This window comes from Heterodontus francisci, chromosome 6 (assembly GCF_036365525.1).
Source record: "Heterodontus francisci isolate sHetFra1 chromosome 6, sHetFra1.hap1, whole genome shotgun sequence".
NCBI lineage: Eukaryota > Metazoa > Chordata > Chondrichthyes > Heterodontiformes > Heterodontidae > Heterodontus > Heterodontus francisci.
In genome coordinates this window covers 134,411,455-134,555,633 of record NC_090376.1, presented here as the reverse complement: position 1 = coordinate 134,555,633, position 144,179 = coordinate 134,411,455, and the positions used below count along the sequence as shown (strand labels likewise).

At 41.9% G+C, this 144,179-nt stretch overlaps 2 protein-coding genes across 5 annotated transcripts in view; one reads left to right on the top strand and one right to left on the bottom strand.

Annotated features, from left to right (window-relative positions):
• The window catches only part of ndfip2 (Nedd4 family interacting protein 2), a 104,373-nt gene extending 69,431 nt beyond the window's left edge, over nucleotides 1–34,942 (bottom strand). Inside the window, exons 1-2 of the mRNA XM_068034362.1 lie at nucleotides 34,631–34,942; nucleotides 5,683–5,830 (exon numbers count right to left, since the gene is read on the bottom strand). Coding sequence (XP_067890463.1) covers nucleotides 5,683–5,830; nucleotides 34,631–34,669 — 187 coding nt within the window. The 5' untranslated portion in view covers nucleotides 34,670–34,942. The remainder of the gene's footprint in view (nucleotides 1–5,682; nucleotides 5,831–34,630) is intronic.
• A 7,095-nt stretch (nucleotides 34,943–42,037) lies between these two features.
• rbm26 (RNA binding motif protein 26) lies at nucleotides 42,038–140,864 on the top strand. 4 transcript variants are annotated; one of them, XM_068034359.1, is made up of 23 exons: nucleotides 42,038–42,606; nucleotides 53,662–53,780; nucleotides 60,781–60,917; nucleotides 61,032–61,123; nucleotides 63,308–63,498; nucleotides 65,720–65,977; nucleotides 66,440–66,679; nucleotides 71,095–71,235; nucleotides 81,918–82,058; nucleotides 82,326–82,400; nucleotides 86,941–87,076; nucleotides 93,749–93,908; nucleotides 97,566–97,730; nucleotides 106,656–106,796; nucleotides 109,205–109,279; nucleotides 109,673–109,792; nucleotides 110,658–110,732; nucleotides 113,417–113,584; nucleotides 114,480–114,584; nucleotides 115,899–116,102; nucleotides 119,936–120,022; nucleotides 127,414–127,527; nucleotides 136,857–140,864. In XM_068034359.1, the coding sequence occupies exons 1-23, from the start codon at nucleotides 42,548–42,550 to the stop codon at nucleotides 136,944–136,946; spliced, it is 3,093 nt and encodes a 1,030-aa protein (XP_067890460.1). In that variant the 5' UTR covers nucleotides 42,038–42,547; the 3' UTR covers nucleotides 136,947–140,864. The 4 variants fall into 4 exon arrangements, with proteins under 4 accessions (XP_067890460.1, XP_067890459.1, XP_067890462.1 ...); XM_068034358.1 differs by having other exon boundaries at nucleotides 71,092–71,235; nucleotides 136,857–140,863; XM_068034361.1 differs by lacking the exon at nucleotides 82,326–82,400 and having other exon boundaries at nucleotides 136,857–140,863.
• Nucleotides 140,865–144,179: the final 3,315 nt, after the last annotated feature.

Below are 144,179 nucleotides of genomic sequence, written 5' to 3'. Positions count from 1 at the left end.
CAAGGACAGCTTTGAAGTGACAAGTGCATGGATAGATGTTTCAGTGGCATGGGGGAGGAAGAGTTGGGAGAGAAAAGAGACGAACAATGCTGTGGAGGTGGAAGTCAGCAGTTATGAAAATTTGTGCAGTAAGATGCTCAGATAATTGGAAAATACAGCACAAATTTGCACATGACTTTAGTCTAAACGAGTAGCCAGAGGAGGATGGGTGGAGCTCAGGAATAGGAAGGGTGCAGTCACGATGTTGGGGGTTTTCGACATGCCTCCCAACAGCCAGCGGGAGGTAGAGGAGCAGATATGTAGAGAGATTTTGGAAAGATGTAAAGGTAACAGGGTTGTAGTGATGGGTGATTTTAACTTCCCCAATATTGACTGGGACTCACTTAGTGCTAGGGGCTTGGATGGGGCAGAATTTGTGAGGAGCATCTAGGAGGGCTTCTTGAAACAGTATGTAGATAGCCCAACTAGGGATGGGGCCATTCTGGACCTGGTATTGGGGAATGAGCCCGGCCAGGTGGTCAAAGTTTCAGTGGGGGAGCATTTCGGGAGCATAAGTTTTAAGGTACTTGTGGATAAGGATAAGAGTAGTCCTCGGGTGAAGGTGCTAAATTGGGGGAAGGCTAATTATAACAATATTAGGCAGGAACTGAAGAATTTAGATTGGGGGTGGCTGTTTGAGGGTAAATCAACATCTGACATTTGGGAGTCTTTCAAACGTCAGCTGATTAGAATCCAGGACCAGCATGTTCCTATGAGGAAGAAAGACCAGTTTGGCAAGTTTTGGGAAGCTTGGATAACACGGGATATTGTGAGCCTAGTCAAAAAGAAAAAGGAAGCATTTGTAAGGGCTGGAAGGCTAGGAACAGATGAAGCACTTGAGGAATATAAAGACAGTAGGAAGGAACTTAAGCAAGGAGTTAGGAGGGCTAAAAGGGGTCATGAAAAGTCATTGGTAAACAGGATTAAGGAAAATCCCAAGGCTTTTTATACATATATAAAGAGTAAGAGGGTAACCAGGGAAAGGGTTGGCCCACTCAAGGACAGAGATGGGAATCTATGCGTGGAGCCAGAGGAAATGGGCAAGGTGCTAAATGAGTACTTTGCATCAGTATTCACCAAGGAGAAGGACTTGGTGGATGATGAGCCGAGGGAAGGGAGTGCAGATAGTCTCAGTCATCTCATTATCAAAAAGGAGGTGGTGTTGGGTGTCTTGCAAAGCATTAAGGTAGATAAGTCCCCAGGGCCTGATGGGATCTACCCTAGAATACTGAGGGAGGCAAGGGAAGAAATTGCTGGCGCCTTGACAGAAATCTTTGCATCCTCATTGGCTACAGGTGAAGTCCCAGAGGACTGGAGAATAGCCAATGTTGTTCCTTTGTTTAAGAAGGGTGGCAAGGATAATCCAGGAAATTATAGGCCGGTGAGCCTTACGTCAGTGGTAGGGAAACTATTAGGGAGGATTCTTCGGGACAGGATTTACTCCCATTTGGAAACAAACAAACTTATTAGCGAGAGACAGCATGGTTTTGTGAAGGGGAGGTCGTGTCTTACTAATTTGATTGAGTTTTTTGAAGAAGTGACGAAGATGACTGATGAGGGAAGGGCGGTGGATGTTGTCTATATGGACTTTAGTAAAGCCTTTGACAAGGTCCCGCATGGCAGACTGGTGCAAAAGGTGAAGTCACACGGGATCAGAGGTGAGCTGGCAAGATGGATACAGAACTGGCTTGGTCACAGAAGACAGAGGGTAACAGTGGATGGGTGTTCTTCTGAATGGAGGGATGTGACTAGTGGTGTTCCGCAGGGATCAGTGCAGGGACCTTTGCTGTTTGTAGTATATATAAATGATTTGGAGGAAAATGTAGCTGGTCTGATTAGTAAGTTTGCGGACGACACAAAGGTTGGTGGAGTTGCAGATAATGATGAGGATTGTCAGAGGATACAGCAGGATATAGATCGGTTGGAGACTTGGGCAGAGAAATGGCAGATGGAGTTTAATTCGGACAAATGTGAGGCAATGCATTTTGGAAGGTCTAATGCAGGTGGGAGGTATACAGTAAATGGCAGAACCCTTAGGAGTATTGACAGGCAGAGAGATCTGGGCATACAGGTCCACAGGTCACTGAAAGTGGCAACGCAGGTGGATAAGGTAGTCAAGAAGGCATACAGCATGCTTGCCTTCATCGGTCGGGGCATAGAGTATAAAAATTGGCAAGTCATGTTGCAGCTGTACAGAACCTTAGTTAGGCCACACTTAGAATATTGCATGCAATTCTGGTCGCCACACTACCAGAAGGACGTGGGGGCTTTGGAGAGGGTACAGAGGAGGTTTACCAGGATGTTGCCTGGTCTGGAGGGCATTAGCTATGAGGAGAGGTTGGAAAAACTCGGATTGTTTTCACTGGAACGACAGAGGTGGAGGGGCGACATGATAGAAGTTTACAAAGTTATGAGCGGCATGGACAGAGTGGATAGTCAGAAGCTTTTTCCCAGGGTGGAAGAGTCAGTTACTAGGGGACATAGGTTTAAGGTGCAAGGGGCAAAGTTTAGAGGGGATGTGTGAGGCAAGTTTTTTTTACACAGAGGGTGGTGAGTGCCTGGAACTTGCTGTCAGGGGAGGTGGTGGAAGCAGATACGATAGCGACGTTTAAGAGACATCTTGACAAATATATGAATAGGAAGGGAATAGAGGGATATGGGCCCCGGAAGTGCAGAAGGTGTTAGTTTCGGAAGGCATCAAGATCGGCGCAGGCTTGGAGGGCCGAATGGCCTGTTCCTGTGCTGTACTGTTCTTCGTTCTTTGAGGAGATGGCATCAGCGACTCAAGCAAGACGTCACATTGTCCAACTGCAAGCAAATGTTTTTGTATCAAGTAGTGGTACAGAGGTAGAGTGGGGATCCTTAGTTTATATATGGAAGCTGACCTCATGCCTGGAGCTAATATCACTCAGAGCCAACATATAGATAAAGGAAGCATCCACTGATAGATTGGGACTCAGGAAGTGTTGGTGCTGGACAGGGAGAAATCATTGTTGGATAGGTAGGAATGGGATAATGCGAGTGCAATCCCACAGGGCTGGACAATGAAGGGAAGGAATTGGAGGTGGTTGCATGGTCAACTGTGTGAAACGTTGCAGAGAGGTCAAGGAGAGGATAGAGAAATAACACCTCATGGTTTTAGTCTGGCAAGGGCAGTTTCAGACAAATGGGAGGAAGGAGACACAGAGGAAAGTAGAAATTAAGGAAGCAACTATTTAATTGTAAATGTTTTGCAAACTAATCAACTGGATTGTTTTTAAATTATTGTTCAAGTTGACACTGAGTGACCAATAAGCAAACAAAGGCTTAAAAATAAAAGCACAATTTTTCTCGAAGTTAAAAACTTTGCTCTGGCATCTTCAGTCTGTCCATCCCGATATAGATTGGAGAAAAAGAAACAAAATTATTATTTATTTTCATTCTTATTTTTCTTGTCCTGAGTATTGAGACCAACATATGAACAGCAGCTCTGCAAACAAATCCCATAAATTAAATAAAGCTGGCACGGTACAATGTACTCTGAAACAGCAATAATAGGATTTATTTCATTTCATTATACAAATAGATCATAACTCATACACTAGACAGTGTTTTCCCAAAAAAAAACTTAATTGTTTTCCTATCCCTGATGCTTCAAGAAACAAATTTATATCGTCCAATACTTCCATTTCAGTTGAAATAGAAAATTTTGCTAGCCAGTAGGAAAATACCAGCAGAAATTTCAAATCAAGAATATTCATAAATAGAAAACAATAAAGCTGCATCCATTTGACGAAAACAGTCTCTCCCCTTAAACCCTGCCAACCCTCCGCTTCCCATACCACCTTATATTACAAACAGAGTATATCCAGATCGTTCACAAAATATACCCCACGTCCCCTGTTGGAAACAATAATTCACAAAATATTGACAGATAACACAGTACCTAATGGAGCTACCTTCTCAAAGATTCAAAGTGAAAATCCATTCCACTGAACAATGTGGTTCTCCTCAAAATGGAAAGGAACGGACTCTAGTGTGCAGATAATAGCAGTCAAGAGCAGTTGTGAAGAAGGGGATTCTACCTTTCATAATGCACTGAAGCTGAAGTGTCTGAAGTCAAAAAGGTAGAAAAGACACAAGAACATAGCATATTGTTCCTACTGGCATCCTCAGGACTGCACCACCCTCATATCTGGTGCACTATAAGCACCTTTCCTCACATCTTAACAAATTGCTAGCCAGTATAATATTCTGGCAACCTTCTGTTTCTAACTTGCATATGTTAAAATTCAGGCCCATCATGGTGGACAAAGCAGTATCATCTTGCAGTAAAGTCATGACATAAACCCACAATTTCCCTCATTACCAAGTTCTAAATCAAAAATAATTAATAGACAACTCACACTTCTCACTCTAAATTAGGACATAATCTATTGCTTAGGTAGATTCAATGAATTAAATACTTTTCCTCCTTATTACATTTTTCTGTCCCATTCAGATCCTGCTATTTCCTCCATACCTACAATCGTTATCATCCCTACTGCATCTGGTGATTTTCCTCCTATGTTATTGCAGGTTTTATCCTTGCAGTACAGTCATAGAATTCTAGTCGCACAGCAAACTTTCTTCTTCAGATCCCTATCCTGCCTACTCTTACAAATGGAATAGGGAAGAATACATTCCAAAATCATCTCAGCCGCAGGACATCTGCAGTGCAGTGTCCTAGGCCCAACAATCTTCAGCTTGTTCACCAATAACCTTCCCTCCATCATAAGGTCAGATACAGGGGATGTTCTCTGATGATTGTGCAGTATTCAGTTCCGTTCTCAATTCTTCAGATAATGAAGCAGGCCATGGTTACATGCAACAAGACCTGGACAACATTCATGTTTGGAATGATAAGTGGCAAGTAACATTCGTGCCTTTTGAGTGCCAGGCAATGAATCTCTCCAACAAGACAGAATCTAACCACCTCCCCTTGGTTCAATGGCATTCCCATTGCTGAATCCCTCACCATCAACATCCTGAAGGTTACCATTGACCAGAAGCTTAAATGGACCAGCCACATAAATACTGTTGCTACCAGAGCCGGTCACATGTTGGATATTCTGCAGTGAGCAACTCCCCAAAGCTTTTCCACCATCTACAAGACAAACACCAGGAGTGAGATAGCATGCTCTCCACTTGCCTGGATGAGTGCTCAAAGCACTCAAGCAGCTCAAAACCATCCAGGACAAAGCAGCCAGTTGACTGGCATCTCCACCCAACACCGCCACGTCGTGGCTGCATAATGTACCTTCTACAAGATGCACTCTGGCAACTTGCCAGGGCTTCTTCCACAGCACCTTCCAAACCCACGACCTCCCTCACCTAGAAGGACAAGGGCAGCAGCAGAATAGGAACACTACCACTTCCAAATTACATATGATCCCGAGTTCGACCTATATTAGCATTTCTTCTCCGTCACAGGATCAAAATTCTGGACAGCCTACCCAACAGCGGTGTGGACTATTCACATGGACTGCAGCAGTTCAACAAGGCAGCTCATCACCACCTTCTCGAGGGCAACTAAGGATGGGCAATAAATGTTGGCCTTGCTAGTAATGCCCACATCCCATAAACAAATTAAAAATAAAATGAAGACTTTTCTAAACTTCTCACCTGGGGCTGATGCAGTTGCTCCCATTGTGACACTGCTGTAAGGTGGTGGTGCTAAGTCAGTTTCAGTGGATGATGTCTGAGCAGACTCTGTGGGAAGGTTTGGCTGTATGGTATCATCTGTTTGTGGAGAATCATCTTCATTATGCAGCTATTGTAATAGAAAAAGAAAATAACAATCAGGAGAATAATTACAATATTTTCAGTAAATTCCCATTTTTGAAGTACAATTTGATTTTTGCTCTATAATTAAGCCTTTAATAGCAATTAATCATCAACCTCTGGGGAGGGTGCAGTAGAACAAAATCCCCTTATTTTTAGGCTGTGTTCAGGTTCACTTGAACTGTTTTACTTTCAAGGAATGTATATTATACATTAACACCACTGCCACAACAAAAACTTTGAAGAAAAATATAATCTAAATTTAATCCCAAGCATCATTAAACAGGGAATAAGCTTCATTGTAATACATTATTCAACAACAATTGATTCACTTTGAGAAATCATTCCTAAAATCATTAATGAACTTAAGTTGCTACATTTGGAAAAGCATTCAATAGAAGGAACATTTTGGCCTGGAATTTACAGTGCTTTTGACAGTGAACTGTCAGCATTCACCGCCACTAAATCAAACCGCAACTTCAGGATTTCCGTTTTGATCTGCACTTGTGCTAATTCCTGAAGTTGCAGTCTGCTCTTCTAAGGCTGGAACCCTCAGCACCACTGCCCATCCACACCCCCAAGCCAGCAGTGAAATCAATTAATTTGATGAGAACTTCCCCTTTTCTGCTCTGATATCACTGTGGGAAACCTCATTAAAGGATAAGCCTTGTTCAATGAGATGTAACTGGATTTTTAACAGTGATCTGAGCAATAACCACAGCTGAACAACTGATTTTTCCCTGAAAAAGTGGAATGTTCTTAAATTTTTCCATTATGATTAATAGATTTTTATAACTGGATTTTAATTGTTTTTAAAACTTTGTTCATGACATCACTGCAGCCTAGGGCTGGAAATTCCCATTAAACAATGCCAGAATCAATTGCATGTTGAGATAGGCAAGGTTCTCGCCACGGAGATCACTAGATATCTCAACGCAAGTTTTCTTCAAGGTCAGCAGCATTTGCCGTCACTTCGCCACTGACTGCAAACTATAGGCCAATGGATTACCTTTCCCTACTGAAAATACTAAAGAACCCAAGTTTTAAACTTGATTAATCCGTTCTGCTCTTTTTTCCATCAACATACATCTCTACAATAGTGAAACACATCTAATTTCTCGCAATGCATTATTTACTCCAAGACACAGAAACATTTGCTTTTTTAAAACAAATGTATAAACATGTCAAAAGGAAAATAAGATAGATTTAGACCAAATGCTATCTGCCACATCAGCGACCATGAATAACCTTCCCATTTAACTCAAGAGCACATCAGAAAAGAAACACCTTGGCCAAGAAAATGGTCCATGCATTAGACTACTCAGGCCCCAATACGGCAGGCAGGAAGTGCGGGCACAACTCGAGCCGGAAATACCTTACTGGTTAAGGACCAAGGAGGCATCCATTACCCACACCCTTCCTTTAAGATTGGTTTACACTGAGGCAGCCTGCACCAGCACCAGTAGCAGACAGGACAACCATCCCTGTGCATCATACAAACATATGAATTAGGAGCAGAAGTAGGCCATTCGGCCCCTCGAGCCTCCTCCACCATTCAATAAGATCATGGCTGATCTGTTTGTGTTTCGAATTCCATACTCCCACATACCCCTGATAACAATAGATTATTTTTCGATAAGGGAATAAATCTATCTCCACCTTAAAAATATTCAATGACCCCGCTTCCGCCACCTTCTGAGGCAGAGAGTTCCAAAGTCGCACAACCTTCAGGAGAAAAAAATTCTCCTCACCTCTGTCCTAAATGGACAACCCCTAATTTTAAAACAGCGCCCACTAGTTCTAGACTCACCCATAAGAAACATCCTTTCCACATCCACCTTGTCAAGACCGTTCAGGAACTTATATACTTCAATCAAGTCTCCCCTCACTCTTCTAAACTCCAGTGAAAACAAGCCCAGTCTGCCCAACCTTTCCTCATAAGACAACCCGCTCATTCCAGGTATCAATCTTGTAAACCTCCTCTGAAACTCCTCCAATGCATTTGCATCCTTCCTTAAATAAGGAGACCAAAACTGCACACAGTATTTGAGATGTGGTCTCACCCAATGCCCTGTATAACTGCAGCATAACATCCTTACTTGTATTTTCAATTCCTCTCGTAATAAAGGATAGCATTCCATTAGCCTTCTTTATTACTTGCTGTACCTGCATACTAACTTTTTGTGACTCATGCGCTAGAACACCTAGATCCCTCTGCACCCCGGAATTCTGCAGTCGTTCTCCATTTAAGAAATACTGTTTTTTTATTCTTCCTGCCAAAGTGAACAACTTCACATTTTTCCAAGGAGGCAAAGGGTGATGTTCGAGAGTTGTTTTTGCAAGTGGAAGCCTGTGATCAGTGTTGTACTACAGGGATCGGTGCTGGGACCCTTGCTGTTTGTCGTGTACATTAATGATTTAGATGTGAATATAGGAGGTATGATCAGCAAGTTCGCAGAAGACATGAAAATTGGTGGTGTCGTAAATAGTGAGGAGGAAAGCCTTAGATTACAAGACGATATAGATGGGCTGGTAAGATGGGGTTTAATCCTGAGAAGTATGAGGTGATGCACTTTGCGAGGACTAAAAGGGCAAGAGAATATACAATGGATGGTAGGACCCTCTGGAGTACAGAGGGTCAGAGGGACCTTGGGGTGCTTGTCCACAGTTCATTGAAGGCAGCAGTACAGGTTGATAAAGTGGTTAGGAAGGCATATGGGATATTTGGCTTTATTAGCCAAGGCATAGAATATAAGAGCAAGGAGATTATGATGGAGCTGTATAAAACACTGGTTAGGCTGCAGCTGGAGTACGATGTACAGTTCTGGGCACCACACTATAGGAAGGATGCGATTGCAATGGAGAGGGTGCAGAGGAGATTCACCAGGATGTTGCCTGGACTGGAGCATTTCAGCTATGAAGAAAGACTGGATAGGCTGGGGTTGTTTTCCTTGGAGCGGAGAAGGCTGAGGGGGGACCTGATTGAGGTATACAAAATTATGAGGGGCATTGATAGGATAGATAGGAAGAAGTTTTTTCCCTTAATGGAGAGGTCAATAACTAGGGGGCATAGATTTAAGGTAAGGGGCAGGAGGTTTAGAGGGGAGTTGAGGAAAACATTTTTCAGCCAGAGGGTGGCTGGAATCTGGAACACACTGCCTGAAGGGGTGGTAGAGGCAGGAACACTCACGACATTTAAGAAGGCTTTAGATGAGCACTTGAAACACCATAGCATACAAGGCTATGGGCCAAGTGCAGGGAACTGGAATTAGTTTTGGACGGGTGCTTGATGGTCGGCGCAGGCGCGTTGGGCTGAAGGGCCTATTTCTGTGCTGTAAAACTCTATGACTCTATTTACGGTAAGGGGCAGGAGGTTTAGAGGAAAAAATTTTAAACTCAGAGGGTGGTTGGAATCTAGAACGCACTGCCTGAAGAGGTGGTAGAGGCAGGAACCCTCACAACATTTAAGAAGTATTTAGTTGAGCACTTGAAACGTCATAGCATATAAGGCTACGGGCCAAGTGCTGGAAAATGGGATTAGAATAGTTAGGTGGTTGATGGCCAGCACAGTCACGATGGGCCAAAGGGTCTGTTTCTGTATCTGCCAGATTTTTTGCCCACTCACAACCTATCTATATCGGTCTGCAACCTCCTTATGTCCTCTTCACAGCATTCTTTCCTACCTATCTTTGTCTCATCTGCAAATTTAGCTACCATGCCATCGCTCTCCTCATCTAAGTCTTTGATATAAATTGTAAAAAGTTGAGGCCCAAGCAAGGACCCCTGCGGAACTCCACTCATCACATCCTGCTAATCAGAAAAGGACCCATTTATACGTACACTCTGTTTTCTGCCAGCCTGCCAATCCATGCTAATAAGTTACCCCCGACACCATGAGTTCCTACTTTGCGCAGTAACCTTGGTCAAATGCATTCTGAAAATCCAAGTACAGTACGTCAACGGGCTCCCCTTTATCCACAGAACATGCTACTCCTTCAAAGAACTCCAATAAATTGGTTAAACATGATTTCCCTTTCGCAAAACCATGCTAACTATTCCCGATTACCGTGAGTTTTTCCAAGTGCCCACCAAAACCTCTTAATAATCAATTCTAACACCTTCCCCAAGACAGACGTCAAACTAACTGGCCTATAGTTACCTGTTTTCTGCCTCCCCCCCCCTTTTTGAATAGAGGGGTTATATTTGCTACTTTCCATTCTGATGGAACCTTTCCTCTGCTACAAAGAAGGCAAGTAACTTACCTGAATGGAGAGCTGGGAGATGCAAGAGCACTTGATATCGGACCTCTGACACCCATCTCTCCTCTGCTCCAAACCTTCCCTCTGTCCCCACAGTCCCTGGCCCAGGCCCCCATCCCGATCCACAACCCAGGCCGCCCAATCTTAATTCCGCTTCACCGGCAATGTTGAAATGAGGCCAGAGGTCCAATATATAATGAATCTTGGGCCTCACATTCAGGTGTGGAAACATGAACCTTGGCATGCTTCCCCCACCATGACACCTCTCCCTCCCCCATTGATAAAGTGGGTCAGAAGCAGAACATATTCACCTCGAAGTAAAATTTGTCCCCTTTTCTTCACAATACAAAGCTGGTGTGTCAGTTTGATTTTGCCTCTAAACATACCCAGAAATAGAATAGCTACTAATTAAGTGCATTCCCCACAAGCCCCATTGGAATAGCAAGTGGGTATGCAATGCATAGAGGATGCCTTCTTCAAAAGAATGGAACAAACACCACGATGTACAGAGACTAACTTAGTCAGATAAAGAGAAGTACCTGCAAGGGGCGAGGGTGAGGAGGGGTGGGGAGGTGGGGAAGTGGAGAAAGAGACTTCATCCGCTATAAAATACATGTCAAATGGATTGCTAAATCCAAACAGCATTTCTGTTTTGATATTATCAAAGGACACCTCAGCGTTGTCCCAAGACATTTAAAATGCATCAATGCACGTCTGTGAAGAAAGTTGATGTGATTTAAAATGTTAATTTGCTAGCTTTCTTCACATTGATTAATGCTACATGGTTACTGCAGGCTTAATGTGCAGCACATATTACAACTATGCCAAAGCAACACGAACTGTGTGAGCATAGTGTCATGCAGGCCCCCCACCTGCCAAGAATGAGGCACATCAATTTCACCACATGGATATTAAACTTCAAATTGTTGCTGGGAAGAAAAGAGGGCCGACTACAAGGAATTGCCAGGCCCCTGACCAGAAAGACATTTTTATATACTAGCAGACAGTGTTGGAATAAAGGAACCAGTCCCTGTTCCTAATACACAGAAGACATGGTCAGACCAGTTTAGTCGCATGACTAACTGGCTGTTGCAGAGTTTTGAACTGAGTTTTAAATTGGCCAGAGATTTTGAACACAAAGTTCCTGGCTTCTGGATTGAGAACATCTCTCTCTCCTGCCTGCTCTCATCTCTTTCTCACCAGCTTTGGAATCCACTGAAGACACAGGAACCCCAAGAGACAGAAAAGTCTCCTACAGTGAACAAGGTTTAAGAAGAATACTGGGCCCCAATGAAAAGCAAGAATTACCAACAAGCAAGAACTACCTACAAAAGGACTCTACAGTGAGCTCAAAGCACAGTAACAAGAAACTCTTCAGATATTGCCTCAAACCTCTCCACTTTATTTTTCTTCTGCTCTTTTCGCATGTGCGTATCGCATATGTATGCTAGCATGGGCATGGCATGTATCTGTAGGTGTTAAACAAATTTAGAGTTGAAGTTTTAATAAATTTCACTTTTTCTTCTTTAAACCTAAGAAAGCCGGTTTGTGCTCATTTCTTTGCCTTATAAATTAGAAAGCAGTGAACAAGGATTCACCAAGGGGGAGCTCAAAACACAGTGTGTTTAAAATTAAATCCTGTTACAGGAAGACCAAATGAAGGCTGAAAGGGATCCCTTGACACCTTTCTCACCTGGTCGTAACAATTGGATGTCTAATTGCCCAATTTTGAAATAGGAGAATTTCTCTTGGGTTACTTCATTTTAAATGAGGTGCCTCAGTCTGCTTGGTTTCACTGCTTGCTCATTAAACAGAAACTAATCCTGTGCTGTACAATTTGTTCCTTACTTCATGGTCTGCACGTCACACAATACAAAGCATCTTCAATTTTGAAAAGCGCTCATGTAATTCCAGTTCAAGGGTTACCAAAATCACGCTGAGTCCATCTATACTGATCTTCTGTTTGTAGAAAAGCATACGTGGACCATCACCAGGCATGCCTAAATATGACATACCAACCTGGTGAAGCTACAACACAGGACTTTGTGCATGCTAAACAGCAGAAGCAGCATGCTATGGACAGAGCTAAGCGAACCCAGAACCAATGAATCAGGTCAAAGTTCGGCAGTGTTGCCCATCCCATCCAGTCATAAATGGTGGACAATTATATAACTAAAAAGAAAAGGCAACATCCTCATCTTCAAGGTGGTAAAAGGCCAGCAAATGACACAAAATAGACAAGAATGAAGCATTCACAAGCACCTTTAGTCAGAGGTGTCAAGTGGATGATCCTTCCTCAGTCTCATGTGTTGTCCATAATCACAAAAGCCAGGCTTCAGCCAATTCAATTCATTCCAAGTGATAGCAAGAAATGGCAGAGTGCACTGAAAACAGCAAAGGCTATGGGCCCCGACAACATGTTGTCTGTAGTGCTGAAGACCTGTGCTCCAGAACTAGCCAAACTGTTCAAGTACAGTGACAATACTGACATCTACCCGATAATGTGGAAAGTTGCCCATAAAAAGCAGACAAATTCAACCCAGCCAATTACCACCATATTAGCCAACTTTCAATCATCAGCAAACTGATGGAAAGAGTTGTCAAAAGTGATATCAAGCGTCACTTACTCATCTGTATCCTGCTCAGTAATACTCAGTTTGGGTTCTGCCAGGACCATTCAGCTCCAGACCTAATTACAGCTTTGGTCCAAACATTGACAAAAAAAGCTGAATTGCATAGGTGAGGGGAGAGTGACTGCCCTCGACATCAAGACGACACTGACCGAGTGTGGTGTTACGGCCAGGTTGGGGTGGTGGGGGGCCCTCAGGCTCCTCTCTTGCCCTTCCTCTTATTTGGCTGCAACAGGGTTATTCCTTTTAAACAGTGGTTGTGCTTACCACCAGGGTGTTTTACCTTTTTCCTTTACTGTGATCTTCAAAGAACCAATATGACAGGTTTTCTTGAGTTTAAACAACAAAAGAGGCAAGTTTATTATACTTAACTATCTAACCCGGATTTAAAATAATAAAAATAAAACGCTACACATTCACACACACACACACAAATAGATTTAAGAGGGAAAAATATAGATTTGGTGGTTGGATTAAAGTCCAGAATAAACAGAACTTAAATACACAGTCTGCGAAGTGGATGATTCGGTAGTCCTCTGGCTGAAGCTGTATTCTTGAAGTCCTTGGCTGGCCAAAGTGCACTTTGCGGTTGGCCTGTTTTGCACAGGGTTTTCTTGAAGGCAGACTGATAGGTGGCTCTCTTCCCTGGTCTGTGGACACATACAGTTTTCAAACTTAGACACGCAGACTACTCTGCTGCTGCACAACTCTTTTTAGGTACACTGATGACTGTATCGGTGCTGTTACCTGCTCCCGCCCCGAACTGGAAAACTTCGCCAACTTTGCTTCCAACTTCCATCCTTCTCTCACCTTTACATGGTCCATCTCCAATACTTCCCTACAACTTCCTCGACTGCTCTGTCTCGATCTCTGGGGATCGGCTGTCTACTAATATTCATAAACCCACCGACTCCCACGGCTACCTTGACTACACTTCCTCACACCCTGCCTCCTGTAAGGACTCCATTCCATTCTCCCAGTTTCGCCATCTCCAATGCATCTGCTCTGATGATGCAACCTTCCACAACAGCGCTTCTGATATGTCTTCTGTTTTCCTTAACCGAGGATTCCCCCTCACTGGAGTTGACATGGCCCTCAACTGTGTCCAGCCCATTTCCCACACCTCTGCCCTCACCACTTCCCCTCCCTCCCACAACCGCGAGAGGGTTCCCACTTTGTCCTCACTTTCCACCCCACCAGCCTCCACATCCAAAGGATCATCCTCCGCCATTTCCGCCACATCTAGCGTGATGCCACTACCAAACGCATCTTCCCCTCCCCTCTCCTCCCGTCAGCATTCCGAAGGGATCGTTCCCTCCGCAACACCCTGGTTCACTCCTCCATTAACCCCGATACCTCATCCCCTTCCCATGCAATCACAGGAGGTGTAATACCTGCACTTTTACCTCCTCTCTCTTCACCATCCAAGGCACCAAACACTCCTTTCAGGTGAAGCAACGATTTACTTGTACTTCTTTCAATTTAGTATAATGTCTTCACTGTTCACAATGCAGTCTCCCCTATATTGGGGAGACCAAACGCAGATTGGGTGACCACTTTGCAAAACACCTCCGCTCAGACCGAAAACATGACCCCGAGCTTCCTGTCGCTTGCCATTTCAACACACACCGCCCCCCCCACCGCCCTGCTCTCAAGCCCACATTTGAGTCCTGAGTTTGCTGCAGTGTTCCAATGACCATCAACGCAAGCTCGAGGAACAGCACCTCATTTACCGATTAGGCATGCTACAGCCTACCGGACTGAACACGGAGTTCAATAATTTCAAAGCATGACTGGCACCCCCCGCCCTCAACTTTTTTATTTTTAGTTTTACTTTTTATTTTTATTTCTTTTTATTTTAGTTTGTTTCGTCATTCAATTTTTTTCGACCATGTGCCTGCCCACTTTTTTTCACATTTGTGCTACTGGCTAGGGCTTTCATTATTCTGTCATTTAACACCCTCTCTGCACCAACGCTTTGTCTTTCACCACACTATTAACACACTCTTGGCCTTTGCCCCATGACCTTCTTGTCAGTTATTCTCTGTGACCCTATGTCCTATCAACATCTTCCCTTTTGTTCTCTTTAGCCCCACCCCCCTTTATTTGCTTATTTACATTTCTAACCTTTGCTAGTTCTGATGAAAGGTCATTGACCTGAAACGTTAACTTTGCTTCTCTCTCCACAGATGCTGCCAGATCGGAGTATTTTCCAGCACTTTTTGTTTTTATTGCAGATTTCCAGCACCTGTAGCATTTTGCTTTTATTTTAGTGAAAAAGACATGCAAGGTAGGCAAGCTGGTGAGGCGAGAATTAAAAGAATTGGTGATTCAAGAAACAATAATGGACAATATGCATTATATTTTAAAAGTAAACAAAAGTTTTTAATGATGCATTGGACCAGACTGAGAAAGAAATGACTTGTGTTTAACAGGAAATACTGTAATTAGCGAATGGAAAATGGTCCATGTAACATATTGGGTAGGAACACTGCAGCAGGAGTAGGCCATTTAGACCCTTCAGCCTGATGAATAATTCAATGCGATCATGGCTAACTATATACCCGCCTTTTACCCATAGCCCTTAAAACCTTAGGTTAACAAAAATCCATCAATCTCAGATGTAAAATTATCAATCTTGAATCAATTGCAATTTGCAGACGAAAGTTCCAAATTTCTAACACCCCTTGAATGCTGAAGCATTTCCTAATTTCACTCCTGAAAGGTCTGGCTCTAATTTTTTGTCAATGCCCCAGTCCAACACTCCCTAAATAGCAGAAATAGTTTCTCCTAATCTACCCTATCTGTTTCCCTTAATATCTTAAGCTTCAATAAAATCATCCCTGAACCTTCTAAATTCCAGGGAATACAACCCTAGTTTGTGTAATCTCTCCTCATAATTTAACCCTTGGAGTCCAGGCATCATTCTGGCAAACCTACACTGCACTCCTTCCAAGGCCAATATATCCTTACTAAGGTGTGGTGCCCACAACTGTCCACAGTGTTCCAGGTGTAGACTGACCTGGGCTTTGTATAGCTGAAACATGACTTCTCATACTTTGTACTCCATTTCTCTAGCTATAAAGGCAAGCATCCCATGAGCCTTTTTGATTATTTTCTGTACCTGTTCAGAACATTTTAACAATGTGTACCTAGACCCCAGGACTCTTTGGACTTGCACTGGTCCAAAGGACAGAACAGGATACTTTGTCAGGTCCAAATGGATATCTCACATTTGCCCACATTGAAATCCATGACAAGGGCCCATGAAATGGCAAGATTGTTTGGTGATAATATGGCACGTGCAATTTAAGTGAATACAAGGAAGCTGAGTGCATGTTGTAGAAGCAGGAAAGTTGCACCACCCATTGTGGTCTAACAACATCACCCTATTTGATCATCAGTAAGATTGGAGATACCGTGAACCGAGTGGTCAGAGAATAAGATGTCCAAGTACACCTGCAAAACAAAATCATCCAAGCAGAAGCTGCCAAAAGGTATCCATCCAGTATGAATACATAATCTAGTAAAGGCCAGGGAAGTGCAGTGAACAATATTTAATAGACAGCTTTTTCTTAGAGATAGAGGTATCCTAGCTTATACTTGAAAACAATGTGTTTCACAGCCTGACCACTACCTAAAACATTGGGACCATGCCGGGGAGGGAGGGGGATGGGGAATTCTAATTTAATACCTCCGGACTTCTTATCTTTTAATATATCGCCCGGAAGGATAGGAATGGCTAGTGCTGCATGATCTTAGGATGCCAATAAATGCGCAGATGTGACGTGTTGCATGTAAAGCAACCAGTACATGGAATGCATGCTGAAAATTCACTGAAAAATGAGTCCCTGACATGTTCAGTCACAGTGACGACACCATGGCATTAAATGATTAATGTGGTCCAGGAAAGTGAAAACACATACTGCATCACTACAAATTTAGTACTTTAAAATTTACTAATTTAAACTTTTTACTCGCAGCTTGGACATATGCTTCAAGCAGAAACTGATTTTTTGCATCCAAGAATTAATGGAGCAATCAAGGGTTCACTGCACTAGGACCTATCAAAGCAATTGAAGTCAAAATAGAAAAGGACATAGAATTGGAAATTCCAGAATTCAAGGTTGAGTCCCTGCAAATTGACATCAAAGTTGGAACAATTCATGGCCAGGAGTAAAGAACACATGATTAAAATTATCCACAGTATGGATAACAGTAAGAGTACTTGTTAAGAAGGGTAGCATAAGATTTAAATTGTAATGTCATAAATAATTGTTGCTACTGCTGTACAGATACATAGCAATTCTAAGATGTTGACTAGTGTATTTCTTCAAAGATTGACCCATCTGTGCCCCATCTGTATTAATATACTTGTATGAATTAAGCACCAGATGGAGATTGTGTGCAATGTGCCAGAGTTAGCCATGTAGAAGAGACTATCTCCATAAAAAATCTTATTAAAATTTATATAGGATGGGAGGATCAGAGTAGTGCCGAGGAATACAGAATCAATGACAAGTCGATACACATGGAAGAACAGCAATTAAATACAAAATATATGCGTTCACAAAAATAAAGTATACTGATCCTGGGAGCTCAATGGAAAATGCGCAGGTTAGTAAGGAATTCAGCTTCTTGAGGAGTTATTGATGAGACCCAAGGCTCCTCATCAATTTCTTCTTTTTCTTTGGCCTCCTTATCTCGAGAGACAATCGGTAAGCGCCTGGAGGTGGTCAGTGGTGGGTGGAGCAGCGCCTGGAGTGGCTATAAAGGCCAATTCTAGAGTGACAGGCTCTTCCACAGGTGCTGCAGAAAAATGTGTTTGTCGGGGCTGTTTCACAGTTGGCTCTCCCCTTGCGCCTCTGTCTTTTTTCCTGCCAACTGCTAAGTCTCTTCGACTCGCCACACTTCAGCCCCGCCTATATGGCTGCCCGCCAGCTCTGGCAAACGCTGGCAACTGACTCCCACGACTTGTGATCAATGTCACAGGACTTCATGTCGCATTTGCAGACGTCTTTAAAGCGGAGACATGGACGGCAGGTGGGTCTGATACCAGTGGCTAGCTCGCTGTACAATGTGTCTTTGGGGATCCTGCCATCTTCCATGCGGCTCACATGGCCAAGCCATCTCAAGCGCCGCTGATTCAGTCGTGTGTATAAGCTGGGGATGCTGGCCGCCTCGAGGACTTCTGTGTTGGAGATACGGTCCTGCCACCTGATGCCAAGTATTCTCCGGAGGCAGCGAAGATGGAATGAATTGAGATGTCGATCTTGGCTGACATACGTTGTCCAGGCCTCGCTGCCATAGAGCAAGGTACTGAGGACACAGGCTTGATACACTGGACTCTTCTTCTTATTTCTTTTTATATGGCATAGTTTTGAAACTTTAGGTATAATCCCAACACAACAAGCTGATTATCATGTAACAGAGTTAAGAAAAAGGCGCACAAGACCACTTAATGTAATGAGAATTTTGCTTCTAACATTTGATTAATCTCAATCCTGAACTCGGAACTGTAGCATCCAAGAGTCTTAAATCATCATGATCAGAATTTGGTGAGTCAAGCGAGAATTTGGCTTAAAAACTTTTCTTGTGTGATTTCTTGCAGTCTATTGAGCTGATCTCGCTAGCCACGAGCTGAAAATCCCAGACGGATAAAGCAAGTTGTATAAGCAAAGGCCAGCAATGTTGAAAACCCAAGAACATTTTCTGAAATGTTTTAAACAAATACAACTGACTGCCACACTGAGGTACGGTGCGGGGGGGGAAATAGAAAAAGAGGGGCAGCGGGGGCAAGCCCAGCAAAACACCACATAATTCAAACAAACTCAACCTCTTTAATGTGCACATAAATAACAGTTCTACTGTTTCTATCAAAGATAGCAATACTGTATACAGTTTAATACTGCTTACTCATTTGCATATTTGCCTTGGAACATTTCTTCATGAAGGTTATATGTACATGAATATAATGATGTTTCTAATCTTGCAAAAATGTAGACACAACTAATACAACGCAACAAAGAATGTTTTTAAACAAGCAAAAACTGAGAACCAAGACAGTCCAACCAATGCTCAATCTAGCAAAAATTGTAAATAGTTCGACACTCCACCTTTTCTATCTGTGTCCTTAATGCAGGCCTAGTTGTCCTTGGCTCTCTCCTTGTTAAGGTTCAAGTTATGGCTTTGCAAAGCAGATTTAACTTTCTTTGATTGATAATACTGATCACATATATACGCTTAATACATTAATTATATCACATTCAAATCTATACACTATTGGTGAGGACTCATTAAAATGGACCTTTAGTACAGCAGGGTTCATTCTAGAATATTCTGGACTTGCTGAGCGACAGCTTGAATTTCAAAAACCACTTCCTCTAAGGCTGAAGATAACAAATTAAAGATGGGTTTGTTTTGTAGAATTAATCTGCAAATTGTGGTCATGTTTCCATGATGCTGAAGTAGAAGGCTGAGCAATTGTGTGTCTTTGGTGGCAGAGCCCATCCGTCCCATTTTAATTGGGTCTCCTTCAGTTCCTCCCACAAAAACCATTAGGAAGAAGTTGAGCTATGGTTAAACACACAATTGTTTTCGCATATTTTCACTCTTCATATCTTTTGCTATTCCAACTAAGATTTACAAATACAAAACGTATGTAAGCACGTGAAAACAAAAGATTTGAGATTGGTGACAATGGATGGCCATGGATTGAGTTGCAAAGGGGTGGCGCTTATTAAAGAGCTGCCTACCCAGAAACCATCTTGAATAACAATTTCATAATGTTTTGGAAGAAAGCTGTCTTGAGACAGGCAAATTTAAGTGGCACCAAGCACTTGTTTCATCTCCTGTAGTTCAACCAAAAATGATAAAATATTCAAAACTCCAGAATTGATGGAAAAAAGTTTATCTACTCTTACTGTCCAAAACCTTTAACGTTAAACATAAATATGAAATGCAGCTTCTAAATACCCAAGTACCAAAACTTTAAAAACAAAATTTTCTTCCACTTGTGGCAAACCCATCAGCATTCTCACTGAACTACTGCCACTTTAGAGGGGAAGTTACATCACTGCAAGAAGCAGCATGGGGAGATGCCAAGTAAGATGACTAATCAGAACAGCAAAACGAGTGATGACATTTAAGTAGAGTACAAGCCCGATCAGACCTGTACTGTACCCGGCAGGAAGATCTCTGATAGCCTCGCGCTACTCAGGGATACGATCGCCTACGTACGGGACAGGAGGGTGGACACCTGCCTCATCAGCCTGGACCAGGAGAAGGCTTTTGACAGGATATCGCACACCTACATGATGGACGTGCTTTCCAAAATGGGGTTTGGGGAGGGAATCTGCAATTGGATCCAACTGCTCTACACAAACATCAGTAGCGCAGTGTCAATCAACGGGTGGGAATCTGAAAGTTTCCCGATCAAATCTGGAGTCAGACAGGGCTGTCCTCTGTCCCCGGTCTTGTTTGTTTGCTGTATTGAACCCTTTGCTGAGTCTATTAGGAAGGATGCGAGCATAAGAGGGGTGACAATCCCAGGCAGCGGAGGCACTCAGGTCAAAACCTCCCTGTACATGGATGACGTGGCCGTCTTCTGCTCGGATCCGCTGTCTGTGCGCAGACTGATGAGCATCCGCGACCAGTTCGAACTGGCCTCGGGAGCCAAAGTTAACCACGGCAAGAGCGAGGCCATGTTCTTTGGGAACTGGGCTGACCGATCCTTTGTCCCCTTCACCGTCAGGTCAGATTACCTGAAGGTGCTGGGGATATGGTTCGGAAGGGCCGGGGCGTGCACCAAAACATGGGAGGAGCGAGTAGCCAAGGTACGACAAAAGTTGGGCATGTGGGGGCAGCGATCTCTCTCCATTGTGGGTAAGAACCTGGTCATCAGGTGCGAGGCGCTCACGTTGTTGCTCTACGTGGCGCAGGTCTGGCCCATACCCCACTCCTGCGCCGTGGCAGTCACCCGAGCCATTTTCCGCTTCGTCTGGGGATCTAAAATGGACCGGTCCGGAGGGACACGACGTTCAAATCTCTGGACATGGGCGGGAAAAATGTACCCAACGTGGCCCTCATCCTGATGACCACCTTCGTGTGCGGCTGCATCAAGCTATGTGTAGATCCCCAGTACGCAAACTCCAAGTGTCACTACGTGCTGAGGTTCTATCTGTCCCCGGTGTTGCGAAGGATGGGCCTGGTCACATTGCCGCGGAACGCTCCGTGCAGTTGGGCGGCGCCGTACCACCTATCCTTCGTGGAGCAGTTTCTGCGGAAAAACACCTTTGACCACCGGTCCATCAGGCAGTGGTCTGCACGGAATATCCTCAAGGCCCTACGGGAAAAGGAAACGGTGGATCCTGTCGGATGGTTCCCCGAGCAGACCGTCAAAGTCATTTGGCGGAATGCCTCATCACCAGAACTTTCAAACAAGCACCAAGACGTAGCTTGGCTGGTGGTGAGAAGGGCCCTCCCCGTCAGATCCTTCATGCACACCCGAAGTCTCGCCCCCTCCGCACAGTGCCCCCGCGTTGGCTGTGGTGGGTAAGAGACGGTCGCCCACCTCCTCCTGGAATGTGCCTTTGCAAAGCAGGTGTGGAAAGAGATGCAGTGGTTTTTGTCAAGGTTCATCCCAAGCAGCTCTGTAACACAGGAGTCTGTGCTCTACGGGCTGTTCCCAGGGACGCACACCGAGACAAACATCAACTGCTGCTGGAGGACTATCAATTCGGTGAAAGACGCCCTTTGGTCTGCCCGAAACTTGCTGGTCTTCCAGCGCAAAGAGTTGTCCACCACCGAATGTTGCAGACTGGCACATTCCAAGGTCCAGGACTACGTGCTGAGGGACGCACTAAAGCTTGGGGCAGCCGCAGCAAAGGCTCAATGGGGAAAGACCACAGTGTAAGGTTCCCCCACCAAGCTGGACTGAGGGGCTGGAACCATCGGAAGCCCCTCGAACTGTATTGTTAATATTCTCAATTGCTGTAAATGTAAAACTGTAATTGACATGACAATTGTGAAACGGAAGGGTTGGGAAGAAACTCATGACATTATTGAAAGAAACAGATCTCTTTTGCAATGTTTGTATTTTTTGGTGCTGTTTGGAAACTGTTTGGCAATGTAATTTTTACAGATTTTTATGAATAAAGTATATTTTGGAAAAAAAAAAAATTTAAGTAGAGTACAAGTGCAATTCACACTACGCTGAACCTTAATCACAAGTGTAATGGCCAAGTTATTTTTAAAGCAAGTGCATGGAAATATACCAAGGGGCTTACACATTTTGTATTGTGTTAATTAAATTAAGAATTGCTACATCATTTGTACTTCAGTTAATTTACTTATTTAATTCCTCTATTTAGACATCAACTCATTTGCATTGCATTGACAAAAACAAAATACACAAAGTTGCTAATTCAGCACCAGATGCATAAACAACTTGGGAGAGGAGGAATAAAAGGATCATCTGAAACAGGAGTCAGCCATTCAGCTCATAGAGCCTGTTCTGCCAATCAATTAGTTCATGACTTATCTGTACCTCAACTCTGCTCCGTAATACTTGATACCCTTGCCTAAAAAATACCTGTTTTGAAAACTCCGAACGTACCAGCATCTACCACCTTTTGGCAGATAATTTCAGATTTCTACGACCTGTGTGTGAAAAAGTGCTTCCTGATTTCACTCCCAAATGGCCCAGCTTTAATTTTAAGATTATGTCCTCTCGTTCTTGATTCCTCCACCATAAGTAATAGTTTCTCTGCATCTCCCCTATCAGACCCATTTAACACCTTGATCAGATCACCATTCGATCTTCCACATTCAAGGGAATTTAAGCCAAGTTTCTGCAACCTATCCTCAGAATTTAACCTTCCAAGCCCAAGTATTCTGGTGAATCTGTTGTACCCCCTCCAAAGTAAAGGTATCCTTCTTGAGGTGCAGTGCACAAAACTGAAGAGATGACTCCAGATGGAGTCTGACCAAGGCTCCCTACTGCCTTCCCTGTGTATTCCAGACATGTTGAGATAATGGTGAACATTCCATTAGCATTTTTGATTGCTTTTTGTACCCATCTACTACTCTACAGTACATAGCCTCTCACAATTTAGAAAATAGTCCGATTTATCTCTCTTAGTTCCAAAGTGGATATGTGAGGTCATTGAAATCCATCTGCCATAGGTTTGTCCATTCACATGAACTGACAATGCCCCTTTGCAAATGCCTGCTCCCATCAGTACTACCTACTGCCACTCCTAATTTAGTGTCATCTGCAAACTTGGATACACAACTTTCTATTCCTTCATGCAAATCATTAAAAATTTAGGTGTGAAGTTGAGGCCCCAGAGATCTTTGGGGAACACCACTTGACAAATTCTGCCCATGAGAACATACTCTTTATCCCCACACTATGGGCTGAATTTTACCATGACGTCGGGGGTCATGGCAGGGGTCCCGGTAAATACCTCCAGGAGAGGCCCGCCATGGGCCTTGACACTGGAAAGGCCCCGCCCCATTTTACTGGTGGCGGCGAGGTCGCGTGGCAGCGAAGGCTCAATTTAAATGAATGACTAATGACCTACCTTGTGGCAACAGCCGACCCACACAGATATTTCGACTGATTGCCGGAACTCCTGTGCTGTCGGATCTCTGGAGATCTGAGGCCTAACACTGGTGGGAAGGAGGGGAGGAGTGAAGTTCTTACAGCGAGGGGGGTGGTGGTGGGTAAACTGTTCCTATTGGTTGCAGGTATGGTGTGAAGGGGTTGAGGGTCAAAGTTAGTGAAGTTCAGGGGGGAAAGGTCGATATCTGCAATAACATTTGTATTGGGGCTAGAGGACAATTTGCATATTGATTACTCATGGGGGGGGATGGGTGGGAGAGAGGATTCAAAGTGCAATCAAAAGTTTTTTTTTTGACAGCGGTACCTTTAAAAATATGATTCTCACTGAAGGGCTTGAAGCCCTTTAAAAATGGCAGTTGCACGGTGGTGCAGAACGCTGTTGCAGCCCCCCCCCCCCACGTCATCGGGGGCAGGTATTCTGCCCCATCCATGTAAATGAGCCGCCGCGCGAAATATCACGGCGGCTCCACGGCGCACACCTCGCGCAACTTTTGAAGCTTGAACGGCAAGATTTAAAAATTCAGCCCCTCCTACCCCCCTACTAATTTCCATGCCCACATTCAAAAGGCTACCTACAATTACATGTGCTCTCATTTTTGCTAATAATATTTTACATGGAACCTTATTGCATGTCTTCCAGAACTCTCCCTTGTCTGCTTTATTAGTGAGCATGATGCAACACACTCAACATTATTAAAAAAAACTTGAAACCCAAATGTTTCTTTCTCAAGTAATGCACTTCAGCTACCAAAGTACAAGTTTGATAGAATGAAAATGGTTTATAAACAAATCTACCAAAACTGTTATCCAGGAAGTAGTTCTGCATTAAAAAATGTGTAACATAACATGCACTGTCCAAGAGTAAAGACTGTTCTAATATTTTATCCCAAATATAGTAATTATCAAAGTATAGATTTGATGTATTTGGATTTACCAACATGAAGACATTTTGATATCTGGAAATTTGTTTATTTTTAATTTAAGTGGGGATGGTTGGACATGATCACTCTGATCCAAATTTGTGATCTGCATCAATTTTGCATTGAAACAATGGAATTTTGTTGCAAGGGTCTGTTTTCAGATGCTCACCTTATTTTCACTATGCAATTGAAGAGCAGATATCCATGACTATAACTTATTTTATTTTTCTGCAGCACCTGTGGTAGAGTCTGTCTCTCTAGAATTGGCCTTTATAGCCACTCCAGGCGCTGCTCCACAAACCACTGACCACCTCCAGGTGCTTACCCATTGTCTGCCGAGACAAGGAGGCCAAAGAAGAACAACTTATTTTAGACACAGTTAACTCACACTAGATTGACTGATTTCACTGAACAATAGAAGAGCTACTCTTTCTCTAGGAAATTAGATAGTAGGTAAGAACCCACATATTTGCCTTTAAGAAATTGTGTTTCGCCCAATTCAATACAACAAAAGGAAGCAAAATGCTGGATCAGGTCCTGAATTAAAATCTGGATGCTACAGCAACCTAGATGGACTAAAGTACCTTTTTTTTTGTTCTTCTATTCGTGGCAGTGGTTAAGAACTCAATTAAAATAAAAGTAAAGTCCATTTAATAATTTCTTAATAAACTAATAGGTCTACTGTGCTGAACACAAGACAAGACATCAAGATCAAATAGACTTCAGATGAAGTGGGAAGAGTGGGAGATAGCTGGACCAGAATACAATGACATAATTCAGTCATCATTTTAATTTTTGGTATACTTTGATTTTATATTATTTATAGTTAAATAGCAAAACATACAATAATTTGGGCGGCACAGTGGCGCAGTGGTTAGCACCGCAGCCTCACAGCTCCAGCGACCCGGGTTCAATTCTGGGTACTGCCTGTGTGGAGTTTGCAAGTTCTCCCTGTGTCTGCGTGGGTTTCCTCCGGGTGCTCCGGTTTCCTCCCACATGCCAAAGACTTGCAGGTTGATAGGTTAATTGGCCATTATAAATTGCCCCAGTATAGGTAGGTGGTAGGGGAGTATATAGGGACAGGTGGGGATGTGATAGGAATAGGGGAGTAGTGTAGGATTAGTATAAATGGGTGGTTGATGGTCGGCACAGACTCGGTGGGCCGAAGGGCCTGTTTCAGTGCTGTATCTCTAAAACTAAAACTAAATTTAGGAAGCAGAAAAATAGAGCTGCTTGGAGTATTGAAGCTTTTCTGGAGTACAGACTGAGGAGCTAGGAAATGGAAAAGTGAGCCAACTCAACTATTCATAGAAGGGTGTAATTAATGGATGACAAATTTACATATGCAGTAAACATTATAAATGTGGAAATAGGAAATCATAATGGAAAAACCTGACAATGGAAAGTAAGCTTTTTTAAAGCAAAAAGTAAATGCAGACAAAAGATTTTTAATCCATTATAGATAGACAGACATTTACCATCAGATACATCACTACAGATTTCTTTATGCCCAGTTCTGAAATTTGTAAAGATTCAGCTGCTTTTAACACTAAAACGAAACTAAGACTACTTGGCCATAATCCTTGTGATTTAAAAAGAACCATAAGTTTACAGTCTGATCATAGCTGCTTAGGCAATGCTGCAAATATCCAAACAAAAGATTTTAAAGTCTCATATCTTTACTTCTGCACGTTTTTAATGCTATTCTTCTTCCTGCTTACTTCACTCCACTTGTCCCTGATTGGGAAGGAATTACCAAGGAAATTTTCCCAAGGCTACAGCTATTCCTTAGCCAGGTTCTAAGAGGTGCATGGGGAGTCTCACAATTACACGTCTGAGAAATTTGCCTTCTTCCTTCTCAGCAAGTATGCAGCCTCCACTTGCCACTTCGCGAATGTCTATGAACACTTGAAATGGGGAATCCCAGATACATGCCCACATCTTGTTATAGACCATAAAAAGTGTCTTGGGAGGAAGTGAGAGGAAGATATATTCCTGACTCAGTGTTATCACACAAGATACACTTTTCAAATCCTACATTTTGCTTTCTTAGAGAATACTCTGAAATGAAACGACAAACATAGCACCTTTCATGACCTCAAAAGGTCCCAAAGTACTTTTCTGCCAATGAAATATCTTTGTTGTAACGCAGGAAACGCAGCAGCCTATTTCCACACACCAAGTTCTCAAAAACAGTGATGTGATAACCATCAGATGATCTGTTTTTGTGATGCTGATTGAGGGGATTGGCCAGGAAACCAGGGAGAGCACCCCTGGTCTTCTTCAAAATAGTGCCATGGGATCTTTTATGACCACCTGAAGAGGGCAGACAGGGCCTCGGTTTAATGCCTCATGTGACAGTTGGCACCTCCAGCAGTGCAGTGCTCCTTTAGTACTGCACTGGAGTGTTAGATTTTTATGTTTTCTGTGGAATGGGACTTGAACCCACAATCTTGAGATTCAGGGGACAGAGTGCTACCAACCGAGCCATGGCTGACAATATGTATATTCGTATGACTCTACAATATTCACTTTTGTCTGTCTGTACGGTTTTGATTAGTCAGTTTGAGGGATGCGTCGGTTGGCGGGTTGATTTGTTAGTCTGCATGGGCAGAATTTGGCACGCAGAGGACTGGAGCACGTGATGGACAGGTGGCTGCCAACAGCTGGTGGTGGTGGCAGTGGTGAGATTGCACGGCGCTGGGGGGGGTGGGGGGGGGGGGGGTTGGTGGAGAACTAAAACACGAAGGGAATCTGAACAACAAAGTTACCCTGACTGAAGAAATTGTTTCCATGAGGGAATCAAGGGAGGGGATGGCATGGGAGGAATGGATGGCATGGAAAAAATGGCATGGGAAGGATGAAGTGGCATGGGATGGGATGGATGGATGAGATGATTGTTACGTTTGGCAAAATGGTGGGGACAATTATGTCATACAACTTATTCGAAAGCTAATCTTTGTGCTAAAAAGGAAGATTCACTAGATTTGGATGAAAAAGCTTCAGAAAAGCCATTATGTGCATCAAAAGAATACATCACCAGTGAATTGGGGATGGCATGTTAGGGGTGGGGATGGCATGAGACTGAAGTCATGGGAAGGATGGAATGGCATGGGATTGGGCAGCGCCACATGGGTGGATGTGATGATGGAAATGGTTAAGTGTGGTAAAATGCCAGGGACAATTATTTAGTACAAATTATTTGAAAGCTATTCTTTGTGCTAAAACTGGAGATTCACTAGATTTGAATGAAAAGGTATCGAAAAGCAATCAGATTAATCTAAAGAGTACATCAGCGTTGATTCTACAGACTGTAATGCAGGCCTCCACCTGTCAAGAATGAGGCAAATTAATTTTGTCATATGAACACTGGGAAGAGGAAAAGGCCTATTACAAAGGCTGCAGACACTTAGCTGAAAAACATTTGCATACTAACAGACAGTGCCTGTAGAGACAAAGGACCTTTCCCTGTGGGTTTCAGCAAGTAAAATACAAATCAGAAGAATTTTGTCACCACACAGATTTTACTGACCAATGTATTTTAATTGAAGCATTTGATTGTATTTTTTTTGAAATAGCCACAGTGTTTTTGAACTCAAAAAGACTGTTTGCTCCTGGAATGAGAAGACCTTTCCTGTCTGCTCCCATCTCTTTCTCACAAGCCTCTGGACTCAATGAGCATACATGAACTTCGAGAGAGAAAAGCCTCCTACATCGAACAAGGTTGAAGAAGAATACTGGGCCCTAACGAAAAGCAAGACCTACCTGCAATCAAGGACTTTACAGCAAGCTCGAAGAACAGTAACCAAAACCATCTTCAGATATCACCTTAAACTTTTCCACTTTATTTTTTCTGTCTCTATCTGCATGTGTGTATCGTGTATGCATGCTAGCGTGGGTGCGTCACGTATCTGTAGGCATTAACCAAATTAGAGTTTAAGTTTAATAAAGTTCAACGTTTTTTCTTTAAACCTAAGAAAACCTGTCTAGCTACTTTCTTTGCCTTATAATTGGAAAGCGGTGAACAAGGATTCACCAAGGGGGAGCTAAACAAACTGTTTAAAATTAAACCCTGCTACGCTAAGACCGGGTGAAGGCTGAGAGGGAACCAGAGACCCCTTCCTCACCTGGTCGTAACAAGACGAAGATGATAACAGCCTATACTGTGCGGAGTTTCTAGTCCATCTCCAATGGGCACTGCACAAACTTAGACTCAAGGAAGCAGCAGCAAGAATGTCGCTACGAAGCTTAAATCCTAAATAAGGACTTGGTCATGGAATAAGATTGGTAATTAGGAAGCTGTTTTCTTTATGATAGATGCTTAAATTATAACAGGCAGATTTCAAGGAAATAAAGTGTTTATTCCTCAAATAATATTGAGCCCATTAGACGCAAACTTGCCTTTTCAATGCAGGAGGAAAAAGTTGTTAATTAGATTTTCATATTCTGTGACTATAAACAAGTTACAAGGCCAGGAAGTCTTTGGTGAAAGAATAACTAGAAATCCTATATTTAAAGTACTGTTGCAATATAGCTACTAAATTGATCGCAAACGTTTCGTGGATTTCAGCTAGTAAAATACAAATCAGAAGAATTTTGTCACCACACAGATTTTACTGACCAATGTATTTTAATTGAAGCATTTGATTGTATTGCACAGAAATAAAATCAGGAGATATTTTATCTGTATAACCAATACTGGAATATAAAACCATATGAGTTTAAGAATTTAGCTTGGTTTGTTTAGTTTTTATCTTATCAATATCTTGTGCATTCTGGATTTGTTCCACACAGGCATTTCTACCAGCAGCAAGCGGGTCAAACGGATCAAGTGTCAATCGGGAAAGATTTAGGGAACAGTGATCATAGTATCAAAAGTTTTAGGCTAAGTATGCAAAAGGACAAGGAGCAATCCAAAGTCAAAATACTTAATTGGAGGAGGGCCAATTTCAGTGGGTAAGAACAGATCTGGCCTAGGTAAACTGGAATCGAGGACAGGCAAACAAAACTGTAACACAACAAAAGGGGAGACTGTCCCTTGCCACTCCCCGGCCCCACAAGGAGGCTGCCAGGCTACTAGGCGCTGTCTCCCCGTGAGAGCAGGCCCCTCTGTCTTCGATTAAATTGAGGTAAAGCTGGGAAGAGGCCATTAAATGGCCACTTAATGACCTCAATTGCTCAAGGGAGGGAAGGCTGTGTGTCCTTCCCCGCAAATTGGAAGGCACTGCGAAGGGTATGGGCACTCCATCCCCAGCCTTCCCATGCAATTTTATGGGCCCCCACCCACTTCCGCTCCCATCCCTAAAGGACCCATAAAATTCAGCCCTTGGTGTCCCATGTGACCCGGAGATCAGCTTCGACCCTACATTTGTGCCATCACTAAGACCACCTATGTCTACCTCGGTATCATCTGACTTAGCCCTGTCTCAGTTTATTGCTACTGAAACCCTCATTCATGCCTTCAGTACCGAGACTTGACTATTCCAACACACTTCAAGCTGGTCGCCACCATTCTACTTTCTGTAAACTTGAAGTCATCTGAAACTCTGTTTCCCATATCTTAACTCACATCAAGTCCCATTCCCCTATGACTCCTGTGATCACTAACCTACATTGGCTCCCAGTAAAGCAGCATCTGGATTTTAAAAATTCTCATCCTTATTTTCAAATCCCTCCATAGCCTTTCCCCTCCCTATCTCTGATCTCCTCAAGCCCCACAACCCTTCACGATATCGGAGTTCCTCTAATGCTGGCCTCTTGTGCATCCACAATTTTAATCACTCCGTCACTGGTAGCTGCGCCTTCAGTTGCCTAGGCCTCAAGCTCTGGAATACTCTCGCTACACCTCTCGCCTTCCTCCTTTAAGACACTCCTTAAAATCTACCTCTTTGACCAAGTTTTTGGTCATCTAACCTAATATCTTCTTTTATGACTCGGTGTTATACTTCGTTTTATAATGCTCCTATGAAGTGCCTCGGTACATTTCATTACCTTAAAAGGTGCTATATAAATAAGTTGTTGTTACAATTCTGAAGTGGGGGGACAGGAGTAGAGGGACCTGGGGGTATATGCACACAAATCGTTGAAGTTGGCAGGGCAGGTTCAGAAAGTGTTTAAAGAGGCATACAGAATCCTGGGCTTATTAATGGAGATACAGAGTACAAAAAAAACAAGTTATGATGAACCATTATAAAACACTGGTTCTGACTCAACTGGAGTACTGTGTCCAATTCTGGGCACTGCACTTTAGGAAGGATGTGTTAGAGAGGGTGCAGCAACAATTCTCAAGAATAATTCCAGGGATAAGGGACTTCAGTTATGTGGATAAATTGGAGAAGCTGGGGTTGCTCTACTTAGAAGAGAGATCGAGAGGAGATTTGATAAAGGTGTTCAAAATCATGACGGGTCTAAGTGGAGTGGATCGGGAGAAACTGTTCCCATTTGCAGAGGGCCAGAAAGCCAAAGGACACCGATTTAAAGTGAATGGCAAAAGAACCAATGGCAACAAGAGGTTTTTTTTTGAAGCAACAAGGGGTTACGATCTGGAACAAGCTGCCTGAGTGTGTAGTAGAAATAGATTCAATGCGACTTTCAAAAGGGAATTCGATAAAGCACCTGCAGGGCATGGGGAAAGGGCAGGGGAGTGGGGCTGGCCGAGTTGCTCTTAGAGAGACAGCTGGCATGGACGTGATGAGCCAAATGGCTTCTTTCTATACTGCAACCATTCTACGATTCTATTGTGTGATTATATTGGAAAGCTATGGAATTATCATGGAAAAATTTGATATCACACAAACATAAAATCAGTTTTTCCGGGCCTGGGATATTGTTCAACAGTAGTTACGACTTAGTCCACCATTACAAACTCAGTGTAACCTCATTAACAAGGCATAATTTTTCAGTGTTTTTTAACCAGTCATATTGTAGCATAAAAGGGGAGGTCCTCATCAGTCTTGTGATTTCTCAAGATTACCAGCTGCAGGGATTTCAACAGTGCATGCTGTGGAGGAGCAGGGAATCACTGACAGCAACTTCTGGATTTGTGTGTGGTGGACTTCAGAATTTGCTGTCAGTTTCACAAGGTAATGACAGTGAACGCTGGCAGTATTGTTGTCATTAATTTACCGTTGTTACAAACATAAAATCTGGGCTATTGGGTTTAGAAGCAAACAAATGCTAGCCAACCATCTCACCAAATAACTACACAAAACCATATTTATTCGGAAGGACCAAGGTCTTATATTTAGCTTATGAATATTTAGCAAATCTCAGTTGTGAGAAAAATGGATCAAGTTCTGAGCCAAGCAGCAGCAGCACTGGCCATATTTCCCAGTCCTCAAGATTGCCCCACCAACAGTGCATATCTGTGAATTAAGTCAAAACAGGGCACAACAGAACAAAATTATTTTATGGCACAGGAGGAGGCCATTTGACCCAAGTCCATGCCAGCTCTCCACAGAGCAATCCAGTCATTCCCATTCCCCCGTTCGATTCCTATAGCCCTGCAAGTCTATTTTCCCCAAGTGCCCATCCAAATTCCTTTTGAAATCATTGACTGTCTCTGCTTTCACCACCCTCGTAGGCAGCGAGTTCCAGAATATGAAATTGTGAAATTCACAATTCTTAAAATGCCATGACCGTGAAATTTGTAAAACTTGACCGTGAATTTGGTAAGGCCCTATTGATAAGTATAAGTTCTTAGTTCTGGTATCATCCTTGTAAACCTTTTTTTTGCACCTTCACCAGTGCCTCTATATCCTTTTTATAATACGGAGAATAAAACTGTGCACAGTTCTCCACGTGTGATCCATCAAATGCTCAATACACGTTTAACATAACTTCGCTGCTTTATAATTCCATCCCTTTAGAAATGAGCCTCAGTGCAGGGTTCAACTGCGATGTCAATAGTCAATTGACATCCCCATCTTCTAGATACGAAGTCCAGCCTCACATATTAAGCAGAATATTAGGTAACAAAAGGTCTGATGGTTCTGCCCGGCATTCGGCACCACCGAGGAAAAGCTGTGGCTAACCAGACATTATAGGGTTAATGTGCTGGCAAAGATCTGGAGATCATTTGACAAGAGTTTATAGAACCCTGGTTCTCAGCTGAACTATTACAAGTTCAATCAGATAAGAACTTTTTTTAAGACAGTACAGCCTTAATTAGCAGCTGGTGTTTGCAGTAAACATACCAATCACTCAATCTTGATACAAAGTGCTAAGTACATCTGGATTTGCAGTTTAAAACATAATCAGTGTGATTAAGTGGCCTTAAGATATGCTGGAAAGTTTGAGCCTCAACTTTACAAATTGAAGAAAAAGGTGTCTGTAAATAGAAGTGCTAGACCGTGTTCACACTCAATTCAGAGGGGAAGACAAAAGATGTCTGCAAACAAAGATCAGCACTCGCTTGCCACTAACTCCACCCCTACCCTCGACATTTTTGCAAGCCAAACAAACCATCAGCAAATTTGGTGCCCTGTTCAACCCTCAACTGAGTTTGAATCCTCATTCTATGTCTGTAAGGCCACTTATTTTACCTCTGCAAGATTGCCTGTCTCCTGCTCTCCATTATCAAAACTGTTAAACAGGCATCATCTCCAGCTAGAACACTGGCTTTATGGGCCTCCCACCTATTCTCCTTAAAACCCAACACGTGCAAAACTGCCTTTCAGTCCTACATTGGATCCTAGCCATTAAAATTAAATTCCTCTTTTTTTAATATGTAAACAAACAGTCCAGGGCTTCTTCCCATTCTATCCCTCCAATCTTGTGAGCCCTATACCCATTCCTAAACACACCATTCCTCTGACTCCAACCATCTGAATTCCCACTCCTTGTGTTCCACCACAGATCAAAGAGTGTCAGTCACCTCGATCCCTCTCTTTGGAATTGCCTCCCTAAAACACTCTGCCTCTTCAGCTCTACTTTATCCCTTCCAAACTTTTTATTTTTTAACTAAGTTTTTAATTATTTCTCCCAATCTCTCCCCAACTGGTGCAGCATCCATTTCCTTATGCATATTGAACAGCAGTTTGGAATTATTTGTTTTTTTTTTTTACAGTAAATGTACTCTATAAATAAATTGTTTTTCAAAACCCCAGTCCAAAGGTGTCAGACAGTGCTTCCGATAGCTAACAGTACAGTTTAACAGCATAAATTCAAAAAAAGAGGTCAGGCGAAATTAGATAAGGAGGATATGCTCAAAGGAAAAAAGGATCAGAACTATTTTGGAATAAAAGCTCAACAATTACACAAGCTAACAGATCATGATTTCACATTCTCAGCTAAGACATATGCAGGACATTTACTGCTGCTACCTGTTAATTCACTAAATATATATATATGGAATCCTCAAAACTAAATGTTGCTGATACCCTATTATAATGAATTCAACTAAGCCTGCAATACATCAATTTTGAATTGAGTTATACCATTAACGTTGCATTATTCTAATTCATTGATCACCAGAGATAATAAAATAAGTTTTAACTGCATTAATTCTTCTGCTTTGGAGTGAGCCAAGAGTTAAAATTGATTCTTTAGGATAATGTCACAAAGATCAAAAGCCAAACTGGCACATATGTACAATCTTTATAGACAAACCTAAGTCACAATCAATTATTCTTGCATTATTTTCAAGAAATCCAGAACCATAGCTCATTGATAAAATAATTTTTTTTCAGAAAGGGGATTCTTTTAGCAGTTTTTTTCCCCAAAAGAATTTCAAGTTAACAACAGCCTAGCTTTTCAAATTCTATCTTCAGAAATCTGACAGTACAACAAAACATGATCTGTCAGTTCCCAGCACCACCTGTCATCTGCCTTTGACCCAACTCCAGATGCCTCTCTCTGGAGGTAGAATTCAAGAGGCACAAAAAAAAACACACCAGGAGCACCACCAGCTCCTCCCCTCCTCCGCGCACACGCACTGACAGCGACTACTGTTCAGTGCAGTGGGATTAGCACAGTCAGTGAAAAACACAAACCTATACTGTGCAACATCTCTGCCATTTTATATTCTATATACACACACACACAGACACATCCTCTTAGATTTGTAGAGGGGGCTGTTCCTTCCCCAAAACGCTCTGACAAAAAAAAAAATCAAGATTAAAATGTGCAAATCATTCCAATAAAGAGGAAGGTAGCAAGTTAAGAGAACAGCGAAGGGAATTGAAATTCTCAAGGGTGGGTTGCAAAGGCGTTCAGTAACCAGAGGAAAGCTAAAACATGGCACGGCTCGAATTGGCTGCTTGAAGCCCACGGTAGTTTCTTACATTGAATAAAGTATATATGTATATATGCATCTAGAACAGATTGTGGGCGCCCATTTGAAGGTAAACTCACCACTTGGTAGCGGCTGCAGGCCTGGTGATGCTCCATCATTGTCGCTCCCTCAGCGTCCGGCGCACAACACACGACCGTTACCCACTCGGCACCTTCCCACGGCCCAAAGCTCCGAATCCCTCCGTTCTTCAACAGCCCTTACAATCCCGTTTCAGTTTCCCTTTTTTCCCGGTCCGCTCTGGTTCGAAATAGCCGACCTGCTGTGAAGGGCGACAGACGAAAGAGCTGACAAGCAAACAGTTCCGGACCCAAGCCTGCGCGAAGCGAGCGCAGACGGCCGCAGGCCCAGCCTTTGTGACGTCACCGCCCCGACCACGCCCCCAGGCCCGCCCCCTCCCCTCCGGCTGACGTCATCTGTTTTCCGTCGATGTAACAAAATGTGCTGAGTGGGGAAGTCTTGCCGCTTGTGGGTGTTTCCTTTCCCATCTTGACCTCAATGCATGGGGTTTACCTCAAGGGAGCCAAATCCCTTCTCCCCTCCCCTCCCCCTCATCTTAAAAAGGATAAATTAGCTAAAGTTTAGCTGCTGGCTTTGAAAGGTCTACGAAAACTCGCTTTCTGAAAGGTGGTGTTGGTGCAGGTTTCTGTAACATTGGCCCCTTTAGCGGTATTAGTTTCTGGTTGACCCGTTTTGCCGCTTAGTTCGCTACTGCTGCAACTGGAAAATGAGACGCTCCCTTTCCTCTCCAAAGTCCTTGAATGTGTTGTCACCTACCAAATCTGTGCCAAATCTTCCCTTCAAGTCAGTGTTTGAATTGCTCCAGTCCGGTTTCCACAGTTGCCACAATAGTAGAATATCAAAGTTACAAATGACATCCTATGTGATTGTGACAAAGCTGAATTATTATCCCTCATCGACCTTCTCAAATGTCTGCAGCCTTTGACACAATTGACCACATCCTCCTAATCCAACACCATTCTTCCATCGTCCCCTGGGTGGAACTGCACTCACCTTGTTCCATTCTTATCTGTCCAGGCGTAGCCAAAGAATCATCGCAATGGCTTCTCTTCCCATTCCCGCACCATTACCTCTGGAGTTCTTCAAGGATTTATCTTTGGCCCGGTCCTATTTCTCATGTTATGTGCTATCCCTCGACAGCATTCCCCGAAAACATGCCAGGTTCCACATTTATGCTGATGCGACCCAATCTAACCTCACCAGCACCTTTCTCGACCCCTCCTACTGTCTTTAATTTGTCACACTGCTTATATGACATCTAGTACAGGATGAGCAGAAACTTCTTCCAACTAAATATTGGGAATACTGAAGTCTATGGCCTGAATTATGCTTGAGAATAATGATAAGGTGATCAACACTCATCGTTACTATGAAGTAAATCAGACAGCAACTTCCAGAGTCTGCATGTGCACAGTTAAATGCAGAAATCAACAACAACTTGCATTTATATAGTACTTTTAACATAGTCAAACTTCCCACAGCACTTTGCAGAGGTGTTGTTACCAAACAAAATTTGATGCCTAGTCGCATAAGGAGATATTAGGGCAGATGACCAAAAGCTTGTCCAAGGTGGTAGGTTTGAAGGAACGCCTTAAAAGAGGAAAGAGAGGTGGAGATATTTAGAGTCATAGAGTTATACAGCAAAGAAAAAGGCCCTTCGGTTCATCATGTCCATGCCAATCATCAATCACCTATCTATTCTAATCCCATTTTCCAGCATTTGGCCCGTAGCCTTGTATGCTATGGCATTTCAAGTGCTCATCTAAATACTTCTTAAATGTTGTGAGGGTTCCTGCCTCTACCAACCCTTCAGGCAGTGCGTTCCAGATTCCAACCATTCTCTGGGTGAAAAAAATCTTTCCTCAAACCCCCTCTAAACCTCCTGCCCCTTACATTAAATCTATGCCCTCTGGTTATTGAGCTCTCCGCTAAGGGAAAAAGTTTCCTCCTATCTACCCTATCTATGCCCCTCATAATTTTGTATACCTCAATCAGGTCCCCCCTCAGCCTTCTTTGCTCTAAGGGAAACAACCCTAGCCTATCCAGTCTCTCTTCATAGTTGAAATGCTCCAGCCCAGGTAACATCCTGGTGAATCTCCTCTGTACCCTCACCAGTGCAATCACATCCTTCCTATAGTATGCCGACCAGAACTGTACACAGTACTCCAACTGTTGCCTAACTAGTCTTTTATTCTCTCTTTGGCCTCCTTGTCTCGAGAGACAATGGGTAAGCGCCTGGAGGTGGTCAGTGGTTTGTGGAGCAGCACCTGGAGTGGCTATAAAGGCCAATTCTAGAGTGACAGACTCTTCCACAGGTGCTGCAGATAAAATTTGTTGTCGGGGCTACAGTTGGTCTTTTATACAGCTCCATAAATACAGAGATGCTCAAGAGGCCAGAATTACATGAGCACAGACATCTCAGAAGGTTGTGGGGTTGGAGGAAATTACAAAAATAGGGAGAGGCCAGGCCATGGAGAGATCTGAGTTGAAGGATGAGAACTTTAAAATTGAGGTGTTGCTTAACTACGAGCCACAATGTTCTGACTCAGGAGACAGTGCTACCACTGACTACACTCAAATTCATCTGATTATGCTCCTGAGGAGGGCCTTGAGATGTGCTACTGCATTAAGGGCACTTTATAAATGCAAATTGTTGTTCTTAAGGGTCATGTGTTTGGGTTATATGGTTCCAACAATTAGCTCTAAGTTGCTTGGCATTTCCTGAGGTCCAGACAGAATCCATGTATTACCCTGTATGACACACATATGTCCCAGAAATATTTCACCTTCATATTTGTGGTGGACAGGTTATCCCCTACCTGAGGGACAGGAACAGGAGGAAAAATATTGTCTTTGGAGAGCAGTGAGCGAGCCTTGTTAGAGGCTAGAGATGAACTCAACAATCTGTTGTCAATAGTAGAAAAAAATCTCTCCTGACATACAAGAGCTAAATATAATAAGCAGGCAAACAAGCTAGAAAAACTGCATACACCTTGTAGCGACAAGTGCAGATGAGGTACAACAATTAGGAATGCAGAGGGCAAACTAACCTCTAAATGTCTAATCTGGCCTGCCTCCCATCCTCCATCCTGCTGCATAAATAAAAACTTCATCTCATCCAAAAGTATGCTGCTCTTATGCTGTCCAGTGCCAAATCCCACTCACCCTGTGTTCCCTGACCTACACTGGCTCCTGGTCCCCTAATGTAATTTCATGGCCTTACCCCACCCTATCTCTGAAATCTTCTCCAGTTCTACTACCTTTTGAAAATTTGCCATTCCTCTAACTCTGACCTTTTTTGCATCTTGAAATTCCTTCACTTCTTCATTGGCAGCTATGCTTACAGCCACCTAGACCCTAAGCTCTATAACTCACCATCGCCACTTCAGGAGCTGAAGGGGTGGTCTCACTGCAGCACGACCAAAACATTCTGCCTTGTAGCAACAGGCTTTGTGGCAGGAATCCTGCCAGCAGTGCTCTACACTTAATTAGCCTGAACCTAGCAAAAAAGGCCAGGTTACAACAAGGGTCAAAGTGGTGGCAGTAGTCCTACTTTGCCACAATATTTCCAATGACAGGAAAATCTAAAGCAATTAACTGTTTTAAAAAGGAGCTTGTTAAAAAGGAAATGGAAAGTCCCCATACATTAGTAGGTATATGCATACGATGAAGAATGAAATCATTCCCCTCATAGAAATCTGCAATCCCTAAACCTTGCTCTATGCTTAGTTAGCTAATCTGAGCTCGGATCAAAGTCAGTCAGCTCAGTCATAATGTATTGCTCTGCATTCTCCTGATTTCCATGTTTCATCCCCAGTATGTACTGTTTGTGCCATCAGTACTATAACAGCCTTTGGTAGCCCTGGGCAAAGAGGAGAAAAATTAAGCCAGGTTTCTGTGACAAGTGCTTCTATGTTGTTATTGAGTTAAGACACAACAGTGCTTCATAATTATGGCCTCATGTTCAAATAGCCTGCTGAGATTGACTAGCCTCACACTTGAAATGGCTGTTTCAGAATGATATTATGCCACTGCAGCATCCATGGAATTATACTCAGGCTTAATTCACCACTTGGCTGGTGTGGGGTGGTGAGTGGGGGTGGTGGATGGTGAAATTGGCTTAGGCTTTGTAATTTTGATCACACACAGGAACTCCTGCTGCGAGTGCACTTATGTCTATCTTGGATTTGTGTGTGCCAAGTCCTTCCCCTATCTCTCATTGATGAGTCGCGTACATCAAAGACAATTATTTGGGTGAGATATTTTATCTCCACAGACGCCTCCGATGTGAACTGCCATCATCAGAAGAGGAAACTGTGGGAAGTGCAGAAACTAGTTTATAGTGGAAAGTAAACAGAATTTAAAAATAACAATTAGAATATAATGTAGCGTCATGTTGTTCTTCTAATTGGGTACAAGATCACGCTAACGACAGGAATATGTGAGGGTAATTCAGGGTAGTAAAAGAAAAATATTTACTGTGTCATTTTGTATCAATCTATGTGTCTTTGGCCCTCCATTCGCCACTTCTGCAGTTACCAATCTGCTCCATGACAAGCTCACATCCACCTTTGATCCCCTAGTCTCCAGTAAAACTCTTACTCTCTCCCACCCTGGTCAGTCCTCTGGTACATCCCTCACCTTTGTATCCTTAAGTCGAAGGAATGCAGAGTAGAACATTTATAGTGAACATCTGGCTTAGCCAATCATCACTAGATTTGGCTGGATTACATAAAGCACTATCAGGTCTTGCTCTCTGTGAAAACTGCTCATTACAGCAGAATCATCCTGGAATGCAAAGATAACCACCAGCTTCTTTTCTCCACTACCAACCCTCTCCTTAAATCCCTTGGCCCTGGCCTCACCACCTTCACCTCCAAAAAGTGTGAGAAGCTAATGGACTTCTTTTGTCAGTAAGATTGAGACCATCTGTTCAGCTGCCTATGCCACATTCTTCCCTAGCCCAGCAAACTAAACTTCTGCCAAGGTCTTACTGCCTTATCACTGAACTCACATCTCTCTTTAGTTTCTCTCTTATCTCCACTTGTGCCCTCTCCAAGCTTACCTTGTCCATGAAACACAACTCCTGCTCTCTTAACCATGATCCCAACTGAACTGCTGATCACCCAACTTCCCTTACTGGCCCTTCATGCTAGCTAATATTGCCAACTTTCCTCAAGTACTGTCTCGCTCTCTTTCAAATCTGCTGCCATCATCCTCTCCTCAAAAAAAACCCTTGACCTCCCTGCCCTTGCAAACTACCGGCACATCTCTAAACTCCCTTTCATCTCCAAAGTTCCTTGAACATGCTGTCACTTCTCAAATCCATGCCCATTTTCCCTGCAACTCCACGTTTGAACTGCTTCAATCTGGTTTCTGCTCCTGGCCCAGCAGTGAAACAGCCCTAATCAAAGTCACACAAAAGACATCTTTTGTGACTGTTAACATGGAGTACTAAAATAACAACAACTTGTATTTATATAGCACCTTTAATACAATAAAACGTCCCAAGGTGCTTCACAGAAGCATTCTACAACATTCATCAGGGGTCAAATGCAGCACCAAGGTTGTGAACAGACTGGCTTAATCTCAAGACTGTTACCAGGGAGAGGGATGGAGTCAGTAGCTAGGGAACAAAGTTTGGAGTGAGGACCATAAATGATGGCTTCAGTCTTCCCATTATTTAATTGGAGGAAATTGCTGCTCATCCAGTACTGGATGTCAGATAAGCAGTCTGATAGTTGAGCAACAGTGGAGGAGTCAAGAGAGCTGGTGGTGAGGTAGAGATGGGTGTTGTCAGTGTACATGTGAAAACTGACGCTGTACTTTTGGATGACGTCACGAAAGGGCAGCATGTAGATGAGAAATAGGAGAGGACAAAGACAGATCCTTGGGGGCCACCAGAGGTAATGGTGCTGAGCAGGAAGAGAAGCCACTGCAAGTGATTCTCTTGTACACCCCTCACCTTTGTACCTTTAAGTTGAAGGAATGCAGAGTAGAACATTTATATTGAACATCTGGTTTAGCCATTCATCACTAGATCTAGCTGGACTACATAACGCACTATCAGGCCTTACTCTCTGTGAAAACTGCTCATTACAGCAGAATCATCCTGGAATGCAAAGATAACCCCGAGCTTCTTTTCTTCATTAGATAGATAAGAATGGAAGCAGGTGAGAGCACTATCATTCTTCAGCCTTCTTGAGGTACCTGCATTTTTAACTTATTGACCATACTATCCTCTTCCAGTTCCTCTCCTCCATTGTCTTGCTTTTACTTATCCAGTCAAAGCCAGAGAATGTCCTGCAATGACCTTTCTTTCCATTCTCTCACTTTTACCTCTGGTGTCTCCCAAAGTTCTATCCTTAGTGATCTCCTATCTCTCGTCTACATGCTACCCCTCGGCAACATCAGCCAAAGACATAATGTCAAAATCCACAAGTACCCTGACAATACCCAGCTATACCTCAACACCACCTTTCTCAATCCCTGCACTGCCTCTGTGGTTTCATGCTGCATGTCTGACATGCAGTCCTGATACGGCAAATTTTACTCCAATGAAACAATGGTAACGTAAAAAATCATTTTCTTTGCCCCCCCCCCCCCCAAATTCTGTTTCCTATCCACCAATTCCATCCTTCTCCCTGACTGAGGTGAATCAGACTGCTCACAACCTTAGCATCATGTTTGACCCTGAGCTCAGCTTCCAACCCCTTTTTCTATTCCATCACAAAGACAGCTTCCTAATATCACCCATCTTTGCTCCTGCCTCAGCCCATCTTGTGCTGAAAACCTCAGCAATGTTTTATTTGCCTCCAGACTCGATCACTCCAATGCCCTCCTGGTTGGCATCCCATCTTCCACTATCCATGATAAAGTTGAACTCATCAAAAACTCTGCAGTCCATATCTTAACTCGCACCACCACACGTTCAACCATCGCCCCAGTTCACCAATGCCTTGATTTTAAAATTCTCATCTTTCTGTGCAAATGCCTCGCGAGCCTTACCCTCCCTATGTCTGTAACCTCTCCCAGTCTGAGAAATCTCCTTTACATTCAGTGCCCCACCACTGGCGGCCTTGCCTTCAGCTTCCTGTGCCGTAAGCTCCAGAATATCTTTGGCTGTCCGTCCTCCTTTAAGGTGCTCCTTCAAACCTACTTCTGAGGCCAAGCTTTTGGCTGCATGCCTGAAGATCACCTTCTTGGCAAGGCATCAAATCTTGTCCACTTGTCCCTATCTAACTATTAATGTTCTCAGTGAATTTGGATAACTTGGAGTGGGAGGGTTAATAAAAAAAGCATCATTAATTCAATGCATGACCTTTCCTTGGCCTGTGTGCAGTTTGGAACTTGTCCTAAAATTGATACTCAGGCTTCGAACAACCTGGTCCCACCCCCTCCCCAGGGGAAACATCGCGAGACTTGCGGCCAGGCCGAGAGTAGGAAGCCGCCATTTTCTGAATAAACTAGCGAAGAGCGAGAGGTGGAAAAAAAAGCAGAAATGTTAGTTTTAACCTGGTGCTTTGGGCCTGGCTGGTGAAGTACACCCGGCGTTTTCTTTTTAAGAGGTTGATACCTGCTCCCAACACTGTTTATATCCTTTCAGCGGCGTGGAAGCCCTTTTTATTTTTTTAAATTGCATTTGCAGGCCCTGTTTCTGTGCGCCGTGTGGACACGTTGAGTGTGCAGCAGCCTCGGCCGCAACTGCTGTTTGTTTTGGGCCTTTTCTTTTGATGCTCCGACTGTGATTCCCCCCCCCCCCCCAACGGGGAAGAAAAACAACCCCCAGCTTCTTTACATCAGAATTCCTCCTCCCCTTTCCTCTTCACTCTTCCACCCCCCATATCCTGAGCTCTGTTGCCCCCTCTCCCACTGTCACCAGATTGCCCCCTTGGTTCGTGTTTGACGAGGGCGGCTGGGCCCCTGTTACCCCCCCCCCCCCCCCACGACTGATCACAATGATGATCGAAAACCTCGATGCCCTGAAGTCGTGGCTCACCAAGACCCTCGAACCCATGTAAGTACAAGAGTTTGTGCCATCCTTACCTCCCCCCCACTGCAGATCCAGATATTTCAAGATCCTATGAGGTTACTGCAGAAGTACAGTAGTTTGTTTAACACATAATTGTTGGGGCGTGTCTGGGGAAAATCGGTGGGCCTGAAAAGAAAACTCGCTAAACTGCAGAATTCAGCAGAAACCTTTCCAAGGTGCCTCGTCTGCTGTACTTCTGCATAATTAGTTTGATCCCTTAATATTTCATCGACTTTTCGATAGTTTTCAAGTTTCCGTCTGAAAAATTGCGTCGTGCTCGTGTTATTACTTTAACTGTGACAGCACATGGCGAGTATTTTATGCAGATATACTATAGCATCCACTCTGGTTTCTAAGTCTTGAGGCAAGTTGTACATAGATACTTGGAAGACCTTGAGCGTTTTTAAAAATTGCATTGCTGTATCAAAGGCACTGCAGATTTTGAACGTCAAAAATGCTTGTTTTGCAATATAGTCCAGATACCAAACTGCGTCCAAACGTACGCAATCATGGGTTTAGCAAGAGTTGGCAAGAACTTTGTCTTGTGCTGTAAATGACAATTTTCGTTTGAGAGTCTGTAAATACATTTGTAAGCTACGGCTGTAATTCTCATTTCTTGATATTTGAGGCCAATCTACTGACTTGGTGATTGATTGTGTACCATTCCTTACTGCTATTTAAAATCCCGATCAAAGTATCTCCCCTTTTAATTGAAGTTCTTTACATATGTGTCAAAATGTAACTGTATTGCTTGACAGTAATTGGTAAGTGAGTGTCTGACAAGGGACCATTTACAACTGGTTAAATGGTTGTGATCATGCTTTCCCTTTTCTCTTCCTTCTGCTCCCTCCCCTCCAGTACTCCCCCCGAACGGTTCATTTTAGAGAAAGCTTGATTTGTTAAAATGTTTGTTGCCTCCGGGTAAATATTAAATGAAGCACTATTTTCAGTCACTATTTCCTTCCTGTGGCAGTTGAAGCAGACAGAACATAAATTATATTTCTACAATATAATCTGCCAACCAATCACTAAATATATTTCAAGTGTTAATGCAATTTTGCACTCCAAAAGCTGATAGTTCTGTATTTTTAGTATACTTGTAGGATTTGTAAGGTTATCTTTTATAGGTATTGTGCGGTAATGAATGCAACAGGTCTATAATATCTTCACAAATATATTTTTACTCTATTAAAGAGGAATTTCAAAAAAATGCAGTATTTTCCTTTGCACTGTTTTGTTTCCTCCGAAGATTTTCTGTAAATCCATAGAGCATCAATCGAAAATACGGAGATCCATTTTGCTGCTCATGCTTACAGCAAAGTTATGACAGTAGGAGCCGTGTACTTGAAATGGGCTAGTAACATAATAGTTTTATAATTCACGTATTACTACTCTTTGGTTCCGCATCATGACCACTAAAGGCAGTCAATCCAGTGACAGCTCACAAGCCTGACAAAAAAGAGGGTCGCTGCTCCAGCAGTGAAGTTCAGTTTGTTTACGTTTACAAGTCAGCTGACACTTGTAAAACTGATTGTTATTACCTGCATTCTTCAAAAATTAAAATGTCTTCCAAAGACACAACAGCGTCCACGAGAATGAGAAGTTTTTAAATACATTTTCTTGGAACCGACAACTAAAATTGACACTTCTAATGGAAAAAACTAATACAACATGCATGTGCAGGATTGTTAATATCTTTGGTTGATCTTCCATGGCACTGCATATGGTAAGTTAGAGAATGTGGTCTTTTTCTTAACTATACCTGCTGTCTTTGTGTTTCTGTTTCTCTGTCTTACCTTTTTCTGCTTTCTCTTTCTTAATTGTTTTCTCTCTCTCCCTTTTCTGCTCTCATTTGAGGTAGAAAATGAGGGTGAGCAATGGAATGAGATGGTGTGCTGTATTGGAGAAAGGACCCAGCAGTGGCTACCTTGGTGTGGCATTGCTGGGAAAAGTGTGGTGCTCAGTCACTTACTTACCATCCTCCCCCTCAAATAACATCCATCACTGATGAATCATGCATGATCTATAGGATGTGCACTGTAGCAAATCATCAAGGTTACTTTGGCAGTACCTGTCTCCCCTGTGACCTCTACCACCAAGAACCACAAGGGTAGCAATGTTGTGGGAATGCCATTACCTTCCAAGTTGCTCGTTAGGTCACACACAATCTGGTTTAGGATATACATTGCCATTTCTTTGTCATTGCCAGAATTTCCTACCTAACTCTGTTGTCAAAGGAACATCGCCACAAGGACTACAACTGCTCAAGGAAAAGACTCACTAGCACCTTCGCAGGGCAACTAGGGAATGAGCAGTAAATCATCTTTGCCACTTCATGCACATGCCAAGAACAAAGTTTAAAGAAAACTTGTTTTAATATGCCCTTTCCTCCCATCACATCCCCTATCTCTTCATATTCCTGAGATCATCGTCCCTTCATGCCACCCTTACCTCATACTCCTTTTGAACTACCTGCTGAACGCTTGTATCTTCTGTTCCGTGCTCCACAATTATCTCGTCTTGAACTGCCATCCACTTTCCTCATTCACACTTGTATCTTCCACGGATGAATGGCAATTGATTGGAGGTCCGTTCTCTTCCTTTCCTTGTTGGCCTCCTCCTCTTCCTTTCTATCTGACTTCCTCTAAGGCCTTGTTTGTTTTGAAATTTCAATATGCATATTGAATAATCAGATTACTCTCGCTCTCCACTTCCATCACAGTAGACTCCTGATGCTCCCTCTACACCATCTGACTCTCATCAATTGCTTGATCCATTTCCTTCAATTTAATGCCAACAGAATTCAAGTCAGTCTTTTTGGCTCCTGCCATCACCTATGCATCTCTGGTTCCAAACCCATGAATCTGTCGGAGACATTAGTTCTTTCGAGTCATCGGCAGCTGGGGTTTTCTTGTGTTTGCTTTGTGTTTCAGCAATATCCTTAAATGCTCAATTGCACCAACCTTTGCTCCTTTTTTTAAGAAAACATTGTGATATGGAAACTTGAGTTTGCTTAAGTCAATAATGGGTTGGTATCTTTGAGTGATGAGGCCTGTGATATTTTGCACACCACTTGTTCCTTCCTTTACAGTGCAGCTAGTGATACTTACAGTCAGACCATAAGTAATGATTTGTTAAACTTCTAGCTCAGTTCATGGCCTGATCAGATTGCACAAAGGCAGAACACTGATCAACCCTCTTTTTTGCATTTCTCTTGAGATGTAAGACTTGTGTTGTACAGTTATATAGTTGTATAGTTGCTGTTGTATAGGCTAAGGGAGTAAACCTGACAAAATCTGCAGTGGAGTCCCATTAGGTGGTTGGTGCTTCCCTCAAATTATCACCTGGCAACTCCTGCAACCAAATAGGCCCCAGACATGTAGGCTTTTGTAATAAAAACAAAGTGCTGGAAATACTCAGCAGGTCAGGCAGCATCTGTGGAGAGAGCAGCAGAGTTAACATTCTAGGTCTGTGACCTTTCATTAGAACTGGCCAAAAGTATAAGCTTTTGTCTTTCCTCTGGACACCAGCCTACAAGGTTGGGAGGGCGGTGCAGATGCGAGGCAAGTCTGCACCTCCTAAAATCATGCCTAGGCTATGCTACAGTCACAGGAACCATTTAGCACAGTGTAACCATAGTAAAGTTAATTTTGTTGTGGAATTGCTGGCAGGAAGTGAAATTGTATCTCTACATGTAACTGTCTTTGCTTTCCCACTAATTTTTGTGTCCCTCACTGGCTTTCACTTGCTTCTCATTGTGTTGCTATTATGTCTGGCTTGTGCATTGTTTCTGTTTTGACTCTCCTCTCTGTCTCAATGATCACATTGAGTTTGGCAGTAACGTGTTAGAGCTGGGTACTGGGATTGGGTGGGAGAGGCACTAAAATATGCATGGTCAAGAGAAAGAAGTTGGGCTGGGAGCAAATGTGAAGGACATTTGTCATGTATTGCATTAGAAAGTGTGGTAGACAACTTGTCCACTGACCACAGGTGCAAACAAGGTGCAGGAATTTCAATTGCGTTATCACAAATGTTCATGCCATTAAGATACATTTGTCATGGTGTGTTCCTATTACTGGTGGGTAGAGAGTCTGAGACAAATCTATTTAATGTCTTTCCTGAATAAAGCTGGCAACTCTCCCTCATTTCTTCAACTTTTGTACATAAATGTTATAATGTGGCGTGAGGGAGCTATTTCAACACCTTTTCGGCTATTGCGACTCCTTTTTAGACCATGCAACCATATGGAAACATTGGGCCAGCTGTTATTACCAAAATAACGGTGAGGCTAATAGTGCTCGCTGTTATTTATGTATAAATGATTCAGCAACTTCAGGCAAGGAGCAGATATGTGGTTAAATACAAGTATCCAAAGGTTGGAGTCCAAGTTGTGCCACTCCGCAGTTGACTTTAAAAAAAATCATCGTTTCATCATTTCATTGTCTCCCTCACCATCGGCATGCATTCAATGTAGTGAAAGTTGCTGTATTTGCATGGTAGATATGAACTAAACCCACTGTAGATATTTAGGGATAGTAATTAAAAGCATAAGTACTGTCAACACTTATCACATCCTTAAGACTGCCCGACAGTAACTAAAAATTAATTAAGTGCGGAGGCTCATTCCTTCAGGTTGTGAATTATTTTGAGATTTTAAAGATATGTTTTTACTTTTTCTTTGTTTTGTTTTCTTAATCCAATCTTTCTTTCCCTCTCTTTCACTTTCTGTAAGTAATTTAACTTTTGAATTAACAAGCTTTAATTTGCCCTTCTTCTCAGTCATTCTGTTATTTCCCAATCCTCAAGCCTATGTTATGATAATTTGTTAAGAGGTACCCTTTTGGTTGCCCTATTTCTCAGATCTCAGATGCCATGCACACTTATCAGCTCACACTTTCAATAACTTAATGGAAAAATTGTTTTGAGCTGAAGAGTGCAAGGGCAAGATGCTCTGCTACAGCAACATTTAACCCAATGTTGATTTTGTTGTAAATAGAAACTGCCCATAATATATAATTTTTATTTGTCTTGCCGCATTCATACTTTGTTATGTCAATTTATATCAATTGTGCTGCTGAGTTTGAACTTTTAGTCATTTACATTTATCTCTGGTCCAAAGCACTGCCAAAGAACCTTTACTTCTGGAAATCAAAAGACATCTACTTTCTCAACCACTGAAAAGATTCCATTCGGCTACAAAATAAGGGGTTTTGTTTCTAGTACATTGTTGTTCATGCTTAACTTCCTTCATTTTGAAAGAACAGCTTAAGATGGTATCATTACCATGGAATTTGACTTGTGTCAGGGCACCTGTGGCACCGTCTACTTATGCAGACAGCTTTGAGAGCCCCCCCCCCCAGAACGGCATATACCAAAATATATTGTATATTCTTTCATTTGTATTAATCCGGGATGTGTTCCAAACTTGTATATTTTTGTCTGATGTGTTTAATTTTTAACTACTTTATAATCATTTACAACATTAGTCACGAGTACAATAGCTAACAATATTTTTCTTAGTGTTGAAAATCATCCTGTTATAGATCTACAGTTCATCCTTCAGGGTCCAAAATTGGAGCAAAACCATACAAAATCGTCCAGGATTGATTATTTTATATTTGACTTGGCAGAATTTGTGAGGGAATTATACTGAGATAAAGTTTTGAAAAAATGCCAGAGATAAGGAGAGCATTTCAGTGGTGCTGGCACAAGGCATGGACAAAATGGCAAGGAAACACAGCTGACCACATAATCCAAATATGTTTCTCTTGGTCTGCTTGTTTCTTTTGCAGCAGCTAGGGAATCAGGATGGTGGGAGTAAAAGGGAGGCACATGAAGAAAACTCCATACCAGAAAAAGAAGGTGCATCATATCCACATTGATGCACCTTGTATCCTGGGACACAACCAAGAGAGCTGATGTATTTCTAAGGATGCAAACGGGTTACTGTACAGGAATACCATACTTTTGTATGGTATTCATGGGTGGACAGAAAGGCAACGGAAAGCAAAATTCCTGTTGTCTACTTCCTCTCTCAGGTTATTTCTGGGTGTGCACACATTGTCATGTTCCTCCCTTACCACCTCACGAAGGATATCCTAATGGGAGACAGTGGGTACATTTTAATCAGTAGTGATGATCACTAATCACAAAGAAGTGGACAATAGGCTTTCAAAAGCAAACAGTGCATTCGGCAGACTCTACAAACGAGTGTGGAGCAACCAAAGACTCAGCACAGACCAAACTCCAAGTGTAAAAGTCGTAGTCCTCAACACCCTTCTATATGACGCTAAGTCATGAGTCCTATACCGCCATCATGTACACCTCGAGTGCTTCTATCAGCGCTGCCTCCTCAGCATTCTCAAGATCCGCTGACAGGACCACAACACAAATATTGAAGTCCTGGGAACAGCCAACATCACCAGCAACGAGGCCATCCTCCTGCAAAGGTAACTGTGTTGAGCAGTCACATTGCCCAAATGGATGACAGTCACCTGTCCAAGATCGTGTTGTATGGAGAGCTGACCACTGGTAAATGGAACAGAGGGATCTCACACAAATGTTTCAGGACTCCCTGAAGAAGTCCCTCTCTGTGTGCCACATCGACCATCGCCAGTGGGAAGCACAGGCCATAGATTGTGATGCCTGGGAGGCTGAACGAAGAACCAGCATGAAAGAGAAAAGGAGGTGAAGGATAGATCCAGTTGCCCCCAGCAGCGATTACACCTTCACTTGCACCTGCTGTGGGAGAATCTGTCGGTTACTGATAGGCCGGACTAGCCACCAGCGATCTTGCAACCGATTAGTACGACCTTACCAAAATCTTCACCTGTGAAGAAATATCAAGAAGAGAAGATCACTAATAATCTTAGCACTGTAATTGCTTCCCCCCAGGCAGATTAGAGCATTTGTTGATGAATGTTCAGCATCTGTGAAGCGTGGTCATGAAATTTTGGGGGAGGGTGGGTCAAAGATTCTGACTTGCTGAGGGTGGTATGTGTCCCTACTCACCATCGGGTAAAAGTACTCCTTTGTATAGAATTTGAGCTGATCTAGTCCACCACTCAATATCGCTATTATGCAGAATCTGCAGCACAGAAACAGGCCATTTGACCCAATTTGTCCATGCCAGTGTTTATACTCCACACAAGCCTCTTCCCACTCTAAATACTACTTCCCACTCTGTCCATATATTCCCCATTGCATTCTCCTTCATGTATGCGTTAAGGTTTTGCTAAAATGCGTCAGTGCTATCTGCTTCAGTCACGCCACGTGGCTGTGAGTTCCACATTCTCAGCATTCTCTGTAAAGAGATTTCTTTGAAATGGTGACTATCCTATATTCCTCCTGATTCTAGACTCGCTCGTAAGTGGAAGCCATTTTTCCAAATCTGCCTTATACAAACTCTTCGAAATTTTAAAGACGTCTACCAGTTTTCCTTCAGCCTCTCTTTTTTGGATAGTTTATGTCCCATCAATTCTGGCAACATCCTATCTGCACTTTCTCCAGTGTTTCAATCTTGGCCTAAACTTTGTGATGGTAATCTGATCGCAACTTTGGAAGTCCACGGACATGCAAAATAGCACGGATACCTAGAAGTTGGTGTCCGTGATTCTACAGACCGTGTGCTGACGTAGCACCTCCTTCTAGACTAGAATGGAAATCAATTCAATTGACTAAAACTTCCACTCGTGCTGTTAGTCTTGCTGTTGAAAAAACTCTCTTGAAAAAGTTGCGCCCTGTTGAATGAGGTGTAACTCTGTTTTTAGCAGCTTGCTAACTTTTTATAATTACTGCTAAATACCCTCATTGGACCTGAAAAACTACTTTTATATTCGTGGAATGTCAGCTTTCTCTGCAATAATTTCATATTTTTACATTTTTTCAAAAATGTTTATTTTTATTGTAGCCTCTAGCTTAATCCAGTCATCGTTTATTTTGTTATCTGAACATCTAAATTAAAAGCGAAGGATACCAAGTGCTTTTAACTTCCAGGTTTGCTCTGTGTGAATACTTGAGTGTGAATGGCTGCTTACCTGCTCGATGACATCACTGATGCTGCAGATGAAGATATTCCCTTGACTTGGCGCCAGATTTAAAAACTCTTCAGGAATAGGGAAAACCATGCCACAGAGTTTGCTAAATCTTTTGTGGCCAGTTTTCTTTGAGATCAGCAATGAGTGCCATTGCTTTGCCACTGACCGCAAAATCTGGGCCATTGTTTTTTGGGGTATGGAGACCAGAGCTCTGCACAGTACTCAGCGTAGTCTAACCAAGGTTCTGTGTAACTCCAACATTGTCTCTCTGCTTTTGTATTTTCCTCTAGAAATAAACCCCAGTACTTTGTTGGAACTCTTTATGGCCTTGGTAACTTGTGTTGCTATTTTTAGTGATTTATTTATCTGGATTCCCAGATCTCTTTGCTCTTCTACTGCGTTTTTTACTGTCTAAGGAATGAATGGCTTCTTTATTCGTCCTACCAAAATGAATCATTTCATACTTCCCAATATTGAATATCATTTGCCATTAATCTGACTACTCGGTATGCCTGTTTTTGTTGTCTTGGATTTTGCTGCAGTCTTTTATATTATTAGCTGGACCCCCTACTTTGGTATGATCTGCAGATTTCAACACCATACCTCCCTGTTCCTGATTCTAAATCATGTATATAGCTAGCGCAGGTTCCTGAAGGGTACCACTTCCCACTTTCTGCCAGTTTAAGGAGCTTCCCTGAGCTGCTGCCCTCTGTTTTCTGCTTTGCAACCATCTTTTAATCTAATCGGCTACCTGGCCTCGACTCTACATACACTGATGTTTGTTAAGAGCACCTTTTTTTAAAAGAAAATTATCTGGAGGGCTTCAAGGAAATGGTGGGAGAGTGGGACTAGCTGAGTTGCTCCAGGAGAGAGCCGGCATGGGCACGACAGTCCGAATGGCTGCCTTCTGGGCGGCACAGTGGCGCAGTGGTTAGCACCGCAGCCTCACAGCTCCAGGGACCCGGGTTCGATTCCGGGTACTGCCTGTGTGGAGTTTGCAAGTTCTCCCTGTGTCTGCGTGGGTTTTCTCCGGGTGCTCCGGTTTCCTCCCACAAGCCAAAAGACTTGCAGGTTGATAGGTAAATTGGCTGTTATAGATTGTCACTAGTATAGGTAGGTGGTAGGGAAATATAGGAACAGGTGGGGATGTTTGGTAGGAATATGGGATTAGTATAAATGGGTGGTTGATGTTCGGCACAGACTCGGTGGGCCGAAGGGCCTGTTTCAGTGCTGTATCTCTAATCTAATCTAATAACCATTCTATGCTTCTTTGTTTCTGAAAGTCCATGTATGACACATCCACTAGATTGTGACACTGTGCACATCAACCCTTCATGTATGTTTTAGGCTTGGTAATCTACAGGCTGGCTTGTTTTTGTAACTACCTTGGCACAGATCAACACAGATTTATTTGTACCTATCTACATTGTGATCAGTTGGTTTGAACTTAGTAAAGCTTTTATCATGTACTTCTCATTTGGTTGTGACATGGGGAGAATAAGAAGTTTAGATCAAGCAAATTTGCATTGATAAAGCACCTTTCATGTCCTTGGGTGTTTCTAAAGCACTACAGTCATTGGATTTGGCCGAACCATCAGCCTCGAGAAAACGAACATCATGGGACAGGATGTCAGAAATGCTCCATCCATCAATATCGGCGACCACACTCTGGAAGTGGTTCAAGAGTTCACCTGCCTAGGCTCAACTATCACCAGTAACCTGTCTCTTGATGCAGAAATCAACAAGCGCATGGGTAAGGCTTCCACTGCTATGTCCAGACTGGCCAAGAGGGTGTGGGAAAATGGCGCACTGACACAGAACACAAAAGTCTGAGTTTATCAAGCCTGTGTCCTCAGTACCTTGCGCTACGGCAGCGAGGCCTGGACAACGTATGTCAGCCAAGAGCCACGTCTCGATTCATTCCATCTTCGCTGCCTCCGGAGAATCCTTGGCATCAGGTGGCAGGACCGTATCTCCAATGCAGAAGTCCTCGAGGCGGCCAACATCCCCAGCATATACATCCTACTGAGCCAATGGCGCTTGAGATGGCTTGGCCATGTGAGATGCATGGAAGATGGCAGGATCCCCAAGGAGGTATTGTGCAGTGAGCTCGTCACTGGTATCAGACCCACCGGCCATCCAAGTCTCGGCTTTAAAGACGTCTGCAAACGCGACATGAAGTCCTGTGACATTGACCACAAGTCGTGGGAGTCAGTTGCCAGCGATCGCCAGAGCTGACGGACAGTCATAAAGGCGGGGCTAAAGAGTGGCGAATCGAAGAGACTTAGCAGTTGGCAGGAAAAAAGACACAAATGCAAGGAGAGGGCCAACTGTGTAACAGCCCCGACAACCAGTTTTATCTGCAGCGCCTGTGGAAGAGTCTGTCACTCTAGAATTGGCCTTTATAGCCACTCCAAGCGCTGCTTCACAAACCACTGACCACCTCCAGGTGCTTACGCATTGTCTCGCGAGACGAGGCCAAAGAGAAGAGAAGAGTCATTGGATTAAAGCAAATGCTTTAGTCCTAGTTTCCATTGCAAATTGTAATATCCTTGTCACCATGTAACAGGAGAATGTATGCAAATAAAAATGCTGATGACTGCTGTCTTTTATTGCAGTCACAACAGGTTTAAAGTTAGCTGCATTACTGAAGTGAGTGTGTGCACCAGGTTGACTACACTGAAAGAGGCAACAAATCTCAATTTGCAAAATAATTCTTGGTTTATTTCAGCTCTCACTAATTACATTTTTTTTTTTTACAAATGATTAAGAATGACCTATGTTTTCCAGGAGAAGGGGTGGGGGTGGAAACTGGCATCTAGAGTTTTTAATACCTTTGTGATGGATGATGCTTTCAAAATTGACAACTTTATGTTAATTTTTAAAATGAGACATTTCCAGTCTTTAAAAAAACATGCTGAACATATTTCAGCGCATTTTGTTAGAAGAATCTAGTACTTAAATCTGGTAGCTTAAGAATTTTTCTGCTTGTGTTTCATTGCAGATGTGATGCAGATCCATCCGCGCTTGCTAAATATGTTGTTGCTTTGGTAAAGAAGGATAAAAGTGAGAAGGAGTTGAAGGCGCTGTGTGTTGACCAATTAGATGTCTTCCTACAGAAAGGTACAGTAAAGAAGATGTTAACAAAAAACAATATTGGGGTTGGATCTTGTGCATCTGTGAAATATGTCCAGAGATGTTCGTATAGTTCTGCATCTGTCTATTTGAATATATGCAAAAGCAAAATACTATGGTTGCAGAAAATCCAAAATGACAACATAAATGCTGGAAATGCTCAGCAGGTTTGATGGCATATATGGAGAGAGAAACAGGTGGAGTTTCAGGTCAAAGAACTAAGAGTACTTTTGAATGCAACGATTCTTCAGCAAGACTGGGAAGAGCAAAAGGGTAGGTGTGTGATGGGGTGGAAGGCAGGCGAGATTAAATAACAAAAGGATGATGGTGCAAGACAAAACAAGGTGGTAATGGGAGAAGTCAAAAATCAAAAAATGCGTCTCGAGGTGGTGTAAATGGGAATAGCAGAAACCATCACTGACAGCTGCTAACTGAGAAAAATGGCTGAGGTCATGATCTGAAATTTTTGAACTCCATGTTGAATCCGGAAGGCTGTGAAGTGCCTGATTGAAAAATGAGGTGTGTGTCTTGAGCTTACTTGGAGCTTTATTGAAATGGCACAGGGAGCCGTGGTCAGAGTGGGAGTGAGCCAGTGTTCACTAAGTCCACTGACTTACACAGTTACCTCGACTACATTCCTTCACATAGTGCTTCCTGAAAGGAAATCATTTTCCCAGTTTCTCCCTCTCTGTCGCATCTATTCGGATGATTCACCCTTCCATACCATACTTCCAATATGCCTTTTTTTCTTCACTCGAGGAGTCCCAGCACCCTGGTTGACGATCGTGCCGGCTCCATCTTCCAAACCTCTACCCACAATCCTTCCTTCTCCACCCAGAGCCACCATAGGGATCCCCTTATCCTTGCCTTCCATGTCACTAGCCTCCACATTAAATGGATCATTCACCATCACTAGCTGTTCACAATAAATATTAATGATATAGATGAGGGAATTAAATGTACTAAAGCCAAGTTTGCTGATTACACAAAGCTGGGTGGGAGTGTGAGCTGTGAGGAGGATGCAGAGAAGCTCCAGTGTGATTTGGACAGGTTGAGTGAGTGGGCAAATACATGGCAGATGCAGTATAATGTGGATAAATGTGAAGTTATCCACTTTGGTAGGAAAAACAGAAAGACAGATTATTATCTGAACGGCGATGGATTGGGAAAGGGGGAGGTGCAGCGAGACTTGGGTGTCCTTGTGCACCAGTCGCTAAAAGTAAGCATGCAGGTGCAGCAGGCAGTTAAGGCGGCAAATGGTATGGTGGCCTTCATAGCGAGAGGATTTGAGTACAGGGGCAAGGATGTCTTGCTGCTATTATACAAGGCCTTGGTGAGACCACATCTGGAGTATTGTGTGCAGTTTTGGTCGTCTTATCTGAGGAAGGACATTCTTGCTATGGAGGGAGTGCAGCGAAGGTTCACCAGACTGATTCCTGGGATGGCAGAACTGACGTATGAAGAGTGATTGGGTCGATTAGGCTTGTATTCGCTAGAGTTTAGAAGAATGAGAGGTGATCTGGAAACCTACAAAATTCTAACAGGACTGAACAGACTAGATGCAGGAAGGATGTTCCTGATGGCGGGGGAGTCCAGGACCAGGGGTCAAAGGTCTGCAAAGGACACCCGACTGAGCCCGAATGCCGGACCTGAAGTCCGACCTGACCTGAACCCGACACAGGCCATCGGGACCCATCAGGGTCGGGTCGGGTGTCGGGTCGGACTTCCGGGTCTGGCATTCGGGCTCGGGTCGGGTTTCCTCTGCAGACCTTTACCAGGATTCACAGTCTAAGGATAAAGGGGTAAGCCATTTAGGACTGAGATGAGGAGGGAATTCGTCACCCAGAGAGTTGGGGACCTGTGGAATTCTCTACCATGGAAAGCAGTTGAGGCCAAATCATTAAATATATTCAAGAAAGAGTTGGATATAGTTCTTGGGGCTAAAGGGATCAAGGGATGCGGGGAGAAAGCGGCAACAGGGTACTGAGTTTGGATGATCAGCCATGATCGTATTGAATGGTGGTGCAGGCTCGAAGGGCCAAATGGCCTACTCCTATTTTCTATCTCTGCCATCTCCAGTGTGATGTCACCACCAAACACATCCCCTTTCAGCTTTCCGAAGGGACGGTTCCCTCCACAACACATTTGTCCACTCCTCTATTACTGTCTCCCATCTCATGACACTTTGCCATGCAAGCCGAGGAGATGCAACACCTATCCTCTTACCTCCTCTCTTCTCACCGTCCAAGAGCCTAAATTCCCCTTCCAGTTGAAAGTGTTTTACTTGTACTTTCAATTTAGTATTCTGTATTTGCTACTCACGGTGCTTTACGTTGGAGCGATCAATTGCAAATTGGGCCACCGATTTGCGGAGCACCTTAGTTCAGTCCGCAAGTGTAGCCTCGAACTTCCAGTTGCCTGTCATTTTAATTCCCCAATCTGCTCCCATTCTGAACTCTGTCCTCGGCCTCCTGAAGCATTCCAATGAAATTCAACATAAGCCTGAGGACTAGCACCTCATCTTTTGTTTTGCAGATCGTAACCTCTGCCCCCATTTCCTTTTTTTTATCTGTTTGTGTTTTTTTGCTTTTGAACAGCAGCTGTTGGCGATGATTCTTTTCCCATTTAGATCTCCTTTAATCATATCTCTTTCTTCATTTCTCCAAATACCGCTTCCTTTTGCCTTGCACAATTATCCTTCTTGTCACTTAATCACTCCTGCCTTCCACTCTATCACAGACTTGACTCACCATTACTCCCCAGCCCCCCCAACTGCCTTTCCCTGCCTCAGTGCTTGCTTTAAAACCTGTTACATCGCTAAATTTTTCCAGTCCTGATGAAAGGTCATAGACCTGAAACATTAACTCTGTTTCTCTCTCCACAGCTGCTCTTTCCAGCAATTATTTGGGTATATATGTTTGAATATACATTAAGTTGTCTGTTTTTCAAGGAGCTGGTTAATGAGGGAGGTTAACGCATGATCCCTTTTCCCCTGTGATCTGGGATCAAATTCAGCTCTGACTGCTGAGAAAAAAGCGTGCTGACCAAAACTGAACAAAGGTACTTTTATATTGATGCTTGTTTAGCTCAAACTCTAAAAGACTGATGTCTGAGATCCACTTTCCTATATTTGCACTGCTAAAGTTGGCCATTTTTAATCCAGTGGCAGAATGTATATTCAAGAAAAACTGACTCTCGATGCTCTGTCACTTTAATAAGGGAGCTTGATTTATCAGTGTGACCATTCTAGTCTCTCTGAATCCAAACTAAAAAGAGTCCTAATGTAAAAGTGGCTTATGGGCAACTTGACCCATTTTCCAATTAACAAGCCAGAGATTCTGGTCTGTGGGTGGGTGTGTGAGTTCCCATATGCTATTATTTTTACTGCATTGAAGAAGTTTTTAAAGCGAAGGATGTGAATTTAGTCAGGGTTTGGATTCGTTGACTTGAGATAGAGATGTTACGATGAAAGGTTATACGTACACAATAGATGGTAAAAGAGTTCTTGGAAGCCTGGAAGTATTTCTTTCAGTGGCATCTGAACATGCAGTGCTTAGGGATTTTTTGCTGTACTTTACAAAGGAACTTGTCAGATTCATGAGTGAATAGGACATTGCCAGCTATTGAAGCTGAATTGTTAGTAATTGCATTTTGGGCATGTATGTGGGTTTAGTCTTCTGTAGCTTTTATTAATTGCTTTGGGGAGCTGGAAAGGAATTTCCAAAAGCTATTTCTTAGTTTGCTGCAGGATTTATTCTTCTTTTGCGTATTTCAGGTAATTGCATGGTTGGGGGATTAGTCGTAGTTTCACTACGCCTGGGTGGTAGGCCTGAGGCGCCTGATGGTCTTTTCTTGCACTTTTATATTGGTATGTTTGTATGGATCTGTCGCCACCTTGTGATGTCTGGGAATTTGTTGCTCTGCAGGAGCTAGCTATTTCAGGGCAGATGTGTTCACAGCCTCAGGTGTTGGCAGGTATGTTGTAAATTAATTAAATTGCTGGCAGCGTAATTTCGAATTTAAAAATACATTTGCCAATGGGATTACTTGTAATTCTTTTGAGTTTGTATTGTTTTACAGTATTATACCTTGTGGCTATGTTTTCTGTGTGGTGATATGTAGGCTGGTGCATCTAACAACCACCTAGTCAACCTGTTAAGTGTTGACTTTGGTCTGTTTGAGTCACAAACTCTGATAGTGCACTCCATAGCCTATTTGCAGATCAGGGGTAGACTTTCTGCTACTTCTGCAACCAGTCTGTACCATAATCAGCCGAACCAACACAAAAGAACAGGAAATTTTAAACCCAAGTTACCCCCAAAACCACTTACTTTTTGGGTTTTACGCGATCTTTTATGGTGGTTCAAAATTCAATTTGTCTGGATTAGGCCCCATCCACAATACTGTTCACAGCACTTGGTTGACATTGCGAGTTTCTACTGATACACTGGTATGGAAAGACTCTTTAAATTGTGCTCATTTTCTCCACACAGGCACTACCTGCACTCATTTTCTTTGACACAAAGGCACTCGTCATGCTTTAAAAGATTTTACGTGTCAAAAAATGTTTAATTTACTAAGAAACTGACTACTGCACCCTAATAAAAGTAGTAAATGGTTGCGTATAGTTCTTTTGGTCATTTTCAATGAGTTTATTTCAGGTTGTTCACAGGTGGACGCTTAAATGCTTATTTTTTTATTTTAAAAGCATTTTCAGCCTGCATTGATAAAACTGCACCAAGTTACTATTAAATACTTCAATGAATATTTTTTAATGGATAGGAAAAAAAATAACAATTCCGCTGCCTGATTGTTATGGAAGACTTTGCATTTGTGATTATGCAAATTCATTTTGGCAGAAACTGTGACCTAACCAGTGCAATTTCAGTCGTATTTTCCCAATTGCACATCAAGTGGAAACTTTACCCCTTAAAGTTATTTCCTGCTATCTGTCCAAACTTTGATTAATTTTAAGTGGTTTATGACCCCTCATTCTGAACTGCCCAACTGATGGAAACAATCTGTTTCTGTTCCATCTCTAGATACATTCATAATTGTAATCACCTCAATTAAATTGCCACTGTTCGAATGAAAACATTTATGGAAGCAGCCCAAATAGGAATTCAAGAAGAGGCTGCAAATTAGTTTTATTTTAAGACCTTCAAAGTGTGCAGAATAGACACTTTCACGCAATTAGTTGGACCCTGAATTCCGACTGTGGATTAAACTGAAGTGCCACCTGGTTCTGGCCGGTTTAGTGCTTTTTTTCCCCAAAATTTGCCATTTGTTTCAATTGGCTAAGTGAACTTGAATGGGTGTTTTGAAAGGAAGAAGACAGCCTTGCATTTATGTATAACCTTTGGGCTCAGAATGTCCCAAAGTGCTTCTCAACCCATGTTGTAATGCAGGAAACACAGCAGCCTGTTTGCGCAAATAAAGGCCACACAAACAGCAATGTAATAATGGCCAGAAAATCTGTTAATATCGGTTTGGTTATAAAGATGGCCAGGGTACCAGTGAAAGCTCCTCTGCTCTTCAAAATAGTGTCTTGGGATCTTTTATGCCCATTTGACTGCAAACAGGGCCTCATTGGAAAGACAGCACCTCCAACTGGGCAGCATTCCCTCAGTACTGCAGTGGACTGCCAATCCAAATTATATGCTCAAATCTCTGGAAGTGGAACTTGAACCCACAACCTTCAGACTGAGGTGAGTGTGCTACCAACTGAGCCAAGCATTTGAGCTGTACATCCATTGATACCTTTTTTTTAAACATGTTGTCATTGCTAGGCCCCCACCTGCCAACAATGAGGCACATTAATTTTGACATGAACATTGATTTTAAACCATTACTGGAGTTCACAAAGGACTTGTTAAACAGATCAGCCGTGGCTGGAAAATACATTTGCATATTAACAGACAGTGTTTGGAAGGACAAAGCAGCCATTCCCTGACACGTTCAACCCACAGTGGTATTTTGATCACCAGACGTTGAAGATGGGGGAGCTTGCATTTCAGGTTGATTGCTAAGATGGCTAAATACACAAACCGACATGGTCAAACCAGCGAGTCACATGACTAACCTGCTGGGCAACTTGATTTTTTTGAATTTGTACAAACAGTTTGGGCAAAAGGCAGAATGCTCCTGGACTGAGGAAACCTCTCTCCTGTCTGCTCCCATCTCTTTCTCACAAGCCTCTGGATCCACTGAAGGCGCATGCACCCCAAGAGAGAAAAGTCTCCTACAGCAAACAAGGTTTAAGAAGAATACTAGGCCCCAATGAAAAGCAAGATCTACCTACAGTCAAAGACTCTACAGTGAACTTGAAGAACCATAACAACAACTCTTCAGATAGTGCCTTAAACCTTTCCACTTTATTTTTCTTCTGTTTTCTGTCTCTATTTGCATGTATGTATCGCGTATGCATGCTAGTGTGGGGCGTGCGTGTATCCGTAGGCGTTAACCGAATTCGAGTTTTAAGTTTAATAAATTTCAACCTTTCTTCTTTATACCTATGAAAGCCTGTTTGTGCTGGATTCTTTGCCTTATAATTGGAAAGTGGTGAACAAGGATTCACCAAGGGGGAGCTAAAACACTGCGTGTTTAAAATTAAACCCTGTTACAGTAAGACCAGGTGAAGAGTGAAAGGGAACCCTAGACCTCTGTCACCTGGTCGTAACAATGTTCATAGCTTTCTAACAAAGTCATTGAAGTTGAAATATAGTTTTTTGCACTTTTAAAACTTGACCTTGGCTTTGGAAACTATATTGTACATATCATACTTTAAGAACTTAGTAAGTAGAAATAGTCAGTGGCTCATGTATTTTGTCTGTTCCATGAAAAAGCAGTTTGAATTCAAAGTAAAAAAAAAAAATCATCTGTTAACCTTTTGGCTCATTAATTTAATAGTTTAAGTTGTGCTAAAATATTGGATTTTGCTGAACTTTTCATCTTAGTTGTATGGCAATAATTCTATATTCCTTTACAGACACCCATACATTTGTAGAAAAGCTTTTTGAAGCTATAACTGCAAAGAGTTATCTACCTCAGTCTGAGCAATTGCCATCTGTGAATGTAAAATCTGAGCCTGCACAACGACAGGAAAGGGAGGATCGAAAAGAAGAGGTATGTTTAGCATGATTACAATTCTTGATTTTTTTTTTTTGAAGTTGTTATATAATCGGAAACATTTCTGATGCTTAGCTTCAATATTAGTTCATTTCCCAACTTTAAAAATAGGGAAGCAAAGATGAAGATGATCGAGACAAAAAATTTACAAGGAGACTGAATCACAGCCCACTGCAGTCAGGATCGCGACACAGAGATAACCGGTAACTGTGCTGTTTTCAAGTTCGTAATTTTTAAAATCCTTAAGTAGGTGTTAGCAATTTCTTACAGTCTTCTCCTTGAAGACTAATTTTGTCACCATTTTCACCTAGAAAAGCTTTATTCATCTAAATTTATCACCCTCGTAAAACGCTGTTACTGTTGAACACAAAGTGAGCCATTCCTGTGGTTTGATTGGTTTTTCTTTTCAGCTTCTATTTCTTAACCATTTTCCACATACTTCTGAGGAGCTTGTCTTTTTTTTTTACAAGTTTTGACTTTTTGCCATATGGTTCCTCCCATTTAACATGTCAAATTTTAATAGTTTCAAAAGAGGTCACTGCTAAGAGCACCACTCCATTTAGAAACTAACAGCAGATGTAGTTGACTTAAACTGCTTGGTATGGATAAGGTTCAGAAAGCTTTTGGAGAAATAGCAAAAAATTGATCGTAGATTTCTTTAAGGAAGCAATGCCATTTCAATAACCTGAAGTATAGTAGCATGCCAAGAAATGCAGGTAGAAGGGGAATTTGTGAGTTTATCTTTAATGGAGACCGGGCAAAGATAAAGTCGCACCGCTTGTGGTGAATGTATTCATGTGAATGTAACTTAGCTGGTATAGTGGAGTAGTGATATAATGTGGGTGTACAAATCTTCTGTTCTAAGTGACCAATCTTAATGATTGAGAGCTTAGTTTTCCCAATTCCCTTTTATAATCAAAAGTCAATTGGACTAACTTTCAAGCTCGTATGTTTTCTCAAGGGCAGTAACATCCTCCTTATGATTAGATAATAAAAATAAACACAGTACTCCAGACAGGGTCTAAGTAACAGCATACAGAGAAAAAAACTCAAACTCTCTCTAGATACCAAGGAGTAGATTGTTTGTGACCTACAGTTGGAGGAGGGCTGTAATTTTGGAAAGCTTAGCAGATTAGTTATGCTCGCGCGATCCTATTAGATGTTTTTGAATGATTTGTTCGGTGAACCCGCCCCATATTTTGTCTTTGTGCTATTGATGCAGCCTGGCCCAAGTCACATCTCAGTAACCACAGCTGGGGCATAGGAACACTCCTCTGTTCAAGGGTTAGTTTTCTAGTTTCTTTAATAGTGCCCCTAAAGGTTGTAGTAATTACAGGTCAATAATTTAGTGTTATATTGTTTATTGTCGGTTATGTTAAATATTCTGGAAACTGGCCATCACTCATCGGCCTTGTTGAGAATTCCACACAACCATTAGAGAGAATCCCTGCAAATTTCTAGGTGCTTCTGGCACAAGCACATAGGCTTTTTACATCTGACTTCAACCCCTAGGTGTCTTTAATGTATCTCAATCCATATCAGAACTGTGTGATTATAGGGGGCAGGGTTTTCAGGAAAGACAGGGGGCTGAGTTCAATCCTCGCATACTTGAAATGTATTATTTTTATCTTACCAATTTCTTAACCTCCTTTCTCCACCCCTCTTCTTGAAAAGTAGTGACTTGTGTGTTTGATTCCATTAGCACCAACAGTACTCCAGACACCTTGTCAGCTGGCCATTGTCAATTTGTAAATGGCAAGTGTTTGGCTATTTGCCCGAATTAAGCATGAAGTTCAAGACTGATAGCATCCATGGTACTGTCCAAATGATTGAATGGCTAGATTGGGACAGGGGATCCCTTAGTAACCCCCCAACCATGCCCCCACTTCTCCCCCCAACCCCCCCCCCCCCAACTCCCCACCCTCCCCACCTCCAAAAGCCTGATTACATGTAGCCCAATTATAGTGCAGCTGCTGCTACCTTGGCTGAGGTTGGCTCAGACCAGGAACCTTTCTGCCGCCTGTGACTCACCACACATTGTGCCACACCTTAGAACTGATTTGAGGGAAATTTATTATGTTGCCATTCTATCAAATCTTGAATGCCAAAAATATCTTTCCTGAGGATGGGTAACTGTGAGAACACTATGTTGTATTGATTAGGTGTACCACATAATACATTAACCTTGAAACAGCCCATCAGCCTTTGTTCTGAAACCTATATGGAGTTCCGATTCAGCAGGAAGAATGTTGGTCTGTAGCTGGGTTAGAAAAGTGCATAATCAGCCAGATTGGAATAGTTGCCTAATGAGTACATGGTTTTTAGTTAAGATCAGGGAAGGAGTCAGATAATCATTCAGTAATGTTACAGTTTCTGTTAACTTTTAGAAACCGCGATGACAGAAAAATTGATCGTTCTCGTAAAAGGGAGTACGACCGATATCCTTCAAGGAGAGATTCATACAGGGACAGATACAACAGAAGAAGAGGAAGAAGCCGAAGCTACAGTAGGAGTCGGAGTCGCAGTTGGAGTAAGGAAAGAAACAGGGACAGGAGCAGAAGCAGGAGTAGAAGCAGAGGTAGTTATAATCAGATGTAAATAAGTCTTGAGCTTTGTACTTAAAAACACTTTGGGTCAGCATTTTATCCTGACTTGTCCTGAATGCTGCTGGTTGGCTATGTTTGTGATCACTTAAAGGAATTCTGTAGGGAAATCTTTTATAATCTTGGCTTTTGAGTATGCAACTGAAATAAAAATTAAATCTGATTAGACTTGGCATACTGGGTAGACATACTGTCCTTTTAATGAGATAAATATATTCTCTCTCTGGCTATATAGGGTCTTACTTAAAATGAATGAGCAGCCTCAAAGGCTCTTTTGTAACGTGAGTTGAACAGCATGAACCAGTTTCCCATGCATATGCATGCAAAGCAACTGCTTTTTATTGAAACCTGCCCACCATTTCTAGCTATTCTGTTCTGACATTGGTTGCTTTCTCAGCCTGAAGCTTTTATTCAGTAGCTTGGTGGCATGGTGCATTTGTGTATAATTGAGGGGTAGAATGTAGGTTTGTTCTTTATAGCCCCGTTACAGTATGTACTAGGTCAGTTGATGAGGTGCTTGTAGTGTAGAATAATAAGCAGGAAGCATGTCTTCAACTGGGTGGCTACAGTCAGGTTTTGCTGATAACCTGGGATGTTGAGTCTTCATTTCTGGCGATGGCTTAACCTACTATGTGGTTAAAAAGTTTTTTTTCTCATTCAAATTTATTTAATCACTTACTTATTTGCTATATATGCGGCATGACCCAAAATTTCAACTTAATCATATCCCACAGGCAGGATATCCAGTTTCCTAAACTATGTAACTTATTTTTGTGACATGGTGATGTATGCCACAAAATTACCCCACAAGCTGCAGAAATGTCCTAGGGTAGCCTCAACTTGTTCTCAACATGTTGCATTGTGTATATGTGCATTTATTTTCGAGGGGCTTCTGGTGCAACAGCCCTCAATGACCATGCTCTCCTGACTGGCTTCCTACCTTCCACTCTCCATAAACATGAGCTCATTCAAAACTCTTGCAACATGTATCCTAACTGACATGTCCTGTTCACCCATTGCCCTGTGTTTTCTGACCTACATTGCCCTTGATTTTATAATTCTCATCCTTGTGTTGAAATCCCAACATGATCTTGCCCCTACTTATCGCTAACCTTCTCTAACTCAACAGACCTTCAAGATCTTTACAGCTCTCCAATAACACTCCTGTGAAGCACATTGGGACATTTTACTCCATTGAAGCTATATAAATGAAGTAGTTGTTGTACTAATCTGTGTTATCTACAAGGTACAGATCTGTTGGTGGTCTGCTTATAAATTTTCCATGGTTCAAAGTCATACAGCACGCATACAATTGCTGCTTGTGCGTTTGTTGCTGACTTAGCACATGCTCTTCTAACAAAATCCTTTTGATGTGCATGAGTTGAAAAATATTAGGAACAAAGATTTTGAGTTCACTAGTTGACCTGTGAATGGAGAGCTTAAGTTTTATATTGTGACTCTTATTTGAGGTGGGGAGTGCCTTGCTAATGCAACAAATCTTAAGAGATTCAAGGGATTTCGTTTTCAAAGAATATTGCAGCACAGAAGGAGGCCGTTTAGTCCATCATGCTTGTGCTGACTCTTTGAAAGAACTATCTACAATCTTAACTGAGCAATTGAGTAGAGATGAAGGTAAAGCAGAGATGAGACATCTAACCAACTGAGGGAGACAAAATCTGAATGGATTTCTCTGACATCTAATGCTAAAAGAGCTAGTAAAAGTTTGTGATTGGTTGAATAACCTTGTATATCACAGTGGTAGGCGGAGAAAATAGGGTTTACCATAATGGTGTCTTGCCTTCTGTTCTCAATTTTAATTTATCAGGTTTTGTTTGGACTGACTAACAGCAGAGTGCACTACTAGCTAATTTACAGCAATTTTTATATAGTTCATTTAAGAACATATTTATTGTTGCATAATGAGTGTACAATTTAGTGTCTTTGGTGCAGATGGCACTCCAGGGAAGTCCATTAAAGCTGTCAACTTACATTTAAAAATGTTTTCTGTTGAATATGCTGTTGCGTAGTTACGTATCGTAAATTATGAACAATGTAAGTGTAACAATCTTATTTTTAACTTCAAAATCTCATGTCTAAAATATCAAGTACAAACAATTTGTATAGATGTGGCTTTCAGTAAGTTTAAAAATGATGAAAGGGTTATAATTTTAATACAGGATCCTTTTTATTCTTTAGAGCGGGATTCAGGAAAGTCAAAGTATGACCTTGACAGGACAGAATCATCAGAAAGTGGCTACACTCCCAATACTATGCCAAACATAACATCTGGCCATTATCCTGTTCCGACTCTAAGTAGTGCAATCACAGTTATAGCACCAGCTCACCATGGTAACACCACGATAGAAAGTTGGTCAGAGTACCATGAAGACCAGATAGATCATAACTCATATGGAAGAGGACCACTTCCAAAGAAGCGTTGTAGAGACTATGACGGTAAGACTGGGCTATTACAATGTTGAAACAGATTGTAACCCCATCTAAACACTAAATTCTTTTAAATTCAAATGCTGTAACTGGCTAATGCTAACACGATTTTAACATTTAAAAAAAAAACAAACATGATTTTCTATGGGGAATGGAACTTAAACCAATTTGGAAATACAGTGCATACTAGCTAATAGGCACTTAATAATGGGAATGTTCATTAAAACAAAACATTGAAACAGGCATCCATTTATTCCCTCCATTCTACTTTGTTTGCTTAATAGGAACGGCTGGATAAAGAAAATGTTTCGCTCACAGCAGGGATGTCCCATTAAGAGGCTTCTACTGTACTGTATTGTTGAAACAACTATGTAATATCATAATACATTGGCATGAAAGTTTCTTTGGATGTGTTGCAGATTGTTTTAATTATATATGCTTTACACTGCATTTCTTCTTTGTGTTTTACAGAAAAGGGTCTCTGTCTGAGAGGTGACATGTGTCCATTTGACCATGGGAGTGATCCAGTAGTGGTAGAGGATGTGAATCTTCCCGGCATGCTGCCTTTTCCCTCGCAGCCCCCAGTAGTTGAGGGACCAAACCCTCCTGCCCTTCCTCTACCACCACCCATTCTGACTCCTCCACCTGTTAATCTCAGGCCTCCAGTCCCTCCACCGGGACCATTACCACCAAGTCTTCCTCCTGTTGCAGGTAAAGTATAAGTTTTCTGTTTGTGCCACCATTTAAAAAAAAATGGTAGGATAAACAGTGGTCACTTCACCAGAATACATTGTAGGTTATTGTGTGTAGAGTAATAATATTGGCATTTTTAAAATATTCTCCCACTTCTGAAATCAATGCCTGCACTTCTGAAGCTTGTAATTCCACCACTTTCCAACAGATTTTCTTTCTAAATTCAGATTTGCTTGAGAGTTTCCTCACCCTATCTGTTGGTAACAAATTGCTTGATAATTACTGAGCCGCTATTTGGAATATGACATCATAGTCCATCAAGAGAAATTCTAATTGGGTTGGCTGATTTCTGCTGCTGTAGTGGCACTAATCAACTAAAGAATCTTTGGGATAGGAGCAGGGGAATTAGTTTCTGCTTCATTTCCTGTCCCAAAACTACTTTCTGTAAATATACATGTGAATGGCAGTTGAGAACAAGATCAGGCACAGTTTGAAGCCCTCTCATTTAACTAGTCCATTGACAGTTTTGTCCAGGCTTCCACGCAATAATGGTTAACTTAGACAAGGTAGAAGGAGGTAACAGAAGTTCTTGCAAGCAACACCCAGTCAAGAGAGGATGCCTCTGTGAAGTGGGGTGGGAGAGAATAAGTAAAAAAAAAAAAATGGAGCTCTTTCACAACTTAGTATCTTTTCATGGGTGACACTGGAGCTATTATTCAGTGTAGGAAAAAATCTCAACTGTGTCCCTCTAAGATCTGTGTCCTCGTTGTTGCTTTAAGAATCATGTGATCTTCTCTTACTGCCATGCTGTGTAAGGCATGGCCATGGTTTCGACATGCACCCGTTTCCTTTGGATGCCTTCCAACCTTAAATTTTGCATTCGCTCTCTCACTCTTCCTCTCGCTCATGCGCGCTTTCTCTCAGTTATTATCTGGTTATATAATTTCATTGGTATTGGTGGGAATATGCTGTGTGCAACTTGGCTGCTGTGTTTATCTGCAGTAATAGTTACTGCACATCACAGGATATGAAATGCTTGAGGGGTCACGTGGTCCTGAAAGATGCTATATAAATACAGGTTTCTTTTTTTATTCATTCATAGGATGTAGGCGTCACTGGCCAGGCCAGCATTTATTGCCCATCCCTAATTGCCCTTGAGAAGGTGGTGGTGAGCTGCCTTCTTGAACTGCTGCAGTCCATTTAGGGTAGGTATACCCACAGTGCTGTTAGGAAGGGAGTTCCAGGATTTTGACCCAGCGACAGTGAAGAAACAGCGATATAGTTCCAAGTCAGGATGGTGTGTGACTTGGAGGGGAACTTGCAGGTGGCCCTTGTCCTTCCAGTTGGTAGGGGTCGCAGTTTTGGAAGGTGCTGTCTAAGGAGCCTTGGTGCATTGCTGCAGTGCATCTTGTAGATGGTACACACTGCTGCCACTGCGTCGGTGGTGGAGGGAGTGAATGTTTGTAGATGGGGTGCCAATCAAGTGGACTGCTTTGTCCTGGATGGTGTCAAGCTTCTTGCTTGGATGGCTGTAGCTCCAACAACACTCAAGTGGAGAGTATTCCAGGAGGTGAGTTACTCTCCTCAGGATTCCCAGCCTCTGACCTGCTCTTGTAGCCACGGTATTTATATGGCTACTCCAGTTCATTTTCTGGCCTTTGGTAGCCCCTAGGATGTTGTTAGTGGGGGATTCAGTGATGGTAATGCCGTTGAATGTCATGGGGAGATGGTTAGATTCTCTCTTGTTGGAGATGGTCATTGCCCGGCACTTGTGTGGCGCGAATGTTACTTGCCACTTATCAGCCCAAGCCTGGATATTGTCCAGGTCTTGCTGCATTTCTACACGGACTGCTTCAGTATCTGTAGAGTCACGAATGGTGCTGAACATTGTGCAATCATCAGAAAACATCCCCACTTCTGACCTTATGATTGAAGGAAGGTCATTGATGAAGCAGCTGAAGATGTTTGGGCCGAGGACACTATCCTGAGGAACTCCTGCAGTGATGTCCTGGAGCTCAGATGATTGACCTCCAACAACCACAACCATTTTCCTTTGCACCAGGTGTGACTCCAGCCAGCGGAGGGTTTTCCCCCTGATTTCCATTGACCTCAGTTTTGCTAGGGCTCCTTGATGCCATATTTTGTCAAATGCTGCCTTGATGTCAAGGGCAGTCACTCTCACCTCACCTCTTGAGTTCAGCTCTTTTGTCCATGTTTGAACCAAGGCTGCAATGAGGTCAGGTGCTGAGTGGCCCTGGCGGAACCCAAATTGAGTGTCACTGAGCAGGTTATAGCTAAGCAAGTGCCGCTTGATGGCACTATTGATGACACCTTCCATCACTTTACTGATGATTGAGAGTAGGCTGATGGGGCGGTAATTGGCCGGGTTGGACTTGTCTTGATTTTTGTGTACAAGACATACCTGGACAATTTTCCACATTGCAGGCAAGATGCCAGTGTTGTAGCTGTACTGGAACAGCTTGGCTAGGGGCACAGCACATTCTGGAGCACAGGTCTTCAGTACTATTGCCGGAATATTGTCAGGGCCCATAGCTTTTGCAGTATCCAGTGCCTTCAGTCGTTCCTTGATATCACGCGGAGTGAATCGAATTGGCTGAAGTCTGGCATCTGTGGGGACTTCAGGAGAAGGTCGAGTTGGATCATCAACTCGGCACTTCTGGCTGAAGATTGTTGCAAATGCTTCAGCCTTATCTTTTGCATTGATGTGTTGGGCTCCCCCATCTTTGAGGATGGGGATATTTGTGGAGCCATCTCCTCCAGTTAGTTGTTCAATTGTCCACCACCATTCATGGCTGGATGTGGCAGGACTGCAGAGCTTAGATCTGACCCATTGGTTATGGGATCGCTTAGCTCTGTCTATTGCATGCTGCTTACGCAGTTTGGCATGCAAGTAGTCCTGGGTTGTAGCTTCACCAGATTGGCACCTCATTTTGAGGTATGCCTGGTGCTGCTCCTGGCATGCCCTCCTGCACTCTTCATTGAACCAGGGTTGGTCTCCTGGCTTGATGGTAATGGTAGAGTGGGGGATATGCCGGTCCATGAGGTTAGATTGTGGTTGAGTACAATTCTGCTGCTGCTGATGGCCCACAGCGCCTCATGGATGCCCAGTTTTGCATTGCTAGATCTGTTCGAAATCTATCCCATGTAGCACGGTGATAGTGCCACACAACACGATGGACGGTATCCTCAACGTGAAGGCGGGACTTCGTCTCCACAAGGACTGTGCGGTGGTCACTCCAACCAATACTGCCATGGACAGAAGCATCTGCGGCAGGCAGATTGGTGAGGACGAGGTCAAGTATGTTTTTCCCTCGTGTTGGTTCCCCCACCACCTGCCGCAGACCCAGTCTAGCAGCTATGTCCTTTAGGACTCGGCCAGCTCGGTCAGTAGTGGTGATACCGCGCCACTCGGTGATGGACATTGAAGTCCCCCACCCAGAGTACATTTTTTGCCCTTGCCACCCTCAGTGCTTCCTCCAAGTGGTGTTCAACATGGAGGAGTACTGAGTCATCAGCTGAGGGAGAGCGGTAGGTGGTAATCAGTAGGAGGTGGTTACCTTGCCCATGTTTGACCTGATGCCATGAGACTTCATGGGGTCCGGAGTCGATGTTGAGGACTCCCAGGGCAACTCTCTCCCTACTGTATACCACTGTGCCACCACCTCTGGTGGGTCTGTCCTGCCGGTGGGACAGGACACACCCGGGAATGGTGATGGCACTGTCTGGGACATTGCAAGGTATGATTCCGTGAGTATGACTCTGTCAGGCTGTTGCTTGACTAGTCTGTGGGACAGTTCTCCCAACTTTGGCACAAGCTCCCAGATGTTAGTAAGGAGGACTTTGCAGGGTCGACAGGGCTGGGTTTGCTGTTGTCGTTTCCGTTGCCTAGGTCGATGCCGGTTGGTCCGTCTGGTTTCATTCCTTTTTATTGACTTCGTAGCGGTTAGGTACAACTGAGTGGCTTGCTTGGCCATTTCAGAGGGCACGTAAGAGTCAACCACATTGCTGTGGGACTGGAGTCACATGTAGGCCAGACTTGGTAAGGACAGCAGATTTCCTTCCCTAAAGGACATTAGTGAACCAGATGGGCTTTTACAACAATCGACAATGGTTTCATGGCCATCATTGGACTAGCTTTTAATTCCAGATTTATTAATTGAATTCAAGTTCCACCTTCTGCTGTGGTGGGATTCGAACCCATGTCCCCAGAGAAATACCCTGGGTCTCTGGGTTACTAGTCCAGTGATAATACCACTACGCCACCGCCTACCTGTTTGTTTTTCCTTTGGAACTTGGCATGCATTTGGTTTGGTCTCTTGGTTTTGTTCAAGTATTTTCTTTCTAAAAACCTGCTCATTTACTTTTTAAAAGTACAGTCGACATTTTAGATTTGCTCCTTTTTATTTCAGTAGGTCCCCCACCACCTTTACCACCACTTCAGCCTCCTGGAATGGATGCACCCCCAAGCTCAATTACTAGTTCAGTGCCTCCTGTTGTCACATCAGTGATTCATCACCAGCCGCCTGCAGCACAGCCTCCTCCATATACAGCAGGTAAGACAATTATCCATTTTTACCTTTTAGGCCAGTTTAAATAAGATATTCCATTCATTTTTTTTTTGTTCCCATCTCGCATTTTTTTTAAAATGGTGCATTTGAGGTTTCTTTCCTGTGTTAAATTTTGAGGAAGCTTTGTTTCAGCTGGACCAGGGGCAGGGGAAAGTTACATGACGCAATGTATCTAGTAAAGAAGTAAGAGATTCCTTGATATCCTAGGCATGGTTGTGGATTCTTGACCAGCTGAGGGAGTGGGAATCAGAGGATAGGGGAGCAAAATCAAAATGGTAGGAGCATATTGGGTGGGATGCCCAGTGCACCATCATTGGACCATATAGAAAGTAAATTTGAAATCAGTGGTCATGAGGGCACATTTCGGGCAGATGTCAAATATTTATGCAATGAGTGATCTGCAGTAATGGTTGAGGGCAGGACATGGAACTCTTAACAAATGGAAAAATGGACTGGTTATTTTGGAAGGATAAGATGAACAGTTGCCTTAATTCAAACCTAATTTGTGATGTACACTGGAGAGCAGTTGAATATACATTTTAAATAGACCATTCCTGTGGTGTAAAATGCAACTTTTATTGCTTTCCAACTGTGTATTCTGTCTATACAAGATATGTGGGTATGAAACATAGAAAATAGAGCAGGAGTAGGCCATTCGGCCCTTTGAGCCTGCACCGCCATTCACTAAGATCATGCCTGATTGTCCAAACTCAGTACCCTAAAAGAGAGATTAATCCAAGTAAGCTTTTATTAGAATTCATTCTGTTAAGTGAAAATTTTGGTTCTTGTCAGATGTTTACCACAATTTTAAAAGTAACCACAGTTCACTTGATGACTTGTTTGCTTTCTTGTATTTGGAAACTTGCAAATTTCAGTGCTGTAATGGTGACAAGGAGGATAGATATACTTTGTGATGTTTGTTTGAATCGACTTGTACTGTGCTTAGATGTCATGGTTAAGACTTTGATCCATTGCGTAGAGCAGTATTTTAATAGTGACTCCAAGCTTGGGTTTTAAAGACATATAAGAGTTGAAGGAAGGGACAACTGAAAGACAGGAGCGGCAGCTGGCGGACCTGGGTGGAAGCTGATCCGGAGCGGGAGCTGAAAAACCGCCGTTAGTGCATTTAAATAGCTTTATAAAAAAAAAGGGGGGATGTTTTTAAAAAAAAAAAGCCTCAAGTGATAAGGTGAGTACTACTAAAGTGTTTTTTTTAATTTAGTGTAATTTATTAGGGATTTAGGTTGGAGTGGGTAGTGTTTGGAGTAGAACAAGGCCCCTAGTGTAATTAGTAATTCTTAATTAAGGGAGTAACTAATTAATCTAAAGCTAAGTCATGGCAGGAGAGCTCAGCCCCATGATCTGCTTTTTCCTGCGCAATGTGGGAATTCAGGTTCGCTTCCGGGCAGAAGCACAGGCAGAAAAGGGGTGGTAGTGTAGGAGTCCCCTGTGGCCATCTCCCTCTCAAACAGATATACCGCTTTGGATACTGTTGGGGGGAATGGCCTCCCAAGGGAAAGCAGCAACAGCCAAGTTTGTGGCACCACGGATGGTCCTGCTGCACAGCAGAGCAGGAAAAGGGGTATAGGGGATTCTAGTATAAGGGGTACAGATAGGTGTTTCTGTGGCCACAAACGTGACTCCAGGATGATATGTTGCCACCATGGTGCTAGGGTTAAGGATGTCACTGAGCGGACATTCTGACGGGGAGGGTGAGCAGTCAGAGGTCATGGTACACATTGGTACCAACGACTTAGGTAGAAAGAGGGATGAGGTCCTGCAGCAAGAATTTAGGGAGCTAGGTAGCACATTAAAAAGCAGGACCTCAAAGGTTGTAATCTCTGGATTACTCCTGGTGCCATGTGCTAGTGAGTATAGGAATAGGAGGATTGAGTAGATGAATGCATGGCTGAGGAGATGGTGCAGGAGGGAGGGCTTTAGTTTCCTGGACCACTGGGTCTGTTTCTGGCAAAGGTGGGACCTGTACAAGTTAGACGGGTTGCATCTGAACCAGAATAGGACCAACATCCTTGCTGGGAGGTTTGCTAGTGCTGTTGTGGGGGGGAGGGTTTAAACTAATTTGGCAGGGGAATGGGATACAGAGTGGAGGTACAGTAGGGTGTGATTCACATACAAGATAAACTGAGTCAGTCTGGAAGGCAGAGCAAATATAGGCCTGTTAAGGCACAAGTGAAAAATGCAAGACTGGATTGCATTTCTTTTAATGTAAGGAGTCTTACTAATAAGGCATTAAGGGCATTGATTAGCACATGGGATTATGATATTGCTGTCACAGAGACATGGCTGAGGGAGGGGCAGGACTGGCAACTCAATATTCCAGGGTATAGAATCTTCAGGCGTGACAGGGGAGGGGATAAAAGAGGAGGTGGCATTGCACTTCTGATCAAGGAGTCAATTACTGCAGTAAAGAGGGATGATATCTTAGAAGGTTCCTCAAATGAGGCCATATGGGTAGAACTTAAAAACAAAAAGGGGGCAATCACTTTGCTGTGAGTGTACTACACTTCTCCAACAGTCAGGGAGAGATAGAGGAGCAGATATGTAGGCAAATCTCAGAGGTGTAAAAATAATAGGGTAATAATAGTAGGGGATTTCAACTTACCTAATATCAACTGGGATAGTCTTAGTGCAAAAGGCTTAAAGGGGGCGGAATTCTTAAAATGCATACAGGAGAGCTTTTTGAGCCAGTGCATTGAAAGTCCTACAAGAGAAGGGGCAGTACTAGACCTAATTGTAGGGAATGAAGCTGGACAAGTGGTAGAAGTGTCAGTGGGGGAGCATTTCGGGGATAGTGACCATAAATCTAAGATTTAAGGTAGTTATGGAAAAGGACAAAGACGGGCCGGAAATAAAGGTACTGAATTGGGGGAAGGCCAATTTCAATCTGATAAAGCAGGATCTGGCCAAAGTGGACTGGGAGCAGCTACTTGTAGGAAAGTCTACATCAAACCAGTGGGAGTCAATCAAAGAGGGAACAGTGAGGGTTCAGAGCCAACATGTACCCATTAAGGTGAAGGGTAGGACTAACAAGTCCAGGGGACCCTGGATGTTAAGGGATATAGAGGATTGGATCAGGAAGGAAAAGGAGGCTTATGGCAGATTCAGAGCGCTGAAAACAGTGGAGGCCCTAGAGGAGTATAGAAAGTGTAGGGGGGTTCTTAAAAAAAAAAGTAATTAAAGCGAAGAGAGGACAAGAAAAATCATTGGCGGGCAAGATAAAGGAAAATCCTAAGGTGTTTTATAAGTATATTAAGGGCAAGAGGATAACTAGGGAAAGAGTAGGGCCCATTAGGGACCAAAGTGGCAATCTGTGTGTGGAGCCGGAGGACATAGGTGAGGTTTTAAATGATTACTTTTCATCTGTGTTCACTATGGAGAAGGACCATAGAGTCGTACAGCATAGAAACAGGCCCTTCGACCCACCGCGTCCATGCCGACCATAATGCCTATCGATACTAATCCCACCTGCCTGCATTAATTTCATATTCCTCAATGCCTTGCTCATTCAAGTACCTGTCCAGATGCCTCTTAAATGTTGCTACTGTTCCTGCCTCCACCACCTCTTCTGGCAGCTCATTCCAGCTACCCACTATTCTTTGTGTGAAAATTTTACCCCTTTGATCCCCTTTAAACCTCCTCCCTCTCACCTTAAATCTATGCCCTCGAGTTTTAGTCACCCCCTACCATGGGAAACAGACTCTGGCTACCTACCCTATCTATGCCTCTCATAATTTTATATACCTCTATCATGTCCCCTCTCAGCCTGCTTCGCTCCAAGGAAAACAGACCCAGCCTATCCAATCTTTCTTTATAACTCAAGCCTTCCAAACCAGCCAACATCCTTGTGAATCTTTTCTGCACCCTCTCTAGCTTAATCACATCTTTCCTGTAGTGCGGCGACCAGAACTGCACACAGTACATCCAAGTGCGACCTAACCAACTTCATGTACAACTTTAACATGACGTCCCAACTCTTGTACTCAACGCCTCAGCCAACGAAGGCAAGCATGCCATACGCCTTCTTCACCACCCTGTCTACCTGTGTTGCCACTTTCAGGGAACTATGTACTTGCACCCCAAGGTGTCTCTGCTCAACAACTCTCCCCAGGGTTCTGCCATTCACTGTATATGTCCTGCCCTGGTTTAACTTCCCAAAATGCATTACGTCACACTTGTCTGCGTTAAATTCTATTTGCCAATCCCTTGCCCATTTACCTCGTTGATCTATATCCTGTTGTAACCTTAGACAACCTTCACTGTCCACTGTACCACCAATTTTGGTGTCATCTGCAAACTTACCAATAATGCCCCCTACATTCTTATCCAAATCATTCATATATATGACAACAGAGGGCCCAGCACCGATCCCTGTGGCACACCACTGGTCACCGGCCTCCAATCTGAAAAACAACCCTCGACTACCACCCTCTGCCTCCTATCACCAAATCAATTTTGCATCCTATTGGCTAGCTCACCCTGGATCCCAAGTGTTCGAACCTTCTGGATCAGCCTACCATGCGGGACCTTGTCAAAGGCCTTGCTAAAGTCCATGTAGACAATGTCCGTTGCCCTGCCCTCGTCAATCCTCTTGGTCACCTCCTTGAAAAACTCAATCAAATTCGTGAGACATGATTTCCCACGCACAAAGCCATGCTGACTATCCCAAATCAGACCTTGCCTTTCCAAATGCATCTAAATCCTGTCTCTCAGAATCCCTTCCAATAACTTTCCCACCACTGATGTAAGGCTCACCGGCCTGTAGTTCCCTGGCTTATCCCTGCTGCCCTTCTTAAATAAAGGGACAGCATTAGCTATCCTCCAGTCTTCCGGTACCTCACCCGTGGCTAACGATGATACAAAAATCTCTGCCAGGGTCCCAGCAATCTCCTCCCGTGCTTCCCATAGCATCCTAGGATACACCTGGTCAGGCCCTGGGGATTTATCCACCTTAATGCGCTTCAAAACCTCCAACACCCCCTCCTTTGTAATGTTGATATGCTGCAGGATATCGCTGTTCCCTCCCTTGAACTCACAAGCTTCCATGACCTTCTCCACGGTAAATACAGACGAGAAGTATTCATTTAAGACCTCACCCATTTCCCATGGCTCCACACATAGATTACCACACTGTTCCTTAAGGGGACCTACTCTCTCCCTAGCTACCCTTTTACTCTTAATATACTTATAGAATCTTTTAGGATTCTCCTTTATCTCATCTACCAGGGAAGCCTCATGGCCCCTTTTCACCCTCCTAATTTCCTCCTTAAGTGTACTCCTACATCCCTTATGCTCCTCGAGGGACTCGCTTGATCCCAGTTGCCTATACATGACATATGCCTCCTTTGTCCTTACCACACCCTCAATATCCCTCGTCAACTAAGGTTCCTTAAACTTGCCAGCCTTGCCCTTCAATCTAACAGGAACATGCCGGCCCTGAATTCTTCCTATCTCACTTTTAAAAGCCTCCCACTTGCCAGTCGTCTCTTTACCTGTAAACAGCCTCTCCCAATCAATTTTTGAGAGTTCCTGTCTGATGCCATCGAAATTAGCCTTCCCCCAATTTAGGACTTCAACTTGAGGACTAGTCCTATCCTTTTCCATAACTATCTTGAAGCTAATCGAGTTATGGTCACTGGTCCCAAAGTGCTCCCCCACTGACACATCAACCACCTGCCCAGCCTCATTTCCTAAGAGGAGGTCGAGTGTAGCCCCTTCTCTAGTAGGGCCATCCACATACTGCTTCAGAAAACTATCCTGGACACACTTAACAAATTCTTCCCCATCTGATTCCTTAGCACTAAGGCAGTTTCAGTCAATATTAGGGAAGTTACAATCACCTACTATTACAAAACTACAATTCCTACACCTATCTGTGATTTCCCTACATATATGCTCCTCCAATTCCCTCTGACTATTGAGGGGGCCTATAGTATAATCCCATCCAAGTGATCACCCCTTTCTTATTCAAAAACAAGAAATGCTGGAATCACTCAGCAGGTCTGGCAGCATCTGTGGAAAGAGAAGCAGAGTTAACGTTTCGGGTCAGTGACCCTTCTTCGGAACTGACAAATATTAGAAAAGTCACAGATTATAAGCAAGTGAGGTGGGGGTGGGGCAAGAGATAACAAAGGAGAAGGTGCAGATTGGACCAGGCCGCATAGCTGACCAAAACCCCTTTCTTATTTCTAAGTTCTACCCATATGGCCTCTCTGGACGTTCCTCCCCCCAGGATATCCTTTCTAAGTACTGCCGTGATGTCCTCCCTAATCAATAGTGCAACTCCCCCTCCTCTCTCACCTCCACTTCTGTCACGCCGGAAGCATCGGTACCCCGGAACATTGCCAGTCCTGCCCATCCCTCAACCACGTTTCTGTAATAGCTATAATATCTCAATCCCATGTACCGATCCATGCTCCTGAGTTCATCTGCCTTACCTGTAAGGCTTCTTGCATTAAAGTAAATGCAGTTTAGCCTACCAGACCTTCCACGCTCCCTGTCCTGCCCCTGCCTGGCCTGCCTACTGAACTTGCTTGCTTTAACCTCTACATTTGCCTCAACTATCTGATCGGAGAGACTACTACTTTGGGTCCCACCCCCCTGCCAGACTAGTTTAAACCCTCCCGAGTAGTACTAGCAAACCTCCCCACAAGGATTTTGGTCCCCTTTCAGTTCAGATGCAACCCGTCCCTCTTGTACAGGTCACCTCTGCACCAGAAGAGATCCCATTGGTCCAAGTAGCTGAAGCCCTCCCGCCTACACCAGCTGTTCAGCCGCGCATTCATTTGCCTTATCCTCCTAGTCCTACCCTCACTAGCACATGGTACACGGAGTAATCCTGAGATTACAACCCTAGAGGTCCTGCTTTTTAACCTTCTGCCTAACTCCCAGTGTTCACTTTGCAGGACCTCATTTCTCTTCCTGCCTATGTCGTTGGTACCAATATGGGCCACGACCTCTGGCTGCTCACCCTCTCATTTCAGAATGGTCTGTGCCCGCTCAGAGACATCCTTGACCCTGGCACCAGGGAGACAACACACCATCCTGGATTCTCACTCGCGGCCACAGAAATGCCTATATGTGCCCCTCACTATAGAGTCCCCTATCACTACCGCTCGCCTACACTTTGACCTTCCCTGCTGTACAACAGAGCTAGTTGTGGTGCCATTGACCTCGCTGCTGCTGCTTTCCCCTGAGAGGCCATCCCCAACAGTATCCAAAAACAGCATACTTGTTATTGAGGGGAATAGCCACAGGGGACTCCTGCACTACCTGCCTGCCCCTCCTGGCAGTCACCCATCTATCTGGCTGAATCTGCGGAATGACCACCTCCCTGAAACTCCTATCTATGATGCTTTTTGACTCCTGTCTGCTCCTCAGTGAGTCCAACTGCCGCTCCAACCGATCCATGGGATCTGAAAGGAGCTGCAGCTGGCCACACTTCCTGCAAACATAGTCGTCAGGGACATTTGACTTCTCCCTGATCTCCCATATTTCACAGGAGGAGCATACTACTCCACTGACTGCAATTTCCACCCTCGCGTTACTTCTTGCTTAAAAGAAACAAAGAAAGACAGACAGAAATTGGGAATTTAAAAAAAACTAAGCCATACCTGGCCAATTCTCACCCTCCTCACCGAAGCCCGACGTACACCAAAGCCCGCACTTTGACCTTGCCTTACGATGTAGGTGTAGAGATCAGGGAGGGGGATTGTGATATACTTGAACATATTAGCATTGAAAGGGAAGAAGTATTAGCTATTTTAGTGGGCTTAAAAGTGGATAAATCCCCAGGACCAGATGAGATGTATTCCAGGCTGTTATATGAGGCAAGGGAGGAGATAGCAGTCGCTCTGACATATATTTGCAGATCCTCTCTGGCAACGGGAGAGATGCCAGAGAACTGGAGGACAGCGAATGTGGTACCATTATTCAAGAAGGGTAGCAGGGATAGACCAGGTAATTACAGTCCGGTGCGTCTAACGTCAGTGGTTGGGAAACTATTGGAAAAAATTCTGAGGGACAGGATTAATCTCCACTTGGAGAGGCAGGGATTAATCAGGGATAGTCAGCACGGCTTTGTCGGAAAGATCGTGTCTAACTAACTTGATTGAATTTTTTGAGGAGGTGACTAGATGTGTAGCTAAGGGTAAAGCAGTTAATATAGTCTACATGGACTTCAGTAAGGCTTTTGATAAGGTCCCACATGGGAAATTGGTTCAGAAGGTAAGAGCCCATGGGACCCAGGGCAATTTGGCAAATTGGATCCAAAATTGGCTTAGTGGCAGGAAACGGGTAATGGTTGAGGGTCCTTTTTGCGAGTGGAAGCCTGTGACCAGTGGTGTACCACAGGGATCGGTGCTGGGACCCTTGCTGTTAGTAGTGTACATTAATGATTTAGATGTGAATATAGGAGGTATGATCAGTAAATTCGCAGATGACACGAAAATTGGCGGTGTCGGAAATAGTGAGGAGGAAAGCCTGAGATTGCAGGATGATATAGATGGGCTGGTAAGATGGGTGGAGCTGTGGCAAATGGAATTCAATCCTGAGAAGTGTGAGGTGATGCATTTTGGGAGGACTAACAAGGCAAGGGAATATACAATGGATGGTAGGACCCGAGGAAGTACAGAGGGTCAGAGGGACCTTGGTGTACTTATCCATAGATCACTGAAGGTAGCAGCACAGGTGGATAAGGTGGATAGGAAGGCATATGGGATACTTGCCTTTATTAGCCGAGGCATAGAATATAAGAGCAGGGAGGTTATGATGGAGCTGTATAAAATGCTAGTTAGGCCACAACTGGAGTACTATGTTCAGTTCTGGGCACCACACTATAGGAAGGATGTGATTGCACTGGAGAGGGTGCAGAGGAGATTCACCAGGATGTTGCCTGGGCTGGAGCATTTCAGCTATGAAGAGAGACTGAAAAGGCTAGGGTTGTTTTCCTTAGAGTAGAAAAGGCTGAGGGGGAAAATGATTGAGGTATACAAAATTATAATGGGCATTGATTGGTTAGGTAGGAAGAGACTTTTTCCCTTAGCGGAGAGGTCAGTGACCAGGGGGCATAGATTTAAGGTAAGGGGAAGGAGGTTTAGAGGGGATTTGAGGAAAAAATTATTTCACCCACAGAGTGGCTGGAATTTGGAATACACTGCCTGAAGGGGTGGTAGAGGCAGGAACCCTCACAACATTTAAGAAGTATTTAGATGAGCACTTGAAACGTCATAGCATACAAGGCTGTGGGCCAAGTGTTGGAAAATGGGATTAGAATATTTAGGTGCTTGATGGCCAGCACAGACACGATGGGCTGAAGGGCCTGTTTCTGTGCTGTATAACTCTATGCCTCTCAAGAGGCCAGGAATGCCACACTTTTAGGTACCAAAGATAGAATCAGATAGTGCAATGGTATGACACCATAATGTCAACAGTGAGAAATCGAGGAGTATCGGATAATATGGAAGATGGCAAGTAATCAGATATCAAATGCATGAATATAACTTCGGGCTGTTCTTAACAAAAAAAAATGTACTGAGTATTTGTGTGCAGTTGGAAGCTTCAGTTGGTACTTAATGCAGAAAAGCAATCACTAATGCAATCCCCACTCATGACTCACCAAAAGCCACAGAGATGGTTATCTTTAGCCTCTTCAATTGTAGCACCAACAGAAGAATTTTTCTATCTTTCCCCATCCAAAAGCACCCTTGGAAAAATAGCTTTAACTCCAACTCTAAAATATTTTCTTATTGTGTGTCTAAAGTAATAAAGAATAAAGTTCTGATATTTGTGCGTGTGTGTAATTTTATATATATAGCACCAAGTATTTGCTTTGCATTGTCACATGAAGTTAGAAGAATGGAGTAATTCAACTGACTGAGCCCATGGCTGATATTGGCAAAGAGACCTACACCTGACCTAAAGTTTGGGTCCTCATGAAGGTGTGCTGAAGTGTTGGTATTTGCTAAAAACAATCAGAATTTACAAGTGAGAATAGTTTTATGTCTTAAGTACTCTTGCTGCTTGCAACAGATTACTTTTCCCTTCTAAGCATTACATTGATTCTCGTTCTGTCTCTAACTTGGTGTCTTGGCTGTTATCCACATTTTTGTCACTTCTAAACTTGATTTCACTAGTGTCGTCTTTGCCACTTCCCATCTCGCTCGCTATAAATTTTAAAAGCAAAGGGAGATATAGGACTGTGGGGAGACAATAGCACAGGATAATGAAATCTGCCACTTGCATTTTCTCCCGCACAAAGGCTAGCTCGTCTTGCTAAAATCCTGCCGTGGAACTTAAAATCTTTTGTATCCTCTTCTGAGTGGACTGTGCATTCCACCATCAATATTTGTGGTAGAGGTTCAGCTGCCTCAGCTTAACTATCTGGAATTTTTTTCCAACCTGTTCATCTTCCCACTTCAGCCTACCTTTTTAAAAAAAAAAATCCTCCACCAAGTTTCTGATTACCTCATACTCCTGCATAGCTCATTGTCAGTTTGCTAATTTATTTTATTTCTTCTTTGTAAAGTAGTTTGATATGTTTCTTATGTAAAGGTGATATATAAATGCAAACTGTTCTGGTTGCAACTGGATATCACAACAAGACAAAGAGGCTGTGTCTGCAGCTCACACATTTGTTTTTTTTTTTGTAGAAGCCTATGAAACTGATGGATATAATCCTGAAGCACCAAGTATAACCAGTACTTCAAGACCTGTTTACAGACACAGGATACACAGCCAAAGACCTAACTTAATTGGACTCACATCTGGGGATATGGATCTACCACCACGAGGTACAGTAAAAATATACATACAGAAATCTGCTCTGCAATAGGCAAAAACTTATCCAGCTTAACCTCTGTAAAACTGATACTTCAGCTATTATAATTTAATGCATTTTTGTAGTTTGAGCTTTATACTTAGGACCATATAGTGAAATAGGTATTGCATTTGTAGAAGGGAATGGTTCAGCCACAATTATGAGTACTCTGTGCAGTTTTGAACACTAACTGTGGAAGGGACATTAAAGCCATTAAGAGCATATAATGTGGATTTAATAGGATGGTATCTGGGATGCAACACTGGATATGAGGAGACACTTGAGATACTTGGATTACTTCCCTCGAGTAGAGATGGTAAGAGGAGAATTAATTGAGCTTTTTAAAATTATGAAGTATTTGATGGGGTGAATGGGGGGGGGGCGGGGGGAACTTTCCCCTGGTTGGTGAGTCACAACAGGGGTGGGGGTAACAACAATTTTAAAATCCTGAACCACTCAATCTTTATATTTTGTTATCTGACCACTGCTACCCCAACCAGGCTCTCCGGAATCAATTGCACTTCAAGACTGTTGTGATCCATCACCTTATGGATGATTGCATTGATGTCGTAGCTTTTACTGAAGCTTGGCTTACTAGTGGTACACCTTGCCCCTTACTGAAGCCTCCCTGCCTGACGATACTTTCCACCACCTGCCCTTGCCATGGTGGCAGTATGGCTCTTAACACCAAATCACACCTTGGTGTCTTTCCTCTATTCCTCTGGTATGTTCTCCTCCTCATGTACCTCATCTTGTTGTATCTCCTTTTAAAATCCTCATTCTGTGCTGACCACCCCCCCCCCCCCCCCCCCCCCAACCACCGCCTCCCCACCACCACCACCCTGAGTTTCTCACTGCATTATCCTCATTGCTTTCCGTACTCAGCCTGTGCACTGAGTAATCATCCTTGGTGATGGCCATCTCCATCTCAACTTGTCCTTCCTTTAACGTCTCCATTCACATTAAATCTCCTACCCATATTCATGACCCCCTCTCACCATTGCCATTTCACGTGGCCTCTACTACTGTTGTCTTGACTGCCATCTCTGTTTAATTCCAAGTGTCTTTTCCACTTCTGCCTCTGCCCGCGTGCGGTGGAATGGGCGGTGAAAGACTATCCCACGAGTTACTAGCAACTGCAGTTTCAGTCACCCGACTGCTTAGCCTTTGGCCCTCCATTCATCATAATACTGTAGCTGTCAATCTGCTCAAACATGTCCTTACTCTGCCTTTTGATGCCTTAGTCCCCAGTAAAATTCTTACCGTCTTTCACCCTGGCTGTTATCCTGAATGTAGACCCCAACTCTGCGCTCTCAAATTCAAGGGGTACAGACTTGAATGTATTTGATGCACAGTTGGTTTGGCCTTCTACAGCCAGACCGTAAATAACACTAACACCAGATCCCAAGAAATAAGCGCAGGAGTAGGACATTCGGCCCCTCGAGACTGCTCTGCCATTTAATAAGATCACGGCTGATCTGATTGTGGTCTAAATCCACTGTCCTGCTGGCGTCCATAACCCTTGACTCACTTGTAGATCAGAAATCTGTCTAACCCAGCCGTAAATATATTCAGTAACCCAGCCTCCACTGCCCTTTGGGGAAGAGAATTCCCAAGATTAACGACCTTCAGAAGAAATTCCTCCTTATCTCAGTCTTAAGTGGGAGACCCCTTATTTTGAAACTGTGCCCCCAGTTCTAGATTTCCCCCAAGAAGGGAAACATCCTCTCAGCATCTACCCTGTTAAGCCTGCTCAGAATCTTAGATGTTTCAATAAGATCACCTCTCATTCCTCTGAACTCCAATGAGCAGAGGCACAACCTACTCAGCCTTTCCTCATAAGACAACCCCTTCATCTCAGGAATCAGCCTAGTGAAGCTTCTCTGAACTGCATCCAATGCAAGTATATCTTTCAAATAAGAAGACCAGAACCGTACGCAGTACTCTAGGTGCAGTCTCACCAATGCCCTGTACATCTGTAGCAAGGCTGCCCTACTTTTACACTCCATCCGCCTTGTAATAAATGGCAACATTCCATTTGCCTTCCTAATTACTTGCTATGCCTGCATGCTAACTTTTTGTGATTCAGGGACACCCAGGTCCCTCTGTGCTGCAGCATTCTGCAATCTCTCTATTTAAATAATCTGCCTTTCTATTCTTCCTACCAAAGTGAACAACCTCACATTTTCCCACATTCTACTCTACATCTGCCAAATTTTTGCCAACTCACTTAACCTATCTATATCTCTTTGCAGACACTTTGTCCTTCTCACAACTTGCTTTTCTACTTATCTTTATACTATCAGCAAATTTGGCTACAATACACTCGGTGCCTTCATCAAAGTCATTAATATAGATTGTAAATAATTGAAACCCCAGCACCGACCCCTGTAGTACTCCACTAGTTACAGTTTGGTAACCTGAAAATGCCCCGTTTATCCTGATTCTTTGTTTCCTTTGTTAGTTAGCCAATCCTCTCTCCATGCTAATATATTACCACCAACACCATGAGCTCTTATCTTGTGTAGCAGCCTTTTATGCGGCACCTTATCAAATGCCTTTTAGAAATCCAAGTACACTACATCTGGTTCCCAATGATCCACCCTGCTTGGTACATTTTCAAAGAACTCTAAATTTGTCAAACGCTATTTCCCGTTCATAAAACCATGTTGACTCTGCCTGCTTACATTATGATTTTCTAAATGTCCTGCTTCTACTTCCTTAATAATGGATTCTAGCATTTTCCCAATGGCAGATGTTAGGCTAACTGGCCTATAGTTTCCTGCTTTCTGTCTCCCTCCTTTTTTGAATAAAAGTGTTACATTTGCAGTTTTCCAATCCTCTGGAACCTTTCCAGAATCTACTGAATTTTGGAAGATTACAACCAATGTATCCACTATGTCTTCAACCACTTCTTTTAAGACCCTAGGATGCAGGCCATCAGGTCCAGGGGACTTGTCAGCCTTTAGTCCCATTAGTTTTCCTCATTTTTTCTCCAGTGATCGTGATTGTTTTAAGTTTCTCCCTCCCTTTTGGTTCTTGATCTTCTTGGCTAGCATCCTTGGGATGCATTTTGTTTCTTCTACTGTAAAGACAGATACAAAATACTTGTTCAGAGTCTCTGCCATTTCCTTGTTTCCCATTATTAGTTCCATGGTCTCATCCTCTAAGGGACCAACGCTTGCTTTAGCTGCTTTTTTTATGTATTTGTAGAAGCTTTTACTGTCTATATTTCTTGCCAGTTTACTCTCGTGCTCTAATTTCTCTGTCTTGATTATTTTCTTGACATTCCTTTGGCAAAACCTCCTGCTACACCGTACTTTCAAACATCTCCGTAAACCCTGCTCCCTTGATCTCCACATTCAAGAACAACAGCTAAGAGCTTGGACTCTTTTGCCACTACCAGCATCTGTTCAGCTGTCTCTACTTCACGACACCTTTCATTTGTCCATCTGCACTAATCATGAATACAAATATTTCTCAGATTTCCTATCTCCCCATTTGCCATCTCTGAACTCGGCTTGTCCATGGGACCCATCTCCTGTTATCTCAGTTCCATTCCCATTAAACTTCTGACCACCAACTTCTCTCCCTCCCCCAATCCTAGCTGAAATTGTAAATGGTACCCTCTCCTTTTGGTATTCTCTCTTTTTCAAATCCGTTGTTGCTACATTCATCCTCAACAAAATCACCCTTGACCCCTCCTGTTCATGCAAACTACCTCCCCATCTCCAACCTGCCTTTTCTCTCAAGTCCTTGAATGCGTCGTCGTCAATATCCAGCAGAATGAGCCTGTCTTTGTTTGACTCCAATTAACTTTATCTAATCGTAGTTGAAATACCTCGAGCAATGACTTCTCATCCATGCACTGTTACCTCTGGAGACAATTTAGACAATTTTTTTTTTTTAGCCTTGGTCCCTTCCTATTTCTCATCTACATGCTGCTCCTCAATGATGTCTGACTACATGGGGTTAGATTGCACATGTACGTAGGCAACTCCCAGCTCCAAATCTCCACCTGCTCTTGACCCCTCCACTGTTCCTCTGTTTATCCCATTTGTCAGACTTCCAGTCCTGGAAGAGCTGCAATGTCCTCCAAGTTAAGTCTCAGGCAGACTGAAGCCATAGTCTTCACCCCTTCACCAAATTCAATACAGTGGCCACCTTCTCTGATGCTGACCGTAACCGTGGCATCCTATTTGATCCCACACTGCGTTTTGGACTCCATATCCTCTCCATCACAAAGACATTGAGGGAAACCGCTCTAACATCTGCCCGTGTTTTTAACCAGCACCACATTCTGCTGACCCATCACTTGTGTGCTTGCTTATCTAATTTAGCTCCCAGTTCCCCAAAGCCTTCATTTTAAGTTCTTATTCTTATGTTCAAATCCCACCATGGCCTTGTTCCTTTCTATCTCTATAACCTCTTGCAACTCTATAACTCTTGAGAACTCTGCATTCCTCCAACTCGGGCCTCTTCAGTTTCCGCCACTCTCTTGACCCTGCCATTGTTGACCATAGTCTCAGCTCTGGAATTTCCTTTGTAAACCTCTCCACCTACCCGTCTTTCTTTCCTCATTTAAGTTGTTTATTAAAACCTACTTCTCTCACCCCTCCTAATAGCTCCTTTAGCTCGGTATCAATTTTTGTCTGATTTCTCTGAAGTGATTTGAGATGTTTTTCTACATTTAAAGATGCTATATAAATGCAAGTTATCATCTCTAACTATTGCCTCCCATACACCTAAAGATTTTCTATATATGAAGTATAAAAGAGAACAGATTGCATTCAGTAGGTTTTCTTTGAAGTATATTCTGTTTTTGAAAATTATTATTCCATCTGTTCATATTCTAGCTGTAAATATAACTGTGAAAACTGAAAAACCTGCTAACAACAACATGAGAATAGTGGTGGATTCTGAGTCCAGGAAACGTATAATAGGTGCTGCTGCTACTGAAGGATTGGCTGCAAAGAAATCCTGGTTTGACAAGTAAAGTTTGATTTTCATTTCCTGTTATATTGTCACCCTAAAGAAATTTCCTTAGCATTGCAAATGAATGGTGTAAACCTATTGTCACTGACCTTTTCAACATGAGCATTGTAAGTTTGCATTGGCAAAGTATAAAAGTTGCTTAGTGGTTCACCAGTGAAATACATGGCAGTGCATTGCCTTTAAGAATTTTGTGCAAAGTGGCGCATCCTTTTTTTTGTGTTGTAGATTTTTTAATGAATCTCACCTATTCTTCGTTAAATTTCTCCCCCATTACTGACAACCATTCCATATATTTAGGTACATCTTATTTTAAAACTAATAGGTATAGGAACCATTAAGATTTTTGCAAGTTTCAGTTGCAAGCTGCAATGTTTTTATTATTTGCAGTATTTGTTGGCTGAAGTTCAGTCTCAATTCTGCATCCAGTAATATAGGTGATGGCACATGACTGAGATGTACTTTTTAGTAAGAAAAAAATTCAAAACTTTATCATATTCTCCTGATGGTTTAGCAGTTTCACGTATCAGCTGAGCCACATGGACCAGGAAGGTCCTAGGTTTAATCCCTTGTCTCTGCTGAATTAGTTGGTCTAATCTGATTGCAGTAAGTGTGTTGTGGTTATGGTGGGGAATTTCAGGCAAGGTTCCAATGATTGAATACTGTCTGCTGACCCCTGTTAAAACTGTGCAATGTGGATTGGGCTCAATGTGGAGAATAGTGTGAAGTAGTGGAAGGATTCACAGGCTGTTTAACAATATAAGAGGCTGCAATAAGAACATTCCTTCCATGGTTGGAATCATCATTTTTTTAGTACTAGCTGATAGGAAGTTTAATACTATACTGCAGGAAGATTTTATGTGCTCCCACACCCCTACAATGAGGAAGGGCAGGGTGCACTCAAATCAACACCCACCGGAGATAATGTCAACCCAGAATTCATAGCTGGAGCTCTGCTGTCCACTCAGCAGGATTGTCTGGAGCAGAGTTTGAACCCTGCACCTTTTGTCATGGAGGTGGGAATGCTAGCACCAAGCCAAGAGCTGCTTCTAGCACTGCAGTGATGTCTGCAGAGTTGGATTGTTTCCTGCCAGTCATTTGTTACAGCTCACAAATGAGTAACGCCCACATGGGTATCTGGAGGGTGACAGGATGCCGTTGAATTGTTCCCCAGCACGGAAACTACTTTTTCAGGAGAGGAAGTGTGAAAATTGTGGAGAGGAGTAAAAAAAGAAATCAATATGAAGGATCGAGTGCAATTGTTTGGGTCGTGCCAAAACTGAAAGGAAACGGCAGTAAAGAGTTGGGGAAGATGAGATAAATCAAGACGTTGTGGCTAGGCGATTCCAAGTGTTTTAAAAGCCTCTTTATCTAGAATGGAAAACTGAGGCGCTGATGTGTTTGGAGATTCTGGCAAGTACAGGTTTAGACTAGGAGCTGTGCCATGAGTCTTAATTTCTACATAGAATGTGGACTTCCGTTTTGGCATAACAGGAAAACATGAGCATAAATGTAGAACCATGTCAGTTTGTCATTCGTTCCAACTTCAATCGGATTTTATGGAAGAAATCTTCATAACTTGCAATAGTCCATTTACCACCTGATTTTAATGTGCCTTGTTTCAAAAAAAACTCGGTCATTCGAAACACCGGACCATGAATTTGCTTTGGGAGCTGTAGTTGTCTGAAACCTTTTGTGACTGAATTTGGTGGTGGTTTTTAATTTTATGGTTTACATTTCTTTCCATGGTACAATATATTTTCCAGGATGAATGATGAATAATGTGTTTTTTTGTTTTTAAAAGGTTCATGGCAGCTTGAAAAATAATTTTGCAGATTAGAGGAATTTTATCATCAGTTTTGGGCCAAGTGTAGTTCTTAAAATGAATGCTTTATTGAAATGGATTCCTTCCTGTATGCCAACAGTGGAATCCATTTCTTTTAGCTTTTCAAAAATAATTTTTTTATAGTTTAAAATCAGGACACTGGTACTATCTAAAAGGAATGCTACAAAGACCTGACTTTTTTATTCTTTCATGGATTGTGAGCATCGCTGGCAAAGCTAGCATTTGTGCCCTTGCTAATTGCTCTTGAAGGTGGCAGTGAGGCACCACCTTGAACCGCTAAAGTCCATTTGGTGTCAGTCCATCTACAATATTGTTAGGAAGGGAGTTCCAGGTTTTTGACCTAGCAACAGTGAAGGAATGGTGATCTAGTTCCAAGTCAGGATGGTGTGTGGTTTGGAGGAGAACTTGCAGGTCGTGTTCCCATGCATGTGCTACCCTTGTCCTTCTAGGTGGTAGAGGTCGTGGGTTTGGAAGATGCTGTCAAAGGAGCCTTGGCAAGTTGCTGCACTGCATCTTTTAGATGGTACACACTGCTGCCACTGTGTGCCAGTGATGGAGGAAGTGAATGTTTAAGTTGGTGGATGGCGTGCCGATCAAACGGGCTGCTTTGTTCTGGATGATGTCGAGCATCTTGAGTGTTAATGGAGCTGCACTCATTCAGACAAGTGGAGAGTATACATCACACTCCTGATTTGTGCCTTGTAGATGATGGACAGGCTTTGGGGAGGCAGGAGGTGAATTACTCACTGCAGGATTCTCAGCCTCTGACCTCTCTTGTAGCCACAGTATTTATATGACTGGTCAAGTTAAGTTTCTGATCAATGGTAACCCCAGGATTGCGATGGTAATGGCATTGAATGTCATGGGGAGGTGGTTAGATTTTGTCTTGTTTGTGATGGTCATTGCCTGGTACTGGTGTGGCATGAATGGCACTTGCCACTTAATCAGCCCAAGTCTGAATGTTGACTAGGTTTTTCTGCATGTGGGCACAGACTGCTTCAGTATCTGAAGTTACGAATGGTACTGAATACTGCAATCATCAGCGCACATCTCTACTTCTGACCTTGTGATGGAGGGAAGGTCATTGATGAAGCAGCTTAAGAGTTGGGCCTAGCACTCTACCCTAAGGAACTGCAGTGATGTTCTGGGGCTGAGATGGTTGGCCTCCAACAACCACAACAATAACCATCTTCCTTTGTGCTAGGTATGACGCCAATAAGTGGAGAGTTTTCTCCCTGACTCCCACTGATTTCACTTTTGCTGCCACATTCGGTCAAATGCTGCCTTGTTGCCAAGGGCAGTCACTCAACTTATCTCTGGAATTCAGCTTTTTTGTCCATGTTTGGACTAAGCTGTAAGTCTGGAGCCAAGTGGCCCTCGCGGAACCCAGCCTGAGCATCGATGAGCAGGTTGTTGCTGAGTAAGTGCTGTTTGATTGCACTGTCAATGCTACGTTCCATCACTTTACTGCTGATTGAGAGTAGACGGATGGGGTGGTAATTGGCTGCATTGGATTTGTCCTGCTTTTTGTGGACAGGACATACCTGAGCAATTTTCCACATTGTTGGGTAAATGCCAGTGTTGCAGCAGTACTGGAATAGCTTGGCTAGGAGCGTGGCTACTTCTGGAGCACAGGTCTTCAGTACTACAGCCAGGGTGTTGACGGGGCCCATTGCCTATGCTGTATCCGGTCCTTTAGCTGTTCCTTGATATCATGTGGCATTGGCTGAAGACCTAATGAGGCCGAGATGGATCATCCACTCGGCATTTCTGACTGAAGATTGTTGCAAATGCTTTAGCCACAAGATGAAGATGGGGATATTTGTGGAGCCACCTCCTCTGCTTAGTTTATTTGTCCAAGGCCATTCATGATTGGACATGGTAGGACTGCAGAGCTTTGATCTGATTCATAGGTTTGAGGGATCACTTTGCTCTATCTGTCAAATGCTGCTTCCGCTGTTCAGCATGCATTTAGTCCTGTGCTGTAGCTTTACCAAGTTAGTACCTCATTTTTAGCTGTGTCTGGTGATGCTCCTGGCATCCTCTCCTGCACTCCTCATTGAACCAGGGCTGATCCCCTGACTTTATGGTAGGGTGAGGGATATTCCAGGCCATGAGGGTACAGATTGTGGTTGAATGCAATTATGCTGCTGAAGGCTGACAACGCCTCATGGATGCCCGCTTGTGAGCTGCCAGATCTGTTCTGAATCAATCCCATATAGCACAGTGGTGGTGCCACACAACATGATGAAGGGTATTGTCACTGTGAAGCCGGAACTTTGTCTCCACAAAGACTATGCGGTGGTCACTCTTACCAATACTGTCATAGACAGATGCATCTGTGATGGGTAGATTGATGATGGCGAGGTCACAAAGGTTTTTACCTCTTGTTTCTCGCACCGCCTGCCGCAGGCCCAGTCTTTAGAACCGACCTTCAGGACTCGGTCAGTAGTGGGGCTACTGAGCCATTCATGGTGATGGACATTGAAGTCTCCCACTCAGAGTACATTATGTGCCCTTGCTACCTCAGTGCTTCTTCCAAGTGGTATTCAACATGGAGTACTAATTCATCAGCGGAAGGAGGGCAGTAGGTGGTAATCAGCAGGAGGTTTCCTTGCCCATGTTTGACCTGGTGTTATGAGACTTAATGAGTCCCAAGTCAATGTTGAGGACTACCAGGCTGCTCCCTCCTGACTGTACACCACTGTGCTGCCACCTCTAGTGGGTCTGCCCTGCCAGTGGGACAGGATGTACCCAGGGATGGTGATTGAGGAGTCTGGGACATTCGCTGTAAAGTATGATTCGCCGAGTATGACTTTGTCAGCTTTATTTGACTAGTCTGTGGGACAGCTGTCGTAATTTTGGCACAAGTCCACAGATGTTAATGAAGAGGACTTTGCAGGGTCGACTGGGCAGGTTGTGGCTTTGTCATTTCCAGCGCCTAGGTCAGTGGCGGGTGGTCAGGCCAGTTTTTTTATTCTTTGACTTTTCTGTAGTGGTTTGATACAGCTAAGTGGCTTGCTAGGCTAAGAGTCAACCACCTTACTGTGGATCTGGAGTCACATGTAGACCTGATGGGGTAAGGGCAGTAGATTTCCTTCCCTGAAGGACATGAGTGAACCAGATAGTTTTTTTTTAAAACAGTCTGGAAGTTTCATGGTTGCCACTACTGAGACTAGCTTTTAATTCCAGATTTATTCATTAATGGTTTAAATTCCACCAGCTGCCCTGGTGGAATTTGAACTCTTGTCTCCGGAGCATTAGTTCAGGCCTCTAGATTGCTTGTCCAGTAACATTGCCACTATGCTACTGTCTCCATTCGAGAACTAGTTCCAAAATGATCGTACTAGCAATGTACTCTGTTTTGAATGGGTTTGGAAAAGTGTAGTGTGATTAGAACAAGTCAGCATGGTTTTACTAAAAGGAGATCCTGTTCGACAAACTTATTGAAGTTTTTTGAGGATGTAACTAATAGGGTGGATAAAGAGAAACCAGTAGATATATACCAGGATTTCCAAAAGGCATTCGATAAGGTGCTATATAAAAGATTAATAGGCAAGATAAGGACACATGGTTTTGGGGGTAATATATTAGCATGGATAGAGGATTGGTTACCAGACAGGAAGCAGAGAGTGGGCATAAATGGGGCATTTTCAGTTTGGCAGGCAGTGAGTAGGGGGGTGCCGCAAGAATCAGAGCTGGGGCCTTGGCTATTTACACTCTATATTAATGACTAGGATGAAGAGACAGAGAGTAATGTATCTAGGTTTGCTGATGATACAAAGCTCAGCAGAAAGGTAAGCTGCAGGAAGGACATAGAGAGGTTGCAAAAAGATATTAACAGGTTAAGTGGGCACAAGATGGCAACTGGAGTATAATGTCGGGAAGTTCACTTTGGTCGTAAAAATAGAAAAGCAGAATATTTTTTAAAAAGCTATGAAACTGGTAAGTGTTGATGTTCAGAGAGATTCGAGAGGGGGGCGTGGGGGGTACACATACAAGGAACGCATAAAGTTAATATACAGGTGCAGCAGACCATTAGGAAGGCAAATGGCATGTTGGCCTTTATCGTAAGAGAATTGGAGTACAGGAATAAAGAACTCTTCCTAACGCACCTAGAATACTGTGTGCAGTTTTGGTCTCCACATTTAAGAAAGGATATACTTGCACTGGAGGCAGTGCAGCGAAGAATTACTAAGTCGGTCCCTGGGATGAGGGGGTTGTCCTATGATGAGAGGCTGAGTAAATTGGGCCTATATTCTCTGGAGTTTAGAAGAATGAGAGGCGATCTAATTGAGACATAGAAGATTCTGCAAGGGCTTGATTGGGTAGAAGCTGAGAGATGGTTTCCGCTGGTCGGGAAATTTGGAACGTGGGGGCACAGTCTCAGGATAGGGGGCAGATCAGTCAGGACTTGAGATTAGGAGAAATTCCTACATTCAAAGGGTTGTGAATCTTTGGAATTCTCTACCCCAGAGGGTTGTGGATGCTTCATCTTTGAATGCATTTAAGGCTGGGATAGATAGATAGATTTTTGGTCTGGCAGGGAATCAAGGGATCTGGGGAAAGGGCTGGAAAGTGGAATTGAAGCCCAAGATCAGCCTTGAATGTATTGAATGGCGGAGCAGACTTGATGGGCCATATGGTCTACTCCTATCTTTTGCGTTCTTGTGGATATCCAAATAAGCAAAGTCCCTAACACTGAACTTTAATCAACATGGATAGGTTTGCTTCAGTCAAAATTTATACAAAATATGTGGGCAATAGTTCTGTGCAGTTAACTTCTATTGAGTATATAAGTTAATCTGACCTGACTCTTCCAACAGACCAAATTTCAACAAAGCAAACAACCAAGGATTTCAAAAGAAACCACAGTATGGGATTGCAAACACCAAGCTTGAGCTTCGGAAGGTTCCACAGGAATTAAATAACATCAGCAAGCTCAATGAACACTTCAGCAAATTTGGAACAATCGTGAATCTGCAGGTGGGAATTCTAAAAAAAAAAAAAATTGTAAAGGGCTTCTTTCCTGTGTCTGGTTTTGTTTTCACTGTGTCTATCTCTGCACTTTGTGAGAGAGACCACTGGTCAAGAACTTGGAGTGGAAACTGATGAATTGTTCCATTTTTGGGCTCAGGGATGCCAAGTCCAAATGAAGCATCTCAGTTGCTGATCTACGTAGATTGCCTAACTCAGCAAATTGCTGCAATTAAAATAGAGACCTTTTGTTCTGTACGGGTTATTAGTCTTGGCCTTTGGGGAAGGCATTTGATGATTTTGAAAAGTGGTATTTTCTCTTTGTGTGCTACACCTGTAGGTAGTGCTGTGCAGATCATATATGACTAATTGAGTTGCAGTGGGGTAGTGCGTACCATCATGTGGCCAATCCAAAACTGAACCCTTAATCCTCGGGTGTTTCTTTTTTACAAAAATGTTTTTCTATTGTTGTCGCCTTTGAAACTGTAAACCTGAACTGAGCCATGAGGGAGACCAGCATTCCCTTCCAACCACTTTGAAAAATTCCCCATAACTTGTACTCTCCATTTTCTCCCTTCTAACCGATTTTTATGTCAGTTTGCCAACCTTCCCCCAGTTCTCTCTTCATTAATCTTCTCTAGTAATCGCCCATGTGGTACCTTGTCAAAGACTTTCCTAAAGTCCATTTACACAGTGTCCACTGCAATTTCACCATCTATCCTCAAAGAGTTGTCCATTTTGAAATCAGTGCTGGCTGTCTCTAACTATTTTCTTTTTATCTCAATACAGTGTAATTTTATTCTTAACATTTGTGGTAGGGAAGAGTTTAGGATCTTTAAGCTAACTGGCTTATAATTACTTGGATTAGCTGCCTCCCTTTATAAAAATGGGCAGTACATTGGCCACTGCGAGGTTTACTATTGATTCACCTTGCTTCCAACAATGACTCATGCAACCCTGGCAGCAGCAGGGAGAAATAGTTATGATGCCCCAGTTGATGAAAAATACCTGGAAAACTGATTATTTTTTTTCCTGCAAAAATTCTTGATGCTTATTGTATACTTTTTGGAATCAATTTTTCATTTGCCTGTGATTTCAGTGTTAATTGAGTTTTAAACTTGTGATTTAAATACACTTTGAGGTTAGATAAATAAGGCACTTGTGGATATTACAACTCCTTTCAGTATACCAATCCAATGGCTTTGCATTACTGACTTGTTTTTTACATGAGTCGAGTGTCTTGGCCTATCTCTGCTGAGAACCCGTTCCAGCTGTTTACTCTGCACTCAACTTGAGTTAAGCTTAGCTTGACTTAAACAATGCATAAGTAGAAAGGTTATCATGATAAAGTTGTGGTTTTTTTTTGGAGATATACTCTGCTTTAAGTCCCATCCTTGTGTCATATTTCAATTTATAACAGGGTCATGCCCCAGATTTTACAACAGGTTTCAAAACATATAGTATTTATTTTTATTTAGAGATACAGCACTGAAACAGGCCCTTCGGCCCACCAAGTCTGTGCCGACCATCAACCACCCATTTTTATACTAATCCTACACTAATTCCATATTCCTACCACATCCCCACCTGTCCCTATATTTCCCTACCACCTACCTATACTAGGGGCAATTTATAAAGGCCAATTTACCTATCAACCTGCAAGTCTTTGGCATGTGGGAGGAAACCGGAGCACCCGGAGGAAACCCACACAGACACAGGGAGAACTTGCAAACTCCACACAGGCAGGACCCGGAATTGAACCCGGGTCGCTGGAGCTGTGAGGTTGGCACCGCAGCCTCACAGCTCCAGCGACCCGGGTTCAATTCCGGGTCCTGCCTGTGTGGAGTTTGCAAGTTCTCCCTGTGTCTGCGTGGGTTTCCTCCGGGTGCTCCGGTTTCCTCCCACATGCCAAAGACTTGCAGGTTGATAGGTAAATTAGTAATGGCCAACAATAGTCACATCTGAGTTTAGGAAACAAATTTTGTATGCAGACCAGAATGTGGGCTCTCAAGTGAATTCTGGTATCATGGAGGTAAAAGCAATTCTTTCCCAAAGAAGAGTGTTTAATTAGTATGGGTAAAGTAGAAATTTGAGTCTTTTTGGGTTGTGATCTAGTTTTGTTTTCACAGTCGCCTTATTCCGCCTCTTAAAATACATTAACAAATCTTAAAATCACTCTGTGGTAAATGTGTATTTCCCTTCGCTGAATGTTGAAAATTGCATGTTTCTCTTTAAGTTGTTAATGATGAGAATGCATTTTACACTGCAATATTTCTCATTCCAGGTGCTACTCTTGGTTAAGGGCATATTGTGTGGTCAGTTTGCATGGAAATAACTATCTGCAGTCAGGAATACAAACTTTCAAAGTTGCTCTTTTATTCAAAAAACAGTTAGAGTTGATTCAAGATAATTTGTACAGAGCCATACAGAGGGAGAGAAAAAGCATGCAGCATTTCAAGTATCTTCTAAAGAAGTCCAAAATATTTAACATAGTATTTCTCGCATTCATTACTGCCTAATTTTTGAAACATACCTGGAATGTCTTTTGTTAACTTGGCATAATATTCTTTCATCTTTGATTGTAAACTTTTTCGAGAAAATTTCCAGTCATGTATATTGTCTGTACTATTTGGCTAAAATGAGTAGTTTCTTGCTGCCAGCAGGTGCCACTGTAATCTTGTACTATAGTTGTCACTGAAGGCAGTCTCCACCATGTGGCAAAATATAACACAGCATGTACCATTCAACACATTAGGTTATAAATTGTTCTTGCTAGCTAACTAGCACTTAATATATTTGACATTCATTTGTCTGCTATTTTAATAGGTTTTCACCAGTTTAAAATAGGTTAATATCTTTTGTCAAAGTACCAGACGGAGGACTGTCACATGAACCGGTTCAACATTTGTTTGCTATTGTCATCAACAGTAATTTAAACCCAATTTCAAAATTGGTGTTCATGATATTGAGTACAGTTTGTGTCCAGGTTATGACAGTGGAACCATTTCAGACATGTACATAGTGCAAGTCTTTTTTTAATAATATATACACAATAATAAGGATTGTTGGTTTGCAGGCACAACACAGCACGATCCCATAAGCATGAATGAGATGAATGATCAATGAGTCTGTTTTTGTAGTGTTAATGATAAGAATGTTGGCCAGGACTGTAGAACACCAGCTCTGAACACCTTGCTATTTAACATGCAGTATTCAACATCCAGTTGAACTAGCAAAGATAAAGATGACTCTGGTTTAATATGTCAATTATGTTTTGAAAACGTTTTGGTCCTCCTTCCTTTTGTTCCTTTCCTTTTTCATGTAGACTAATTTTGAAGCGGGGTGGGAAGCAGAGACGATCCTTGACTGCTAGTTGTGATTCTTGACTTCATGACTGCAGAATGGAGCAGTGCTAGGAAAACAAGGGTGGAGAGGGATGGGACTTCTCCATTAGGAGGAGGACATGTGGAGTTCGAGCAAGAAGAGGGAAATAAATTCTTATCAATTGATATGCTGCAGGTGGTCTTGTTACTTGCTTGAGTGCTTAGATTATGCAAGCGTTTGCTAATGTTGAGTGCTGGAAAAACTGAAACACTTTTGGCTACTGTACTATGATTTACGAGGAAACTGAATTTCATTTTAAATGTTTTGACTGACTTTTTCAAGGTTGCTTACCAAGGTGATCTAGAGGGTGCCCTTATTCAGTTTGCTGTGCATGAAGAAGCAAAGAGAGCAATCTCAAGTACAGAAGCAGTTCTTAATAATCGATTCATCAAAGTATACTGGCATCGGGAAAGCAATTCTCAGCAAAAGACGACTGCAAATCAAAAGGTAGTAACTACATTTTCCTCTGTATGGTTTAGTTCGGTTGTTGCAAGTGAAGCAGTATAATTTTTAGGATTTAATATTAGAATGTCAATAATAATTTAATTTTAGAGTTAAAGAGTTTGTACTGTACCCAGTGAATCACTTCCAGTGCTGCCACATGTACGATTCTGACCTTCATTACTTTTGGTGATAAATGTTTGACGCAGAATAAGAAACAACTTTTTTTTAAGTAGCGGCAGCCTTCTTTCTCGTGAGACAATGGTTTGCACCTTTTTAGTCAACTCTGTTGAACATTGTCTGGTATGGGTCAGGAGCCCCACTCTGTAATGGCACACTGCCGCACTTGCTGCAGATGAAGGCAGTGGGCTGAGAAGGTGCAGGCTTTGCTGGCCTCTGTTTTCTTTGGGCCCTCTTATCAGCCAATTGAGCTTTCTGTTTGACTTCGCCTCTTCCAATGCCCCTCCTGACAGTCAACCTCTAGAGGTCCCAGCCTTCGGCGACTGCCTCCCAGTTTGAGGCATGGACGTCCAACAGGTGGCGACCCAATGGCCAATTATATAGAGAAAAAGACAATGGAATGAGTTTTAGATTGCTCCCGTGAAGACAACACATGACTAGCCAAATGGATGCCTCCTGTGCTGTGAAGTTAAATGTATCCTATTGAACCAGTCTCTCAGTCTTGCAACGGTGAGACGATGTTGCATGTATTTAGCATTATAGATCAGTCATCAAACAGTTTTGGTCGTCTCATCTACGGAAGGAGATACTTGCCATAGAGGGAGTGCAACAGAGGTTCACTAGACTGATTCCTGGAATGGCGGGATTGTCTTATGAGGAGAGATTGAGGAAACTGGGCCTGTATTGTCCAGAGTTTCAAAGAATGAGAGGTGATCTCATTGAAACGTAGAAAATTCTTACAGGCCGTGACATGGTGGATGTAGGTAGGATGTTTCCCCTGGCTGATGAGTCTAGAACCAGGTGACATAGTCTCAATAAGGGGTGGACCATTTAAGACTGAGATGAGGAGGAGTTTCTTCACTCAGAGGGTGGTGAATCTTTGGAATTCGCTACCCCAGAGGGCTGTGGAAGCTCAATCATTTAGCCTGTTCAAGACAGAAATCGACAGCTATCTGGATACTAATGACATCAAGGGATATGGGGATAGCCCAGGAAAGTGGTGTTGAGGTCGATGATCAGCCATAATCTAATTGAATGACAGAGCAGGCTTAAGGGTCTGAATGGTTTACTCTGCTCCTATGTTCCTAAACCTGTGGCCTTCAAATCCACACAACTCAGCCCTATTACGTTGGTATTTGTCTGCTGGTTTGTTTGTTTTTACTGGTCTTGCCTCATTTACTGGGTAGATCCTAAATCATAACATCAGGATTGGTTGGTATCTGTAGCTTAAGATATATGCAAATTAATAATAACATGCATTTAAACTTTACATGTGGCCCCTAAGATTCATACTTCACAAATCATGATAGAGCTATTAGAAATGTAGCCCAGGAAGATGATAGTTGGTTATGGCTCCTTGCACAAAATAGCAACATTGTTCACATGTAATGTAAAGCTAATGTAACTTCACCCAATATTTCCTTTCTCCGGCAAAGACTCAGCCCATGTCTAAATGTGTTCAAGGCAAAGGTATGGGTGGTAGAGAATGTAAAATGTTACCATTTTGATATTTCATTATGGGCATCAAGTACTGTTGAGGTCAGGTACTGTACATTCAGCTGCAGAATGAAATTCCCTCTTTTGTCTCAATTATGTCTCTTGGTGTGAACTTTAGAATAGCATCTTTTGGACACTACTGAATTGCCACTTGGAGGCAGTTTTGAATGGTGGACTAGTGTCCACCAAGCTACAATTATTCTCTCATAATAGGAACCTTGTAGTTCGCAGAATAGGGAGACCATTTTTCCATCAGTGCAGGACAGGTTTGGAAACAGAGCCTAGAGATTGAGGAGCAGACCTCAGTGATTTTTTTTTTCACTTAAAAATACTTTTTTTGTGCAACTTAATTTTCTTGCCCTGTTAACTTTATTATCTGAAATCTTTGAAATTACAAATCACTGCTTTATTTTTTTGGAATTCTCATATCTTACAGACTGGAAGAAAAAAAATAAGACACAGCAAAACAAGCTTTTTAATCACTTCAAACCCTCCTTGGAATCATAAAATGATACAGCACAGAACAGGCCATCGGCCCACATGCCTATGCTGGCTCTTTGATAAAGCTATCAAATTAATCTCACTCCCTTGCTGTTCCCCCATAGCCCTGTAATTATTTTCTTTCAAGTATTCGTTTAATTCTTGAATATTACTGAATCTCCTTTCACCACCCTTTCAGGCAGGGCCTTCCACATCACAGCTTGCTGACTTTTTTTTAAAAAGAAAATTTCCTCGTGCCGCCTCTGGTTTCTTTTCCCAATCACCTTTAAACCTGTGTCCTATTGTTACTGATGGTTCTGCCACCAGAAACGTTTGTTCATTACTTAATCTATCAAAACCATTCATGATTTTGAACACCTCTATCAAACCTGTTTAAAAAGAACAACTCTATCTTCTCTAGTCTCTCCACACAACTGAAGCCTCTCATCCCTGGTATCATTCTAATAAATCTCTTTTGCACCCTCTCCAAGCCCTTGGCAACCTTTCTGAAGTGTGTTGCCCAGAATTGTATAAAGTACTCCAACTGAGGCCTTACCAATGTTTTATAAAGGATTAGCATACCTTCCTTGCTTTTTACTCTGTGCCCCTCTGTTAATAAAGTCAAGGATCTCATTTGTTTTTTTAAAACTTTCTCAACTTGTCCAAAGATTTGTGTATGTGAAACCTTGGCGCCTCTGTTCTTGCACCCCCTTAAAAAGTGTATCATTTAGTTTGTATTGTATCTCCATTCTTCCTACCAAAATGTATCACTTCACATTTCTTTCCATTAAATTGCATCCTCTACATGTCTGCCCACTTTGCCAGTATGTCTAAGTCCTCCTGAAGTTTATCATCCTCATTGTTTACTATATTTCCGAGTTTCGTGTCATCTGCAGACTTTGAAGTTATGCCCTGGATACCTGAGATCAAGTTATTAAAATACATCAAAAAGAGCAGTGATTCTGTCACTAATCCCTGGAGAATACTACAGCATACTTCCCTCCAGTCTGAAAAACAACAGTTTGTCACAACTGTCTGATGTCTATCTCCATGGCCAATTTTGTATCCATGCTATCACTGTCCCTTTAATCCCATGGGCTTTAATTTTGCTAACAAATTTATTATGTGGCACTTCAAAAAATGCGTTTTAAAGGTCCGAATACACATCAGCTATATTCCCCACATCAACCCTCTCTTACTGCGTCAAACAATTCTTCCCTTTTAGCTGCCAATCTATTCTTTTACTCTCTTTGCCCCTGTTATTCCCTTTTATTAGATCTCCTCTGTACTTCATATTCAGCTTGGTTCTGTACTGTATTATGAATCTGGCAATTGTCATAGGCCCTTTTCTATTTGATTTTCGCCTCTCTATCTTTAGTATTCCACAGGGATCAGAAATTTCCACCAAATAGTGGATATCCGCCATTGTCTTCCTTTCCTCCCTTAAAAGACTGACTTTTAAAAAAAAAAAAAAATTGGAACTGTCAGTTCACCAACCGTTCTGAATTGTTTTTTAAGCTGGCCAACCACGAAGCTGCCCACATTGGATGGGGTACTGTGTGCATGTGTCCCAGTGTGTATGTCCGTGTAGTTGGAGGGGGAATTGTGTGGTTGGAAGAGTTGGATCGGATACTCTGTGGGTGGGAGAGTTGGACGGGTGCACTGAGGGAGAACCTTGGAGCTTCCATCTGGAGGTCAGACAAACGGTTGCCCCCATACAAAAAGGAAAGTAGGTTATACTTATGGTGGAATGAAGTACACAACGGGGGCAAATACAACACTCTCTCTAGACTTGTATTTGCTTTGATGAGCTGCTTCCATTGTCCTATGGTAAAGGTTCTTTGAGCACCATGGCTAATACCATTGACTGGTTCTACGCAGATGAATGTTAGCACAGACAGCGCCATCCAAACTGAAATATGCACTGAGAGCAGAGGATAAGTCAAGTTTGGAGTTATTTGCAAGAAGACACACAACTAGTGATCCTGTCTGTGGCAAGCAAGAGGCCCACAAAATGAGGAGAAATATCGGGGGAGAAAAGAAAGGGGTGTAGAAGAAAAGGGTAGAAATCACAATTCTTAAACAATATGAACATTTAAAAATAGAAACATTGAATCCTTGCAAATTTACAATCCAATGTTGTTCGAAGTCTCTCACAGAATGTTGTTCAAAGTCCCTCGCAGTCGTCCAATACGGGAAAAAAGGTTCTTCCACAGTAGAACAGTCCATAGTCTAACTTCAGTAGGTGATGCTTTCCTTCTCCAGTGAATTTCTACAATTAACAACTTGCAAACACTTTCAATGGAATCAATCTAACTTTAGAGTTTTTTAAGGGATAAAAGATTGTCACAGTCTAACTTCCCTTTCTTCAATTTAAACTACCAGAGATCTCTGTCTTGGCTTGATTTTTTAGAATTTTGAGAGACAATAATTCAACGTACAAAAATCCTATTTCCTTCAGTTTAAATGGTTGAGAGCTCTTTTTTACTGCTGACACCACAGCTGTCTGTCTTTTCTGTGTGTTCAGTTAAGACAAACTGAATTGTAACAAATGTATCGCATCAGGCTTACTCCCAGTGGCTGTTTCCATTTTATCGAGAATGCACTCTTTGAATCGCAGTCTCCAAATGGCCGTTTCTAAGGCAACGAAAATTAACCTTCCTATAACTCCTAAGGCTTGCCGGCTCTTAAAGCAATACTGATCCCTTGCAAGCCTTAAAGGCAAACGGCATATTCCGAAAAAAGCTACAGGACCATGACACTGTTAAGAAAGCTAGAAAGGCCCAGTTGCAGCTCTGGATTCATCAGCTAAAGAGAAAGCCTAACTAGTCAATTAGCAGTGTTGTGTGCTGATGTGAAGAAAACCTGTAAAAAGTCAAAAAACAACTGGCTGAGCAAAAGGAGCTGAAGAAACAGAGGAGGCTTTCAAGAATGGTAACACCAAGAAAGTACATTTAGTAGTCAAGGTCATAGCTGGGAAGAATTATGTAAACCCAGGAATAGGTATCCAGGATGAAAACGGAGGCTTGTTATATGATGAGGACAAGATCTGGCTGAGATGGGAAAATTACCGTAGGAAACTGTTTGAAGAAGAACCAGAAAAGATAAACAACAAAGATTGGAAGCTAAAAGAAGAATTAGAACCTGAGGTACTGAAAGATGGAATGAAAACTATGAAGAACATCGAGTGGAAAGTCAGAAGGACAAGATCAGATACCAGTGGAAAAACTAAAAGCTGGAGGTGAAGCTGTAGTAGATGCAATGAAAAGAATTATTGATATATGGACTACAGGTGAATGGGTTGCAAGTGAACTATATCTGAGATGGTCACAATGCCCAAGATAGCAGGCATGCAGGACTGTTCACAACATCGTATGCTAAGTCTCATCAGGAATGCATCTAAAGTACTATGTGATGTCATCAGGCAGAGTCACCCCTGCACCACCCCTCCCCCCCCCCCCACCCCATGTGAACAGAGAAGTGGCAGAAGAGCAGTTTGGCTTCATTCCAGGAAATGGTACAACTAACGTTATTCTAAGAAATGTCATTGAGAAATGTGAAAGCAAGCAGGAAGACCAGCTTTGGCTCATTTTCATGGACTGTGCCAAAGCTTTTGACAGTGTCCAGCATGGTGCTTTCTGGAAGAAGTTTAAAAGCTTTGGTGTACCGAAACATCTTGTGTGGCTAATACAGGAGCTATACAGAAAAGCTTCACTAGTCAGTAGAATTGGTGATGAGAATACAAGCCAATTCCAATTTGAGAAAGACATTAAGCATGCTGTTTAATGTTGTGGGAGAGAGGATAATAAGGTTGGTGCAAGAAGAGAGTTATCAGAGAGAGGTGGTTGTAGCATATGGAATTTCATATGCAGGCGATACCACACTCATAGCCAAAACAAAGGAAAAACTAGAGACTATGGCAGGCCTAGTTAAAAGACACAGAAACTTTTGGACTGAACACAAATGAGGCAAAGGCTAACATTATCGCTCTAAATGGCAGTGGCAAAGTCAAGATTAGAAACCCCGCGATAGAGGCAGTGGACAAATTCAAGTACCTTGGCTCGATGATAAACACCAAAGTTACATCCAAAAATGACATCCAGGTTAGTTTAGCTACAGCATGAGGTGTGACCAGTTGGAAATCCAAAAGTATCAGCATGCAGTTGAACAAACGACGAGTACAGTCACTAGTGTGGAGTGTTACACTTTGGATGCAAACCCAGGAATAGGTATCTTGGACGAAAACAGAGGCTTGATATACAAGGACCAGATGAGGCTGAGATGGGAAAATTACCATAGGAAACTGTTTGAATAAGAACCAGAAAAGATAGACAACAAAGACTGGAAATTAAAAGAAGAATTTGAAGCTGAGGTACTGAAAGATGAGGTAAGAAAAACTATAAAGAACATCATGTGGAAGGCAGAAGAAAGAAAATGAGAGGAAGAAAGAGTTTCATAACCGCTTATGAAATGTAGGTATGGCAGAGGATGCTCATAATTAACTGGATGGGCAGAAAGACAAATGAGTGGGTTAGATCAAGAGTAGAAGTTCAGGAATCAAAAGTGTTGCTAAGTACAGTTATAGAGAGAAAGATAGCCAAGTATGGACATTGGAAATGGAGACCCAACAGCTTTGTCTGGGCAACAATTGAAGGAGAAATTGAGGGGAAGAGGAAAAAAAATCAGATGGGTGGATGACATTGAGACGTGGACTGAGGGAGCTATGAAGAAAGCCAGAGAAGAAGCAAGGCGCTGCCTACGGCTCCACTGAGGCTGTGGTGACAACGAACGAACAAGTGCAAATTTGCGAAAAAGGTTTCACAGTCATGTTCTGGTGTTAAAGTTTACTTCATAATTACATGATGTACTAACTATTAAATGCTGAAATGTTTGAATGCTGAGGTCACCGGTGATTTTTATGCAAAAGCATTGGTCCACCACCTTGACAGTAATTGAAGGTAAGCAAAGGGAAAACAAATGTTTCTACATGTTTGAAGCAGCCTGGAAGCATTTGCATTCATTCAACATCATTTCTTTGGCCTCCTTATCTCGAGAGACAATGGGTAGGCGCCTGGAGGTGGTCAGTGGTGTGTGGAGCAGCACCTGGAGTGGCTATAAAGGACAATTCTAGAGTGACAGGCTCTTCCACAGGTGCTGCAGAAAAATTTGTTTGTCGGGACTGTTACACAGTTGGCTCTCCCCTTGCGTTTCTGTCTTTTTTCCTGCCAACTGCTAAGTCTCTTTGACTCGCCACACTTTAGCCCCGCCTTTATGGCTGCCCGCCAGCTCTGGCGGACGCTGGCAACTGACTCCCACAACTTGTGATCAATGTCACAGGACTTCATGTTGCGTTTGCAGACATCTTTAAAGCGGAGACATGGACGGCCGGTGGGTCTGATACCAGTGGCCTGCTCGCTGTACAATGTGTCTTTGGGGATCCTGCCATCTTCCATGCGACTTACATGGCCAAGCCATCTCAAGCGCCGCTGACTCAGTAGTGTGTCAACATCATTAACAGTGCTATAATTACATGATTCCTTAAGACAAAAAAAATCTGATTTTTTTTTTTGAGCCACTGATTTTCAGACCTTTTGGTCTCTGGCCACACTCACCCCTGAATCCAGGGGGCTCTAACTTTAAGCCCTTTTCTCCTCATAGCAGTGTGTCTGCTCTGTGCCTTAACTATATCCATGTTGAAATTGTCCATTGTTCAACTACTGTTCTGCCTACCAAATCTAATTGCCTAAAATTTCAAGCTTTGCATTTGTAACTTTCTTTAAAACATATTTTTCTTCACTTCTCAAGATGTCAGCTCCTTGCTGGGCAATGGTTCATTGGGCGTTAGTCATGCTTCAATACCTGGCTCAAGTGAGCCTCAACACTAAGTGAGGCTATTTTATCATCAGAAAACCTATTGCTATTTTCACATGCATGTCTTCAAACAGGGATAGTTGACAGGGAAAAGAACTGCGGCCATATTCTCCCAACCCCATCCCAATCCCGTGGTAAATTAGGACAGTGCCTCTAGCACCAGATCAATTTGAGAATAGCTAACTATGAATTGAGGATAAAACCTGGAGTGGCCTTAGTGTATATGGCTCACTTAATTGCTGAGCTGTCAGGAGAACTCTCATAACTTTTTAAACAAGAAACCATTTGAAACATTTAGATAGAGGAAGCTTGAATGCAACCCAGACTGGTTGGAATATATATAACCTTTTGTTCGACAGGGGGCCCATAGCACAAGCCTGTCTCTTCACTCGGAGCCTGTCAGATATATCATATAAGTACTGGGTAATAAGGGCTGCACTGTTGTATTTGCGTTTGAAATATTTTGTCTGGGTAGAGTGGAATGAGCTGTACTGTATATGCTATACCTGACCCAGGAGTGCTTGAGAGTGGGTGCCTGAATGAAGTGCAATATTCTATACCATGGTGACAACATCCTTTTGCGTTGAGAAAAATTGACCAAAGCAAAGGGAAAAATTGCTATTTTCACCAATTTACTGCATCCCAACTGTATAGTTGTAGATATTGGATATAGATTGGTGATCTGCCATAAGGTTCATTAATGGACTTAGTAACATTCTAAGTGCTAAATGTAACCCTTTGCCAGTGATTAAATGTCAGCTATTTGTCTAATGTAGAGTAATTGTTACAGTGTAGAGCAATCATTAAGATATACTTATAAATAAATTTGCAGTGTGTCTTGGAGTTCGCGTGTAACGTGATATTTATTTTCTAGGCTGTTATTTCTTTTCACTTGTCTTTTAGGTGATTTGTGGACTGCAACAGTCAGTTAAACCATCCTCTTTCACAGTTGTCAAACAATCTGTGAAGGACAGACTGGGGCCTCTACCACAAGGAAATTTAGAACCCACAGAAACTCAGGTCATTCCCATAGCCAGCATTCAGGTATGTACAGTAAAGATCTATTAAGCATTTCTTAATTCATAACAGCACTGTTATTGCTGCTTAATTTACTAGGTCTGGTCCAGATTCTTCATTCAGTCTCCACATGATATTACTCATATTTCTCTATGGAACAATTGCCTTCTCAAATATCCTCCTCCAAATGTTAGGTGACCTCTTCACTACTGAAAGTATAGCATGCTGAGACTTGCCTTTGTTTCTTTCCTCTCATCAGGAGGAGCTCTCTGTTGTTGTCTCCAAAGAAAGAAAATACTTCCCCCCGCCCCCCCCACCCCCAACTTGTTATTCACTCCAAAACTGCAATATGACTTTGACTGCTTTTCTGAACATTCATATGTTGTTGTTTTTCCCCTGGCTCCATAAGTTTCTTCACCCTTTCAAGTTGAATGTTCCTGCTGCTTTTTTTTATTGCCAACAATCCAGTTTAATCTGAGATGTCCGAACTATTTTGACCTTATGCTACCATCTTTATGCCACTACTTACTCTGTGTCTAAATTATTTCATTAAGAAGTAAAGAATAGTAACTCTTCTGATGTATTCAAGCAGTGTAGCCTGGAGACTGGCTAGCTATAGTGAATTTGAAGGATGTGTATTAGTTTATTTTTCATAATTGGTGGAATTTATTACCAATTCAGGGTAATGATATTCTCACTTCAGCACTCAGGTCTTCATGAAATGTCATCAGTTTTTTTGAGACTGAGAAATTGCATGTCTGGTTAACATGCAGTCATTTTTGAAGGTAGTGGAGGAAATGGGGTAAGTCATTGAACATGTTGAGAGATTTCTAATTATTTTAAAGAAGTCTCAACTGTTATTGCTACAGCTGGTCATTTGTTAGAGTCTAGTTTCTGATGGGAGAAGGAATATGGTCTCAGAGGATGTGATATGATGTATGTACTGTGTGTCAAGATCCAGATGGAGTCCAAGTTGTAGGCTTAGTGTTCCGGCTCGCAGGACGTTTTTTTTGGGGCGGCACAGTGGTTAGCACTGCAGCCTCACAGCTCCAGGGACCTGGGTTCAATTCTGGGTACTGCCTGTGCGGAGTTTGCAAGTTCTCCCTGTGACCGCGTGGGTTTTCGTCGGGTGCTCCGGTTTCCTCCCACTGCCAAAGACTTGCAGGTGATGGGTAAATTGGCCATTGTAAATTGCCCCTAGTGAAGGTAGGTGGTAGGGAATATGGGATTACTGTAGGGTTAGTATAAATGGGTGGTTCCTGGTCAGCACAGACTCTGTGGGCCGAAGGGCCTGTATCAGTGCTGTATCTCTAAATAAAATAAATAAATAATCATTTTGGGCTTCCTACCAGAGGCTGTTTTTCATGGTCCTAACTGTAAAACTTTGTGACTTCTGCCATTGTACCATCTTGTGGAATTGGGCAGATTTATCGTTCCTTATAATGAGGGATTTTTGTACACATTCTCCAGTTTTCCCTTAATGTGATCCTTCAAAGAATTATGAGGAGGAGATGATTGTCTCTGTGCTAGCTGGACTTGATTCTTAGAAATTTTTTGCATGTGTGTTCATCAGGATCATTTATGGGAATATCTTAAGACTTAAATGGTCAGGCTTGTCCCAGCAGTTGCTGGAACTCTCCACTGACCATGTGGACATTAAAATATTAAACTTTTTTGCAGCCACTGGTGATAGTTATTGGCATGTGCAGGAAAACTGCTCAGAGACTGAGTGGGAAGTATTTTGGTCACTTATGCCACAAAATCCACTTTCATTTACTGTGTTATGGAATGCTTGTGATCTTATGCTATCTGCATGAATTGCTTGTTCTCTTCGAGTTTGCTCCTGAGCTGTGTAATGACTATTTCATGCCCTAGTGCCTAGATTTGTAAAAGGATGAAAAGTTTGCACCTTGTCTTATGATTCGTGATGGACAGTCACCAGAGCTCACCACTCCATTCAATACTACCCTTTCCTGTATTTTTAATTTGAGAATTTGCGCATCATATTCTATCAAAATTCTCATGCTTTCTTTGGAAGGTCATTTATAGTTGCACATGGTGCTCAAGTTTTTACCAGAATGGGCAGAAAGATTATTAGATTATTAATTTAAACAGTTCTTTGTGTCATTTGGTAACGAAGCCTTGGGTGAACCTATTACTAAGCAGGTAAACATTGGTTGCGTGCTTCCTCATTGTGCACTGAAGTTCAGCCTCTGCAGATTTCCCTTCCTGTTATTTTTTTCTTATCTGCTCAGATAGTGTGAAGATTTTTTTTCACATTTCTTTTAGTAACTGTGTCTTTATTGTCTTATAGTTCTTATGCTCCTTTCTCTTGAAGCATAAGGAAGTCAGACTATATATGAAGGTTAACCTTGCTTGAAAAATGGGAGAAAATGTTCTGTCATTTGTAATACATTGTTTTCTTTACCCATCAGAATGTAAGTAAGCTGTCGGTTAGAGATCGTCTAGGCTTTGCGTCTAAACGCACAGAACCTGCTCCTACTGAAAAGGTAGAGTTCAGTTGATAGTAATAGTGGAAGCATTGGCGTCCACAATGCGTACTGTTTTCAGTCTTTGAACATTGTGTTAAAAGTAATTACAGTTCATGATGAGGTCCCATTATACTCTAACAGAATTCCCACAGTTAAATTCTTGTTCTTTGTGTAGCCAAAGACAAGCTTGATGCGCATTGGCATTTTTACCTACTTATGGAAACACTATCATTACAAATATCATTTGAAGGATACTGTCTTAATAGTTAACACTTCAAAACTTTTTGTCGTGGTGTGTGAAATTTTATATGATCTTGGCTCCCATAAATTGCTGTTCTTGTAAAAATGTTTTTCTTTATCTTCACCTAATTTCCTTTTATGGTGGAAAATAAAACTATGTTTCTGCTGCAGGTGTTATCAACTACAACAGGCCTTACAAAAACGGTCTACAATCCTGCTGCCCTAAAGGCAGCACAAAAATCATTAGGTACTGTTTCATCAGATTCTACAGAGACACCCAAAAAGAAACAGGTTTGTTGGTTTTATGACAGTTGTACGCTTTGTAATTTATGTACGTACTGTTGAGCATGTTGGTAGAGTTTGAACTTGGCTAATGAGTGTTTCAGGAGAGGATATTCATGCATTTGTTTACAAGAATAAAGAATTTGGACTTTTAAGTTGCCAGCAAATCATCATGTTAAATTCTTCTGTAAAATCAATATATTTTAGATGTGAAATGTATTCATTTTTGTTCCCATTCTGGATCTGGCTCCTGTTTACTACCATTGCCCCATTCTTTAGCTGTTTAACCAGTTGCATCGTAGCAATTTAAACATCCTATCTCTAAATGCTCACCTCGCTGAGCGATATAGATTACATGGTTTTTATAAATATAATTGGAACTTAATTTGGTTTGTTTTTACTTGGCATTGAGCTGTTTAGTATTAAATGTATGAAGATTGACTGGAAGAAAGAACTAAGCTGTTATCCAAATATAATCTTGTTCAGTACAATGGTTCAAAAAATGCAAGCTTTCTTTGGAAAGTAAAGAAATTGAGAAATAACCTGCTGCTAAAGTCCTGCATCCTGGAGGCACACTACTGGCTTGAACAGTTGAGTATTTCCCTTAAGATGACATAGTTTTGTAGCAATACTCAGCACCAGAACAGACTAATAAAAGCTCACTGCTGCTAGTTGTTTTGCCTAACATAAAACCTGAGGGCCTACAATTTTTCCAGTAACCTACAGGTGAAGTTAACCTAGAGAATAATGCTTACGAATATTGCCTTTTTCCCCCAAAAGAGCACCACCATTTTTTTCCCCTTTGGACTTTTGCTTTCTTCTTTGGTTATGTTCCAGTTGATCATGGTTCTTAAGCCTATTGATCATTTTACAGGACACGCTTCGACTTCAGCAAGATGTGAGGAAAAAGAAACAAGAGATTTTAGAAAAACACATAGAAACCCAAAAGGTATTTAGTCCAACATCTATTTTTCAGAGGTCACGCTGTTGAACTCCCTGCATTCTGATTTGCTCCTAATCATTCTTTTAAGCACACTGATCATGTGAGATGTTTAGTACTGTCCTATACTGCAAATATTCCTTTTTCAATTTATACAAATGGATAATCTACCACTTTCACAGGGGAATGTATTTTGAAGATATACATGTGGTCCCATCTATTTATTTATAAATTTTTTAAATCGCACAGTGTGCTTTCCCTCCATTTATGCTTGTGTTGTGGAATCAATTCCCTTGTGAACTGGCTGCAAAGTGGATCCTGGTGTATTGTCCATTTGCAGGCTGGCTGTGATGGTTCAGTAAGCATATACAAAATAGTGATATGATCTCAGTACATATGAATTGTCATTTGCATGCATACTGATGTCCTGAAGATGTCATACGAATATTTAAAAATTTTTGGCAGGACTAGGTCAGTTGGTCCATCTAGCCTGCCCTGTACAGGTGTGATGCCTTATGCATCACGTCAAGAAACTCCTTAACCTCCTAGGTGTCATGTACGCTTGTGAAAGAGTTAGAAAACCAGAGTTTCCTACCTCTTATATGATGCATTCTCTGCTCCAGCCAGGAACTCACTTTGAAGTTATACAGTGTATTAGCCCATACTGCACAGCTAAAACTTGGTCCAAACGTCTACTATTCTCTGGGGAAAAAAACAACCACCTTCAGTCTACCCTATTGCTTCTTGAACAAAATTTATACACAAGATCCCAGATCCTCCACAAACTATCTAATTGAAGTAATTTGTCAGCGCGAACACAATCAAGTCCTTTTAATTATTTTATAGACCTCGATCAAATTGCCTGAGTCTGTGCTTCTGAGATATTTAGACCCAGCTCTTTAAATCAATCTGGGTAGCTAAGGTGTTTTAAACAGGGTTTTATTCTTGTGCTCCTTGTCAAGCTTTTCCCAAGCCTCAATATCGCGCACCATGTGAGGGGGCCCAGAGTTCTAAATGAGGCATAATCAAGATCTTGATGAAAATGATCCATTTTATTTTGTCATGGAGAGTCCTGTAACTGCCATCCAGTACCCTATTTTCTTTAGCTACAACTTCACAGCATTGATTGTGAACCTTTGGGGATCCTTTTATTATCCCAAGAACTTTTTCTTTCACCATGGGCTTCAGGTTTTGTGCTATTTTGTGTCACATTGGTCCTGCCCAGGTGCATAACACTGCACCTTCTGAATTATTTCATTTGCCAAATGTTGACACATTCTTCCAACACACCAAGATCTGCTTGCAGTCATTTAGTTTCCTCAGCAGTCATAACACCTACAGAAATCTTTGTATCAACCACAAAGTTGGGGATCATTCACACAACAACCTAACAACCTTAACCTACATCCAGGCCATTAATATAGATAAAAAGCAAATGCCCATTGACTATCTGTGGGGACAAAACTGGTAACCAGTGTTTAAGCAGGTCCACAGCCACTGATAACTTTCTGCCTATAAGCACCAAGTCATTTCTTTTTCCCCTGCAGCAACTTCCCAACGATATTACATTGTTAGCAATTCTGCTGTGCTTTAATACTGTGTTTACCGACCTCAGGAAAGCTAGCATCAGTCAGGAAAATCCAACTGGGGGAACAAAAGAGTTTTCTGACCTCCAGTATTCAATTGAAATATAATCTTGATTTTGGCTTGCCGATGGTGCTAGCACCCATGGCCCACACATCATAAGTAATATGAAAGCAGCTGTGGTGAATTCTAAGCTATACCAGCTGCGTGCAAATGTCTTTTCTGCTAATGATTCAGTGTAATAGAGTTCTAATAATTGCTTTGCCTTGGTTAAGTCACTGTAGCCTCCTGTACTGTCACCTGAATCAGATTGGGAGGAGAATCCATGAGAGTTATGTTTTTTGTTTCATAGGAGTGTCTCTCTTTCCCCCCCCCCCCCCCCCCCCCCCCCCGTTTAGAGCCATAAAATGTAAGCATATTAACATTTCAATGGAGTTCAGTGTAATTTTGTCAAAACTATTATTTTTGTAGAAAATTGCAGAGTTTCCCTCCTCCTGCCTTGTTCTTTTAACACATTTAACTTCATTTGAGATGTATCACCTAAACATGGTGTAGGTCTGATTCTGAAATACTGATTTTGAAATACTGATTTAATCACCTAATCTTGGGAAATGATAATTAATATAAATGGTTTGGATTCCTGGATTGCTTTTACGGAACTTTGAAAGTACTGGGCAGTCTGGGGTTCCTTTAAGTCAGATGTAAACCCCGTAACAAGGTGTAATGCAGAATGGAAAATCAAATTAGCAGATTCACGAAAGATGCTGATCCAACCCTTATTTCTCTCCATCTGCTCACCAAACTCTTGTCTAACGACACTATAACAAATTTGTTCCAGCCCTCCTCAAGTTCCTGTACCAGTGTACTCCTCCCATTAGTACTGTGTAATTAAAATTGTACACTGATTTCTCAAAATTCTGAACAAACTGAATCCATCACAATACAAATGGTCAATAACTTTTGATTTGTTAAACACTGCAAGTAAGTGCTGCTTGATCAGGAAGTTATGGGGAGATGGGCAATCCAAATGTTTTTGCTTGAAAAAATCTTGTCTGAGAAAGTTGGATCCTGGACACTTTGTCATCTTAACTTTTTGAATCCATATTTAGATCTTGATATCAAAGCTGGAGAAAAACAAAAAAATGAAATTGGAAGATAAAACAGAAATTATGAAAACCCTGCAGGCCTTAACTAAGAGTATAACCAAACTACGGGATGAACTGAAAACAAGTGGAACAGGTTCTTCTGCTCCCAGAACAGTGAAAACCAAAGCTCAGGTATTTTATTTAATGGTTTTCTGGATGCTCTGTTTTTGCAATAAATTTCAATGTCCAAAAATTAAATCATGTGAGCAAGAAAAGTTTAGTCTTGTGTTTTTGTTTTTCTGCAAGTTTTATTCATTTATAAACAAAATGCAGAATTTAGATTAAAGTGTATGTATCCATTGAACATTTCCACAGAAAACTTTAGAGATCCCACCAGAAACCATTGCGTAATGACCTGTTTCCATACAACATTCAACTGCCTTTATAACTAGTAAACCTACAGACAGAATAAATAACTAAGTATAGCATAAAAATAACCATTTGGACTTCGTCCCATTCCAAATTTTTACTGTCTTTAATGGTTTTTACCTTGCATTTTTTTTGTTTGCTGAAGGTGCTGCTACTCACTGGGTATCCTATAGCACCTTCCCAAATTCTTCAGAACTTTTTTTTCCCTGCTGCAATTGCTTTCCTGGTTCAGATCAGTCAACTCAGCTCCAAATAAGGGATTTTCTGGTCTGTCTAAACTGGTACTGCTTTTACCTTATGTGCCATTAGTGAAGCTTATGAGTGACCATTTGATCCATCACAATACAAATGGTCAGTAACCTTTTATTTGTTAAATACTGCAAAACATTAAATTGAAATGTGCTCCCTATTCTTCCTTTATAAGGCTTACAAACAGATGCATTAACCAAAAAATGGGTTCACATGTTCTGAGGGAATCAATTGTCAGAATATAATTTTGGTTTTCAGTCTTTTGCTTCTTCATTTTGTTCATTCTGTCACTTGATCGCTTCCCCACAACCCCCCACCCCCGCCCCCCACCCGCCCCCAAAGTAGTTTATAAGCTTGCAGTTCGATGGTTATTCATATTTAAGCAATACTGATTTCTTTTCTTTTATAGATGCAAAGGGAACTACTAGACACAGAGTTAGACTTGTATAAGAAAGTACAGGCTGGAGAAGATATCACTGGACTTAGAAAAAAATACAATGAGCTTCAGCTAGAGGTAGGGATAACAATTATATTAATTCAAAGGTACTAAGTAATTGCATGTTTTCATTTTTATACTGATGCACGAGTATATTCTGTCTACTGTATTAACTGTTCACAAAGTTTTCATTCTTCCAGATTGCAGTTTGCATTTCTAAATCTTCTTTTGACGTCCTTCCAAAATTGATTTTGAAATTTTCTTTGAAAAACAAACAAGTTCCAGATCTGGCTCATTTACTGATTATCATACTTAATATTCTGAAAATCCTTTTGCCAAAGTTTCTTGCATACTGGCAGAATTTCTGGTAAAAGGAATACTGTGCAAATTTATATAGCATAAGCCTCTAGATTGAAGCTAAGTTAAGGCTGTTGAGGTGAAACTGCACAGCATTTAGCTGAACATTTCTACCACAACCTCTGCTTGCTTTGCTGGATGCAAAGCTGTTCATTGTATTTCTGCTGATCTCAATTTCAGTTTATAAGCTGTCTCAACTTTTAACTTCGTATAAACATTAAAAATTAAGGAACTTGCTGCAATAATGGAACTTTACAGGAGATGGCAGCATTACCTGCCAGTTTAATATAATGATCAGAGAGCCAAATAATGTTTCATTTCTGTTGCATATTTTCTGACAGTCTTGCTACACTGCTTAAAGATATGTGGTGTAAATCTGCCAAACCATCGTCACTGTGAAGTTTGACATCTTGGTTTTGACATTGTTGTGTCTTATTAGTCTTGCATAGGCGCAATAGCAGAACATGCTTTAAATTTTCAAATCCCTACCATTTGCCTTTGACATGGATTCGAAGGCTACACAGCTTTTAATTTTGCGACACAAATAATCTGAACGAGTTGTTATCTACTGATCTACCTATTTGTACAGGACTACTGATCAAACTTTTCACTGAAGTTGCAAGAAAGTGTTTTCCTCCCACAAAGTGGCTAGCATGTGATGTTTCTCAACTATATACTTTGTGCATAAATTGAGGCAAACATGGTGATTAAACTGTTAAGCTGTAAAAAGTATCAACAAGTTTGTGTGTTTGCAACCAAGTGAGGGGAATTAATGTGGTAAGTGCAACATTCCAGTCATGTTGAATTTTTACAACTTAGATATGAAAGATACAGTTTTTGTGACACTTCACATTTTTGAAGCTAGCTAAAGTTTTTGTTGTTACTACAGTTACCCTCTGAGTTCTTGTTAAACTCCCAAAGGTTTTGGCAGCTTTGGAGATTTCACTTGTTTACAAAACAGGATTGAGTTTTCTAATGTAACAGTTTTCATAATCAACATTAAACCTGCTAAATGTGCCTGATCATGTGTTGCAGGCTGCAAAACGGGGGATCCTTTCCTCTGTTCGTGGAAGAGGGCACCACTCCAGGGGGCGAGGTGGACACAGAGGTCGAGGCAGAGGACATCGTGGACGAGGCCGAGGTGTGCCTTTTCATTCTGTAGTAGACCATCGCCCAAAGTCATTGAATATATCTGGTTTTTCAGAAAGTGACCAAGATGAAGTCTTGCCACATTTTGCAGTAAGTATATTTGGTATATTTTACTTCACTCGACGTGATGAATGTGGTACTAAGCCCAACAGAACAGGAAACCTCGATAACTTCTTCAGTTATTTGATCACGGCCAGGAAAGACTAGGAGTATCCAGCCAGGTATCAAATATGCCCTGATATCGAATGAATGCAATGGGCACCCCAACTGCACCAGTCAGATAACTTCTTTATCAGCCATCTTTGAGTAATGTTAGCAAAATGAGTATTGGATTAGGGGCAACTTGTTCAGAACGAAATTGAGGCTGCCTAACTGATTTCACATAGCCTGCAGATAGTCAAGGCTCTTATCCCAGCAGACTATATTTGAAACGATGTCCCCCAGGTGACCGAATATCTAACCCACCAAACTACTCTGTTCCTCACCTTGATCTAGTAAGAACATGCCCTTGTACTAGACAGTTTTTTTATCTTGTATACAAGTTTATTTGCAAATTATCTTGTGGGCAAATCTACCTCTTTAAGCTATTGTCTTCCCAATTTGGATTTCCTTTTTCTTGAAGTTTGCTCTGCTCTGAGACCTGCACCAGTGCTGCTCTGAAATTGGGCATGCAGAATGCCTTGACATAGCTCAGCAGTTTTCTGTAGCAACCTGCTTGAGAGTTGAAACTCAATGTGCAGAAGATTGTAAGCACAAACTGCATTCTGCCAACTCTGGATTGTGCCTTAGACTTGAGTCTGCAATTGTGTTGCTTTACAAGGTATTACTTTTGTATTATCACATCTTTCTAATTTCCCATCAAAAATGTGTCCGATGCATTCAGAATTTTTTGCCAGTTCGTAAAAAAATCTGATGACGTCAAGTAGTACATAGGATGCAGAAAATGAAAGCTTCATGCAAGAACAGGGATTCCGAAGGGATTGTCCAGTTCACATCTGGTATGAGGGTAGTGAATACATTTCAGGAAAGAGAAACCTTTTTTTTGATCTTGTAATATTCTTGGTCTATTTTTGTTGATATGCAGTTATAGAATCAGTACATAAAATAGGCAAAGGACATTGAGCCCATCAAGCATACCTTATATGATCTATGCTGCTGGATCTGTAATATGATTAGCAAATCTCTTGTAATCCAAAAGGTTTTGTAATCGCTGTTGTCAGTTATACAGATGCTAAAATATTGCTTTATAATGCATATTATTTTTCAGTAATCATTATCTTCTTATAGACTTAGTGACATCAGAATCATCTTCAATGTAGGCTTGCTGCATATATGCAGCAAAAAGTGTCCATATTGTCTGACACCTAATGCCATGTAGGAAATTAAAATTACTCTTCTAAACCTTGCAGTATTTAAAAAAAAATGCACACAGGCATAGAAATGATTTCCTGCCTAGATTCCGATGTTTGCTCTTCTAAATGGCCCAGTTGTGCTCAATCCTTCTGAAGTCAAAGAACAAAGAACAGTACAACACAGGAACAGGCCATTCGGCCCTCCAAGCCTGCGCCGATCTTGATGCCTGCCTAAACTAAAACCTTCTGCACTTCCGGGGTCCGTATCCCTCTATTCCCATCCTATTCATGTATTTGTGAAGATGCCTCTTAAACATCTCTATGGTACCTGCTTCCACCACCTCCCCCGGCAACAAGTTCCAAGCACTCACCACCCTCTGTGTAAAGAACGTGCCTCGCAAATCCCCTCTAAACTTTGTCCCTCTCACCTTAAACCTATGTCCCCTAGTAACTGACTCTTACACCCTGGGAAAAAGCTTCTGACTATCCACTCTGTCCATGCCGCTTATAACTTTGTAAACCTCTATCATGTCGCCCCTCCACCTCCGTCGTTCCAGTGAAAACAATCCGAGTTTATCCAACCTCTCCTCATAGCTAATGCCCTCCAGACCAGGCAACATCCTGGTAAACCTCTTCTGTACCCTCTCCAAAGCCTCCACGTCCTTCTGGTAGTGTGGCGACCAGAATGGCACGCAATATTCTAAGTGTGGCCTAACTAAAGTTCTGTACAGCTGCAACATGACTTGCCTATTTTTATACTCTATGCCCCGACCGATGAAGGCAAGCATGCCGTATGCCTTGTTATAATTTTTGGTAATTATTCCCTTTGTCAGAGTGGAAATATTGATTCATCAATACTTCAAATTCTTTATATAGTCATAAACAGTCCTTTTGAAAGGACTTCTATTTGATAAATTAATTTTCCCTCATGGATTGACTTTGTCAATCTAGCATGGTCCGAAATATCTCAGCTGAGGTCCCTGCTGTGTGTTTGCTTTTGTTTTTCACTTTGGTCTATTGTGCCACATTCTGTTTTATGAAATAGATTTTTTGAAGTTTACTCTGTGGCTTATGTAGCCTGCAAGGCTTCCCAGGCAGCGAGTCTGTGTTCCAGAGTGGTGCACCTGACTTTCCATGCCTGATTCATGGGAAGCCTAATTTTGTAATTGCAATTAAGAGATAAATAAAATGAAGCCATACTACCAGGATGGGTAGTCTCTTTATGTAAATCCCAAATTTTATGACTTCAGGTGAGCCTCAACCTTGAAAACTGGGCATAGTGAGTATTTGACAGCTGTCCTAGTCAAGCAGACCTCTTAAATGGAGGCAGGTTTAAGGGAAGGAGACAAGTTCAAGTACAAAGGAATTAGGTGATGGTGTGAATTTGGTCAGCCTCCCTCCATGCAGCTGGCATCTATGCTTTTTCTAGAAGATGATTGTCAGTCTCCAAATGGGGACACCCTCCTTTGGTGTATTTCCTGCATTATCACTTTCAGTACTTTTGGTTGTGGCAAGCAAGACAATACAATTTATATTTTAACATTAGTGTACCAATAATACATAATGGTTAATCTCATTTTACAGATGAAATTTTTTTTTGGTATACTCAAATCTCTTAGTGCTACCACAGTACTATATTGTCTCACTTCGTGACTTTTGCTGTTAAACGTTTGTATAACATGCACGGGTATGAAGATGGAGCAGGATAATAGAATTAATTTTGGATTGATCTAGTGAAGGCAGCTCCTATGATGAGTGAATGGCCTCCTGTGCATTACACTTGTATGGTTCTATAGAAAGCAATCAAATGGAACAACTTTTCTTGGATATCTTCACTCTTGTTAGTGCTTTCAGTTGCCTAGGCCCTGAGGTCTGGAATTCCCTCCCGAAGTCTCTCCACCGTTTCCCCTCTCCTTCCTTTAAAATGCTGCTTAAAACCTACTACTCTGACCAGCCTTTTTCTCATTTTCCCTAACATCTCCTTATGTGGCTCAGTGTCAAATTTTGTTAGATAATGCTCCTGTGAAGCACCTTGGAGCTTTTTACTGCATCAAAGATGCTGTATAAATACAAGTTTTGTTGTTGCTGTAAAAAGATTCTGACACCTCCACAATTGAAATCTGTTATGACAAGCTGCAATCCTTTGAGTTCCTTCCCTGTACGATTGTGCATTCCCCAGTCAAATGCGCTGCAGGCCAACCTTTCTGTGCCTAAGGCCAATGAGCCTGGACTTGTCACAAAATCCAGTGCGGCCCATGAAGTGGTTACGCACTTGCCACAAGTGTGTACGCTGCAAAGTGTCAATATTGCGAGGTCTGGACTAAATTAGGATCGTGCATTTTCCTCATGTTCTTTAGTTTTGTTCTACTTCGTTTAGAATCTCATTATTCAAGTGCTGCATTTTACTACGCGCAAGGTTGTTTCAGACAATGTCCATTATCATTTTTATTTCTTGGTGAATGTTTCCTCCATTTAATTGCCTTCAATAAACAGAAGGCTGAAAATGTGACCATGAAAACAATATTTGAAATCTTAATGGTTAAAAAAATGTTATTGTATTTCTCTTTTAAGCAATTTGGTGAAATTGAGGATTGTCAGATTGATGACTGCTCTCGTCACGCAGTCATTACTTACAAGACGAGGGCAGAAGCAGAGGCTGTAAGTAAATGGTTTTTCATAATTTAAATATAAGTTTCTTCAAGTATTAAAATGAGCTCCAAAATCTTTGAAAAAGATCACTCCCTTTTATGAATGAGATCCCAGACAATGAAAACGCTGCATGGGAATTTAGGGAACTATTACAGTTTCAGTGATGCTTAGCCTCCTTTCCATGTCCTTCAGAATCTGTAAAATTGACAATGTTATATATATATATATATATATATGGACATTTTTATCAGCAAGATAGGATTGTGGCTTTGTTGGGATAGAGGAGAATGGGTAGAGGAGGGTGGCCTTTTATATAAGGAGAAATTACAATTGTATATAGATGGTTTCTTGAGTCGTGCACCTCAACCATTTGTTGTGCTATTTGTATTACTTTGCTATTTGGTTGTGTTATAGTGCATAAAGGGCTGCTTTGTGATACACAAGTACCAATTCTCTGCAACCGGAGTTCAGATGTAGTCGGCTAAAAATGCAGCCTGAGAAATACACAGCTACATTTAAATGCAGCTGGAACACATGAAATTTATTATAAACTTAAATGTAGAAATTCAAAATTTATACCTGGGGACTGTGATATTGTACAATTTATGTAAAAATGTCATTGAAGGTGTAATTGTTTCTACATTTCACATTATGCTGTAGTTTCAAATTGCGCAATAAATCTTATGACTGTGCTAGTTATTCTGGTATGCTGCTAATGCTTTAACACTGAGTTGTTTTAGTTTGTGTTTTAATTTAAGACTTTGAACCAACCACAGTGAAAAACCAACGAATATCCTTACTGCAAATTTTTAATGTTCATTTACTGCTCCATCTTTTCTAGTTGTAGCAAAAGACATCGAAATGTGGTTTCCGGGTTACATGGACTGGTTTTATGAATATGCTATCAGTATTCAGCTCCTTTATTGGGCAGAGAGGAACCAGTGTGTTTCTTTTTTCATTTTTCACTCAGTTGGTATACATGTATTCACTAAATTTTGTGCGTTAGTTAATTTGACATGCTGCCTTTTGAAAATTGGTTTAGTTTATTCTGATGTATCGTTCTGGGAGGGGAGTTGAGTACTAGCTTTTTAAAATTCCTCTACTTACTTAATTCAGTTTATTCTCCATAGTGTTGCTTTTTGAATAAGTATTCCTCACAAATCACCCGCATTTTAAATAAAAGCGATACTTTAGTGAATTAAACTGCTTCTCCGACAACATCATGGATGGCTCAACATTTCCTCCAACTGAAGATGGGGAAAACTGAAGGCATTGTTTTCCCTCCCTGCGAGAAAGCACCCTTGTGACTGAATCCATCGTTCTGTCTGGCCACTCACTCCAATTGAACCAGATTGCACAAAGCCTTAGCATCCTGTTTTCCCAGAGCTGAGTCTCATTGTAGATCAAACTCAACATAAGGGCCCTTATTCTGCTGCATCTCTATCTGAACTCTCACCACTGCTGAAAACTGTATCTTTGTTTTTGTTAGCTCTGAATTCATTTTTGAATACCTATTTTTTGCTATCCAACTATCTTCTACCCTTCATAATATTCCAATGTTTCCAAAATTCCTGCCCCACAATGGCTCCCTGTGTCCTAGTGCATTCAATTTAAAAGTCTTTCTCCTCAAATCGCTCCACAACCTCATCCTATTCCAACTCTGCACCCTTCGGTCTTGTATTCCTTCCTGCACTCTTTCCAACTCTGTCTTTCTGTGCCATTTACTACTACTGGTGGAAGAATTTTCAGCCACTTTGGCTCGACTCTGGGCTCTGTGTAAACTCTGCTGTCTGTCTTTTTTAAAAACCTTCTCAAAAATTCACTTTTTGATCATGTGTTTGGTCACTTCTAATTTGTCTGTTATAAATTGGTGTTTGTTCCTTTGTGGCCTTTTTTCCTTCCTCTTCCCCAACTCCCCTTTCCTAAAACACTTCAGGAAGTTTTCTATGTTAAAAGCATTATCTGAATACAACTTGTTATGTTGTGGGAAATTGGTGTCCATTTTATTTGGCCTTTTGGACTCAAGTTTTAGTTCCTACTTAAAGTTTCTGTTAAAATTTATACCCAATAATAGGTTCAGGATTTTTATCTGGCACTGCTTGTAGTATTGGCACATGTATGAGCGTTACTGTTCAATATTTTGACAGAGAAATAAAAGATGTGTCAGAGACCCAGAGATGTGTATATGTTTACAGCTAAATAATGGATGCAGAAAGCATGAATAATCTGTCCAGCAGAGAAGGCTACCATGACAGGACTGTGTTGGAAGGTGTCCACACCGGCCTTGTACTAGTAAGGGGCTCCCCATCCTAAGCAGCAGCCCACAACGAAGAGTGCAGGAGGGCATGCTAGGAGCAACACCAGGCATACCTCAAACTGAGGTGTCAACCTGGTGAAATTACAACCCAGGACTACTTGCGTGCCAAACATCTTAAGCAGCATGCCATAGTTAGAGCTAAACTCCCACAACCAGCGAATCAGAACTAAATTCTGCAGTCCTGCCGCATCCGGTTGTGAATGGTGGTACACAATTAAACAACTAACTGGAGGAGGTGGCTCCACAAATATCCCCATCCTCAATGATGGGGGAGCCCAGCACATCAGTGCAAAAGATGAGGCTGAAGCATTTGCAACAATCTTCAGCCAGAAGTGCCGAGTGGATGATCCATCTCTACCTCTTCCTGAAGTCCCCAGCATCGCAGATGCCAGACTTCAGCTAATTCGATTCAGTCCACATGCTATCAAGAAACGACTGAAGGCACTGGATACTGCAAAGGCTATGGACCCTGACAACATTCCGGCAATAGTACTGAAGACCTGTGCTCCAGAACTTGCAGTGCCCCTAGCCAAGTTGTTCCAGTACAGCTACAACACTGTCATCTACCCGGCAAGGTGGAAAATTGCTCAGGTGTGTCCTGTACACAAAAAGCAGGACAAATCTAACCTGGCTAGTTAGCGCCCCATCAGTCTACTCTCGATCAGCAGTAAAGTGATGGAAGGCGTCTTCGACAGCGCTATCAAGCGGCACTTGCTTAGCAAAAAGCTGCTCAGTGATGCTCAGTTTGGTTTCCACCAGGGCCACTCAGCTGCTGACCTCAATACAGCCTTGGTTCAAACATGGACAAAAGAGCTGAACTCTAGAGGTGAGGTGAGAGTGACTGCCCTTATAATTCAAGTGACCAGAAGCTCAAGGAATAGCATCTCATCATTCTACTTGTTTTTTAACGTTCACTTTAACAATTTCAGACATTAGTTACAGCTCCCATTTTCTTTCAGTGAGCAGGTGCTGGTATTGTGGAACGGGTGCACGAGTACTTCCAGCGTTTGGGGGAAATTGCGGGCTGGTGCCTGGGATGGGAATCCCTTGCAAGTACATAGTTGCTGGTGTCGTTACTCCCCTGAAGCCACTTGCCTTTTTCTGTCGAAGTCCCAGGCTACAGTAGCCTTCTCCACTTTGCCAGATTTTATATGCTGCTTCCACCACCACACCACCCCCCTCCCACCCTGTTTTCCCAGCCCCACCGCTTCTGGCTGTTCTGTCACTTTTCACACATCCTCAGTGTCTTGAATATATAATTCAAGTTGTGCAAGACCCCTTGGGGATGAGCAACCATAATATGATAGAATCCGTCATCAAGATGGAGAGTGACGTCATTGATTCTGAGACTAGGGTCCTGAATCTTAGTAAAGGAAACTACGAAGGTATGAGGCGCGAGTTGGCTATGATGGATTGGAAAAGGTTACTTAAAGGGATGACGGTGGAAAGGCAATGGCAAACATTCAAAGAGCGCATGGATGAACTGCAACAATTGTTTATTCCTGTCTGGCGCAAAAGTAAAAAGGGAAAGGTTGCCAAACCATGGCTTACAAGGGAAATAGGAGATAGCATTAGATCCTAGGAAGAGGCATATAAATTCGCCAGAAAAAACAACAGACCTGAGGATTGGGAGCAGTTTAGAATTCAGCAAAGGAGGACCAAGGGATTGATTAAGAAGGGGAAAATAGAGTATGAGAGCAAGCTTGCGGGGAACATAAAAACTGACTAAAAGTTTCTATAGGTATGTGGAGAGAAAAAGATTAGTGAAGACAAATGTGGGTCCCTTACAGTCAGAAACAGGGGGATTTATTTTGTGAAACAAAGAAGTGGCTGCCCAACTAAATGCAAACTTTGGTTTTGCCTTCACAAAGGAGGACACAAATATCATACCAGAAATGTTGTGGAACATAGGGTTTAATGAGAGAGAGGAACTGAAAGAAATCAGTATTAGTCGAGAAATGGTGTTGGGGAAATTGATGGGATTGAAGGCCGATAAATCCCCAGGCCTGGTTGTCTGCATCCCAGAGTACTTAAGGAAGTGGCCCTAGAAATAATGGATGCATTGGTGGTCATCTTCCAAGATTCTATAGACTCTGGAGCAGTTCCTACAGATTGGAGGGTAGCTAATGTAACCCCACTATTTAAAAAGGGAGATAGAAAGAAAGTAGGCAATTATAGACCAGTCAGCCTGACGTCGGTATTGGGGGGAAATTCTAGAGTCCATTATCAAAGATTTTATAGCAGCACTTGGACAACAGTGGTAGAATCAGACAAAGTCAGCATGGATTTACGAAAGGGAAATCATGCCTGACAAATCTACTAGAATTCTTCGAGAATGTAACTAGTAGAGTTGATGAGGGGGAGTCAGTGGATGTGGTTTATTTGGTCTTTCAGAAGGCTTTCGACAAAGTCCCACATAAGAGATTAGCGTGTAAAATTAAAGCGCATGGGATTGGGGGTAGTGTATTGCGATGAATAGAAAATTGGTTGGCGGACAGGAAACAAAGAGTAGGGATAAATGAGTCTTTTTCCAAATGGCAGGTAGTGACTAGTGGGGTACCGCAGGGATCGGTGCTGGACCCCAGCTATTCATAATATATATTAATGATTTAGATGAGGGAACTAAATGTAATGCCTTCAAATTTGCAGATGACACAAAACTGGGTGGGAGGGTGAGTTGTGAGAGGGATGCAGAGAGGCTTTAGGGTGATTTGGACAAGTTGAGTGAGTGGACAAATGAATGGCAGATGCGGTATAGAAACATCGAAAATAGGAACAGGAGTAGGCCATTCGGCCCTTCGAACCTGCTCCGCCATTCATTATAATCATGACTGATCATCCAACTCAGTAGCCTTCCGGCCTTCGCCCCATACCCTTTGATCCCTTTAGACCCAAGACCTATATCTAACTCCTTTTTGAAAACATACAATGTTTTGGCCTCGACTGCTTTCTGTGGTAGCGAATTCCATAGGCTCACGACTCTCTAGGTGAAGAAATTTCTCCTCATCTCAGTCCTGAATGGTTTACCCCGTATCCTTAGACTATGACCCCTAGTTCTGGACTCCCCCACCATTGGGAACATCCTTCCTGCATCTACCCTGTCAAGTCCTATTAGAATTTTTAGGTTTCTCTGAGATCCCCCCTCACTCTTCTGAACTCCAGCAAATACAATCCTAACCGGCTCAATCTCTTCTCATACGTCAGTCCCGCCATTCCAGGAATCAGTTTGGTAAACCTTCGCTGCACACTATCTGTAGCAAGAACATCCTTCCTCAGATATGGAGACCAAAACTGCACACAATATTCCAGGTGTGGCCACACCAAGGCCCTGTATAATTGCAGCAAGACATCCCTGCTTCAGTACTCTAATCCTCTCACTATGAAGGCCAACGTACCATTTGCCTTTTTTACCACCTGTCGCATCTGCATGTTTACCTTCAGCGACTGGTGTACGAGAACACATCTGTTATTAAGTGGAGGACAGGGGATAATTAATGTTCCTGCACTTCTCTTGCTCCCTTTTCCCTGGCTCTGTTCCTTCTTAGACGTTGTTCATCTGTGACATCTTGCAGATCTAAGGAACGGTCATTGACCTGAAACATTTATAGTACCTCCCTCACTCCGCAGTATTTTGCTGCACCCACTGGCCCACCCCACCACCACCAACTTTTTACATTTTGTTTTGTACTTAGTAGTTCATGCAGGGATCTTAATCCTCAAATAGCATGAAGGAACTTTTTTTTTTACTTAAAATAATTTTGAAATTTGTTTTCCAAGTTAATACATTGTGATGTCTGATTGCTTGAGATGATTCCTCTGGACTGGTTTGAAAGTATGTTTTACCCTAGAAGTTATTTACCTCCAAAAGGCTAGCTTAGCTGTATACTTGACTTAAATCTGCAGATGCTCATATTTAAGTATGTTCTATTTCTGCCCAATGTTAGACAGTGTGTCCAGTGATCTTAAAAATACTCTCATCTGTCAAGGCCCTTAATGTTTTCAAAACTTGTAAATCTACTGTAACCTTTTCTGCTCTAGTGGAAGTAGCTCAGTATCTCAAGTCGCTCATAACTAGTTTCTCATCTGTGATGAGTGTACGCTACATTCCCTCTTTGGTTTTAATGATTTTTCTGCAATTGGACACCCAAACGACACACTATTTACTGTGCCCTAACAAATTTATGGTTAGCTCTTTGCTCTTAGTAATTTTGCTGCTATTCTGCTAGGGCTTGGATAAAATGGAACTCTTAAACTCAATATTATAGAACAGTATCTCAAATTTATCAAAATACATTTATTAGAACAAAGAAATGGTTAAGAATTTAATTAACTTCCTGACTCCTGAATAATCGTTTGCTCTCATGCTGTTTCCATAATACACAGCTGAATACTTTTTTTTTCAGTGGGTCCATCTCTGGAACTGCATAAGTCTTTGGATGGAGGAATTTTTTAAAGATCTATTTGTAGAAATTGCACATATTAGTTTAAAAGTCTCGGGTAATGTACTACCGAAATGCTGCAGCGATTTAAAAAAAAAATGCCTTTTGCTTGCTCACTGTAATGTTTTCCTCTTCAAAGGTCCAACAACTTTTATCCACATTGAGTTTTTGTAGTAAACTATTTAGAAGAACGTAAGAACTAGGAGCAGGAGTAGGCAATACAGCCTCTTGAACCTGCTCCGCCATTCAATACGATCATGGCTGATCTCATCTCGGCCTCAACTCCACTTTCCTGCCTGTTCTCCACAACCCTTCAACCCATTACTAATTAAAAATCTGTCCATCTCCTCAAATTACTATCTGTTCCAGCAACCACTTATACTTGGATTGTAATACTCTAGATGGTTGGAGTCTTCAGTAATTTACTACAATTGTGTGTTGCACAATATGCTTTGCATGTTTCATCAGTGTGCCATTTAGTCAGACTGCCATCATACTTGATATTTTGGAGACCCTAATTAACCTTGGAATATCCAAGGAGCATGTTATATAAACTATACAGTTGAAGTTATTGATCTAGTCTCTTTTAAGTAGCTTTTGTTAATGGAGAGATATGATTTTTCTCTGTTCAATGTGGCTTTTAGGCTGCTTTACATGGAATTCGTTTCAAAGGGCAGGATCTTCAACTTGCATGGTTCAAGCCTGGAGCTACCACTACAGCTGCTGAGCCTGAGGATGTGGAGGCAGATGAAGAGGAGGTACGTGCTCTATTAAAATAAATCTACTTTCAGTTTTCTAGACAATGTTGTAAATTTGCTGTTTGCTGAAAATTCCATACTTCCAGTGAGGGAGAGGTGCAAGTACAATTCAGTCTGCAAGTGTCACATGAAACCTCTGCTTGGCCATAATGTGCGAAACTAACCTGTACTGCATGTGTCAAACCAACTGTCTTTCAAGTTTTGGATAAAAGTAAAATACTGCAAATGCTGGTAATCTGAAATAAAAACACAAAGTTCTGGAAATACTCAGCAAGTCAGGCAGCACCTTTGGAGAGAGAAGCAGAGTTAACGTTTCGGGTCTGTGACCTTTCATCAGAACTGGCAAAAGCTAGAAAAGACTTGGGTTTTAAGCAAGTGAAGTGGGGGGAGGTTTGGTGGGGAAGAGAACAAAAGGGAAGGTGTGTGTGATTGGGTAGCGGGCAGGAGATATTAAATGACACAACTGTCGTGGGACAAAGGCAAAGAGCGTGTTAGTACTTGTGGTGAAAGTCAGAGCATTAGTCCAGAGAGAGTGTTAATGGCAGAATAATGAACAGTTCTGTCCACATGAAAAATAGGCACATGGTTAAAAAAATAAAATAAAATCTACCCTGCAACAGGCACCAGTAAAAGCATCAGTCACTGGAAAGATACAGTAGCATGATGCATTAATTATGAATCCAGCGTCTGACCTCATCAGTGCTGAACTTTGAAATTCCAGTGAACATCAATGCAAGCTCGAGGAGCAGCACTAGATCTTTCGATTAGGCACCCTACAGCCTTGCGGACTCAACCTTGAGTTCAACAATTTCAGAGCATGACTGGCCTTTTGATATTTTTCTATTTTATTTAATATTTTTTAACAATGTGCCTGTTTTTCATGTGGACAGAACTGCTCATTATTCTGCCATTAACACTCTCTTTGGACTAATGCTTTGTCTTACACCACAAGCATTAACACGCAATTGCCTTTGTCCCTTGACAGCTTTGTAACTTAATCTCTCCTGCCCGCTGCCCTATCACACACCTTCCCTTTTGTTCTCTTCACCGAACCAGCCCCCCCACCCCCTTCAGTTGCTTAAAACCTAATTCTTTTCTAACCTTTGCCAGTTCTGATGAACGGTCACAGACCTGAAACGTTAGTTCTGCTTCTCTCTCCACAGATGCTGCCTGACTTGCTGAATATTTCCAGCACTTTCTGTTTTTATTTCAAGTTTTGGATTTTGCTTTTGCAACAATTTAAGAATTGCAGTTTAGTTTAGCAGCTAGCTTGCTCTTGTTTCTAAAAATAAAACATTGTTTTTGGAAGTTTCTTAGTGCGCCAATGGGATAAATAACTTTCTCCTTATGAGCTTTAATGCAACAATTTGGCATTGTTGTTTTGAATAAAGTCTCACATCAATGGCCTTCCAGCACTGATGAGGAGGACAGACGCTGGATTCATAAGTTATGCATCTTGCTGCTGTACCTTTCCAGTAACTGATGCCTTCACTGGTGGATGCATTATCTACTCGTGTTGCATAACTCCTTAAATTGCACAGCCTTGAGAGGATTTTCTAAGGTTTTGTCATGCACATTTGAAATGTTGGAAAGTAATTCTAGCTGAAAGCAGCTACGCCAGTTGTGAGGTCTCGATGAGTTTGTGTTCAGAAATCAACAAGCACAAGCATTCATTTCCTAATTGTGTAAGACATTGTACTCTGTCTATGGACAGAGTTGGAATCATGTTGGTCATCAACTCCTGGGATTGAGGATTAGATGATAGTTTATGTAACTTTGGCTGCAACTCTAATTTATACTTTCCAATGTCATCAATCAAAAATTTTGATGTGGCCTGACTCAGACATATTTTTAGGGACTTAGCTCCTCTTTGTTGGATGCAACACTACCTACACACGTCCTAATTCTCCTTGACCAAAGTTTCTCACTAGGAGATGTCACCTCTTGCAACCATTCCTTACATAGGTTTTAATAGGGGATTACATCCTGCAAATGTAAAAATCAGAGCTTCAGATTCAGGCAGTGAAGCAACATATCAGCAGCTGCTGGTTCCTTGCTGTTGACCCTCTGAATTCTACCATGTTCAGGACAATGTCCTGAACCTCTTTGTCGGTTGGGATCCAAAATTCCTTATCTGTTCCCTTCTGTATGCATGAAACTCCACTGAAATGGCACCGGAAACTCAAGAAGCTGTTCTTCGCACTAGCCAGAGCTAACCAGTTGCTGAGTTCCTCCTGCTATGAAGGAGGACCTCTTTATTTGAGCTGTCCCACTGTTATTAATAACTGATGATCTAACATAGTATAATGAGTTTAGGAAGTAACTGTGCTGAAAGGGGCTCATTTGCCCAATAAGGCTGTGTTGGTTTTTCTCCAGATAGACTACTTAGTCTAATCTCACTGTCCTTGCTCTTTACCGGATACCCTTTAATACTTTCAAGTAACTAATGCCCTTTTATTTTAAAAAAACTAACTTTTTTTCTAATCTTAATTTTGTTTTTCCTTGTTATTGGCTTTATCAACCAGTGGAAACTATTTATCTTATAATCCTCCATAACCTTGCAAACTTCTATCAGATTAGTCCTTCACCACCTCGGCTTTACTGGGGAGAAAAACTAACTTCAGTTTTTTGTCAGTAACTCTGACCCCCTCTAACATGCTACATTTTTTGCATTGTTTTGCATTCTTCATAAATGAGTTGTTTTGGCCAGCACATTGAACTCTAGTTGCAGCCAAACCAAGGTCCCAGCACAAGTTCAAGGAGTTAATGTTGAACTTCTAAAAGACTTCAGGCAGAAGTTGGAGTATTATATGCAGTTTAGGGTAGCTAAATTCCTATTGTATTCACACTCCCAGTTCTGTGCCTCAGCATGACTGACTGAATAGGACCAAATATGACACTTTAATTAGCTGTGTCCATGTCACAGCAGATATATTAGTAAGTCGCCTGATTTATAAATAAAACAAGTGATTTATTTGGCATAAAAATGTCAGATCCCTTGATTTTTTTTTTTTCTGTGCTTATCCTGGCAGTGCAATTTCCAAAACCAAGTTCCTGCTTGTCCTACTTAAGTTCTTTTATCTTGGTCTGAGTGTTCCTGCTTAGTGATAGGCAGCAGAAACCAGGAACTGGTGCTTTTCTTGCCAATGTCTCTGTTCTTTCTGTCATTATGCTGAATTTTGTGAATTTTATTTTGTCTACAGCTGTTCCATGTTTTTTTTCATGGCAAATTAATTTCCTTAATCTTAAATGATGAGGAACGGTACGTATGAACAGGTCCTGCTAAACTGTTGGGTGGGAGTGAGAATGAATCAATGACATGTATGCATGAAAGCATGTTCATAGTGTTGGTATTTCCCGTGGTACAAAATACCCTTTTTGCCACATTAACAGTTTTCAATGAAAGCTATCAAGGAAAGTTAAGGTGAGTTTTTCATATTTGTAAAATGCTTTGGGGCTTGATTCCTGAACATGACTCGATAAAGTGCTGTTTTTGGCAAAGCACTTTCCATTATTGCCTGCCAGCTCTTTCAGCAAGCAGCAATTTTGGGTGAATTACATCAGACTGTAATAGTACAAAAGAAAGCTCATGTCAGTCAGTTACTATTATTGCCTATGAAATACTGCCAGTAAAGTGCATGCAGTAATTGTATAGAGAGGTTGAGAACATTCTGAAACAGTATCTCAGATTGATCTACTTTAAAAGTCATCAGTTTTACTTATAATAGTAACAACTTAAACTAAACAAACTGTTTTAGTAGTAGATCATAGATCTTCTCCATTCACATAAGAATGTTCATTGTCCTAGGGTCATTGTCAGTCTTTTTAATATTCTCTTCATTTCCACTCCTCCTCTTTCCACTTTTCTCCCTACCACTTCCCCCACCCCTCGCCAGTTGCCGTCTCCTCTTACCCTCTCGTCGTTCTGTTCACTGGGCACGCATCAGCCTGATGCAGCATACACGTCACGTTCTGCAAACCAGGACCACCTGTGGCACTCTGCTCCTCCCTTGTTCATGAAAATTGCTTTGTCTCTGACGTTGAGACCATCCGTCAATTTGTACCCCACCCTGTTCAGGCTAACCATTTTCGTCATGTGACTTGCCTTGTTTGCTGAATCCCTTTACCATAATCCTGTCGATCACAAAGGCTACTCACTTCCATTGCTACAAAATCCACTGCCTTCCTTCTACTTCATCCAGTTTTTGCAAAACCCTTAATCTGTGTTTTTGACACCACTGGACATGAATTTTTCTAATTTATTCCTTGGTAGTTTCCCATCTTAGTTCAGAAATTGCAATGTAAAGGAAGATGGTGAGCTATTGTGAACTGAGGGGGCAATGGGATTATGTTTTGATTGCTCTAGCAACAATCTACCACAGCTATGACTGCTCGAATGGCTGCTTTTTCTACTCCGTGGTTCTAAAATTAAGCTTTTCACAATTCTGTCCTGCACCAAGTCCCTCTTCTCTCATTACCTCTAAACTCACTGACCTACAGTGCTTGGCTGGTTTTTTTTAATTCGTTCATGGGATGTGGGTGTAGGTACACCAACAGTGCTGTTGGGGAGGGAGTTCCAGGACTTTGACCCAGCGACAGTGAAGGAATGGTGATACAGTTCCAAGTCAGGATAGTGTGTGCCTTGGAGGGGAACTTGCCCGTGGTTGTGTTCCCATGCATCAGCTGCCTTTGTCCTTCTCGATGGTAGAGGTCGCAAGTTTGGAAGGTGCTGTTGAAAGAGCCTTAGTGAGTTGCTGCATTGCATCTTGCAGATGGTACACACTGCTGCCACTGTACGACTGTGATGAACAGAGTCAATGTTGAAGGTGTGTGCTGAAGGTACATCAGAAGGAACATAAGTTCCTCATTCTTTTTCAATCTGTCACTGCTTTTATCCTGTCTTACCTATTTAACCTCTGTGTTTAAGTTTTATTTCTGCACTCTTCAATCTTGCAACTTAGGCATTCTGTTCGTTTTTCTTCTGTCTCTATTTCTCTCCCTAACTTTAAAAAAAAAGCTTTCAGTCACCTTTCCTAACTTCTCACCACTGTTAAGCATCTGTTGCATTTTTCTTTTCTTTCCCTTGCAAAGTACTTTGGGAACTTTTTCCTTAATCACTCAAGTATTTATTTAGAAAATTTAATTACAAGTCAGCTGATGTTTTATTGCAAGTTCCTCCTTCCCTCACCTTACTGCTTGTTTCATTTTTCTCTCATCTTTGTTACTTTTGTGAATTTTGCTATGCTTTTATCTGCTGATGAGTGAGTGAGAGATGAAGCAAATTGAAAGGCATACAGACTACAGAGAAAACTCTCAATGGTGACTCATCAAAAGAGTAGCAATCAGAGAAGCACAACAATAATTTGCATTTATCTAGCACCTTTATAGTAACAAACCTTCAGTGCAGCAAAACTTCCCAAGATGTTTAGCAAGAGTATTGTCAATAAAATATTGACCTCGAGCCACAGAAGGAGACATCAGGACAGAGCATTGTGAACTGTGAGGAGGATGGTGCAGAACTGCATAAGGACATAGACAAGTTGGTGGAATGGGCAGATAGGTGGCAGATGAAGATCAGTGCAAAGAAATGTGAAGTGGTTCATTTTGTAGGAAGAACAAGGAGAAACAACATAAAATAAAGGGTACAATTCTAAAGGGGGTGCAGGAGCAGAGGGACCTGGGTGTATATGTTCATAATTCATGGAAGGTGGCAGGACAGGTTGAGAGAGTGGTTAATAAAGCATACAGTATCCTGGGATTTATTAATAGGGCATAGAGTACAAGAACAAGGAGGTTATGTTGAGCTTATATAAGACACTAGTTTGGCTTCAGCTGGAGTATTGCATCCAGTTCTGGGCGCTGCACTTTAAGAAAGATATAAGGGCATTGGAGAGAGTACAGATAAGATTCACGAGAATGGTTCCAGGGATGAGGAACTTCAATTGTGAAGCTAGATTGGAGCAGTTAGGACTGTTTTCCTTGGAGAAGAGAAGGCTAGGAGGTGATTTGATAGAGGTATTCAAAATCACTAAGGGTCTAGACAGAGTAGATATAAACTGTTCCTGCTTGTGAAAGGATCAAGAATGAGAAGGCACAGATTTAAAGTAATGGGTAAGAGAAGCAAAAGCGACATGAGGAAAAACTTTTTCACGCGGTGAGTGGTTAAAGTCTGGAATGTGTTGCCTGAGAATGTGGTGGAGGCAGGTTCAATTGAAGCATTCAAAAGGGAATTTGACTGTTGTATGAAAAGGAAGAACATGAGGGGAGAAGGCGGGCGAATTGCTCTTTCGGAGAGCCAATGCAGGCACGATGGGCAGAATGGCCGCTTCCTGCGCTGTAACAATTCTATGATTCTGTGATGTGACCAAAAGCTTGGTTGGGGAGGTAGATTTTAAAGAGCATCGTAATAGAGGAGAGAGGTAGGGGGGGGAGGGGTGGTGCATAGATATGGAGATGATGAAAGTGTTAGCATTCAAAAGGAGAACGAAGAGAAGATGAAATTAGAATGAGACAAGCAAAGGGCTGGTTAGAGAAAGTTTTTTATTTTGGATTGTGAGCAGCAATCCCTTAGGAGATTAACTAATTAATACCAATCAAAGCATTTTTATGTAAAATTTGATTAAGTACATGTAAGTATTATAGATTAACAGTGAACTTGTATAAGCCAGATTATCGAACATCACCATTGTTCTGTGTTGTTCAGTCAGGATTTGGATGCTTCAGTAATTTTGCTTATTTCGTACAACTGTGTTTGTTTGTTCATCTCCTTGTCAACCTTCATGATGCTTCCAAGTCCATTTCCATGCATGTCATTGATATTGTGTGAATCAATTTGGCAGGAAATTCAACTGAAGTGGACAAAAGATCTTAAATATCATCTCGCAGAGTAGAGTCTATCTCCTGCAACTCCCTATTTGAATCCTTCCAGTCTGCTTTCTGCCTTTTTCACAGAACTGAAATTGCCTTAGCTTGGGACTATGTTTATTTGTAGCTGACCATAGTGTATTATCCTTCTTTGACTTCTCTGCAGTCTTTAATTGGTCAACCACATCACATCCTCCATTGTCTCTCCTCCATTATCCAACTTAGTGGGGCTACCTTCACTTGGTTCCACTCTTAACGTATCTGATCGTAGGCAGAGCATCTGGATCAATGTTTCTCTTCCCACTCCACACTCGCTGTGTGAAGATTCATTCTTGACCCAATACTGCTCCTCTCTACACACTGTCCCTTGGCAGCATCATCAATAGTCATGGGATCAGTTTCTACATGAATACTGATGACACTCAGTTCTATCTGTCCTTCATCTCTCATTCCCTCCATTGTTGTGAGACTGCTTGCCCGTGATCAAGTCTCAGGTGAGCTGTCATGCTTGACTCCAATCACGTGATGGTTTTCCCTTTGAATCCCCAATTACCTCAATTTTGCTAGGGCTCCTTGGTGCCATACGTAATTGATTGATACCTTGATGTTGCCAGCTGCTGTCAGTTCAGCAGCATGTTATTTTTAGATGGGCAAGGTTTTTGTTTTAATTAGTATGATCCGTAAGAGCACATGAATATGGTTATTTTATGTTTAAGTGATTTCATTAACAAATTAGCTGAAAACCTATTCTGTATAAAATGGTGTCGTGCAGGTCCCCACTCGCCAAGAATGAAGCTCATTAATTTCACCACATGAACATTGATTTTTTTAAACTGTTACTGGAGTAAAGAAAGAACTTGCTTGTAAAAAAAAAACACCAGACCCTTGACAGGAAAGACATTTGCATAGTAACAGATCGTACTTGGAAAGGACAAAAGGGCCACTCCCTGCTCCAATTTAATCCACAGTGGACTTTTGATTACCAGATGTTGAAGATGGAGAAGCTAGCATTCCAAGTTGACTGCAAAGATGCTCCCAATACACAGAAGAGACCTCGTCAAACCAGTCAATCACGTGACCACCTACTGGCCAACTAGGGGAGTTTTAAATTGGAGAAACAGTGTTTGAAGACAGAAAGCTTTTGGCTCCTGGATTGAAACGAGCCTCTCCTGTCTGCTCTCAACTCTCTCACCAGCTTCGGAATCCATTGAAGACATATGAACCCTGAGAGAGAAAAGTCTCCTACAGAGAACAAGGTGTAAGAAGAATACTGGGCCGCAACAAAAAGCAAGATCTACATACAAGCAAGGACGACAGCAAGCTCAAAGCACAGTAACAAAAACTCCTCTTCAGAGATCACCTCAAACCTCTGCAATATGTTTATTCTCTTTTCTGTCTCTATTTGCATGTGTGTATCGCGTAAGCATTAACTGAATTAAAGTTTAAGTTTTATTAAAATTTCACTTTTCTTTAACCCTAAGAAAGCCTGTTTGTGCTCATTTCTTTGCCTCATAATTGGAAAGTGGTGAACAAGGATTCACCAAGGGGAAGCTCAAAACACAGTATGTTTAAAAATTAAATCCTGTTGCAGTAAGACCAGGTGAAGGCTGAGAAAGACCCCTAGCCACCTTTCTCACCTGGTTGTAACAATTTAAGTGTTAGCATTTAAAAATGTTAATTTTAGGAAGAGCCAATAGCAATTTTGAGGGGGTTGTACTGATGTCTAATTCAGTTAAGAGGCTGTCACATTCTAATCTTTGTAAAAAAAAATATATATTTTTTTGTATCAATTAACCATGCAAGTTTCAGACTGCAACAGTTTCTACATTAACAAACCACATGTTATTACAGGATCTAATTGAAATGTCAGGCATCTGTCAGATGGTTCAATATTTGGCCATATTCCTTTTAAATGAAGCTCGCATAACCTTTGAGAACCTCAGTACTGTTGCACGAGATAATGAATTATTTAAAAAAAAATCTTTGATTCACTGTACAATTACTTCAATTTATTCTGAGCACGGTGAATGTAGTTGTGTGCCTGGCATTATGAACTGTTCCACATTTTTGTTGGTATATAAACCATATTACTTCACTCAGTAACAAAAAGAACAATTTACCATGCTCTTGGGTTTGATTTGCATGTGCAGGTGAGCTTCTGTTGCCTTAGTTTCTTTTGAAATCAAACATGACCAATATGTCATACAGTGGACACACCATAGCCTCACTGTTTTTAAATTTTTTTAGTTGTGGGTGGGGTTCAGAAAGGTGATGGTAAACAAAGAGTATTCTATGACACTCCTGACTTGTGCTTATAGTTGGCAGAGTGCTCAGAAAAATGGTGATGTTTATTAATTAAACTACGCATCTCAGTTGCTGTTACAGTTCATTGGTTTTCACTCTGGTTTTGCAATTTACTCTTGTAAGTGAACTTGCTCTATTTTAATGAAAGAATTTCTACTTAGTTTCAGGAAGAGTCTTTGATTGATGATTTATTGCTCCAAGATGATGACGACGAAGAGGATGATAATGAATCGCGTTCATGGCGAAGATGATCCAAGAGCTACCAATGTTTACTTACAGAAAGCTATGCTGTCTGCATTCTAAATGATAATGTGATATGTTTTTTTTAAAAAAAACTAATGTACTGAAGATTGTAGTGAATTACCTGTATTAGTCCAGAAGCACTGTTTGGGGTAGAGGGTTAGCCCTGCAATGAGTTGCTACTGTACCCGTATGGAAGGTGTGAAATGAAATTACGGCTTTAGTTGCAACAGGAGGCATGTATGTAATTCATTTTTTAAAAATTCATTTTGTGAAACTTGGTATACAAATGTTCATTGAACCTCAGCATAAAAAAGAGATACCAAGACTTTACCTGTAATTTACTGATTTGGTCATATGATCTGACCAAACTGAAAAAATTTCAATGTAACTATTATAAATGATTCCATGTTATTATGGAATAAAAGTTGACATTGAATCTCTTTCTGGATGTTTTGAAAAACTGAGACATTCTAAGCTTTGTGATAAAGCAGAGAACTTGGGAAGTACTGAAAAGTGCTCTTGTTTGTTAAAAGTTATGTATACCTTTATTTTGCATAGTTTGCTTTAGGCTTTACTATGTATTAGCCTTGGTTTTCTTCTGTTGGATTTGTGTACGTATTTTACTTGAGGGTTGATTTTAAACATTCATTGTACAACAGCTCTGTCAAAGTCTTTTTGACTTTTGAGACATGTTTAAAAAAAAAATAAAGAAATGGAATGGTCTAATATATATATATAAAAAAAAGAAAAAGTAAAACGTATGTAATATAAAAGAGAATTGGTTACATGTAAAAACAAAGGGACCATTCCAAATCCCCACCAAAATAAATCACAAAAGAGCTTTAACCAGTTCTCAATTTCCATTAACTTCTTGAAAGTTTCCTTTGCAGCAAAGGGATCATGGTAAGTACAATTCTACTGCATAATGCACATCATTTTTGGATGTTGTAGTTTGGAGCTTTTATACATTACAGGATTCAGCTGCTATCCAATCAATGACCACGTTTTTAATTGTTTCTGTAACTTAAAATAGTAATGTGTGAGTGATCGTTGACAGTCCAGGTTAATAAACTTTGTGGTGATGATCCTGCCATAACTCCTCATTAAAACTTATCAGCTTTCCTTTTACCTTAGAATAACCTAATGGATTTCTTAATTTCTATTTGTTAGTTGTTTCACTGGGTTTGTCATATGGTTACCTGCTACATTGATATTTTAATTGAACAGGTTCTCATTTAGTGTGATAACATTAACTCTTTGCCTGTGCAAATATATAAAACGTCAAATCTCTATTTCTAAGAAATATAATAAACTTGAATATTTCAGTTGCCTATTTAAGAGGTGTTGGACAAAGTGAGGTATGCCATATAGAGTCGTAGAAGCATTATGTAAAATAAAAATAGAAAATGTTAGAAATGCTCAGCAGGTTTGGAGCACCTGTGGAGAGAGAAACAGTTAACGTTCCAGTTCTGTGACCTTTCATCAGAACGTCATCGGAAGCATTATTTCTGGCCCACTTAAGGGAAGAATATTGTGCACTGTTGGTCCTGGCATAACTTTCGAAGGAAAACAAATAAAAGCCACTTATAGATAGGGCCATATCTGTGTATCAATCTTGTCTTGTCATTTGTTATTGTTCAGGAGGTCCTATTTTCTTCTATGCCATTTGTTAACAAAGGTAACCAACCAATTGGCTGGTGTAGGGGGAAATTTTCAACCAGTTTTCAGCTCCCATTCTGCATTTTACTAACTTTCCTGTTTTTTAAAAACTGACCTTTGCTATCCTTGCCACTCTGAACTTCTCCAACCCTCCTTTACATATGTCCACTGGAGCACTTCCATGTGTCTTGAGCCTGCCTCTTACTGAGGAGCCTTAAACTTGTGTACTACTCAGTTTATGGATTCTCCACTGTTGACCCTAATGGGTGAAATTTAGAGTAAAGTGCTACATGAAGATTTGCAGAGGTTACACTGCTTTTGTACCAGCTACAGTCTCCCAGGCAATTGATTAAGGTGACAAAATTGTACATTTTGTACAGATTGAAGTGGTTCACAAGCTGGGGAAGAGAAACTTTTTTCTCCATTCACAAGATGTGGGCGTCATTGACAAGGCCAGCATTTATTGCCAGTCCCTAGTTTCCCTTGAAAAGGTGGTGGTGAGCTACTTTTGACAACTGAGTGCCTTGCTAGGCTCAGTTAAAAGTCAACCACATTGCTGTGGGTCTGGAATCACATGTAGGCTAGACCAGGTAGGGATGGCAGAATGAGAACAGCTTTCATTCTGTTGCAACCTGGGAGAGTTAAGGTTTTCTTCTGTTGGTATTTAATTATGGGGTGTTAAAATTGACTGCTGAGTAGACATGTGTTCCCTTCTTTAGAGAAAACAATGAGAAAAGGTGTGTGAAGCTTCACGAATGAGCAAAACAAAATCCAACCAACCTGCTTGCTATCCAGTAATTCCTGTTGGATATGCATGTATAGGGAGATTTATTGAGAAGAATATCTGGGTTAGCTGTGATACCCTCCATGGTCAGATAGCATCAAAACACTCTCTGTTGAGGCTTGCGCATTAATAATATCTGCTTATGAAGTAATGAAATGTGAATGCTGCTTGTGGATCTGTACCCCAGCAAGGAGTTGGTCACTTAGGAGAGAATATTAATGAGGGGGTGGGAGAAGGAACTTAAATAACAAACACAAAATGTTTTTGTTCCTCAAATTCAAATGTCATCTTGGGTGACTGGATGCTAAGAGCATGGTTGTGAATGAAAGGGAAGTAATTGGAGTTCAAACATTTGGTGTGTTCTGGTGTGCAGATACTTAACGTCATGATGCTTGCTTCGTAACAATGATTAGAGAATTAGAAATTATTATTATAGTATAGTTAGAATTTTGGATAAGTATATTAGCTTCTCCAATGTATTCAAGATTTCTTGTACCACAAAGCTGCTGAATTCATGTAACGTGACCAAATTCAGTTGATCACAAGTAGACAGGCACCGGATACCAGAAGAGGTCACTTTTTCCCTCTACTTGGTTCTTCCATTGCTTGTCCTTTATCACAAGTTTTTCTGTGCTGCCTTGGCCAAGAAAAGATACTTAAGTTGTTTTTTTTTAATTTACTTATCAGTTCTTCCCCTCCCCACTTCCCCACCACTTCTTCCCACCCCAGATTCAATCGTGCCTGAGTAGATTCCTCAGCAGTCACTTTTAAGGTACTGAAGAACTGATGGTAGTTCTCTGTGTATGAAGGAGAATATTAAAAGCTTTGTACAGAAGTTTTGAAGTAATCACTTTTTTGAAAATGTTCCTTCTCCCCCTTGTGTTGAGCAATTATACCCAAACATGAATGAATGTTTTTTATTTCAACAGGTGCATTTCATGCTTCAAAAGTTAGAAATAAAATGATCAGATGATGACAGGAATCTAACAGACTGAACACAAGGATGCCTTTTTTCTGAGATAAGCAAGATTTTAATGATTAAAATTAATACATTTATTTGGTTTTCTTTTTCTTAAGTCAACACGAGAAAAGTGAATAAAATAGCACACTCCTACACCAACGTGGACATTTATTCTTCGTTCTAATTGTCCTGATGACCTCTCTGAGTAAGCATATATTAAATAACAAATACTAAAATTTAGTGCTGTGGAATTGTGTTCATTGTCCAAACTTATGACAAAGAAGTTCTTCGTAAAGTTGACTGACCTAGGAGAAGTCTAGACTGGATTTACATCCAGGCCTCCAATGAAAGGCTATTATCACTAGGCCCTGGGGAAATTTTTCTTATGATGTGACCCATGCATTTAACCCAAAGCCTTACCCTGAATTTTCTACATTCTGATCTTGTTTGTCAAAGATAGTTATGATGCCATGCAATTCTTTGTCCTATTTATGTTCTTATATGTGGGAAACCTTTAATAAAAATTATATATTTTTTATAGTTTACAAATGACATCGTTGAAGTATTATGACTAACTTAATTAATGTACCAGCAAATGCATCTGTCACCTAATTCTCATGGGCTGGTCCTAAAATTTTGACCTTTTGCAATGTGATGGCATAGTACTTGAGAATGTAAGGGACAAGTATGTTGTCTATTTGGCCAGCCCCAGAGTTCAAAAACGGAATATACAATACATTACCTACCTCCCGGAACTGATTATGTTGCCAAATGCTCGTCCCAATACCCTCTTAAAATTGGATGTTGCCTTGATAGCTTCCCTGGGCAATCTATTCCACATTCTCATGTTAAATCTGTTATGTCCATTCACTTTGCTGCTTCTGAACTTGATAAGCCCCCACATTTTCATTTGGTAAACAGTTGCTTCGTACAAGTTCCTGAAGCCATGAAAGGATTGCGTTAAGATGCCCCCTCCAGGCTTCAGTACTTTAGTATGAAAAAAAACTCAATTTCTATGCTCTCTCCTTTTCACTCAGGTGTCTGATGCCAGGTTTCGGACATGCATAACAGGTCAAGGTGGAGGGTCAGGGATATGAGGGGTTTAAGGATCTGCTTGCTGGAGAAAAGCTTGGAAATAGTCTTCCCTATCCAGGATAATCCTGAAGGAGTGGGTGATGTGGGCAGAAGGGAGTAAGTCATACTTATTTATGGTGCAAAATGAGGCCATTCAGCCCATCGTGTCCATGCCAGCTCTCCACAGAGCTACTCAATCAGTCTCACTCCTCTGTTCGACCCCACTAGCCCTTCAAGTCTATTTCCTTCAAGTGGCCATCCAACTTCATTTTGAAGTCATTGTCTCCCCCTCCACCACCCCATCTTCAAAATTTGTTGAAGCCATTTAAAACTCTATATACGTATCAAGAGGCCGACATCCCAAAAACGTAGAAAATAGGAGCAGGAGTAGGCCATTCAGCCCTTCGAGCCTGCTCTGCCATTCATTATGATCATGGCTGATCATCCAACTCAGTAACCTGTTCCCGCTTTCACCCTATATCCTTTGATCCCTTTAAACCCAAGAGCTATATCTAACTCCTTCTTGAAAACATACAATGTTTTAGCCTCAATTGCTTTCTGTGGTCGAGAATTCCATGGATTCACCACTCTCTGGGTGAAGAAATTTCTCCTCATCTTGGTCCTGAATGGTTTACCCCGTATCCTTAGACTATGACCCCTGGTTCTGGACTCCCCCCACCATCGGGAGCATCCTTCCTGCATCTACTCTGTCAAGTCCTGTCAGAATTTTATAGGTTTCTATGAGATCCCCCTCACTCTTCAGAACCCCAGCGAATATTATCCGAACCGACTCAATCTCTCCTCATACGTTAATCCCGCCATCCCAGGAATCAGTCTGGTAAACCTTTGCTGCACTCCCTCTATAGCAAGAACATCCTTCCTCAGATAAGGAGACCAAAACTGCGCACAATATTCCAGGTGTGGCCTCACCAAGGCCCTGTATAATTGGTGCAAGACATCCCTGCTCTTGTACTCGAATCCTCTCGCTATGAAGGCCTACATACTATTTGCCTTTTTGACCGCCTGTTGGACCTGCATGCTTACCTTCAGCGACTAGCGTACGAGAATGCCCAGGTCTCGTTGCATATTCCCTTCTCAGTTTATAGCCGTTCAGATGATAATCTGCCTTCCTGTTTTTGCTACCAAAGTGGATAACCTCACATTTATCCACATTATACTGCCATGCATTTGCCCACTCACTCAACTTTTCCAAATCACCCTGAAGCCTCTCCGCATCCTCCTCACAACTCACCCTCCCACCCAGTTTTGTGTCATCTGCAAATTTGGAGATATTACATTTAGTTCCCTCATCAAAATCATTAATATATATTATGAATAGCTGGGGTCCAGCACCGATCCCTGCGGTACCCCACTAGTCACTACCCGTCATTTGGAAAAAGACTCATTTATCCCTACTCTTTGTTTCCTGCCTGCCAACCAATTTTTTATCCATCACTGTACACTACCCCAAATCCCCTGTGCTTTAATTTTACACGCTAATCTCTTATGTGGGACCTTGTCAAAAGCCTTCTGAAAGTCCAAATAAACCACATCCCCTGGCTCCCCCTCATCATCTCTACTAGTTACATCCTCGAAGAATTCTAGTAGATTTGTGAAGCATGATTTCCCTTTCGTAAATCCATGCTGACTCTGTCCGATTCTACCACTCTTCTCCAAATGCTCTTCAATGAGATCTTTGAATCTAGAATTTTCCCCACTACTGACGTCAGGCTGACTGATCTATAATTCCCTGCTTTCTTTCTACCTCCCTTTTTCAATGGTGGGGTTACATTAGCTACCCTCCAATCTGTAGGAACTGTTCCAGAGTCTATAGAATCTTGGAAGATGACCACCAATGCATCCACTATTTCTAGGGCCACTTCCTTAAGTACGCTGGGATGCATACCATCAGCCCTGGGGATTTATCGGCCTTCAATCCCATCAATTACCCCAACACCATTTCTCTACTAATACTGATTTCTTTCAGTTCCTCTCACTAAACCGTATGTTCCCCAACATTTCTGGTATGATATTTGTGTCCTCCTTTGTGAAGACAAAACCAAAGTATGCATTTAATTGGTCAGCCATTTCTTTGTTCCCCATAATAAATTCCTCTGTTTCTGACTGTGAGGGACCTACATTTGTCTTCACCAATCTTTTTCTCTTCACGTACCTATAGAAACTTTTACAGTCAGTTCTTATGTTCCCCGCAAGCTTGCTCTCGTACTCTATTTTCCCCTTCTTAATCAATCCCTTGGTCCTCCTTTGCTGAATTCTAAACTGCTCCCAATCCTCAGGTCTGTTGTTTTTTCTGGCAAATTTATATGCCTCTTCCTTGGATCTAATGCTATCTTTAATTTCCCTTGTAAGCCATGGCTTGGCTATCTTTCCTGTTTTACTTTTGCACCAGACAGGAATAAACAATTGTTGCAGTTCATTCATGCACTTTTTGAATGTTTGTCATTGCCTTTCCACTGTCGTCCCTTTAAGTAACATTTCCCAATCCATCAAAGCCAACTTGTGCCTTATACCTTTGTAATTTCCTTTACTAAGATTCAGGACTTTAGTCTCAGAATCAACTATGTCACTCTCCATATTGATGAGTTCTATCATATGGTCGCTCATCCCCAAGGGGTCTCGCACAACTAGATTGTCAATTATTCCTCTTTCATTACACAATACCCAGTCTAGGATGGCTTGTTCTCTAGTTGGTTCCTCAACGTATTGGTCCAGAAAACCATCCCATATACACTCCAAGAATTC

Bases quoted from the DNA above. Each gene is read 5' to 3' on its own strand.
- rbm26 (XM_068034358.1), top strand. From the start codon at position 42,548: ATGATGATCGAAAACCTCGATGCCCTGAAGTCGTGGCTCACCAAGACC. The intron at 93,909-97,565 runs GTGGGAATTCTA...GACTTTTTCAAG, and splicing joins GAACAATCGTGAATCTGCAG to GTTGCTTACCAAGGTGATCT. The intron at 109,793-110,657 runs GTTTGTTGGTTT...ATCATTTTACAG, and splicing joins AGACACCCAAAAAGAAACAG to GACACGCTTCGACTTCAGCA.